The sequence below is a fragment of the Xenopus laevis genome, chromosome 6L (genome assembly GCF_017654675.1).
Source record: "Xenopus laevis strain J_2021 chromosome 6L, Xenopus_laevis_v10.1, whole genome shotgun sequence".
NCBI lineage: Eukaryota > Metazoa > Chordata > Amphibia > Anura > Pipidae > Xenopus > Xenopus laevis.
The window spans coordinates 53322560-53466738 of record NC_054381.1 but is presented as its reverse complement, the minus strand read 5'-3'; the positions used below and the strand labels follow the sequence as shown (position 1 = coordinate 53466738).

Below are 144179 nucleotides of genomic sequence, written 5' to 3'. Positions count from 1 at the left end.
GTTATTATATATACAGGAACTTGTCCACAGTATCACAAATGATAATTTGTTAGATAATCTACAGCGATGGGTGAATCTGTCGCGTTTCATGAAACGGTAAAAAATTCACAAAACGCATTGAAATTAATGAGCGTCAAAATAATTATGTTGCACGTCAATTTTGCCCCGAGCAATACATTAAAGTCAGTGGGCGTACCAATAAGTTTTTTTTTTTGACACGCTGGATTTTTCGCCTGGGAATTGTCACCACAGCTTCAAGAATTAATTCCCTTTGCCCGAAACGCAGAAATTCGCCACAAATTTGTGTCTGACCAATTTATTCGCCCATCGCTAATAATCTAACATACACCCATTTTCTAAAATGCATGATCTCTTATCTCAAGTGATTTGTTACTGCCTTCTGATCATCTAAAAATGATGGACACAGTGCCTGAAATTACCCAGTACACTGTATGCCATTTCCATAAGTCTTACATGTAAATTTGATTTGAAAGACTAATTACTATCACACTATTACAACGTAACTGTTTTATAACTCTCACTCTGAGGGTAAGGGCACGCGCTCAGATTCGGGGAGATTAGTCACCCAGCAACTAATCTCCTCTTCTTCAAGGCAACTAATCTCCTCTTCTTCGGGGTGACTAATCTCCCTGAACTGCGTCCTGCCGGCAAGAATTTAAATCGCCAGCGGGATGGCAATCTGTGCTCTTCATTTTCCGAAGTTGCATCATGAGGAAACTTCGGGCAACTTTGGAAAACGAAGCGATCCAAGTGCCATCCCATCGGTGATTTCTATTCTAGCCGACGGGAGGCAGTTCGGGGAGATTAGTCGCCTCGAAGAAGAGGAGATTTTACCTTTTATGTTTAGGTAAAAGTATTACTCAGAAGTCATCCTTATTTTTTTCAGCATTCTTTAGTGTTACTGTTCATAACAGGAACTGAACTCAAAACTGAAATGTGCTACTGCAATAATACACTGTGAATGTGACACAATGATCATTTCACTTTCCACTATCACAAAGGTGCACTTGTCATTTATAATTTAAATCAATGAAATAGAAAAGCTAAATAACATCCAAGAGAGTTGTAGTTAAGCAAGAACAGGCGACACTGCAGGTTAACTGCTCAAACTTCTGTGTTTATTCTCAGCACTACATGTTTGGAGTCCTGTGAAGCTCTTTGTCACTTGAATATAATAATAATACAAGGCTTCTTTTATTTATTATGTTTTTACACAGCATCTCATGTAAACTAAAGTCTCTTGAGAGCTATTAATGCTTTCATTTTCTAAATGAAAACTTAGTTGCCAACTGTTACCTTTCTAAATGCTAATTTACTTTGGCTGCTAGTTTTCCCACTTTCTCACTCTGTGTTTCACAAATGCACCGTGCCATCCAAATAAAGTGAGTTAATGCATGTACATGGTTATATTCCAGAAATGGGGATCAAGGTAGGCTTTTTAGGTGGGATTTAACACATTGGTGAAGTTATTGCTTTTCTTTTGATCTTGAGTATTGATGGGGGCACCAAGTTCTTTTAAAGGCTCTGTTTTGTTTTAGAGAGGAAGCCACAGACAAAAAGATTGATAAACTACAGGTGGAAATTATTCTTGAAAGGATCTCCTTTGCTGTCTCTACATGCACATATACATGACCAAGGAGAATTGCCAAGTTCTTTATCTTCTGTGTAAGTGCACTGGTTGAAATATTCTGCTAGTTTTGTCATCAATCACAAGAAACAAGGTTGTAAAGGACTGCAGGGTCATATGAAAAAATTCAAAAGATGAATAATCACCTAGTTCACTGTACTCTTTCATTTGTCTGAGATCCTTCTCAGATATACTTATAGAGGTGATTGCATCCTGAGCAAAGACAAACTTGGACCTTTTCATCCGTGAATAAGCAAGCCTACTTATTGACCATTATATGTCCTTGCAATTTTTAAAAGTCTCCGATTGGCTTCTACTGGCTCTTCTACTGAAAAATGCATTACTTGGCATGTTCATATAAACTTCACTAACAAGTAAAAAGATGTCTGTTAATATTACTGAGCTGCTTGAAAATTCAGTCACCCAAAAATAATTATTGCAAATCCTATTTTATCATGGAAGTCAAGCAAAATGAACTTTAATTACACTTTATACATGATTTGAATCTTGTTTCCTTCAGTCTGGGAATTCATAATTATAGCAAGCAGGCAGGAGCCATTTTGTGGACACTTTTATTAAGGCAAACCTTGCATTATCTCAGAATCTTGTTTGTGCACCAGAATGGGGGGACCTGATGTCCATCCCCATGCCCTGGCTACACAATTAAATGGTTAAGAGAATGTGGAGAGAACAGTGACATCTAGGAAGTGCTGAATGGAAAGCTAAGGCATAGGGGAGGGGCAAGCAATATTTGATTGACAGTTGAGATTTTTAAATGTGTATACAACAGCTATGAACACTAATAAAATAAAAAAATAATAATTTTGATTTCATGTTTAATTTGAAAAGGACTTATTATACAGCTTTTTATGTCTGTGTGAGAGGTCCACTTTAATAGAGTGAAAGTGCTCATAAGACTTGAAAACAATCCAGCAGAAAAGTGGGTACTGAACACAAGCTACTGAAATTGTGAATTGCTTCAAGGTGCTTTACTACACAATTGTGAATATCAGGTTCCTTAAAAAATAATTTTGTGTATGCACGCAGGTTTTCTGTGGAGAAGCCCCTGAGCATTATTTTGTTACTGATGAGATTTCTGGGAACTTGGGTTGCTGTTCTGGCTGTCAAAACGTTCTTGGACTCTTTTAACAGTGTTCCACTCAACAGGTGATAAAGAAAGACCACTCAGTGGGTGGGAGTAAATGGTGAGGAGACATCTGGAATGCTATTCAAGTCAAAATCAGATCAAAGCCATCAAAAGTAAACAACACAGTTTCTGGAAAGTGATGCATATATCTATACACTGTAGACAGAGAAGAATGACCCACAATTTGCACCACCCCATTAGTCATTCAGTGAGTCCCAAGACAGAAAGTGAAACATAAAACGTAACCTTTATTAAATTACTTAAAAACGACCAAGGTGAGAAAATCCACAAACAATTAAAAATACAAAAAGGAGGAGCACATCAAATGCTTCATATTGTCTCATACCCCCAAAGCTCTAAAAATTGATCGTGTCCAGCCTATTGGGATCATGTAGAGCAAATCATTCATGGGATAGACTATATTGAGTCCTGTGCATGATAGCTAAAAGCAACTACAGTAGTATTAGGTACCCAAAGGGTTACTACACTTGTATGTGCAGAAGTTGTCAAATGAGCAAAAATTGTGGGCAATGTTGCTATTGAACCCACATCATAACCGCAACCCCTCTGTATGACAGAATTATAGTGACAAAAGATCTGTCTTCGAGGGTTATATACTCGGCATTGCCCCAATCTAACCCCTGTAGTGTCTTTAGCCTATCTTATCACCATGCACCCCCAGCGTTCCTGGCGGGTCCGTGATAAAGTAAATTGCGGCGCAAGTATCATCGCTGGGGGCATACCGAGGAAGGATAGCTTAATGATACTTGCGCCGCAATTTACTTTATCACGGACCCGCCAGGAACGCTGGGGGTGCATGGTGATAAGATAGGCTAAAGACACTACAGGGGTTAGATTGGGGCAATGCCGAGTATATAACCCTCGAAGACCGATCTTTTGTCACTATAATTCTGTCATACAGAGGGGTTGCGGTTATGATGTGGGTTCAATAGCAACATTGCCCACAATTTTTGCTCATTTGACAACTTCTGCACATACAAGTGTAGTAACCCTTTGGGTACCTAATACTACTGTAGTTGCTTTTAGCTATCATGCACAGGACTCAATATAGTCTATCCCATGAATGATTTGCTCTACATGATCCCAATAGGCTGGACACAATCAATTTTTAGAGCTTTGGGGGTATGAGACAATATGAAGCATTTGATGTGCTCCTCCTTTTTGTATTTTCAATTGTTTGTGGATTTTCTCACCTTGGTCGTTTTTAAGTAATTTAATAAAGGTTACGTTTTATGTTTCACTTTCTGTCTTGGGACTCACTGAATGACTAATGGGGTGGTGCAAATTGTGGGTCATTCTTCTCTGTCTACTGAATATTTATTATTAATCCTTGACCCTGCACACCATTTTTTGTGCTTTCCTGTTTGGTGGAAGGTGCTATATACTCCTATCTTTGTATATTATATCTATACACTGCCTCTGGATCATGGTCAGGGTTGCAATTGTACTTGAAGGTCCTCTAGGGTTATTAGTGTTCTTTTTGAACAAACTAAACGTCCTGCACCTAAACCTAAATAAGAATTTAATATCACAGAAGCGTTCTCCTTTGGCTCACTTGTGCTATTTTGGATCAACATAGTCTTTCCCATGGCTGCATTCAGGGCCGGACTGGGGGTAAAAAGCAGTCCGGGCAAAAGAAATCAAAGCAGCCAACATGTAAACACGCAATGGTTTTGTGCACATTCGCTCATATATTGGGGTAAAACTGCAAAAAATGATGTACAAGATTCTGCAGCCTTGTGCCTTTATATGTTCACAGAACAACCCCTCAGTGACTTCTAATATCCTTATAATTTACAGTAGGGGGGTACATTATCCCTTAAAGTGTAATACATGAGTGATACTCAGAGGTCCCTGTATAACTCAGCCTGCAGCCTTATGCCTTTATATGGTCACAGAACAACCCCTCAGTGACTTCTAATATCCTTATCATTTACAGTAGGAGGTACATTTTCCCTTATAATACATGAGTGATACTCAGAGTTGCCTGTATAACTCAGCCTGCAGCCTTGTGCCTTTATATGGTCACAGAACCCCTCAGTGACTTCTAATATCCTTATCATTTACAGCAAAAGGTTACATTATCCCTTATAATACGAGTGATACCCAGAGGTGCCTGTATACATCAGCCTGCAGCCTTGTGCCTTTATATGGTCACAGAACCCCTCAGTGACTTCTAATATCCTTATCATTTACAGTAGAGGTACATTAACTCTTACTATACATACATACAGTTTCTGGCGTATCTGCTGCTGCACAAGTCTGTATGACAGATGACAGAAAACCAATATGTTCTGCTGAACCCTGCAGCTAAGATGCAAGTCATGCTATCACATTTTGTAAACAAAGGAAAAGTGTAAGGAAGGAAACCTAATTCTGTAATAGGTTGATACGAAAAATGGTCCCTTATGTCGCACTCTTGTAAATTTCTTCTTAATTAAATATAATAATCATTAATTAATTAAATGATTATTGGAGTAAATTGATGTAAATTAATTGAGGTTTTTATTTCATCACACAATATATATATATAAAATCATGTACAAAATTAATTTATCAAATTTCATATGTAGCAATTAATTTATAGCATTAAATTCATATTATCAGTTCGTATATAAATATTTATTTCATTTTGATTATCATAGCAGCAACTTGTAGCATAAAAAGTTCTATATTAAAAATAGACTAATTCTGTAATAGAACTGAAATGGTTTTCATTTTGTAGCAAGCAGGAAAGGGACATAAAAACATCTGTAACAGGTTTAAAGCACTTGTGATTATGCACCTCCAGCAAATCTGCAAGCAGACTTGTACATATTTCTCTACATGGCCGATGTAAGGCACATCTGCACGGGGGAAATGTTAAATGTACATACCAGCTAAGGAACATATCAACTTGCTGGGACACACGCAACACTGCAGAGGCAGCAGCAGCATGAGCACAGAATGGGAGGCAGAGCCACAGCGGGAGATAGGATGGAGGAGCGGCCCTAGAGCACACCAGATCGATCAGGAGCAGCCCACTTACACAAGATATAGAGCGGCCCCACGGACAAATGTCCGAACAGTCAGATGGTCAGTCCGGGCCTGGCTGCATTACCAAAGACAAAGATTGTTTCCCTATCTTCATTAATCACTCCATTGCCATCAAACAAAGAGCTGAGTTCTTCCATTCGTCCCATATTCTCATTTGATGCTGCACTTATCAGTTCCATTATCCCATTGACATATGTTTCCTGAGGCATCATCTCTTCTCTCTCCGAGTAAGACTTTATTTATCTCACATCACAACACAGCTCACGTTTTCTGCTAAAAACAGTAACTATGAGAAATAAATAACAAAATGAACAATGAATAGTTAAAAAATAACTATTTAAGAAAGTTAGGGACAGCAATAAACCTAACCTAAATCTAATTTTCCAAAATGGGTTAACACTGATGTAAGAACACAGACCTTGCATGTAAATGGCGTGGCCAACGTCCCAGTAAGCACCATTAAAATACAGTTGAACAGTTTTACGTTTTCCATGTTGTGGCATCAAAACACTGTAAATTCTGGGAAAACTGAAAATCTGGGTGGAAAAAAAACAATGCTTGTCTGTATGGGGTCACGAAAAATCAACGTGAATTGCTGGAAAATTTAAAATTGGGGTTCTAGTGTAGTGGTGAAGTGGATGACGGCAGTATATGTCTGGGAGGATAAGAAAAGAGGTACCTGGTTACCAAAGCAAGCCGGCCTGCAATGCTTAAGGCGGCAACGGACCCTAAAAGATAAGTGAATCAGTTCATATTAATTATCACTATAATCCAGCCAGGAATGCACCCTAAATACCACTTTCATAGTGCAGCCCCATGACTTTTACAAGTCAATTTCTACATATAGGAAGAGTCCAAGTTGGATCAGTCCTTGCTGGATATAAGTGAATTGATGTGAAGTAGTATCCATTTGTCACTTTATAACCCTATCTATTATTGCACTACACCAGGACAAGCCTATTTAGTTCTCACTTTCTTATTGGGAAAGGTAAAAAGTAGATCATGAGAGTTTTGAATGCATTTAAATTTAAAATTTTGGAACTTTAAAAGTAATTTAGATATAATACAATATTGACATTCTCGGTTCAGTTTTTTAAATTATAATACAGATTATATAAATAAGATACAATATGGCAAAGGGAGATGCCAATTCATTTTTAGCAGGGCAAAATAGAACCCACGTTTCCATGGAAGACAACAGAAGCAATACTTCTGAATGCTACACTTTTAGTACTAAGCTGGAGAGAAACAGGTATCATTTCATGTAATTTACAGACCTATAGGATGAAAACAGTTGCTGCCAACCAATATTTTATTTGCAGGTGCTGGACAAATGATAATAGGTTGAAATCTAAATACAATGTTTTCCTTCATGATTCTCTAAGCCTTTTTCGGCAAAACCAGGGCACTATTAGCATGGAGGTTGTTTGTTCCAACATCCGTGTTCCTGATGAAACTGACCTGATTGAGGTGACTGAAGAACCATGTCACTGCAAGACTGTGTAATATGTCAGCACTATATAAATAAAGGATTCTTATACTTATATAATTATAAACAAATTCCAAGCAATATGAATTTCCCAATAACCAATACCCGGTATTTCCTCATTCTTATAAACAAATTACTTTCGGCCATGCAGATGAGCAACATTTTACCCATGACTGGTTAGTCTCATGATAAAGACATTTAGGCAAATATCGGTTCTCGCTTTTTCTAGATTCTAGCGCCTTAGTGTCCACAGACATGACAAGATTAATCTGCAAACAATGTACATTATGCTGAATCAAAGAATAATGCCATGGGTCATTGTTTTTAACAGTTAAACAATGTATTTGTTCAGAGGCCTCAAAGCAAATTTCCTCTAACCATGGCGTTAAATTAAAATAAGCTTTTGGTATCCTTTAAAAGACACTTATGAAATATTCTGAAACTTCCTCTCCTTTACTTTCCACAAGGTCGAGAATTTGCCGAACCTGTGAAAAAGAACAAATCTGTATTAAGGGATATGGCTTTTAGCACTACCTAAATATAACACATCCAACCCAAGATATGTCACTGGATAAATTCCTATAACTTGATACTACCTATTTTAAGTAAAATGGTGATTTCAAATCCCATCCTCCATGGAGCTATAAAATGCTTGAGAAACAAAACACTTAAATCACTGTGTGCCATTGCATTTAAAGGGGATATAACGGTTCCTGAAAATTTTCCCAGGAACAAGATAGGCTTTCACTGTGCTCCTGTTCAGCAATCAGCTCCAGAACTGGAAGAGAGAAAGCCATGGCAGCAACCAACCCTGCTGTGCATCTCTATGGTTTCAATTTGGGGAGGAAGGTTGTGTGCTGTTTGATTGTGGTTAGGGATGGGGATCTGTGCAGTGACCTGCTGATTAACATAATGGTATTTTTTTTTTTATAGACCTATGATTGTTTGTAACACGAAATGCGTAAGACTGTGGACATAATAAACTGCTTCACTTTGATTCAACTGACTGTGGAAGATTGCCTTTATTTGAGTAGAAACAGCAAACAGATGTGAGCTATGCGCAAAGTCCCAATTAGTAAAAAAAACAGCAGCACCGAGGATAACATTGGATCCGCTGGTCCACGATAATAAACTGAATATGTATTCAAAGTTCAGTGCGCTAGGGGATATTACGTTTTTGTCCCAGTACCTAGATGTAAAGATACAATACTGTATATAGTGTAGTAAATTATTTTCGGGGATTGAAAGGAGATAACTGGATCTACTCACAAGCGTAAAGCCGGAACTCGAATCATGCCCTGCGTCGGACTTAAGAAGCCTTTATTGTGCGATCGTTGGTAGCAGTGCAAGGAAATAGTTAATGGTGTCACTGTAGGAGAAACAGAGGAGAAAGACACATTTCTACAAGAAAATAAGAAGTGGGAACATAGACAGACTGAGTAAATAAACACCAAGTTAAGAGTAATAAAGCTGAGTAATTGTTCTGAATCTTACCGGCATTCTCTGTCTGCAGTGACAGCCATGGTGGTCGGGGGGAACTGCAGAGAGCCACAGCCACTGGGATTTCTAAACTGCCAGTCAAGTCTGCACAAGTAGTTCTTTCCCTCCCGACCCCCAGCCCAGCAGGACGTAGTATGTTGTGGAATGCTTGTTCTCTCCTGTGCCCCCTACCTGTAAAAAGATGGGCCTGATTTTATTCTTGCACGAGGATCTTTATTGTTATTTTGCCAGACAGGGAGGCTCCATGGGGTTAATTCTCCAGGGGAACTGAAGTCCTGAAACGGGGCTGATCCCCATGGACAGGGATGGATGGTAAGCTTTAACACCCACTTTATGCTGTCATTGTGGCCATTTTTACTTCAGCTACTGGTGATTCTACATTACGGTCACTAAAATTATTTAAATACTTTTGCAGTTACATGGCGTTTCAGTGCAGCTTCAAGTGCTTAGCTACTGGCAGTTGCCAATATGAATGACCCTATAAATGATCTATAACTTTCAAAAACCTACTCACTGGTTGCCAACAGTATGGAGGTTGCCATACCTTGCTTTAACCCTTTAAGTGCCAGTAGAATTTCCCATTTCATTTGCACTCATTGCCAGCCGTGTTTTGAACATATTGAGCTCTCTCACTTTAGGGGCATTTCCTGGTGGGGGAGGGGGGAGGTTAAGTTTACCTAGGAAAACTATACATTGTTTTTTTCCCAGAACCTGAGCTTTCAGAGTTTTTGTATATTTCAAATTCTGGAGCAAGAATTAGAGCTATAAATACCTGGACATGTGAAACTGCTACGAAAATTCGCCACTACAAAAAAAATTGCTGCACGTTAAAATTGGCATGCGCAGATAAAGTGCACATTCAGGCAAATCCAAAATGAGCAACTATGCCTTTCTACTCCAAACTACTGAATCGCAATGCTTTCCCAAAATTGATGGTTTAGAGACCCCAAAATAAAGTTAGCGCATTAAAATAGTCCCCAAGTTCAATTCTGCTACTGAAAAATAAATGCATATACTGCATTTTGAAAGCGGGAATTGAAACACAAAATATAAGTTGTCCCCCAAAACCATATATTTTTGGAAAGTACACATTCCCATTCTAGAATCCAAAATGGGTAACCATGTTTTTATACTCCAAATTACAATGCTTTTCCAAATTTGACAGTTTTGATGAAATAACGGAAAATCACCTCAAATCTTACAGTTTTTAGCATCTGCCACATAGCATAATGTACCAAGATAAAACATCCTAAATAAGCACACCAGGGTCTACTGAACACTTTGATGCCCAATATGCATACCTATCATGTGGTGTACAGAGGCACCCAAATGAAAATAGCGCATATGAATTGTCACGTCTGACACTTAAACTGCTGCATTAGAATTATGTTTATTATGTGTCATAAGCAGGGTCGGACTAGGGGGCCATCGGACCTGCTGTCTCTGGGCCCCCCTCCGGGCTCCCTGTGTAAGTATAAATGCAAGTGTGTGTAAAAAGTGTGACACTAAATTGGGGTGTGCAGGCTTGGAAATCCGACTGGTCCACAAAGAAGGCATTCAGGAAGAAGAGGAGAGCAAAATCAGGCAGGATCTGGGAGGGTGGCGGTCCAGGAACCACAGCAGAACGTAGAATCTACTTTTTGAGGCACTTTGTTACCTTTATCCACAGACCGTAGATTCTATGTGGTTCTGTGGCACTTAAATGGTTAAATGGGTTGCCCACCTTCTATAACATACTAAAAGTTAACAAGTAAGCTAACCCTTTAAAGTGATCATACCTTGCTGGTTCCATTAGAGGAAAAGTTAACTCTTACGCCAATAAATAAATACTCAGACTCTGCAGTCACGCAAGGTATCGGTTAATTATAATAAAGAAAAGAAAAAAGGAACCTTGTTTGGTAACTGTATCAACACTACACCTCTGTATTTCACCCACCTTTCTCCACGATTAGTTTCAGTTTGTTATGCAATTTAAAGGAACCTTAGTTGTTACAATAACCCAAACAGAAACTATGTTGACAATCTCTGGAATGAACTGATAACACCAGATTAACACGTTACAAAGTTGCTTATTGTTTAAAGTCTGGTGAAACTGACTCTTCTCTGCAGAATATGACAATTCATATGCCGTATTCACCTTCAAACACCTTTAACAATTGATTCTAATAAGAACCTTTACACTTGGTATTGTCCGTTATTTTATTCCAGTTTAACCCACACGGTCAATAGCCAGTTGAACTAAAGATTGGGAGTTCGTTACTCCCTATTAAATCACTTATAATTAAAGGTGCCGTTTGTCTTGTGAGGATTCAAGTTCATTCAAAAAGATTCAATTCACTCTCAATATTCTTAACCAATTTAACCAATAAGGGTTAACAATTACAATTCATAAATATAAAGTGACCTGTGCAATTAGTTCAAAGGTGATTAATTTTTATATGCTCTATTTAATAAAGTGCCATGTGCAATCGATTAGTTCACCATTCCATTTAGTGATTAGTGCATAAATTAATTAAAATCTGAGAGTTAATCCTTATGGTCACAATTAAAAAAACCCTGGTTATCGATCTCTGGTTAAAATTGAGAAAGGTGAAATTGTATAGAGGGTGGAGTTGCTCCCAAGATTCTAGTTATAATTTTTCTAAGTCCCTAGGAGCACCACAAAGATGTAGAACGACAGGACCTGTAAGGCTGCGGTCTCAAAAGTACCTTTTCTAACTGTTTGAGAGAGGCTGTCTAAACCTGTAAAACCGCAAACCCCACAGTCCTTAGAAAGAAAAATAGATCAGTAAAAGAGTCTGAGAATATTAAAAGAATTTTTGTTTCAATCCCACCCCACCATCCGATGGTTCAAAGCTAAAAACAAGGAGACCGTCAGTTGCCCTGGCTGGTTCCAGTGATCCTTATAAAAGTCAATGGAACCACCTATGAAGACCTTTGTTTGTGGAAATTGCCATAGAAAGCAAAAGGTATCATATTTCTCACAGTCAGATACCGTATATACTCGAGTATAAGCCGAGGTACCTAATTTTACCTACGAAAACTGGGAAAACTTATTGACTCTAGTATAAGCCTAGACACAACTACAGCCCTGTCTCCCAGCAGCGCACATTCTGCCAAAGCGACCCCCCAGCGATCAACCGGACTTCTTTGCAAAGTTGATGGTGACAGAGAATTGGCAAACGGATTACTGTGTGCATTGTCCCACTGTCCCACTACCATGTGCAGAGGGTGCTGTGTGATATTGCCATAATCCTTCGTATAACCAACAGAGGGCGCTGTGTGATATTGCCATCACTGTTAATCCTTCATATAACCAACAGAGGGCGCTGTGTGATATTGCAGTCACTGTTATTCTTTAATATAACCAACAGAGGGCACACTGTGTGATTTTGCAGTCACTGTTATTCTTTCATATAACCAACAGAGGGCGCACTGTTATTCTTTCATATAACCAACAGAGGGTGCTGTGTTATATTGCAGTCACTGTTATTCTTTCATATAACCAACAGATGGCGCTGTGTGATGTTGCAGTCACTGTTATTCTTTCATATAACCAACAGAGGGCGCACTGTTATTCTTTCATATAAGCAACAGAGGGCATTGTGGGATATTGCAGTCTCTCCCCAAGTGAACTGTTGGTATAGGAATGATTAAAAGTGACTGCAATCTCAGCTACTGCCCGCTGACCCGAGTATAAGCCGAGGTAGACTTTTTCAGCACATTTTGGAAGCTGAAAAACTCGGTTTATACGGTACTGTCCTGTAAAATAGCAAATATTCACTTATTTAGCAATGGCATGAGTTAGCTATAAAGGGTGGTTAACTCAAATTTCTGTCTGAACCAGTCTGACCAACTGCAACCTAAAGTCACTGGCAAGGACTGTCTCCTAGGGTTCTGTATGCACAAAGGAATGGCCTAGAATGCGGCCCTCCATATCAGAAGAACTACCACAACTCCCACAATCCCAGTCAGCAAAAGGAAAGCTGAGGAGTTAGGGATTGACAGACAAGAGATACCTTTGGGACTCAAGCACCTGCCACTTGCCTGGAAGAAAATACATTAGTTTTCCGAAGTCCCCTTAAATTACCTTATGAGGAAACTTCAAGGTGACTTCGGAAAATGAAGCGCCGCGAGTGCCATTCTGCTGGCGATTTTTCATTATAGCCAGGGGAAGGTAGGGGAAGGCAGTTCGGGGAGATTGTGGCCCCGAAGTAGAGGCGATTTGTCGCCAGGGCGACTAATCTCCCTGAATCTGCCCGTGTGCCCTTACCCTAAAACCAACTGACTGATAACACATCTTAATATTTTTAGTTATCAGACTGTGAAAGGCTAATGCTTGTACCAAAGACAACGGGGGGATTACCCCTCTACTCATATAAACTGAAGTGCTGAAGAACATACTGTATAATCTATTTTAGAGGCTCACAGAATATATATAGATTCTGTGAACTCGTGTGTATTAATTAATTAATAAAAATCATCTTGATTGTTCAAGAGATTAATACACATGAGTTCACAGAATCTATATATAGATTAGATTATAGATTATATGTTCTTCATATAACCAGCAAGGTATGATCACTTTAAAGGGTTAGCTCAAATTTCTGCTTGTTTAACTTGGAAAAACAATAAAAATCATTTAAAAACTGAAAACTATAGATTCTGTGTCACTTTAAGGAAAAATTACATTTTATGACAGGGCTCGGGTGATGTCACCAGAGTTGAGGGCCCTGGGAAGAGGGAGGCTCAACACCCAGCAGTGACCTGCTGAAAGAGTATTTAGTTGCTCTGGTTCCATCCAATGGTCCCGCAGGTTTCAGGCTGGCCCACAGAACAATACCACAGTAGCAACTAGAATATGCCTTGGTAAATGTTTTCACGCATAAAAAACATATAAGTGGCACATTTCCCATACAAAAGAATGGGAGTGGTAGGAGGGGGGCACAGATGCTTTTCAGTTGGCTGTAATCTGTCAACTCAAAAACATATCTAATCAGTTTACAGACTAGATGACAGGGCTTTGATGATATATCAGCACAATGAAACACATCTATACTAATTATTGTATTTTAAGTAATAATAAAAGATGGCTTTCATATTCTACAGTCAAATCTAGAAGTGAAATTCACTAAGGCTATAGAAAATCAGGTTTAAATCCACCTCCTCGAATTTTGTTCTTGTAAAAATAGTTTTAAATTCATAATAAAAAATGATAAATTATACATTTCATGAGTCAAGGGGATAGGTGGGGACATGAATGCTTTTCAGCCAGCTGCAGGACAATCCCATGAAGCACACTGGAAGAAAATAAATCCAGTCAATCCTATTAGAGACCATTGCATACTGTATCTTATAGCCTAAACATAAAGGGGATATGTAATATAAGGTGCAAAGTTTGCTATGATTCTTTTCATATGTAGCAACCAATCAGCAGGTCGCAGGTCACATGATTAAAAGCAAACATCTTCTTGCTTGCTCTGGGTTACCACACCTGGACATACTTTGTGCCTTTTATTACATGTACAGTACTAAAGTTGCATAATTGTGCAGATCACCGTGATTTTACCCACAACTGAATGTAATTGCCTGATCTGTGGGTGCCCTGGAACAACCCATGCAATTACCATTCAAGTCTGGTCAAAATTAAAATTTTTCCACTAATTAGCTGCTGCTCGTCTTTACTTCTGTTCCCCAACCTAAATTTTGTCTCCAATAATCCTCAATCCACCAGGATTCTTTTTTTGAGGGGCAGAATGACAGGTCATCCATGGCCAAATGGTTGGGCAGTATGGTTAAACTGACCTAACTATCTGATCATATATTAGCAAGTATGGCCATTTTGACACAGCCCCTGCAAATAAACACAGTGAGACTTATTTACTATTTTTTGTTTCCATTTTCTAACTTGTAGTAGACTGATCAGAACTATAGCCATCACCTTTCAGGTAGTAAACACAAAAACAACCTATGAAAAGGGACCAGCATTTTGTAAAATCAATATAAAAAGGTAAAACACCACCGCCTCTTAGTTTAGCAATTCAAAACAACTGACTAAGTCAAAAATGTCCACTTGTCCTAAAAATACAGTTTATTTAAAATAAAGCATTTTAATCAGCTAGGGAACAACTTTGCAAATTGCTGTAAATGCAATGATCATATTTAAGGTGACAGCCTCTAAAGCTCAGAAGTATGCCAGTGATTCCATTGCTCTTCTGTAACTTCAAGTATGTGCAACATCCTATAGCGGACAGGTTTGCAGTCTGCTACACCTCTTCCATCCATTGTAAAACATATGCAATATATGCTGAATGGAGCTGCAAATGCACTACTGGATTACGTAATTAAAGGACCAGTAACATCAAAAATTCTTACAAAAAAATTTGTTAGAATAGAACGAAAAAAAACCACCAACACAAATTAAAATTTAAAATAGCAAAGCCTTTATTAAGAAATAACTTACAGAAACTCCACTTCCTGTCCTCTTCAGAAACAGACGAATCTCGGGTTCAACATTTGCCTTGGAAATATTAATTGCAATACTTTTATTTTCGGGTATCTTGGCTCTTTGCAAGCTGGTGTGTGGACAGCAGGGTCGGCGTAAACTTCTGTGTTTTTACTGCCTAAACACAGTCCATGGTTTGCGGAGCATTATAGTCATTGTCTGCAGTCATTGCTGTCCGGTCTCCCCTGCGCCAGTATCTGCCCCGCTCCGTATAATCAGGCTCAGTCCGGACTCCCAAGCGAAATTGCCCAGCTGGATCACTTCAATGGGTAGCACACTGACGTCGCCTTCCTACTGCTGCTGGATGAAGGAGGATGAAGAAGAGCTGGAGATCGGGGCAGAGGACACACTGTCAATGAATAGCCAGGGAGGAGAAATCGAGTGCTGCAGGATGGATGGTCGCCATTTCGCCGTTTCTGAAGAGGACAGGAAGTGGAGTTTCTGTAATTATTTCTTAATAAAGGCTTTGCTATTTAAAATTTTAATTTGTGTTGGTGTTTTTTTTTCGTTCTATTCTAACAAAAAAATTTTAAAATTTTTTTGATGTTACTGGTCCTTTAAACAAACAAGGCAAAGTTGTGCTCACCACTAATTTTTGAAATCATTAGGCGGGGGTGCAATGAGGGTGTGACCACAAAATACATATAGACAAATACAAGAGTCCTCTGCTCTCAACCCATCATCAATATATTTAAAACAGAGACATTTTGTGCATACGGCTACTGAAAAATGCCTTACCCTTTAAACAAAACAGGGATTGTTTGTCCATATATTGCAATATATTTAAGTTGGCCAACTACGTCAAAGTCATCCCATATCTGGCCAGTCCTAAGCTTAATTTTCATCTGATTCATTAAGAATTCTATTGCTTCATTATACATTTTACAAAGGGACTAAGTTTCACCTGCAGCTTACTAGCTGCTTTCAAAGTAAAACTCCCAAACTTGGCTGCCCTTTTATTAGACACCAGTGGGATCAGCTGACTATTTAAAATTAAAATCACAATTAAAGCCACAAAGTTTGTTCTGTACTGGGTTTAGAAATTCATAACACTCAGTAAAAGGCACATTTACTAATCTCAAATTATGTGATTGGTTAATATGGGTTACTTGACCTGGTGCAAACTTTGTGATTTTATTGCACTTTCCCAAGTGGATTTTGACCTGGGTATTCAGATACCTTGAAGGGTGGTAATAAAACTTGCTACATACAGAAGATAAGTACAAGTTTGGGGATTCAGATCTCTATTATAGAATACTCAAGACAAACCTTACCTCTAAGTGAAGAATTATGTCCAATTGGAGGCCCATGAGTTGCATGTGGCTCTCCAATAACTTTTTATGCCTCCCAGCATGTCCAAGATCTCTGCAGTTGTCTTTATACGCTATCATTGCTGATAATAATCTGGCCCCTAAATTTGTAAAATAGGAGATATAGAGCCTACAGCATGAAAACTCATGGACAGCGCTGGTCTAAAATATTTCATCGCTTACGTAATGCTAAGGCCCCAGAACACCTGCATACATTAAGTTTGAATAAGGGTTGCTAGAATACAATTAATAGTGAATGCAGTCTGCTTTGGTGCAACAACAAGGGGGGCTCTTCCAAATTTTGCACTGTGACCCGAGTGTGTCTAGTTTTGCCTTCGGCTCTGCTGGATTTATAATGATCACAAAGGTAAAAATGCTGATAACCGTATACGTTTCGATCATAAAGAACAATAGCACATCCATGTGAATACTGTATTCAAATATGAGCTATGACTCTACATACCATAGAACAAATTCTTACATTTGATCTCACGTAAAATATTACAGACAACCCTTCTACCCTTACAGTGCTACGCAATATTGTTGGCGCTATATAAATACATGTTAATAAATAATAATAATACCCATTCTGTAACAGTGATGTAGCTGTCATTATCTTTGTCAAATCCTCGAAACACTAATGGGTGAAGGAGTTAAAACCATGTCAAAAGGTTTAATAACAGAATCTTTACATTTCACTCACTGTCCATGTCATATTATCAGATACCAACTGTATTGTGCAGGATGTTTTGGCCTTTTATTAGAATCAGTAGCGCGCCGCACCAAAGTATGATAGAGCAGGATCAGGATCTCCACTTCATTCTTACTTACTGAAGATTAAAGATATACAGTGTTAATAATATTGAAAAATTTTAATTCAGCAGATAAGGTCCAGGGTTTATACCAGTGTCAGACTGGGACACCAGGGGCCCACCCAAAAACCTTACACCAGGGGCCCACCATAAAACCTTAGACCAGGGGCCCACTCTCAGTACTAATATTCTTCATCTCCTCAATCAACCGGTATTCTCCTAGTCTCTTTTCTTTATACTATAATCAATTATTCCATATATTTAGCCTCTTTGTTCTCATAGAAATAGGAAATGGCCATGAAATATGCTAAAAGTTTAGCATCATGAGGGCCTACTGACACCTGGGCCTACCGGGAGTTTTCCTGGTATCCCTGTGGGCCAGTCCGACACTGGTTTATACAAAATAAATCGCCATACTGAACAGGCTGGATGTCCAAACTCCTTGCTATACGCGGGTCAGTGTTTCAGTTGTAAGCATACTCATTTAGTAATTATGTTAGCCATGCTGATATTTTAATGCTATCCTAATGCTCTTTTGTGGGAGACTTAACTAATGAATGGCACTTACTTGCTTTGCTGTCCATATTTATAGCTACAAGCATTTGGGTCACATTTGTTTATTCACAGTAAAAACCAGTGATGGACATTCACAGCATTCAACCAACAGTGGCAAACCAAGACATTCTGCCATCATTGCACTTTCTGTTGTGAAAACGTGTTCATTTAAAAGTAATTTAATTTCTAATGGGCATTTTGTCCGAGCTAAAGTGTGCTGGTTTCAGGAGTGGTGCTTTGAAAATCTGGCATTGTACTGCTAGGGTGGTTTTGATCTATGCAAGTCAGGTGTCTACACAAAACTCTGCACATTTCTAACTGATGTGCTCTGGACACGTGGGGTTTTACAAGGTGAAGAGCAAAGAATGGAAGAGTGCTACTGAAAGCACACACACTGCACATTACAGTGCCTGCAAGATTTTCTGTGTGTGTGTTTCACAATTAGTTGTACACCTCATATCATGCAGGCAAATGAACAAGGGCACCAAAGGCAAAGATTGCTTTGAAATGAAGCCCTCCAAGAAAAGTGTTTTGTGATAATATTTCTACCAGGGATACCCATCTTAAGGTCCTGCAACTGTTTCTTAAAGGAGAATTTGACCTTTTTCAAAAAAAAGTCCTACCCCTACCCCACATAGACCCCCTCCCTCCTAGCATAGCTGCCCCCCGGGGGAAAATGCCTCATGCTTTATACTTACCCCTCGGTGCAGATTCAGGCATCGGAGTTCCACGCAGCCATCTTCCGTTTTTTTGGTAACCTGAGTGGGAGACCGGTGAAGCTGCGCAGGCGCAGTTGGAGCAATTTTATGGTTTGCGACAACTGCGCATGCTCCGAAATGGACAGAACTTGCCGAATCACCGGAAGAAGACACAAACAAGTGGAACATGGCTGAGTGGAACTCCGATGCCTGAATCTGTGTCGAGGGGTAAGTATAAAATTAGAGACATTTCCCCAGGGGCAGCAATGCAGGGGGGGAGGAGGGAGTTTTTTTTGTTTTTTTTAAACAACGGTTGTATTATCCTTTAAAGGGGTGTTTCACCTTTAGGTAACTTTTATTATGTTATAGAATGACCAATTCTAAGCAACTTTTCCATTGGTTTTCATTATTTATAGTTATTTGCCTTTTTCTTCTGACTCTTTCCAGCTTTCAAAAGGGCATCGCTGACCCCTTCTAAAAAACAAATACTACAAATGTATTGTTACTTTGTATTACTGATCCTTCTATTCAGGCCTCTTCCTATTCACATTCCAGTCTCTTATTCAAATCAATGCATGGTTGCTAGGGTAATATGGACCCTAGCAACCAAATTGTTTAAGATGCAAATTGAAGAGCTGCTGAACAAAAAGCTAAATAACTCAAAAAAACTTCAATAATAAAAAATGAAAACCAATTGCAAATTGTCTCAGGCTATCACTCTCATACTAAAAATGATCTCAAAGGTAAACAACCCCTTTAACTACAGTTGCTTGTGATAATCACCCAAGGTCTTTGCCTGATGGATATTACAGTATTGGAGTTAAAGTAAGGTATGGAGAACTCCCCTAAATATACATAAATCAATGATGTTTAACCCTTAGCTGTGGATATAGTAAAACTCGTAACAGCTCAGCTTTCAGTCAGATTTGGATATTGTAGTTCAACTACTGCTGGAGGAATGGACATCTACCGTGCATATGCAAATTAGGGTTCTGATTCGGTTCAGTATTAGGCCAAATCTTTTGCGAAGGATTCGGGGGTTCGGCCGATTCCAAAATAGTGGATTCGGTGCATCCCTATCTATAACATACTAAAAGTTAGCTTAAAGATGAACCACCCAGTTGAGGCCACAATTATGCACATGAAGCTTTGCTCCTACATAGCAAAACAATTAATAAGGCCAAAGGCATGGATGATATAAGCACAGTTATACAGTTGTATTATCACTGGAATGAGCAGTGGCAGGGTGCAAGGGCTTTATCTTTGATATTTTACATGGTTAAATGTGGGCCTAGCACTACAACCCTCTTTGTAATTGAGGCCAAAGTATTTTTCAAGTAAAGGGTACTGCCAAAAAGAGTCCCATACTACTTAGTTGGCCGCTCGGGGGTGCAAATTTTTAACAAATGCTAAATAAAACTTGCCACTGATCAACAAACAAGCTTCTGATTAACACAAACCCAGCCCATTCCCCATTACCTATACAAGCCCCATAGCAGGACTTTTGTGTCAGGGGCCTATCGGCTCCCAGCGGAGAAGTCTCCGGTTAAAGTCCAAGTTTGCGGTAACCAGAAAGGGATCAGGAATAAACGTACTCAATTTCAGACAATAGTTCAATAGGCAGGCAGAGAAGGAGCAAAGTCAAGGTTCAGGCAGGGTCAAAAAGTCCAGGAATCAGGATAGAAGGAATTTAGGAACACCCAGGAATGTAACAAACAAATCCTATAATTGGGCATTGAACCCGTGAGCTCGGTGTCCTCTTATTTCAAATTTTCATGCCAAAAGTGTGACGTCATTGCACGTGGGTCATGGGCGCCTCCATCTTGGATGCGATGCTGCCGGAGACGGGGGCACTCCTGACATTCTGCTGCTGTCCCTTCATATTTTTCCAAGGAATTGTGCTTAAAGGAAATATCTATGCAGTCATGAATTTATTGTATCTGTCTGCATATGCTGTAATGTGTCTTCACTACACAGAATGACATTAACTGGCCATGAAGTTAGCCAGTCCCAAGTGACACCATAGCACACCTCATAGACTGCTGGGTAATAGCCTCTTTAAAATGGGAAATGGTGACAGGCTGGGAAGGATTTAGATTTTAGATTTTAGTGCTTCTGAACAGCACACCTTCATAACAACTTGGGGGAAATAAATCAAAAGGAAAATAAATATACATGTAGCTCTTCACATTTCCATTAGACAAATCCATATGAAAGTACAAGTATGGGATCCGTTATCCAGAAAGCTCCGAACTACAGTACAAAGACCCCCGCAAAACTATATATTTTTGTAAATGACACATTCTGAAGAATTCAAAAAGCTACACTAAAGGCATTGGTTTTTATGACATTTCTGAAGATCACCTAAAAATATTGCAATTTGCCACATAATTTCTTACATACAATTAGAAAACACCCTAAATAATGATGCCAAGGGTCTACTGAACAGTTTGATGCCCAATATGCATAGATATACCAAAGCAAAGTTTATTTTACTGTTATGAGGCTACTGTACCTCTGGATACACACAAAGTACTTTGTGTATAGGATATTCAGGGCCATACTGGGATGTCCAGAGGCTCACCAGGGTTGTGCTTTCAAGGGCCCTAGTCCACCTTCCCCACCCCCTGTCCCCTTCACCATCACCCCGTACCCTTTTCTACCTCCTCATTAACTTTCCACTTGACAGTCTGGGGAGTGAGACTGGGTCCAGGAGCAGGCCCTGGGCCTGTGGGGCCTACTGGGTTTTTCCCAGTGCTCCACAGGCCCAGTCTGACACAGAGTATAATTATTTTGTCTAGCTTGAATTCTCTCATTTTTAATTTCTGTATCATGAATATTACTATATCTGTTACATACTGTACCTTTGTATGCAGGTGGATTCTTCAAAAGACTTTGGTTTCCACTCAATTAGATCCCACTCGTAGATCTTCCCATGTTATCCAGAAAATACCTGCAATTGCATAAAGCAGTCAATTTGTGGTTTGCTTATGGAATATTACTTTGTACATGGAGGTCAATAGCACAAACTGTAAAATGATGTTCTATATAGTATCAGAGATTTGGTCTGGGTATAGCATTGCTGTGCATATGTCCCCGTGTACTTCTACTGCACAGTGTGGGTATTACAATGGGACGTGTGTGACTAAAGTGCAATAAGTTACAAAAACTGCATTACATAAACTACACGTTGCCTATATTTAGGGCCGGAAGTAGGGGTAGGCAGAAGAGGCATGTGCCTAGGGCACAGTGGTGGGGGACACTAGGCACTTACCTCTACAATCACTTACCCCTAGTCATGACCCTTGTCCTCTCTTGCCGGCAATGTGCTCTTGTGTGTGTGCGCGTGCCTGTGGTTGTGCATGTCTGCAGGGGGTGCGAGGGGGCTGGCCAGGTTGGCCAAGCCCTGCCTATATTACCATTGTCAATTTTCTGTGCTGTCCTGGTATCAACGTTTAGGATTTCTGGAGTCCAGCTTCTTTTATCTTTCACACAGAATCTTGGTTTCCATTGTAAATGGCTCCAGGGGTTCTTTTCCTGAAGGAACCTTAAAGACTGAGAAGCAGACAACATAACCAAAGAAGTAAGAATTAAGAAAATAGAGCCCTGCAGGATATAGTTAATTAAAATACAAACTACAATACACCTAATTAGACCAGAAAGGGTCCAGACCTGCCTGGTTCAGGATAATGCATGTGGGATCACAATTTTGAACACACATTTCCAGCTACTGCCCAGTATAAACCGGGGTCCCCCTCTGATAAACTAAACTATAAATCAATTTTTTTAGGATCCCCGATAGTTGTACCACCTGCATTCTATATTGGTTGTCCAGCGTAAATGCGTATATACATGTCTAAAAACAAAACTGTATGAGTTCCCTTATGTCCAGGACAGTCTATGCATGTGTAGGAACCAAGCCTTTTTTTTCTTCTTCAGTCATGACCCCTGTAGCTGTGGCAGGCCTGGAGTGGGATTTATAATAAGACCTGTCATTTCAAGTACACAGAGGCCCAAACAGCCCACACCAACCAGATAAATAGTAACTGCCTATATCAGGGGTCCCCAACCTTTTTTTACATTTAAATATAAAAAGAGTTGGGGAGCAACACAAGCATGAAAATAGTCCCTGGGGATGCCAAATAAAGGAGTGTGATTGGCTACTTGGTGGCCCCTATGTGGACTGGCAGACTACAGGAGGCTCTGTTTGGCAGTAAATCTGGTTTTTATACAACCAAAACTTGCCTCCAAGTATTGAATTCAATAATAAGCACCTACTTTGAGGTCACTGGGAGCAACATCCAAGGGATTGGCAAATTTCCTATAGGTAAAAGTGGTTGTTCATTTACTTTACACAGAAAGTGATATTCTGAGACAATTTGCAAATGATTTTCATTTTCTATTATTTGTGTTTTTTTAGTCATTTAGCCTTTTATTCAGCAGCTCTCCAGTTTGCAGTTTCAGCAATCCGGTTGCTAGGGTCCAAATTATCCTAGCAATAATTCATTTACAAGACTGGAATATGGGTAGGAGACGGCCTGAATAGAAAGATCAGCAATACAAAGTAGCAATAACTATACATTTTGTAGCCTTACAAAGCATTTGATTTTAGATGTGATCAGTGACCCCCAGGGCCAGGCCAAGTCGTCCGGCAGCCCTAGGCAACCAAGCGGCCACCACCCTCCTCACCAGTGTGCGCGTGCAAACGTGCACGTGCTGTAAACGAGGGTAAATGGACAGAGGGGAGGGAGAGTAGAGTGACAGAAGGGAGAGTGGCAGAGGAGAGGACAGGAGAGGGGGGGGAAGTGCATCAGAGGGGAGGCAGAGGGTCCGAGTGAAGGTGAGGGAGAGGAGAGTGACAGAGGGGAGTGACTAGTGGTAGGCAAAGACCCATAAACAAGTACCTGCTCAGCGCGCCCCTTATTGTTGCGCTCTAGGTAGGTGCCTCTTCTGCCTACACCTAGTTCTGGCCCTTGTGACCCCCATTTGAAAGCTGGAAAGATTCAGAAGAAAAAAGCAAATAATTAAAAAAACTATAAAAAAGAACTTGCTTAGAATGAGTCACCCCTTTAATACAATCTTAGTCCCAGAAAATACACACTCTAGACACCCAATGGTCAGATCCAACCCTACTTTTATAAAGGATAATATATTTCACACAAATTCTATATGTAAATACATAAGGATATTAATGTGCAGAGGCAAATTGGCTAATGCAACAAGTTTGGAGGGTGCGAGTGACGTGCTGGGAAAAGTTGTTGTGCAGAGGCAGTAACAAGTTCGGGCCTCAGGGGGGGGTGCAGGTGGAACTTTGAGTTGTGCAGAGGCAGAAGGAAAGTTGTGAATGAAAAACTCGAGGTGTGGAGAGGGGTACATTTTATAAGTTTGGGCCACACGAGGGGTTGGTACTGGCGGTGCTTGGCATTCTCTAAATTGGCAGAGGGCTCTGGGAACAACTCCAGGGGCACGTGCGATCAGGCTCGGAACTAGGGGTAGGCACAAGAGGCACGTGCCTAGGGCGCAAAGCTTGGGGGGCGCCAGGCACTTACCTTATATGCAGCCTACCCCTAGTCTGGCAACTGTTACCCCAAGTGGACTCTGTGAAATCAAAATGCCTTGCGCACAACCACGCGTTCACGCCTTCGGCTGTGCGCCGTGGCGCACGCGCGTCCTCGGTGACGCACAATTACGCACGCGCGCTCTTCGTTACGCACGATTACGCACACACGTTCTCTATTGCGTGCGGTTACGCACGGGAGTCTTCGGTTGCGCGTCGTTGCGCACAGCTGCGGTGGGGACCTAAGTTGCCAATGGCCAGTTGGGTTGCTGACAGACCTGGCCCGGCACTGGTTACCCCCTTGCTCTTGCCTCCATGCTGGCACAGGACTGTGCTGTTGTGGGCGCTTCCAGAATCAGGTGTATGGGCTGCAGGAGCAGGGTTTGGGTGGTGTGATTGGTAGGGGCCTCTATGGTTATGTGCCTTCTTTTTCTTTACCATCTCTCTGTTTCCTTCAACCCCCTTTTATTTCCTCTGCTCTGTCTCTGTTCTCCTTCAGTTCTATACCCTCCCCTGCAGGTAGGGTTGCCACCTGGCCGGTATTTTACAGGCCTGGCCTGTAAAAATGGTGGTTGATCCCAATATTATTAATAGGGAAAAAAGATAAATAAATAGGTAGGCCGGTATTTTTTCCAGAAAAGGTGGCAACCCTACCTGCAGGGGTGATCCGACACCTAGCACTGAGGTGAACTAGCAAATACCAGCCCAACTAAGCTTACTCTTTAAACATTGGAACGGTCAATACTCCCTGTACTGTAGTAGCTGAAAATCCAATTTTAAAATAAGAATTGTACACGGTTGCGCACAATTACGCAGGCGCGTCCAATAATACGCACATGTGTCCTTGGTTACGCACGATTACGCACGCATGTTCTCTATTGTGCGCGGTTACGCACGGGAGTCCTCTGTTGCGCACAGCTGCAGTGGGGACTAAAGTTGACAATGGCCAGCTTTTAAAGTTACCAGTGGTAACCTGCAGGGTGCTGCTGTCTGGGGCAAGATTCTCACTGTCCCTCATAGCTACCCTGCCTCCGGTTCCCTTCAATTACATTCCCTCCACTGTCCCCAGTCACCTCCATACCTCCCAACTGCAGGAGGTCACGATTTTGATGGCTCAGCCTGGAGTTTTTCTTTGGTCTGCTGCAATGACACCAGAAAAAGATTCAACGTTTCTGAAACGTAATTGAAATAAAATGCTTGTTGGCAATGGACCCAGAACATTGAGCAGCTACACTTAGATACAACGCGGCTGGCTGGGTTTTCTGCAGGGGTGCTTCGCCAATGAGGCAAGTTGAGGCTGTCGCCTCAGGCGGCAGCGCCCCACTAGGTACCAGGGGCAGCAAAAATGCTGCTCCTGGTAATTTAAGAGCGAATTTCCGGGGGAGGGGGGGGCAGCAGCAACTGCTGCTGCCTCAGGTGGCAGAGGGGCCAGGATCGCCCCTGGTTTTCTGGGGTAGCTGGCCTTGATCTGGTCACTTCTGAACTGATAAATCTTATATAAGTTGTGACACCATTTTTCAAGTTTATGTGAGTGCGGAGTTGCCCCTTGACAGTTTTATTTCACGGCACCCACAAAGCAACAACCACAACTGTGAGCACTTAAAATGGCTTATTAAAGACTGTTGTCATTTTCCTAATGAAAGTGTGGCACCACAGGGAGGAACAAACAACCTGGAAGTGACTTCACACAATAGGGAGTGGGTGGAGTGTTGCTGCATGTGAGACTGGGCTGGAACTAGGGGTAGGCAGAGTAGGCACATGCCTAGGGCGCAAAGGTGGAGGGGAGCCAGTCACGTACTTACTCCTACCCCTAGTTCGGTCCCTTCTCTGCCGACCGCCCACTTGTTTTCATCTGAGCGAGTGCGCATGCGTACGAGTATCTATTTGCGTATAGCTGAAGCTTCTTTTCGCGTGTGAGCAGAATCGTCTTTTCGCGCATGCACAGACGCGTCTTTTTGCGTATGCGCACAATTGCGTATTTGCTGTGACTTGGCCCGGCTCTTCGTGCGATTGATCCTTAGACCCGATCTTCTGAGGATTGGTTCCAAACAGCAGACTTATGACAATTACATGTCTGCTGTTTTGCCTTTTCCTAGAAGCCTTCTACAGGTGTCTGCCTCCAGCAGACCTATTTTACACACAACACACATTTATGCAAGCTTTCCTTTTTCTAATTTCACAGATTTATTCACATATAAACATATAAACTCACACACACATGCAGGACCGCCATCAGAAATTGCAAGGCCCCATACGACAAAATTTCCTGGGCCCCCTGGGCTGCACCCACCGCAAGCCCCACCTACAGGTCTGTCCTCCCCACCCAACAGGTCTGCCCCCCACCACACAGTAAAAACACAAAAAAAATATTGGTGGCTAGGATTCCCATATGTTAATAAAAAAAGATTTTGGTGGTCAGGGCCCCCCATAAAAAAATATTTGTGGCCAGGGCCCCCCCATTAAAAAATATTGGTGGCTAGGACCCCATATGAGAAAAAAAATTGTTGGCCAGGCCCCCCCCACACACATTATGAGAAAATTGGTGGCCAGGGCCCCTTAAACGTCCATGCCTTCCCGAAGTCAGCAGCTCTCAGAAAGATGGGGGGCCTGGCTAATCAAGTTAGTGTGGCGTGGCCGGGCCCCCCTTACCCTCGGGGCCCCCTACAACTCTCCCTCCTGTCCCTCCCTGATGGCTGCCCTGCACACATGTATACAGAGTTATATTTGCACTCACACATCTTTAGCAAGTGTACAACATGCGCGCACACACAAAAGTACTTGTTTCCTTGCTTTTTTTTTAATTTTTTTGCTTTTACTTATACGTTTACTTATATTTTATTTATATTTTATATGTAATATGCACAGTGGAGGATTAATAAGATGTGAGGCCCTTAGGTTACACTTTCCACAGGGCCCTTATCTGTGATGCTGAGCCAGGGTCACAGGTGCACAGTGCATCTGCAGACATAAGGGGCATGGGCCCATCTAGCATTGGCTTTCAATTATTATTTTTTTTTTTCTTTGCTTTTATAGAAACTTATTGTTTTTTTCTGAGCTTTGCCCTGGGCCTGGGTCCAGTGAAGTGCTGTACTGCCCCCTGTGTATGTACATCTGATACCTGCTTCCTGGCCTGGATTTTTTTCAATTATTTTTATTTTCTTTAAATACGGCTGGACGGCTTTTATAAAAATATTAAACTGTGCTGCAGGCTTGCAGCTGCTACTGGGCCTGGTCGGGTGCCATGCTGCCCTTGTGCACGGCCAGTACCTGCTTTCTGGCTAGCTGGGAGAAGATTAGGCCAAGCAGCAAAGCATGTCAGTGCCTGTACTTTGTGTGAGTCTCTATAAAGCTGCACTTATGTGTTTAATCTTCTCTGATCCAGCCAGCACAGCAAAAATATATATTTTTTTAAAAAAAACAGTAACTTAAAAAGCCCTATGGGCCCCTATAGCCTAGGTAAGCCTATGCATTAATTATTGACCTGTAGGAGATAAGATCCTCTAAATTGGAAGCTTTGAGGATATTTTTCAAGGTTTCTATTTTTTTTTTTATAACAGCTGATAATTTTAGGAAAGCATTGCAATTTGGTAATTTAGGAGTAGAAAGACATATTTACCCATTTTAGATTAGTCCTAATCTTTTCTTTCCAAAAATATAAAACTATTAGTTTTATATTTCTGAAGTCTGCAGATTTCTGGAGCAGCGCTCTTGACCTTTAGTAAAGTACTGCTGTTGCTTTTTGACATATACAAGTCAGAACTTTCCACAAAACGACATATTTTATATTGACGCATTTGGGAGTCATGGGACAAATTGTATACAATTGTATTTTCATGCATAATATAAATGGTTTCTGATATGTGGTTATATTAAGTCAAATATTTTTGAATTCTCCATTTTTTAGACATTAAGAAGCTTATATATTGCTATAAATTTGTAATTACACAAAAGTACAAAAAAAACCTCCCAAATCCTCTGGTAGTGAAAGGGTTAAAACGACTGCATGACTCGCCGAATAGGAAAGCAAAAACACTAGAAATTCCACAGAACTTGCCATTTTTACAATATCCCAATTTGGAAACAAACATCATGCCAAGGACAGCAGCAAAACACAGAAACTGGCGCAGCTCGTCTGTCAATACAGTCCATTTTAGGACGAACTCAGGAATGAGCTACGTATGTGCTACAGGCTCTCTCCCTCTGTCACAATTCCCACCTCCCCAACGTTAGCATTTAGTCATGTATCTGCCCTATTCCATTGGATCTTACCCCCCTCCATGATCTCTACATCTAAGTCAGGTGTCAGGCTTCCTTCAACTTACTTGCAGCATCCAGTATTCCTGCCCTCATTGGCATCTAAACTGTACGACTCAGATTCCCCACCTTAAAAGGTCTCAGCCAATGGCCTTCCAGCAGAGGGTGGGAACATTTATGTAAACTAATCAGCAAGCAGTACTGATGCAGATGAGCCAATCAAAAATGACTGCCCTCTGTCGGATCTGATTGGCTGCAGCCATGGTGGGGCGGGACTTTCTGTCAACAAGGAAAGCAAAGACGGATTATGAAGGGGAAAACATATCGTGCAGGACAGATGACACGGAGTAGCCTGCAGATGTCTATACCTCAGGTAGGATTAAAGACACCTGTCCCCAGGACATACAAGTAATTTAGAAGGACGGATAGAGGAGGGAGCATGAAGCATATGGGAGGGATGACAGAGGTGGGCGGGGTTAAGGGCGGTGCCGCAGGGCAGAGAGTAGAAATAAGGGATGACACGGAGCGAGGGAATAATCAGTGTGAATAATTGAATGTTAACATTGGGGAGAGCTAACCTTATGGAGGCAGATGTTTTGCAGGTGTAATGAGTGTTACTGGAAGCTGTCCCCACAGGGACACTGACTGTACTGCCTTATACATGTGACACATGGGAGACATGGGGGTGGAGTTCTCAGGACTTTCTAGTTCTTGCCAAGGGGAGTACGTAAAACAGCAAATGAATTGCTGAGGCAGCTGGGAGTTGTAGTTAACAAGTGCTGCTTAGTGAAGGAGTAATTTAGGGACAGCGGCTTGAAAACCAGTGAAAGGGGGCGGTGCTTCGTTATGCAAAGCCACGCCCCCTGTTTTCTATTGGCCCGCGGAGCCAGCAGCTGACATAGAACGTGTCTGACAAACTTGCCGAGCCAGGTATGCTGATGGGAAAATAGATGAACAATTTTGAAGGCAGTTTTGTGTTTCAGGGACCAGTACAGCTGTGTTACATTTGTACATGTGTTGATATCCTTACATATTGCTATTGCTCTCCCTGCTTTGTACAGACGTTTAGTTGAGGGGTGTGTGTCAGGGATGGGCTCAATATGTCAGGCACGTGGTTTCTAGTCATGTGTGAATATGCTTCACTGGTATAGCTGCAAATGGGCATGGGAATCAAGGGTTAATATGGGGTGCCCTTTTTATTCAGTACAACTGTCTCTGCCCACGTGCTGTACCAGCCAATGCACACAGCCCTCTGAAGCCACACCCCCAGGAATGACAGTTAGGTCAGTTGGAAGGAGGAAGTCCTTCTTTCTGAAGCCCCGCCCACAGCAATGACAGTTAGGTCAGTTGGAAGGAGGAATCAGGAGGATGGACTGCTGGTTGTGTGGTCTCGCTAGAATCCTATAGCGTGTACCCCAATAATGGCAGGAAGGTGAGATATTATCTTTTTATAGTTATATTGCAGCATGGGTTGAAAAAATATGATCATCAAGGTTATCTTTTTGATTAACTAAATTGAGCCTAACTTCTGGGGTAAACTGTTCAGTAGACAGCGATGTCAGTTAGCTGAAGGAGTAATCAGATGGATTGCTGGTTGTGTGGTCTGACTAGTGGGCAGCAGGCAGCAGCACATACCCCAATAATGGCAGGAATGAAGGCAGCGGAGGGGACGACTGAAAGGTGGTGGGTAAGGAGAAAAGGAAAAGAAAAAGGAGCCCAGTGGGGAAACTGACAATTGAGAGTGAGAAAGAAAAGTAAGTAAGATTGGGAGCAGCAGTCTGAGTACTTAGAATGGAAGGAAGGTGAGAAGGTGACCTGCCCAGCAGATAGTGATGACAGTAATTGGCAGGAGAAATCAGGTTTGCTGGTTTGCAGCATGTTTCCCAGCATTGCTAAATTCTGGGTTGAGCAACAAGTAGCATGTGTCTATCTTCTATGTCTGGTTGGGAAATAATATCTGTGATTATGTGTAGGGGTGTTGGAATTATGTGTACATATGATAAATATCACTATTACTGTAGCTAGTAGCCCAGCAGATAGTGATGAGTCTGACAGTTATTTCTGTTGGTAGGAGAAATCAGTAGGATGGGTTAATGTAATGATTTGGTGCTTTGTTAATTGATGCTATCAGTTTTTTAGATTTTTTTTTCTGTAATGATTAATTTTGTATATTATTTTAATTCCCAATTTAAAAAATTCCCAATAATGGCAGGAAGGTGAGATAGTATCTTTTTATAGTTATAGCAGCAAGGGTTGACAAAATACACATAACCATCAAGGTTAACTTTTTATTTAACTAAATTATGCCTAATTTCTGGGCTGACCTGCCCAGTAGAAAGTGATTTCCGTTGGCAGGAGAAATCAGGTTTGCTGGTTTGCAGCGTGTTCCCCAGCGTGCTTAAATTCTGGGTTGGGCAACAAGTCGCATGGGCCCATCTTCTGTGCCTGGTTGGGAAATAATATCTGTGTTTATATGTAGGGGTGTTCATAGGCTTGAGAAAGGGTCCTGCGAGGCCCGAAACGTTGCCACATGTCTGCTCACATTTGAGCCAAATAAAGTACACCTTCAAATTTTACACAAGTTATAGTGTGCTGCAGTATATTGGATTTCTATATGTAGGGGTGTTGGCATTATATTTACATAGTTAGGAATATCACTGTTACTGTAGCTAGTTTATAGGGATTTTACTTCCATAGCACTAAATTTAGCCATAAATCCATAACGTGCTGCATGATATATATGAGAAATGTCAGGGTTATTATAACAGCAGTGGCTGTGTGTTGATGGTGGGCTTGAGAAATAGAAATGTCCTAATCTGTCACATGGTATGTCCTCTGAATAAATATATATATATATATATATATATATATATATATATCTATATATATATATATATATATATATATATATATATATATATATATATATATATATATATATATATATTGGGTGGCTAAAAGCTAGTACAGTTACCCATAGAGAACAATAAGGAAATAGTTCTGATACGTCTACTACAAGGAAGATTTTGATTGGTTGCTATTGGATTATGCTCTGATGCAGTTACTGTTTTTATAGTAAAAAAAATATTTTTTGTGTTAATTTTTTTTTTTTACCCCTACAGCTACTGCTGCTAGTAAAGGCTGGTCCATTCCAGAGGAAAAGGATAAAGCTCCAGACAAAAATACATGGCAAGGTAAGCCAGAATTATTAAAAATGTTATCAGGTCCCAAAGCAGCAGTGGCAGCTCACTCAGAAATTGTTATTTTAGGTACTTACACACTAGGCCCCTGGCACCAGGACCGCCATCAGAAACCGCAGGGCCCCATAAGACAAAATTTCCTGGGCCCCCTGGGCTGCGCCCACCGCAAGCCCCACCTACAGGTCCGCCCTCCCCACCCCACAGGTTCGCCCCCCACCACACAGTAAAAAAAACAACAAAAATATTGGTGGCTAGGGTTCCCACATGTTAATAAAAAAAAATTGGTATTGGTGGTCAGGGTCCCCCATAAAAAAAATATTTGTGGGCAGGCCCCCCCCACATTAAGAAATATTGGTGGCTAGGACACCACATGGACCCATCCCCACATTATAAGAAAATTGGTGGCCAGGGCCCCTTAAAAATCCATGCCTTCCTGAAGTCAGCAGCTCTCAGAGAAATGGGGGGCTCGGCTAATCAAGTAAGTGTGGCATGGCCTTACCCTCGGGGCCCCCTACAATTCTCCCCCCTGTCCCCCCCCCCTGATGGTGGCCCTGCCTGGCACACAGGACATTTTGTTTGCAGCTGAGGCAGAGGACAGTGCCCCTTCTCCACTTGTGACTACTCCTTACTGCTCCTTATACTAATCATCAACTAGGTCTGTATTGAACGCATACAGAACAGTGACAGACAGATCTCAGTGCTCAAGCTTTCAAGCTAATGTTTTGTTTGGGGATCCTCCTGTCACTGTTCCATTTCATCTTTGTTCAATTACATTCTTGTCATTAGTATTAGGCGCAGTGACAGGTATAGAAGGCAAGTGTTCTGCCCTGAGAGCAAATAACAAAGGCCTAAGTGCTGTACGGGCATTTAGGTGCCTGTCATTTCCAGGGGGTGCCTGCCATGAGGCAAGGAGAGAACCTTGTCTCAAACGGCATTGCCCTGCAAGTTACCAGAGGCGACAAAAAGCCAAATTTAAAAAAAACGCAATTGCGCTCTCTGCCCTAACGATGGAATCTTTCTTTATTCACTTGCTGGCATTTTCATGTGCATATTTATCAAAGGTTTAAAACAGAGATTATTTGATAATGCTGCATAGGTAAATAGTGAGCAGGGAAGTTCCTTTCTGGTAAATTGTGGTGAATTCTATTTGCCTCTAAATTAAAAAACAACACATTATGTTTTAATTTATTAAAGAGTAAATGGATTTTACCTTAGTTCTCTAGAAGGGAACTCCCAAATTCTCCGTTCCCTTAGGGGCGTATTTTTGAAATGGGGGAAATAGGGAAAACTCTGTTTTAAAATCTTAATATCCTAAAAATTGTATATGTGTGAACAGAGAAGTAGTGATCTGTGGCAAGCTTTATTTTTATGCTTTATTATATTTTTCCCTATTTATCTCTAAATTGCTAGAGATGTATATACAAATCTGGTAAAGTTTGAGTGCTTACTATAAATGGTGATACTGCTTTCTTGAGAGAGAATTTAAATGTCAAATATATTGCAATGTGATTTTATTTCTGTTTAGCTGTGGGAGTAATGCCAATGCAATGTCTATATATTTTCAAATATTGTATACTTTATTTTGTTTAATATTAGAATATTTGAGGAGCATGTTCATGTATGGCACAACGGCTATGCATACCCCCCACCCCCGGGAATTTATGTCCTGCAAAATCATTCTTGCTCAGTAAAGTTTTTTTGTAGTGGTGTTAGCAAGTTTATGATAGGTGTTCAGTTTATGATGAAGTTGTTTTTAGTTTTTTTTTAATGCGTTGGCTGTTGGTGTGTTTATTCTCTACTTATGGAGCATTACAGCATAGAGGTGTAGTAACTGAGCCTAAATTTGTCAGCCTTTATGGATTGTTTTCGAGCCCAGTTTTTGGAGGGGCTGCCCGGGTGAAAAGTGCCTTTCCGGATTTCCAAATCCAGACAGGACATTGAAGTGAATGACATGGTGATCAGGCAATTGCTGATCGACACGTCACTGGCCCGCCCTTGGCGTCATCTGGCCCGCCCCCCAACATCACCTCCCTGCCCTCAACGTTATCCGGCGTTTACCCCCAACATCATCCAGCCCAAACCCCGACTTCACCGGCCCGCCCCCTGCCAGGTTCCCCCATGGAAGAAAGGTGGCAACCCTACATTGAGGGGCGGAGAGTGGTGGCGTCAGTGGGGGCAACATGTGTGTCTGGGGCATTTCCTTGGCACACAGGTTGCTCCCTGGCCCTTTCGTTTGCTCTAGGATCATCGTGGAGCAATGCGAAAGGACCCACTGACAATTTTTTTCACTTATGACTTGAAATAATGTTGCGCTTGGTCTACATCCACATCTTTTTTTGCACATGACCAAATATGTACAATATTGTCGTTATTTTATTGGATTTATCTCTTGCAATTTCTGTTTCATGGGTATGTTTTTGCTAATAGTTTATTGTATTTCCTGTTTTCTTTTTTTTTGTCCAGTTTATTGCTTTCAAATATGTATGTAAAGTTATGGTCGCTAAGAATGCGTCTAAATGCAGAAGATGTCTTTTTGAGGTTTCTATATTTCTTTATGTTCTTGTGGTGGTCATTGAAACTTGATGCAGTGTGGACATAGGCGCAAACAGGCATTTTTGCTTATTATTACACATACGGACAGGGTTGCCACCTTTCTGGATTTCACCCGCACAGGCCAGATTTTGGGGGGGCTGCCCGGGTGAAAAGTGCCTTTCCGGATTTCCAAATCCGGACAGGACATTGAAGTGAATGACATGGTGATCAGGCAATCGCTGATCGACACGTCTCCGGCCCGCCCTTGACGTCATCTGGCCCGCCCCCCAACATCACCTCCCTGCCCTCGACGTTATCCGGCGTTTGCCCCCAACATCATCCAGCCCAAACCCCGACTTCACTGGCCTGCCCCCTGCCAGGTTTCCCCATGGAAGAAAGGTGGCAACCCTACATTCGGGGCAGAGAGTTGTGGTGTCAGTGGGGGCAACATGTGTGTCTGGGGCATTTCCTTGGCACACAGGTTGCGCCCTGGCCCTTTTGTTTGCTCTAGGTTCATCGTGGAGCAATGCGAAGGGACCCGCTGACAATTGTTTTCACTTGTGACTTGAAATAGTATTGCGCTTGGTCTACATCCACATCTTGTTTTGCACATGACCAAATATGTAAAATATTGTCGTTATTGTATTGGATTTATCTCTTGCAATTTCTGTTTTATGGGTATTTTTTTGTCCAGTTTATTGCTTTCAAATATGTATGTAGAGTTATGGTCGCTAAGAATGCGTCTAAATGCAGAGGGTGTCTTTTTGAGGTTTCTATATTTCTTTATGTTCTTGTGGTGGTCATTGAAACTTGATGCGGTGTGGACATGGCCGCAAACAGGCATTTTTGCTTTCTATTACACATACAGGTAGGGTTGCCACCTTTCTGGATTTCACCCACACAGCCCAGTTTATGGAGGGGCTGCCCGGGTGAAAAGTGCCTTTCCGGATTTACAAATCCGGACAGGACATTTAAGTGAATGACATGGTGATCAGGCAATCGCTGATCGACACGTCACTGGCCCGCCCTTTATGTCATCTGGCCTGCCCCCCAACATCACCTCCCTGCCCTCGACGTTATCCGGCGTTTGCGCCCAACATCATCCGGCCCAAACCCCGACTTCACCGGCCCGTCCCCTGCCAGGTTTCCCCATGGAAGAAAGGTGGCAACCCTACATTCAGGGGCGGAGAGTTGTGGTGTCAGTGGGGGCAACATGTGTATCTGGGGCATTTCCGTGGCACACAGGTTGCTCCCTGGCCCTTTCGTTTGCTCTAGGATCATCGTGGAGCAATGCGAAAGGACCCACTGACAATTTTTTTCACTTATGACTTGATATAATGTTGCGCTTGGTCTACATCCACATCTTTTTTTGCACATGACCAAATATGTACAATATTGTCGTTATTGTATTGGATTTATCTCTTGCAATTTCTGTTTCATGGGTATGTTTTTGCTAATAGTTTATTGTATTTCCTGTTTTCTTATTTTTTGTCCAGTTTATTGCTTTCAAATATGTATGTAAAGTTATGGTAGCTAAGAATGCGTCTAAATGCAGAGGGTGTCTTTTTGAGGTTTCTATATTTCTTTATGTTCTTGTGGTGGTCATTGAAACTTGATGCGGTGTGGACATAGGCGCAAACAGGCATTTTTGCTTCTTATTACACATACGGATAGGATTGCCACCTTTCTGGATTTCACCCGCACAGCCCAGTTTTTGGAGGGGCTGCCCCGGTGAAAAGTGCCTTTCCGGATTTCCAAATCCGGACAGGACATTGAAGTGAATGACATGGTGATCAGGCAATCGCTGATCGACACGTCACCGGCCCGCCCGTTATCAGGCGTTTGCCCCCAACATCATCCGGCGCCCAAACCCTGACTTCACCGGCCCGCCCCCTGCCAGGTTCCCCCATGGAAGAAAGGTGGCAACCCTACATTCATGGGCAGAGAGTGTTTGCATCAGTGGGGCTTGTAGCTTGAAATCTAAAGCCATAATAGGGGACCCCGGGTTCCAAACTTCGGGGGCCAGCACAGTGCTCATGAGCAAACTGCACTCAAGCATGGGCACCACATATCATTATTTCACTTTGGGGGCCGGACAGATCAGGGAGTGGGTCTGGGCCATGAGGGCCATTTTTTTCCATTGTCCCGCCAGCTCAGTCCTACCCTGTCTTCATTTAATTTCACAAGGACACAGGCAATATGTCAGCCTTTACTTAGTAGGTGGGAAGGTCAGGGATACATTTCCAAGTGAATGTAAATAAATTAAAAGTCTCTGTTGAGTAAATATGAAGGGTGAAATTGTTTTTGTGTGCATTGTTTTACCAAAAGGTGAAAATTAATTATTCTTTTTGGCAGCAAAAGCATTGTTATGCAAATATTTATTGTTTAGGCACTGGTCCATGGGACATTTTCAGGCACCTTCAATATTTATTAGCTCAGGAGGCAGGTCTCTAATGCTCAAAGTCCACTCCATTGACTGCTATGGCATTTTTCCTTGAAATCAGTTGTCAAGCAATTGTTACTTGGAAATGTGCACTACCGTGTTTCTTAGTGATTTCACTCTACTACCACAAAGAAGTGTTTTGTATTTGAAAGACTGCAGGATAACAATGCATCGTATTTAATATTTTGTATAAGTCAATGGAAGAGGAACCTATCGTAATTTGAAGTTATCGTGGTTTGTGCTGGGTTTAGCCCTAAAATCTGCTAAATTTGGTTTCAAATAAAACTGTAAAAAAATATTTGGTGTTTTCAAATAAAACTTTAAAAAATCGAGCGATTTGGGGATAACGTCTGAAAAAATTGTACGATTGTTTCCCCCCCCCCCAATCCTATGTATTCTAGCTATTTTATTAATAAATAGACCAAAATCTGAAATGGGAGTTTTGGTCGAGCTTCAATTTTGAGATAAATTTGGTTTTAGTATATAACCCTGTTAATGTAAGATTGCACAGAATGGTCTTCTTAACATTTTTGAAATTGACATAAATGTGTTTCTGTAGCTATTGGATGATATAAGTAGTTTTACATTACAAATATCATGCTTTCTACCCAGCAGCTCTGAGCTTCTTTGCGGAACTGCCAGCCATCAGAGGGTTAAGTCCTGGATGCAGGCAGCAAACCCTGCCCCATTCTAAATAGTATTTACCCGTCTAATAAAAAATCTGAAAGCTAGGGGCCTATTTATTAAACCTTCTGGTTAAGTTTTTAAAGGAGAAACATTTTAATTTTTAGAGAGAAAAAAAACTTTAATTTTTTAGAGATTTATTATATCCTTATAGCTGGTAAAATACTCCAGCTAATACCTGTCGAAATCAAGTAGACGTCAGTGGCAGATGTCCCTTTTACAATTTGAAGATGTTTCTTGACATCGTGCTCCTGGTTTTCATATAATAATCCAAAAAGTTGTGGTTACTGGGCGACAATTCGAAAAAGACATAAGATTAAATTGTCAAATTCAAAAAAGGCATACGTTTCGATTTGTCAAGACTTTTCCTAAACCGATTTTTTTTCAAACTTATATTTTGATAAACTAGGTAAATTCATGGATGGAAGTTAATAGAAGAATTGAAACATTTTGCATTTAGCAAATACCCCCCTAGACTCTGCATCATTAATCTAGCCAGCATAGGAACGTAATACTTCTGGTATGAAAGCTTAATCCTAAATGAGTAATATGAAGAAGACGCATGAAAAAAAATACGTATTTTTAAAGTACTGAGTATGTTTACATGCATTCCATACATTAAAGGACAATGTACCGCTTCTTCAACCTAAATTCACTTTACTTGACTTGCGGCAAACATAAATTTTTGCACAATGAAGTGGAAAAGTCTAAATCTGTTATAAAAAGGATGTATACTGTCCCTTTAAGTTATTTTTACCCAGTGTTCTGCCCTTATTATTCAGAGCAGTGTTTTAGATACCCCCATTTGAAAGCTGAAAAGACTAATCAGAAGGATTTAAATAAAAAACTTTAAAAAAAAACCTATGTCTATGACATAGTAATAGTTAACTTAAAAAAGGCTTCTTCAATAAAATGAGTACAGTATTGATTACAAGGATTCATTGAATCTGTTTAAAATCTTAAAGGGGTTGTTTACATTAACTGTTAGGTTGTAGAGAGTGATATTCTGATACAATTTGCAATTGGTTTTCATTTTTTATTATTTGTGGCTTTTACGTTATTTAGCTTTTTATTCAGCAGCTCTCCCGAGTTGCAGTTCAGCAATCGCGTTGCTAGGGTCCAAATTATCCTAGCAACCATACACTGATTTGAATGAGAGGATTGTGTGAGTGTCTGAATAAAAGGACGAGTTATAAGACGTAGCAATAACAATTGCAGCCTTACAGAGCAATTGTTTTTAGATGGTGTCAGTGACCCCATTGGAAAGCTGGAAAGAATCAGAAGAAGAAGGTGAATAATACTATAAAAAAGAAAACTATAAAATAAATAATGAAGACAATTTGTAAAGTTGCTTAGAATTAGCCATTCTATAACATACTAACATTTAACTTAAAGGTGAACCACGCCTTTAAAGGATCAATAAGCTTTTCTATTAATTCCCCTTTCTATTTACCTAATGGATATATTAAAGTATTAATATATTTCACTTGGTCATTGTTTATATGAAAATGTTATTTGCTATTCAGAATCTACTCGTGATAATCCTTATTTTCTCCCAACTCTCTAGATTTGTGTGGTGGGAATCATAGGATTGCCAACTTTTTTTTTGGCGAAAATGGGCAGAGGGTGGGCCGGTGACATTGGGGAGGCGGAGCGGGTGATGTGGGGGAGGCAGGGCAGGTGACATGGGAAGGCTGGGGAGCAATGTTTGCACTGCTAATTAATAACTCTATCAATGAATGATGTTTTTCACTACTACTTAATAAAGCGTTAACTTGATGTTTCGACCACTAATAACCCATATCAATGTTTCGACTACTAATTAATACACTGTTAACTGAATGTTTCCACTACTAATTAATAACTCATGAACTGAATTGTTTTTCACTACCAATTAATGACTTGTTAACTGAATGATGTTTGCACTGCTAATTAATAACTCTATAAATGAATGATGTTTTTCACTACTATTTAATAAATCGTTAACTGAATGATATTTGCAGTACTAATTAATAACTCGTTAACTGAATGATGTTTCGACCGCTAATAACTCATATCAATTTTTCGACTACTAATTAATAACTCGCTAACTGAATGATGTTTGCAGTAATAATTAATAACGCATAACTTAATTGTCTACTAATAATTAATAACTCGTTAACTGAATGATGTATTACACAACTAATTAATAACTCGTTAACTGAATGATGTTTTTCACTACCAATTAATGACTTGTTAACTGAATGATGTTTGCAGTACTAATTAATAACTCGTTAACTTAATTGTCTACTATTAATTAATAACTTGTTAACTGAATTTTTCCACTACTAATTAATAACTTGTCAACTGAATGATGTTTTCCAGAACTAATTAATAATTCGTTAGCTGAATGATGTCTTCCACAACTAATTGATAACTCGTTAACTGAATGATGTTTGCACTACTAATTAATTAATCGTTAACTTAATTGTCTACTTCTAATTATTAAATTGTTAACTAAATGATGTTTGCACTTCTAATTAATAACTCGTTAACTTAATTATCTGCCACTAATTAATAACTCGTTAACTGAATGATGTTTTCCTCAAATAATTAATAACTCGTTAACTGAATGATGTTTGCACTGCTAATTAATAACTCTATAAATTAATTATGTTTTTCACTACTACTTAATAAATCGTTAATTAAATGATGTTTCGACCGCTAATAACCCATATCAGTTTTTTGACTACTAATTAATAACTCAACTGTAATTAATAACTTATAACTTAATTATCTACTAATAATTAATAACTCGTTAACTGAATGATGTCTAACACAACTAATTAATAACTCATTAACTGAATGATGTTTTTCACTACCAATTAATGACTTGTTAACTGAATGATGTTTGCAGTACTAATTAATAACTTGTTAACTTAATTGTCTACTATTAATTAATAACTTGTTAACTGAATGTTTCCACTACTAATTAATAACTTGTCAACTGAATGATGTTTTCCACAACTAATTAATAATTCGTTAACTGAATGATGTGTTCCACAACTAATTAATAACTCGTTAACTGAATGATGTTTGCACTACTAATTAATAACTCGTTAACTTAACTGACTACTTCTAATTAATAAATTGTTAACTAAATGATGTTTGCACTACTAATTAATAACGCATTAACTTAATTGTCTGCTACTAATTAATAACTCGTTAACTTAATTGTCTGCTACTAATTAATAACTCGTTAACTGAATGATGTTTTCCTCAACTAATTAATAACTCGTTAACTGAATGATGTTTTTCACTAAAAAATTTATGACTTGTTAACTGAATGATGTTTGCAGTGCTTATTAATAACTCTATAAATGAATGATGTTTTCCCTACTAATAAATCGTTAACTTAATGATGTTTGCAGTACTAATTAATAACTCGTTAACTGAATGATGTTTCAACCGCTAATAACCCATATCAATTTTTCGATTACTAATTAATAACTCGTTAACTAAATGATGTTTGCAGTAATAATTAATAACTCATAACTTAATTGTCTACTAATAATTAATAACTCGTTAACTGAATGATGTCTTACACAACTAATCAATAACTCGTTAACTGAATAATGTTTGCACTACTAATTAATAACTCTATAAATGAATGATGTGTTTCACTGCTAATTAAAAATCGTTAACTGAATGATGTGTTCCACAACTAATTTATGACTCGTTAACTGAATGATGTTTACACTGCTAATTAATAACTCAATAACTTAATTGTCTACTTCTAATTAATAAATTGTTAACTAAATGATGTTTGCACTACTACTTAATAACTCGATAACGGAATGATGTTTCGACCACTAATAACCGATAATGTTTCGGCTAATAATTAATACCTTGTCAACTGAATGTTTCCACTTCTAATTATTAATGCGTTAAATGAATTATGTTTTCCATTTTAATTAATAATTCGTTAACTTAATGATGTTTGCAGTACTGATTATTAACTCGTTAACTTAATTGTCTACTACTAATTAATAACTCGTTAACTGAATGTTTCCACTACTAATCAATAACTCGTTAACTGAATGATGTTTTCCACAACTAATTAATAACTCGTTAACTGAATGATGTTTGCACTGCTAATTGATAACGCTATAAATGAATGATGGGTTTCACTACTGATTAATCAATCGTTAACTGAATGATGTTTCGACCACTAATAACCCATATCAATGTTTCGACTACTAATTAATACATTGTTAACTGAATGTTTCCACTACTAATTAATAACTTGTTAACTGATGTTTTTCACTACCAATTAATGACTTGCTATCTGAATGATGTTTGCAGTACTAATTAATAACTCGTTAACTTAATTGTCTACTATTAATAACTTGTTAACTGAATGTTTCCACTACAAATTAATAACTTGCAACTGAAGGTTTTCCACAACTAATTAATAAATCGTTAACTGAATGATGTTTGCACAAATTAATAACTCGTTTACTTAATTGTCTGCTACTAATTAATGACTCGTTAACTGATGTTTTCCACAACTAATTAATAACTCGTTAACTGAATAATGTTTGCACTGCTAATTAATAACTCTATAAATGAATGATGGTTTCCACTACTAATTAATAACTCGTTAACTGAATGATGTTTTTCACTACCAATTAATGACTTGTTAACTGAATGATATTTGCACTGCTAATTAATAACTCTTAAATGTATGATGGTTTCACTACTATTTAATTAATCGTTAACTGAATGATGTTTCGACCACTAATAACCCATATCAATGTTTCGACTACTAATTAATACATTGTTAACTGAATGTTTCCACTACTAATTAATAACTCGTTAACTGAATGATGTTCACACTGCTAATTAATAACTCGATAAATTTAATTGTCTACTACTAATTAATAACTTGTAAACTGAATGATGTTTGCACTACTAATTAACACGTTAACTGAATGATGTTTTCCACAACTAATTAATAACTTGTTAACTGAATAATGTTTGCACTGCTAATTAATAACTCTATAAATGAATGATGTTTTTCACTACTAATTAATAAATCGTTAACTGAATGATGTGTTCCACATCTAATTTATGACTCGTTAACTGAATGATGTTTGCAGTACTAATTAATAACTCGTTAACTGAATAATGTCTTACACAACTAATTAATAACTCGTTAACTGAATGATGTTTGCACTGCTAATTAATAACTCTTTAACTTAATTGTTTACTTCTAATTAATAAATTGTTAACTAAATTATGTTTGAACTACTAATTAATAACTCGTTAACTTAATTGTCTGCTACTAATTAATAACTTGTTAACTGAATGATGTTTTCCACAACTAATTAATATCTCATTAACTGAATGATGTTTGCACTGCTAATTAATAACTCTACAAATGAATGATGTTTTTCACTACTAATTAATAAATCGTTAACTCAATGATGTTTCGACCACTAATAACTCATATCAATGTTTCGACTACTAATTAATACACTGTTAACTGAATGTTTCCACTACTAACTACTAACTCGTTACCTGAATGATGTTTTTAACTACCAATTAATGACTTGTTAACTGAATGATGTTTGCACTGCTACTTAATAACTCTAAAAATGAATGATGGTTTTCACTACTACTTAATAAATTGTTAACTGAATGATGTTTCGACCACTAATAACCCATATCAATGTTTTGACTACTAATTAATACATTGTTAACTGAATGTTTCCATTACTAATTAATTTAATAACTCGTTAACTGAATGTTTTTCAGTACCAATTAAAGGGGAAGGAAACCTAGTCGGTGCAAACCTCCCACCCCCCCTCCCGTTTGTTGCCCCCCCTCCCTCCTCCCCCCTGGCCTACCCGCTGGGCAAATGCCCCTAACTTGTTACTTACCCTTCTGCGCAGGTCCAGTCCAGGGAGTTCACCGAGGACATCTTCTTCCACGCGATCTTCTTCCTGCTGTGAACGGCGCATGCGCAGTAGGATCAGTTCACAGGTACGATCTTCTGCGCATGCGCCAAAACACCGTTCACAGCAGGAAGAAGATCGCGTGGAGGAAGATCCTCAAAATAACTGTAACGCTAGAGAAAAGTCGCCATTGTTCGACGCCCGAACGAAACTTTGCATTTTAGTGAATTAGAGTATTTGTAGTGCATTTGCCCCTGGCAAAGTGGCGCGATGGGTGCGAAGCTGACGCTGGAGAAAATTCACCCGTTAGTAAATTTGCCCCATAGTCTGAAAAATTTTGGCTTTTTGGGAAGGAAGGCTGGAAAAAAACTACAATTTGTATTTTTTTATGTTTGTCCCTGATATGATTCAGAAAAATCTGGGCTTTGATAAATAAGGCCCATTGTGTTCTAATGTTTACATTATATAAGGTCACTAATGTCTGTCATAGGTGGAGGAGTTCCCAATTATTTTAAAGGAAAGTGAGCACATGCAAACAAAAGCTTTTACCACAATGGTCAGAATGATTCATGTGACATGCCCAAGTGTTTCCTAAACATATGTCCATACAGCATTACTCCAGTTGTTGGGGAACTACTTTACATGATTCTAATCTAAAGCAATATACTGTATAATTATAGCGGAAACTCTGCAATGTACAGAAGTTACTTATGTAGATCTGAATGGTAATTCATTTGGTGAAACACCCAGGAAAATGCACAGCAGAAGATTAAGAAAATCGCAAAGAGTTGCAGTCAATAGAAGGAATGCAAATAGCGTTAGATCTGCCTATTTGCCCGATGGCCCAAACAAGAGGAATTGAAAGTAGGAAGATCTGTCAATGCCTCCTGTACAAGTTAAAGGAGAAGGAAACCCCCAGGGCGCTAAACCCCTCCCCCCTCCCTGTGCTGCCCCCCCTCCCTCCTCCCCCTGGCCTACCTGTCCCCCTGGGCAAATGCCCCTAACTTTTTACTCACCCCTCTGCGCAGGTTTTGTCCACGGAGTACGCAGTCGCCATCTTCTCCCACGCGCGTCTTCTTCCTGCTCTGATCGGCGTTTTCTGGCGCATGCGCAGTAGGAACAGGAAAACTTCGTGACATTCGGCGCATGCGCAGTAGAGCCGTACCGGTACCTGTTCCTACTGCGCATGCGCCAGAAAACGCCGATCAGAGCAGGAAGAAGACGCGCGTGGGAGAAGATGGCGACTGCGTACTCCGTGGACAGGACCTGCGCAGAGGGGTGAGTAAAAAGTTAGGGGCATTTGCCCAGGGGGACAGGTAGGCCAGGGGGAGGAGGGAGGGGGGCAGCACAGGGGAGGGGGGAGGGGTTTAGCGCCCTGGGGTTTCCTTCTCCTTTAAGAAGAAGAGGTGCCAGTAGATTAGGTTGTACTTTCTTGACAAACTGACTGAGATCTGGTGGGAATTCAGAAAAGTCTGTACAAGCTGCTTTATGAATCACCCACAGATGCAGCGATATTTGGGTGCTCAAGCCAAATTTGATCAAATGGCTAAAATATATCCTTGCATGTATGGAAATCTTTAGAAAACAATAGGACTGCACCCCTTTTAGGCACAGACAGCACAGCTCATATTGTTGTCTTAAAACCATGTTCTTATATATACTTTAGTTATATTAATCAATATAACAGCTTCCAATAATAAGATAGATTTAATGACACACACATCCCCCCCCCTCTCTCTCACACCCTCTACCTCTCCCCGGAGCTTCTTATTCCAAAGAACGAGGACACAAACTCTCGTTTGCTGATTAGCTTCTCAACCCGTCTGCTGGAAAAATGCGGGGGCGTGGTGTCACGGCCAGTCATAGGAGGAGGGAGGAACAAAGGGGCTGCTTAGTAAGTCTGTGTAGGGAGAAGCACAGGGACAGCGTGCAGTCTCTACCAGCCCGGGATAATCACTACAGTTCTTCACAAACTGTAAATGCAGCGGCCCTTCGGGCAATTGCCCGAACCCACAGATTCCCAGTCCGGGCCTGGTGGTTTGCGCCGACTAGGTTTCCTTCCCCTTTAATGACTTATTAACTGAATGATGTTTGCAGTCTAATTAATAACTCAACTTGTCTACTATTAATTAATAACTTGTTAACTGAATGTTTCCACTGCTAATTAATAACTTGTTAACTGAATGATGTTTTCCACAACTAATTCCACAACTAATTAATAACTCGATAAACGAATGATGCTTTTCACTACTAATTAATAAGTCGTTAACTGAATGATGTTTCGACCGCTAATAACCCATATCAAGTTTTTCGACTACAAATTAATAACTCAACTGAATGATGTTTGCATTAATAATTAATATCTTATAACTTAATTGTCTACTACTAATTAATAACTCGTTAACTGAATGATGTCTTACACAACTAATTAATAACTCGTTAACTGAATGATGTTTGCACTACTAATTAATAACTCGTTAACTTAATTGTCTACTTATTATTAATAAATTGTTAACTAAATGATGTTTGCACTACTAATTAATAACTCGATAACTGAATGTTTTTCACTAGTAATTAATAACTCGTTAACTGAATGATGTTTCGACCATAAAAACCGCTAATGTTTTGGCTACTAATTAATACCTTGTTAACTGAATGTTACCACTACTAATTAACGCGTTAAATGAATGATGTTTTCCATTTTAATTAATAACTCGTTAACTGAATGATGTTTGCAGTACTAATTAAAAACTCGTTAACTTAATTGTCTACTACTAATTAATAACTCATTAACTGAATGTTTACACTACTAATTAATAACTCGTTAACTGAATGATGTCTTCCACAACTAATTAATAACTCGTTAACTGAATGATGTCTTCCACAACTAATTAATAACTCGTTAACTGAATGATATTTGCACTACAAATTAATAACTTAATTGTCTGCTACTAATTAATAACTCATTAAATGAATGATGTTTTCCACAACTAATTAATAACTCGTTAACTGAATCATGTTTGCACTGCTAATTAATAGCTGTATAAATGAATGATGGTTTTCACTACTAATTAATAACTCGTTAACTGAATGTTTCCACTTCCAGTTAATAATTCATTAACTGAATGATGTTTGCAGTACTAATTAAAAACTCGTTAACTTAATTGTCTGCTACTAATTAATAACTCGTTAACTGAATGATGTCTTACACAACTAATTAATAACTCGTTAACTGAATGATGTTTGCACTACTAATTAATAACTCGTTAACTTAATTGTCTACTTATTATTAATAAATTGTTAACTAAATGATGTTTGCACTACTAATTAATAACTCGATAACTGAATGTTTTTCACTAGTAATTAATAACTCGTTAACTGAATGATGTTTCGACCATAAAAACCGCTAATGTTTTGGCTACTAATTAATACCTTGTTAACTGAATGTTACCACTACTAATTAACGCGTTAAATGAATGATGTTTTCCATTTTAATTAATAACTCGTTAACTGAATGATGTTTGCAGTACTAATTAAAAACTCGTTAACTTAATTGTCTACTACTAATTAATAACTCATTAACTGAATGTTTACACTACTAATTAATAACTCGTTAACTGAATGATGTCTTCCACAACTAATTAATAACTCGTTAACTGAATGATGTCTTCCACAACTAATTAATAACTCGTTAACTGAATGATATTTGCACTACAAATTAATAACTTAATTGTCTGCTACTAATTAATAACTCATTAAATGAATGATGTTTTCCACAACTAATTAATAACTCGTTAACTGAATCATGTTTGCACTGCTAATTAATAGCTGTATAAATGAATGATGGTTTTCACTACTAATTAATAACTCGTTAACTGAATGTTTCCACTTCCAGTTAATAATTCATTAACTGAATGATGTTTGCAGTACTAATTAAAAACTCGTTAACTTAATTGTCTGCTACTAATTAATAACTCGTTAACTGAATGATTTTTCGACCACTAATAACCCATATCAATGTTTCGACTACTAATTGATACACTGCTAACTGAATGTTTCCACTACTAATTAATAACTCGTTAACTGAATGATGTTTTTCACTACCAATTAATGACTTGTTAACTGAATGAAGTTTGCACTGCTAATTAATAACTATAAATGAATGATGTTTTTCACTACTAATTAATAAATCGTTAGCTGAATGATGTTTTGACCACTAATAACCCATATCAATGTTTCGACTACTAATTAATACATTGTTAACTGAATGTTTCCACTAATAATTAATAACTCGTTAACTGAATGATGTTTTTCACTACCAATTAATGACTTGTTAACTGAATGATGTTTGCACTGCTAATTAATAACTCTATAAATGAATGATGTTTTTCACTATTATTTAATGAATCGTTAACTGAATGATGTTTCGACCACTAATAATCCATATCAATGTTTCGACTACTAATTAATACATTTTTACCTGAATGTTTCCACTACTAATTAATTACTCGTTAACTGAATGATGTTTTTCACTACCAATTAATGACTTGTTAACTGAATGATTTTTGCAGTACTAATTAATAACTCGTTAACTTAATTGTCAACTATTAATTAATAACTTAACTGAATGTTTCCACTACTAATTAATAACTCGTCAACTGAATGATGTTTTCCACAACTAATTAATAAATTGTTAACTGAATCATGTTTGCACTACTAATTAACTGAATGATGTTTTCCACAACTAATTAATAACTCGTTAACTGAATAATGTTTGCACTACTAATTAATAACTATAAATGAATGATGTTTTTCACTACTAATTAATAAATGGTTAACTGAATGATGTCTTCCACAACTAATTAATGACTCGTTAACTGAATGATGTTTGAACTACTAATTAATAACTCGTTTACTTAAGTGTCTACTTCTAATTAATAACTCGTTAACTGAATGATGTTTGCAGTAATAATTAACTCATAACTTAATTGTCTACTACTAATTAATAACTCGTTATCTGAATGTTTCCACTACTAATTAATAACTCGTTAACTGAATGATGTTTGCACTGCTAATTAAAAACTTGATCAATGAATCATGTTTTTCACAATTAATTAATAAATCGTTAACTGAATGATGTTTGCACTAATTAATAACTCGTTAACTGAATGATGTTTTCCACAACAAATTAATAACTCGTTAACTGTGATGTTTCCACTACTAATTATTAACTTGTAACTTAATGATGTTTGCACTGCTGATTAATAACTCGATAACTGAATGATGTTTTTCACTTCTAAATAATAAATCATTAACTGAATGATGTTTGCACTAATAATTAATAGCTTGTTAACTGAATGATGTTTTCCACTACCAATTAATAACCCGTTAACTGAATGATGTTTGCAGTACTAATTAATAACTTAACTGAATTGTCTACTACTAATTAATAACTTGTTAACTGAATGTTTAGACTACTAATTAATAACTCGTTAACTGATTTTTTCCACTACTAATTAATAACTTGTTAACTGAATTATGTTTCCACAATGAATTAATAACTTCTTAATTTAATTAAGTGTCTACTACTAATTAATAACTAGTTAACTGAATGTTTGCACTACTAATTAACTCGTTAACTGAATGTTTTCCACTACTAATTAATAACTTAACTGAATGATGTTTGCATTACTAATTAACAACTCGTTAACCGAATGTTGTTTCCACTTATTAATAACTTGTTAACTTATTGATGTTTGCACTACTAATTAATAACTCGATAAGTAAATGATGTTTTTCACTGCTAATTAATAACTTGTTAACTGAATGATGTTTCAACCACTAATAACCCATAACAATGTTTTGACTACTAATTAATAACTTGTTAACTGAATGTTTTGACTACTAATTAATAACTCGATAACTGAATGATGTTTCCACTAATTATGAACTTGTTAACTTAATGATGTTTTCACTACTAATTAATAACTTGATAAGTAAATGATGTTTTCACTACTAATTAATAACTTGATAAGTAAATGATGTTTTTCACTACTAATTAATAACTTGTAAACTGTTGTTTTGCACATTTAATTCATTACTCATTAACTGAATGATGTTTCCACTACTAATTAATAACTCAATGGGAATTTAGTATAATTGGAATATGATGACTCCCACTGCTACTGTCTTTGTGTTCATTTCACAGCTTGTGTGTTTCTTCATCCAAATAAAGAGTGTTTCATGCAAGTTGCAAGATGTCTGTTATGTATTATTTGGACTTCTTAAAAACCTTTCCTTAAAAAAATCTTTCAAAAAATCTACAATGTTGTTATGCTGACAGACAGATGGATACTTAAAGGGAAAAGGGGAAATATATAGTGTCCGTTTTGACATGAATTCATTCAGTTGGGCTTATGTAGAAAAGCTGCATAAATAAGAATAATAGAACTACCTATTTTTTTATATAGATATGAATGTATCCACAAACTGAGAGCAAATCATTATACATTGCCTCCGGCTTGCACCATTTCTCTGCCCCTTTAGGCTGGCAGACTCAATTAACCCCTCCCTCTCCTTGTTTTATGCTGAAGTGAACAGAATTGCTGTCAACTGTTTAGGGAGAAGGAAAGGTAAAAACCAATGGGGTGCATCACCCAGGAATTCTATTTGCTTATCTACTACGTTAGGCTGCCATTCCTCTTCTTCAAAACTACCAACATCTCAAGCCCAACTAATTCCTTATCTTGACAAATAGAAGAAATCCTCTGCACTCGCCCCCATAGTCTATATAATAAAGACATTGAGATGTTTTTTCTGTTTTAAGCTACTAAAATTGCTCTCCCTGGATATTCCAAACATCATGATGATTTTAATGAACTGACACATTTATTAAAGCAGATTCTTGTTTCAGTTTGTCAGGGGGTTCCTATTGCTACAAGGTGATATATAGATATACACATATATACAGTACGTGAAAAAACAAACACTATACGGTGTTGAAAAAATATTTTTTATAGTGCTATCCTTTGAAACAAGATTCAAGTACAAGTTACATTTGGGCTGTCTGTGGTACCCGACTCCCTTGAAGATTCTGATTTTACAAAACACAAGTACAAGCCGTACTGGAGATGCACAATGTCACATCAGGGAAATGCAGGATCTTTCATGCCTCTTTGAACTGGGAATCTGCTTGCAAATCTTTGTCACTTGGAAGAACAGATTTTAATTCCCTGGTCACTGGAGTTGGGTCACCTTAATAGGTAATGCGGTGTTGAAGTCTAAAAAGAAGGGTCCCTCCTGGGCAGGCAGAAATGTAGTAGTTATAATGTTATAGACACCAGCCGGGATATTCTCCAGTTCCATGTAGCAGAAACCACACCTGGAAGAGAGACATGAAAATAACAGTAAATAATGGCTGTATTATATGGTGGATTTTTTACCCTAAAAAAGCATTTAAAGGATAACCTATTTAACTTTAATAGTTGCTAACAAACATGATTTCTTACATCAGTGTTTGATTTATAGTGTACTAGTGGCTCAGTCTTACACAGGATCATTAATGCCCTGGGGTAGGCCAGTACTTTCCTCAGGCATCTTCCCTAGGACAGAAAAACCCACCCACAGGGAAAGTTACAAATAGTTCCAAGGTTGCACGTGGAATTATATAAGCTGAACCTCCTGTTTGTTTTATAGCTTGGCAGGAGCACACTGTACACTAGTACAGGTATGAGACCTGTTATGCAGAATGCTCGGGACCTGGGGTTTTCTGGATAACACATCTTTCCATAATTTGGATCTCCGTGCCTTAAGTCTACTAGAAAATCATTTAAACATTATAAACAAAGTAGGATTGTTTTGCCCCCAATTAAGATTACTTATCTCTTAGTTGGGAGCAAGTGCATGGTACAATTTTATTATTACAGAGAAGTCATTTATAAAAAATTTTTTTTTTTTGGATAAAATGGAGTCTATGGGGTATATTTATCAAAGAGTGATGTTAGAGAGTGAAATTCTGCCACTCTCCATTCATTTCTTTGGGATTTTGAAAGGCGTATTTATCAAAGAATGAACTTTCACTTTCACCCATTGATAAATTGTTTTTTTTTTAATTCGAAATCCAGCATGAATAAACAGATGGTTTCACATTTGCATTCTAACAACATTGAGTCATTCATGTTGTTAGAAGTTAAATATGTGTACATATTAAAGAAAACAGTGTTTTATATAAAACTCTTGAAGGTTTATTTTTCCCAACATATATATTACATGAATAGAAAAAAGGTATTTAGTGAAAGTCTAAAATCTATTAGGATGAGGTGGTGATATTTAAATATCTACATACACCACTACACCTAAGTAAGATTGGTGCTGTAGATTCGTTTCCTTTTATTTTGAAATCAATTATAACAACTCGAACAATATGGTTAACTTAAAATCAAGCATACCCACTAGTTGCCCTGGATGTAAAGATGTGGAAGATCCACAATCACCCATATGTTGGTGAACCCTGGGAGGCAGTTCTCATCTGATAAATACGCTTTTAAAAATCCTGTGGAAATGAATGGAGAGTCACGGAATTTCACTCTAGAGGACTGTGGTGATCTCTAACTTCACTTTTTGATCAATATTCCCCTATAGGAGATATTCTTTCTGTAATTTGGAGCTTTCTGCATAACGGGTTTCCGATAACGGGTCCCATACCTATAACCCCCACCTTTCTGCACATGTCTGCAAGAGGACAGATACCCAAGAAGAGAATTGGAGGAGGAACGTGGATGCTGCCTCTTTAGCAGTAGAAAAGTGCAATACTGGCCCTGGTGTTATATTAACGTTCCACATGCTGTGCATATAAATTAATTTTACACTTGACAATGAAACTTTTAATAATTCCATATTGAATGTATTTTATAAACAGCAGATAATACATTTACAGTTCTCTAAATGATAAAAATGGTGACTTTTATCAGATTCACACAGAGGCTGTAGCTTGGGGAGACATGACTCAGAACATTCATGATATCACAGTGATAAAGTAGCAGGGAACCACCAAATACAGGCCCAACACTTTGCTGCTCAGACTCAAATGCTTAATCACAGGCTGTTTTTAAGCTACAATTTCTTTGATGCACTTGCTGAGAGTTAGGGAATACCCTCGGGGAGAATATACTGAGCAGATGCCCAAATGGTACAAAGCCGTCATTTCATAAAGCAAATAATGGAAATAAAATGTGCATCCAGTTACATGGGATTTCAGAGAAAGAACTGGAGGTCTGGTTGGATCAATTGTGCCAAGTTGGGCAGGTCCTCACAGACACATGAGTTCCCATCACAGACTAAACTTGTTGCCTTATAATGGCCAGGCACAGGGCCGGAACTAGGGTCAGGCAGAAGAGGCACCTGCCTAGGGTGCAACGAAAGGGGGCGATGGGCAGGTGCCTGTCTTCTGCCTACCTCTAGTCCATGTTCGCGCACCCTCTCCATTCCCTTCCAGCTCTCTCCCCTTCTGGTTTTTGCCATCCCTCTCCCCGGCGATCTCCCCTGCCCTCCCTCTCCCTTCCGGAGCTCCTCGCTTCGGTTTTCCCCTCCCCTCTGGCAATCTCCACTCCGTCGCTCTGTGCATGTGTGCACACGTACATGAGAATGGAGGGGAGTGCAGTGGCCGGCTGGGTCACCTAGGCCAGCACTGGCCAGGCACCTGCATTTAATTTCAGATATCACTGACCATTGTGGTGCAACAAGGCAGCAATGTTCCCTGATGTGCTGATTTAATTTAATTAATTACATAAATGGAAACTGTAAGTGACAAAAGCAAAACCTCTATGACAGTAAATAAGCACTTATCCCACAAATATCACTCTTACTGCCATTCAAACTGGTCTTAGAGGAGTATAAAGGACAGCCAATAGACATTCTAGCTGAGCGCTCATATCCTGACTTATCATACCAATTTAGAGGGCTGCATAATTTAAATGGTTTCAGAAGCAGGTGCACATTGTTTAGTATAAAAGATAAAGCTGACGCATGTGAAGGGTGCTGAAGTATATATTGGGTAACATCTGTACATTAGGTATTATAAGGTTCTGCTTGAAATCATGACAGGGACTGATACAGCAGTGTTTTCTTATATCTAGAATGTTCTTATGAGCTGAATGGACCTTGACTCACTGTTAGACCCAAAGTGGGGTGCCCTATAGGTATCAAGTATCCAACTGATTGGAATTATTTGCATATATAAAGGGGGGAAGGATTGGTGTTACCTGTAGTCACCACTGCTCTTTTTCTGGAAACCAGAGGACCCAGGGTCTCCTGTAGTCGACACTGTAAAGACTTCAAAGCCAACACTGTACTGCCTGTATGAGAGAAGCACACAATATTCAGTGCAAAGAAGCCATTTACTAACCCATGATTACATTTCATTTCACTTTCCTATAAAAATAATGTTCAGCTCAGGATTTTATTTCAAAGAGGGGAATTAAATAAGGTGCCTTTAACTGCTTTAACATATGGCTACTGACTATATGGGCAATGGCACACAGTGTGATCCTTGGCATTTTGATGCCTTAGTATTTTATTTAGTAGCTCCTTTGATGGGAAAAATATCTGAAATCAATTTCTATATCAATGGTAATCACCTGGAGCTGCTCTGGACACTCACAGGTCAGGAACCTGGTCTTTAAAACCATGGAAATCAGCATTTCCATAAATTGGAGCTGTGAGTGCCACAGGAATGAATAGGAAGTGATTTGTGACTTTTCACAAGTCACAAGCAGAGTTATCAATCCACCCAGTGTCATAACCAAATTAAGTGTTAAGGTTGTGTTTGTATGCTATGATGGGGTCACTAGGAATTTTCTTGTAAGCAATAGTCTCAGCTCATGGATGGGGGACTTTAACGCAGTGCCTAACCCTGATCTGGACCGCCTTAGACCCCATAGGGGGACTCCGCTGCCCTCGGTGACTGGCTCTGGGCATCTAATTTGACAGATGTTTGGAGATGGTCCCATCCTAGTACTCAACAATTCTCCTGCTATACGGTCTCCACTGCTGCTCTGTCATGCATAGACCTTGCCCTTGCCTCCCCGGCAGTCCAGCCACTGGTAGACTCAATTAGCTACACCTCAAGAATATGTTTGGACGATACTCCATTGCAGCTGGATTTGAGACTGACAAGCCGAGCAGGCGAGCGGCAATGGAGACTTCCCCCAAAATGTATCTTGAAAATGAGCTTATAAGAGAGGCATTTGTCCCATAATTCAAAAGCTTCTGGGAGATAAATGTTGGAACTGCCTCAGCACAGATAGTTTGGGATGCAGCCAAGGCCTACACAAGAGGCACATATGTCTCATTAATCAAAGAGGCTAGGCGGAAACTAGAGGTAAACTTAGGGGATGCCCGAGGGACACTGGAGGGTGCCGAAAGGGTATACACTGGCAACCCTACAGAGGAAGCGGGAGAGACACTTGCAGAAGCCCAAAGTAATGTCAACATAGTATACACAGAGAAATACTCACAGAGGGATAGGAGTCATTTGGCTATTTGGTATGACAAGCGAGATAAATGTGGCAGGTTGCTGGCCATGCTATCCAGGGAACCTACTCAGCTAACGGCAATCCCCAGAATCTTTACAGAGGAGGGGGATGAGCTCCAGAATCCGGATCAGATCTTAAGCAAATTTTGCTCCTACTACTAACTTATATAGCTCTAAATTAACCCACTCCCAGGAAGCACTAGCTGAGTACCTGGATAGCATCCCGATCCTTAAACTCCCCATGGTGGGCACAGACTTCCTGAGTCAGCCCATCACTATGGATGAGGTAAAAAAGGCCATCTCTGCCTTCCCAAACGGAAAGACGCCCATATGGCCTCCCCATTGTGTGGTACAAGGCCCATGGGGACATCATTGCACCCCAACTAACCACCCTTTATAATGCTATCACTCTGGGTGCCCCCCTGCCGCATACGGCCAAACTGGCTAATATCACAATGATACTGAAGGAAGGCAAACCCCCTGAAAATTGTGGGTCATATAGACCGATCTCCCTCCTTAACTCGGATGTTAAAATTCTGGCTAAAGTTTTAGCAAGTCGGCTTAAATTAGTAATAGAAAATTTGATACACCTGGACAAAACGGGCTTTATGCCCAATAAGGGCACAGACATTAATCTTAGGCGCCTGTTCACAAATCTTGCAGCCAGGCACCAGAACCCGGGTAAGAGAGTGGTGGTATCCCTTGATACTGAAAAGGCCTTCAACACCGTTGAATGGTCCTATTTATGGCAACTTTTATCCCGAGAATTACATAACATGGGTAAGGGCACTCTATGATTCCCCTATGGCCAGACTGAGGGTAAACTTGAGTCTGTCACAGGAGGTGAGTTGTCCACTGTCTCCCCTTCTTTTCGCCCTAGTGATCGAACCTCTCGCCATCAAAATAAGGGGTAACATCCAAATTAAAGGATTGCAAATGCAGAGATGGGAGGTAAAAAGATCTCCTTTTATGCCGATGACATGCTGGTCTACCTGACATACCCGAGGGACTCCCTTTCTGAGCTCCTACAGGAGATAGGAAACTTCTGAGACATTTCAGGACTCAGGCTAAACTGGGGGAACCCAAAAAGACCCCATACACGGCCCACTCTTTTAGTGGGTGAGCCGTTTCGGATATCTTGGCATAGAAATTCATAGGGATCTCTCGCAATATGTTGAACTTAATCTGGCCCCAATTGAACCCTTAAACTTAAAGTACAGCCCTACCACTCTCTCTCCCGGGGCGCATTAATCTACTAAAAATTATCTTTTTACCTAAGTTTTTATACGATTTCCACAATGTGCCATTTATACCCCCAGAAAAGTTGGTTTACAACTGTAGAAGGAATAATGCAGGGTTTCATATGGGCGGGACAGCAGCCTGAATCAAGTGGCAGACCCTACAAGCCCCAATTGACAAAGGAGGCCTGGCCCTCCCAAACCTTCTACTCTATTTCTATGCCAGTCAGTTAGTCTATGCCTGGTGGTGGTTGAACCCTAATCCAAACAACCAGGTAGTGGTCCTTGATGCAGAGGTAATTTCCTTATTTGAATCCTTGGCCAATCAGCTGCATAGAGGCCTTTCCTCAATATATACCCTCACGCCTTGTATGAAAACAGTGTATACAGTATTCCAGAGGGCAGTGGTGTCCCCATATAGGAAAAAGAGTCAGTGGTGAATGCAACAGTGACCTCCCCCAACTCAGATTGCTCCCTGATGCGGCCATCTGGGCGGCGGCAGGTATCAAATTCCTTGGAGATATTGTAAGGCCTGGGAAATTTAAGCAGTTTACTGCAGGAGGACTTTGCCTTGCAAAACCGTATGCTCTTTAGCTTTCTCCAACTATGCCATGCACTCTTGACCCAATTCCCTGAGAGGGCCCCAGAGGTAACGGAGACCTCACTTGAAAGGTATCAGAGACGCCCTGAGCTTCAGAAGCTGCTTAGTTGTTTTTATACCCTTCTTCTACAGCAGTGCTGTCCAATTTATATCGTACAGAGGGACGGAATTTTTCTAATCTACATGGTGGAGGGCAGATAAAGGAAGCCAGTAGTAGCCACTCCCTATTTTTAGACCACACCCACTTTGAACCACACCCATGTTACCACAAGACCATGTCGACATTAATAGCACACCAAAAAAACAGATGTTTAGTGCTCACTGCAGGGATCAGGGCCGGAACTAGGGGTAGGCAGAGTAGGCGGCTGTCTAGGACGCCATCATTGAGGGGCGCACTTTTAATGGGTTTTTTTTTTCCATTTTTTCAAGCGTTTGTTTAATAATTTGTTTCAGTAATCATGGTCACTCAGGTGGGTGGAATCTCCCTCCTTCACCTTCTCCCTCTTGCCAGCAAGTAATAGTAATAATGGGTGGTAGAGAGCTGGCAGCCTGCTTGGTGTGGCTCATGCTTGCTGCTCTCAGCCTTGCACAGTTGCACTGAACTGAAGACATTCTTTTTATTACTGTGAAAGTGTGAAGCTTCCTGCTGGCACAGCCAGGTACAGATTTGGGCCGGGGGGCATATGTTTGCTGTTGGGCTGGGCGCTGGCACAGGTACATAAATACTTGGGGGAAATATGATGTGATCAGATTTCTTTTTGGCTGCTGCTGGCACAGGTAAAGATTGAGGGAAATATTATGGCTGCTGGAGGGTTGTATGATGTATGGATGGCTGTTTGATGTATGGCTGATGAGCTTGCTGGTACAGGTATTGGGGGTAGTATAATGGATGGCTACTGACACAGGTACAGGGGGGGCTGTATTATGGATGGCTGCTGGCACATGTAAAGGGGGGGCTGTATTATGGATGGCTGCTGGGCTTGCTGGTACAGGTACAGCGGGCAGTAATATAAATAAAAAAGTGTTGTACATTTTCTTGTTCTCTTTATTTAAAAACATCATGGTAAGGAGGGAAATGGTAATGCAGGACAGGGGTGTGCTGATTGAAGCTCTTGCCTAGGATGCCAAACTAGCTTGACCCGGTACTGGCAGGGATGCCACTCATATCTGAAAAAAGTTATCATATTAAGACATACCCTTAAATCCATATGCTTCCTCCTCCCCTGTGTATAATACAGTACCCCAACATATGATTAAACACCTTAGGGGCCCCTAACAATAATTTTCAAATGCTAACAAACCCCCAGAACAAATACCAGACTTATGTTCCATAGGGATCATAGGTCAGGCAGAGTATGGCAAACACAGAGTGCAAAGAGCAGGCAAAGTATGACACACACAGGGAGCATAGGGAAGACAGAACAGAGCAGGAGACAGGCATCAGGACCAGTCTAATATGTACTACATACAGTGACACAGTACTGGTGCCTCATTAGCATTTTGAACAGGTGAACAATGTGGCCAGTTTCAGTCTGGGTCTCAGGTGTGAACAATACAGGGGATTAGCCTGAATTTTATGTTTAAACAATGCAGGGGCCAGTTAATCTCTGTAGTGATACCTTTTAAAGTTTACATATGGTAAAAAGACACTACAGGCAGACTTTGATGTGGAGGGCCACATAAAGGGGGGTCGGCCACATGTGGCCCGTGGGCTGCCAGTTGGACAGCCCTGTTCTACAGGATGCCTTTGACCCACTTAAGCACTTCTGGCAGATTCTTAGCCAAATAGCAGAGGTCAGTATCTCCACCAGAGATAGGTACATTCACACCAAGTTTCTCAATCAGGTATACCCGACACCCCGGATCTATCCTGGTCATCTGGATGTATGCCCTAGATGTAACCTTGAACAGGGTAACTACATGCATGTATCCTGGGACTGTCCTCAAATCCAGCAATTTTGGGCAGAGGTTTTGGCGTATGGTGCACTTAAGATGGGGCTCCCTATAATGTTCGTTCTCCTGAGCTCTGTTTGTTGGGAATTACCAAAGGACTTTCTCTGACCTCCTATGAACGGATAAGTCTGCTGCATCTGCTACACTTTGCCAAGAAAGCCATCCTGATGACATGGAAGGCAACAGCACCCCCAACCCTAGGCTTCTGGAAAAAGCTTATTAATGATATTCTCCTCAGCCATAAACTCACTTACATGACTAGAGGCTATCTGGACAAATTCGGGAAGATATGGAGCGGTTGGCTGGAAAAAGACCCGGATACCTAGGTGCTCTCCTCCTCGCAGGGCTGGAAGACAAGAGTGACACGGCCACATCTGACAAGCCTTTACCTAGGAACTAACCCAGCCTCTTTTTTTACCCCCGAGTGGTTTGTAAGATAGGATGTAAATGCCACAGATTTTGATCAAAGACCCTACAGGGGAGCCCGGTAGCCCCCCCCATCTGTGTAATCTCCTTTCTCTTTCTTCTATTTCTCCATCTCCAATTCTTCCCCCTTTTCCTCTTTCCCTCCCCCTTGTCTTTTCTTCTCTTTAATATGAACAGATTGTAAAACTTCAATAAAGAAAATCTTTCAAAAAACAAAAAACAAACAAAAAAAGAACTATCTGAAACCAACTGAACTGAAAAAGTGAACAACCCCTTTCAGTAAGTAGCCAGTGTTACCCATTAGCATGCACTAAGCACATATTATATATGATGTGTTAATATGTTGTTTTTATACTTTTTTGTATTTTAAATTTGTACCAATAAATCCCTTACCTCTTGGTTAGGGTCCTTTTCTTTTGTCAGGTTTATTTTATCCCCCAAGGGGGCTTCCTGTTAACCCCACTACAGGTCTAATCCATTATTACCTTCAATGGGGATAATTTTTTTTTGTTCTTACTCCCCTTACCAACCCTAGAAGCCAATACCTGTCCTGCAACCCTGGATTGGAGTTCTGTGGAACTGTGGTGAGAGAGTGTTCTTATACACAATGCAAATTATTAGAGGCATTTCAGGAGGCTTTGGGCTTCCCAGATTGCCCTTATTATAAGGGTAAAACTACATGGACGATTTTGATCAGATTTTGTGGGTCAGCACAATGTTTTGTAGGGTGCTACAAATTCTGATCCGCCGCAGCTTTAATGTAATGTCGGATGGAGCCTTTTGTTTAGGTGTTTAAATCCGACAGTCAATGTATTTCAATTCTGAAAAAAAGTCTTTCCTACACCATCAGTTTTTATCTTGTTGATACAAAACGTCTTGACAGTTGTGTTATGCCGGCTGGCAAATGTTTCATATTTACACATGAGATTTTTGTATTTTGACCCACACGACTATATCCGACTTGCTCGATGCATTTTGTCACTCCAACAAAATCACTTGTGGAGTTTAGTCTAATGGAAGCAATTGGAGGCAATAAAGTGTCCTGTCAGCTGAATGAAATCTGGGAGCAGCCAATGGGTTGCTGTGTGCCAGTAATTCCTCACTTGCTGTGAGAGCCCCATCCCAGTCTTTCTTTTACAGGGAGCATGTTATGGTCAAAAATATGTACGTAAACTGTATATCATACTTGCATTCTCGCACAAACTATGCTTTAACCCATCTTTGTAGCATTTTCCTTTCCTTTGGTTGGTATATTTATCTATTTCTTTTGCCATACATTAATTATAGCCTATGTATTCTGGGGAAATATTTATTAATATAATTTTGGATAAACTTAATTATGACTAATAATATAGTTCCACTTTATGCCCAGTGCATAGCACACCACCCAAGTAAATCTAAATGGGGTTATGTAATAAAATACAATACATTTACCCAAACGTAGTAACCAATAGCAACCAATCAACAGGAAGCATTTGATGGTCATCTGCTTAAAAGTAAACATCTTATTGGTTGCTATTGATTTCTGCTCCTGTGCAATCTTAACTCTTACAAGGTCTAACACAACATTTGCCTAATATTCAGGAAATTATTTTTAAATTATTTTTATATTGCAGAAGCATTAACCTTGGTCCTCTCAGCTCTATTAACAAAGGGCCAGATTTCTCAATCTGAAATTGATACATTGGGTTATTCTTGTGGGTATCGCGAAAATTGCCGCATAATCCTGCGCTCTGACCTTTCCACTGTCCATTAATCTAGAAAAGGAATCATTACACTGTTACATCTTCAAAGGAAAACCAAGGTTACATTATAACTATTGTAATTATTAAAAGGCTTTTATCATATTGTTTTAGGAGAAAAGAAGAAAATACAGACATGATGTCAACCATATTTGGGCTGATTTTTTTTTAATAGGTGCAATCAGATGCCCAATAAAGATGCAACACAAATGCAGCCGTGGTTCTGTTCTGTTGCAGCTTTATGAGAAAAACTTGGCAAAAACCTGATACTGAAATGGATTAATAACATTTGGACTCATTTTGTTATTATATATTATATATATATATATATCCTTTTTACGATGGATTCATTTTGAGGGGAGAAAAATATATGAACTGAATCAAATTCTGAATCCCCTACAAAATCAAAGAAAACCAACAAATAACACACATTAGGGATTAATATGGTGTAAAGCTGTAAAACTGTCTCTGATGACTGATTCATTCTGGTGCCTTCTGAGCTGAAAAAATACAAAGTTTATTAGTGAATCTTCCCTCAATATCAGTTTTATGCTTTTTCTCTTTCAAAATCGCAGCGGTTTTCTTACCCGTTTATTTATTGTGTAAGGGGTTGGAATCTTAGTGAATGTAAACTTGCAAGCGGAATATACCTAGAACAAATGAAATACATTAGCACAATGTTTCGCATGTACAGTAAATATATATATAATATATACAGTAGTAAAGCATATTAGAATTAAATGACACTATCAATACTGTTGCAAGCGAGAACATTCGACGCAAGACCCACATGTGCACATATATTAGTCTGTATGTCTAGCCTATTTTGCTTAGTCTGTATGCCTAGCCTATTTTGCTTAGTCCGTTTGTCTAGCCTATTTTGCTTAGTCCGTATGTCCAGCCTATTTTGCTTAGTCCGTATGTCTAGCCTATTTTGCTTAGTCCGTTTGTCTAGCCTATTTTGCTTAGTCTGTATGTCTAGCCTATTTTGCTTAGTCCGTATGTCTAGCCTATTTTGCTTAGTCTGTATGTCTAGCCTATTTTGCTTAGTCCGTATGTCTAGCCTATTTAGCTTAGTCTGTGTGTCTAGCCTATTTTGCTTAGTCCGTATGTCTAGCCTATTTTGCTTACCAAATAACTACAATGTTTATAAATGAACTGATAAGTAAAAGTTCTGTTCTCAATCAAATGCTATACACAGGTCACAGGACAACACATAAATATTTCTCTTACCCTAAGTGTATAGTGGATTGTGTTCTGCTTCTCATACTGGGATACCACCAAAGTAAATGTGTGGGTACCAGGTGAGGTCAGAGTCATTTTGGTGAGATAATGAGGGCTGTTGATTCGGATTCCATCTATGTACGGGTCAGGGTCAGCTAAACAAAGAAAAACAACAACTTATCACTCTTTCTTGTAATTAATGTTATACACACAGCATTACACATCCCACCCATGAGCATAGTTCCACCAGATATGGCAAAATCTGTGTGTTATTTTCTTTCACTTTTTCATATTCAATTAAAGAAGCAATAAGCCTCACCTACAACAACTTAAAAGGTGTCTTGGGTAAAAATTTTCTATACAACAATAAAATCCCAACTGTTTTGAATGGTATTTAGAAGTGCTATGTGGCGGAGCACAATCTATTAGTCATATTAAAGGATGTTTAGATACAACAGTCACTTTGTATTTGTTTATGGTGAACAATCTCAAAACAACTGAAATGAAAAAAAAGCTCTCTCCGTTTGCTTTAGGCGCTGTTCTACAAGACAACATATATATTGTTTCAAATTGGAATATATGTATATTTTTTTCTTATTTTTTCTGGAACTTTTTTACGCAGTTGAGAGACTGAAAGGGAACGGCAGGAGGGGGTTATTCTAAGGGATTAACTTTTTTCTTTTTTATTGTATATTGTTTTGTATTATTTTCTCTCACTTAAAGAAAGATGTTAGCCTTTAGAAATAACAGGAATTATGATTTAGAGGAAATTTTCCTCAACTCTGAAACTAGTATAAATGATGAAAATGAATATGTGGATATGGAACTAGTTGATCAGCTCCAGGATTTGGAAAAAATAATGCTACGCGAAACACGCGCATGGTGGGATAAAACCACCTTACAAAAATATTTAGAAAATAAAATTACACCCAGAGATCTAAGGATAATTAAAAGCCCGACCTTTGGAATGGAAGAGGTGGAATTCCAAAATGAGTGGAATACCATCTTGGAAAATTGCACAAACAATCTAATAAAACTGATTATTAAGCAAAGAAACCTGGAGCTGAACAAGTATAACCAACAAATAGAAGATTTACAAAAGAAACTTGAACCATATAAAGAAATGAGGGAGTATGAAACATTAGAAGAAGGAGTTGTACAAAAACTACGAGATGAGGAAAAGAGATTAATAGCCACTAAGCAACATAAATTTAAGAGGGATAGGAAAGACTACAGTAGTGGAAATATAAGATCTTGGGCGGAGAAAAAAACACACCAAAATGACTATTCAATAAGGCATACCAACTGGGGAAATTATAGGGGCTATAGTAAACAAGATAACCATAATACCAATACACAGGGAATCACCCAGAATAAAAATAGAAACACAAGCCTCACAAATAATTTTTTAGGGTTGGGCCAGGGAGGAAACACAGGAGATACACAGTGGCACTATCACAAGAGGAACAAACTAAGATCAGAGAACAGGAGGGAATCAACAGCACAGGGAAATCAACACTATCAGATAAAATTGACACACCCTCAAAAAAAACTAATCAATCAAAGACACGAAATAAAATTAAACCCACAGCAGGAATCACAGCTAGCACGGGAACCACAAGTGAGGGAATCACAATCAACATGGAAGCCACATTGGAGAACACAAGAGAGAGGGAATCAGAAATACTTGGGAAGAGAAGAGGGACAAAGGGAGGACACAAACATAGAAAAATGGGGAGCACACAAGAAGAGACCAACGCAATAGGAATATTCAATTTAAGTAAAACACCTTTATCAGATGTGGAACAAAAAATATTAAATAGGGGTATGACCTTTGCACCAACGAACAGAATGAGTAGTTTTGATCTGTTCGTTGATGCAGAGAAATTTATAAGAAAATTAAGACTGAAGAGAGCATTTGCTAATAGTGAAATTATCAACAGAAAAGGAAAAGACCCAGGACAGAATAACCCGGAGTATCTCCATACGGGCTTAAGAAATAAGTCAAACTACATCCCCAAAGAGGAAAAAGGCCCCTACATACAATTATATGAAGAGTTGATGAAGGGGGAGGTTTGGTTGTAATGGATACTGAAAAGTATAGAAACATGTGTCTTATTCTAATAGAAGACCAAAATACCTATAGACAACTTGGAGAGGATCCCACTAGAGTATTTAACGCAAAAATAATGAAATTAATAACCCAGGCTAAAAATGAAGGAATACTAGATCAAAGGGAAAGTGAGTACCTTTACAAGAAAAATCCTAACATCCCGGTTTTATATTGTCTACCCAAAATTCATAAAGATGCAATCAACCCACCAGGGAGACCAATCATATCCGGAATAAATTCAATTTCATGCAACTTGTCAGAATACGTTGATAAAATCTTGCAAAGATATGTAGTAAACCTTCCAACTTATTTGAAAGATTCCACACAAACCATCCAGATACTACAGGACATGGAGTTTACACAGGAGACCTACTTATGCACATTAGACGTAAAAGCATTATATACCTCCATTCAACACGAGCTAGGAATACAAGCGATTACCTACTACTTAGAAGAAGATAAATCCCTATTAAGTAAACAAAAAGAGTTTGTCTTGGAAGCAATATCCTTTATACTTGAACACAATTATTTTTGGTTTGATGACAAGTATTATTTACAGATATGGGGCACCACCATGGGAACAAGATTCGCACCCAGCTATGCTAATCTATTCATGGGACATTGGGAACAACACAACGTAGTACCTAAGCTGGGTGCGAACCTGATCCTATGGCGGCGCTTCATAGACGATATTATTTTAATATGGCAGGGGAGTGAAGCATCACTTCTGGATTTTATCACTGATTTAAATAAAAACGATATAAATCTAGAATTCACCTCAACTTACAGTCAAACACATGTAAACTTCCTAGACCTAGAAATATATGCTAAGGATGAACAACTACACTTCAAAACATTCTTTAAAAAGGTTGATGTATGTAACTACGTTCATAACACGAGCAATCACAACCCAGTTTGGTTAAAAAATATACCTTATGGACAGTTCCATAGACTGAAGAAAAATTGCTCTGACACAACAGAATTAGAAACTCAATTAGAATTTGTGTCAAAAAGATTTGAACAAAGAGGATATAGTAAGAAACTAATTGAAGAATCGCGCAACAAAATAAGCAAGATAGGCAGAGAAAAAATTCTCAAGGGGAATATAAACCGAAATAAGAAAACTGAAAAGATAGGTGAGGAATGTATGTTCATAACCACATATGCCCCGGGTACACAGGACATAAAGAAAATTATCACTAGACATTGGAATATTCTCGAAGGAGATGTACATTTGAAAGGCCAATTACCAAAAAGACCTCAAGTAATATATAAGAAGGCAAAAAATCTAAGCCAGATTTTAGTACAAAATTATATCCCCACGGACAAAACCCAAAAAAGGAAACAGAAAGAAGAATGGAAGGGTTTTTATCCTTGTGCCCTATGTAAAGCTTGTAAATATGAGGAAAAAAAGAAAAATTTTAAATCCAATAACACAAATAAAACATACAAAATTGAAGACTGCATCAAATGTACAACTAAAAATGTGGTATACTGCCTAGAATGCCCATGTGGCTTACAGTATATAGGAAAGACAAATAGGAGCTTGAGAGAAAGGATAAACGAGCATGTTAGGAATATTGAAAAAGGAGTGGAAAACCACAGTGTGTCAAATCATTTTAGAATGCATCATAATAAAAAACCTATGGGGTTAAAATTTTGGGGTATCGCTGAAATAAAAAATAATTGGAGGGGGGGAGATATAGTTAGGAAAACCTTACAAGAGGAAAGTAGGTGGATTCACAATATGCAGACCCTAAACCCACGGGGACTAAATATAGATATGAATTTAAGAGCCTTTTTGTAAAAAAAACCCACATCACACAGTAGAAATGAAGCGAAATATTATTTGGGCGAACTGAGTAAAATAGAAATTTGTATAAAAATTTTCTGTAATTAAATGAATGTACACATAGAAATTGTGAAAATAAGACACAAATTAATTGTTTTAAACATATTTATTATCATTATATCAATTTATAGATACAGCACAAAGCACTTTGAAAAGAATTTGAATTTAATGTATATTGAGTTATTTAATAGTTTGATTGATATTATTAATTAAAAGAAGTATTCCAGTCTGTTATATATATATAAAAAAGCCTGCACTGATTCAATGCTATTATTATGTATGTACATGTTATTCCAGATGTAAAATCTGCATATAATGTTTATGGCCGTTATAAGATCCTTTTAAAATGTCCCTGAGTGAGAAATCCATAGCAGTAAAAGACGCTGGACTTGCAAATACACTTGCGGTTGCTGTGGCAACCAGAAACCAGGAAACCGGAAGTGCGATACCGATGGAACGCATGTGGAACGCAAGGGGGACGCGCACCACAGGAAAGACACGGGACCCATGGGCAACACACCAGGAAGCAATCGAGGATAATGAGGGACGATGCGCCTCTTAAGGGCGCCCATGTAGAAGCACTTCATGCCTCTGAGGAAGCCGATTGGTCGGTGAAACGCGTCAGGCGGAAGTGACGTCACAGCAAGACACGGAGCAGACACCACGAGGGAGAGAGACGCCGGCACATATCCTCCTTCGCTTTACAACTGGTGATATCTCCAAAAAAGGACTTGCTTATATGTGACAAAATCTTACGAACAAATGTGAGTGTAAATCTTTTTAATGTTTTTAAATTCTTTTTAATAAAACGTCATTGCACTATGTACCCTCTATATTTTTACTTGGGAGCCCAATGGTGACTGATAGGAGGGAAGAACACAAGAAACCAAAACTACATGCGATAAAACTGCCACTGTCTTGTAAGTAGGCAATTTTACTAAACTTCGGTGAAGGATTTAAAAGGCACTACATTTCCTTGCTTCTACACATTGTGGAAAAGGAAGATCTTTTTAAAGGGAAAACACTCAATTCAATCCCTTTCTCATTTTTACCTATTTACCTGGACCACTCTTTATTTTTACTTTTTATCTATTTTTTCTTATTTTTATCTCTTATTTTTTCACTTTTTAAAAAAAAAAAAAAAAATTTTTCACTTTTTTTAAAAAAAAATTTTTCTCACACTTTTTCATCACAGGGTGTTTTAATTGATTGAAAATACTACACCATATTATGCCCCTGTTTTTTTGCTCTCTCCGTTTGCTTTAGGCGCTGTTCTACAAGACAACATATATATTGTTTCAAATTGGAATATATGTATATTTTTTTCTTATTTTTTCTGAAATGAAAAAAGTGTTTGGAAGATGAACAACCCCTTTAAATGAATGTTCACAGCACATAGGTATTGCCTAAATTTAATGCTGAGAATGTAATTGCTCAGAGAGATGCAGAACAGGTGTGCTACTTCAAAGTCCAGTTGTTCATTCTGCCATTAAATAGATGTAAAAGTGAGAGGAGTCACCGCTCCTTTGTATTTCCAGCAGATCCAATAGCACAAAAGCCTGTGGCCATAGTTAGTCATATGATACATAGGTACATAGGTACAGTCATATGAAAAAGTTTGGGAACCCCTCTAAGCCTGCATAATAATTTACTCCACTTTCAACAAAAAAGATAACAGTGGTATGTCTTTCATTTCCCAAGAACATCTGAATACTGGGGTGTTTTCTGAACAAAGGGGGTTATTTACTAAGCCCAGAATGCTTTTAAAAAATCACAAATTTTTCAGAACTTATTAAACCCAGAGGCTGGAAAACTCAGAATCTGAAATCCTGGCATCTGAGACCCGTCGAGGTTGCATATAAGTCAATGGGAGAAGTCCCAGTGATTTTATTGATGTGCGCTGGGTCTTGTGCCAAACACCAAAGTTTTCTGAGGTTTCAGGCAAAAATCTGAGGTTTCGGGTGAAAACATTGTGAAAATTGGGTGAAACCTCAGAAAAAAATCGGAGTTTTTACTGCAAAGCAAATTTTCGGGAAAATGTTATAATAAATAAGAGCTAAAAACCGAGTGGCTTAGATCGGAGTTTGTAGCAGACACTATTGAGATAAGTTTGGACCTTGATAAATAACCCCCAAAGAGTTTTAGTGAAGCAGGATTCAGTTGGGATGAAAATTAAATCAAATGAAATTAAATCAAATGTGAAAAACTGGCTGTGCAAAAATTTAGGTACCCTTGTTATTTTGCTAATTTGAATGCATGTAACTGCTCAATACTGATTAAAAGAAAGTTGCTACTTTGAAAGCTCAGCCAATGATAAACAAAACTCCAAAGAATTAAAAGGGGTTCCCAAACTTTCATATAACTGTATGGCTGAATGGATGCATATTGCACAATGTAGTTTGACAATATACTTGTTCAGCTAAGGATGAATGATCCAGTTGCTGAGAAATGTAAAAACCTGACTAAACAAAACGTCATTACTATTTTAATGTTTTCAGTTGCTTTGCCCTGCCAGCCACTGTGCTTTTATAAGTTTGCTGCGGACTGGACAGCAAACCTTTCCATCCATGAAATACCTTTTGTGTGACTTTTCTTTAAGACTGTATTATACCTGGCCTGCAGGTGCAGAGTCTTTCATAGAAATAGTCAGGAGGTTACTGCTTAATAAGGTATTGGTGGCAAGGCTGCCATGTTTTGAATACATTCATGAAAAGAAGAACTGATCTACACTGCTTTCGAAGAAGCATTATTCAAAAGTTACTGTTCTCGGCACAATTAATAATGAGCCTCTAGTAAATGGCCCTTTAGCCTAATTAATAATAGGACCCGGAAAACTTAAAATAATTGCTTGGGTTTGTCTTGCACATACAGATTGTTAGGATAAATGGCACCATCCTGTAAATTCACCTATAGAGCTCGGCTGGGTGTTTTCTATGTTTTATTGCATTGTCTTATAGCATGTTGGTGAAAAGTGATATTTACATTTACTGGGAATATTTATCACAGTATATAATACATAGTAATAGTCCCTGAAAAATTCTTCCACTCCAGGTTCCCTATTTAAGTCTTGCTCTGCCCTATCCAATATCATGAACTGATGCTAAAAGCACCAGCATCAGTCACACAAACCTTGTCCGTAATGTGCCTGCTCAGCAATATCCACAGCCCCCCCCTTTTGGACAATGGACTTCCAGCTTATACTGTGGATTGTTAGCTAGGCTGTAGGCATCTTCTACTAGACCCTGCTTTGCATCCCATGTGCTGTAAAAAAACAGATTTACACCATTGGATCAGATGTTTGCTTGTAAAGCAAATGCAGTGCATGGCTTTGAATAGTGATAGAGCCACACTAATTATACTTTAAAGAACATTTAACAACCACCCTATTCATTCACAAAGCAAAATTTCTCAATTAAAAAAAAAACTAGTTTTAGTATATTTTCACACTATTTTGCATTCTGTTAATTGGTTATATAAACCATTACTATTAAACACCTTTCTAATAAGCACATTTAAATCATCAACTCAAGGGACATGTATGGATCTAAACTACAAGTTTTCTGTACCTCTGGATTTTGCCTTTTGCACAAAGTACTTTGTATATAGCATATGGTTTTGCCTTGCTTTAATTCCCTAATTTTTAAAAGACTTGGGTTCCAGCTCAAGTTCATTACAGCGTACTACTGACAGAGATCTTCCCATGTTATCCAGAAAATACCTGCAACGACAGTATGCAGTGAATATGTACTACTTTGTACATTAGGAAACAGATTTATAGCAGTATTTATACAATTCTGTCCTAATTGCCAGAGATTTTGTGTCTGCTGTGCTTATTTAGGTGAAATACAGCTGCGCATTTGTGCCCTTTTAGCTCTACTGCACAGTGTGGGTATTAGTTTAGGATGCATGTGATTAAGTGTAATGAATTGAAAACTGCTCCTGCACTTTCTATGCATTGGCAATTTGCTGTACGAGGCTTGGACTATGAAATAATGCATCTGCTTCAGGTATATCATATGTCCTGCTAAAAAGTCCCTAATCCTGCATTGTTTATGTTACACTTGAAGACAAAATTCTGCAAGCACTCCGTGGTCCACTTGTGATCAAAACGATAAACTTCAGGTTGTTAAAACAGACTTTTGTCTTCAATTGTATCTCACCTCTAGCTACGGGTTCGGGCACATGGTACTTGTCCGATTCGGTGAGTGTGTTTATATTTACTACATGCCTTTTTGAAGTGATAGCGAACCCAGTAGCGAGGGACCTGGGGTTTACACACCCGGGTCATCTTGGAATAGTGGTGTGTATATATATATATATATATATATATATATATATATATTCCAGAGATCATAGGAGTGATTTATCTATAGCGACTGCCATTTATATGAAAGGAATAATACAACTTGGTTTGTTAATTGTTTATGTTACGCCTGGTCAATCTCATGGCTACTTGAGCTGAAAATATATATTGGCTATAATACCATTGTCAATTTTCTGTGCTGTCCTGGGATCAAAGTTTAAGAATTTCTGGAGTTCTGGAGTCCAGCTTCTTTCATCTTTCTCATAGAATCTTCCTTTCCATCGTAAATGGCTCCAGGGATTTTTTAGCTGAAGAAACCTTAAAGACTGAGAAGCAGACAACATAACCAAAAAAGTGAAAAATAAGTAAAAAGACCCCTCCAGACATTGAAACTGCTTATGATAGTGTTTCATTGCTATATAAACTACAATACAATTAACTAGACCAGAAAGCACCCTGGTCTTACAAAGCACCACCAGTAGACAAATACAGTTGTGTGAAAAACTATTTGCCCCCTTCCTGATTTCTTATTCTTTTGCATGTTTGTCACACAAAATGTTTCTGATCATCAAACACATTTAACTATTAGTCAAAGATAACACAAGTAAACACAAAATGCAGTTTTTAAATGAGGGTTTTTATTATTTAGGGAGAAAAGAAATCCAAACCTGTGTGAAAAAGTAATTGCCCCCTGAACCTAATAACTGGTTGGGCCACCCTTAGCAGCAATAACTGCAATCAAGCGTTTGCGATAACTTGCAACGAGTCTTTTACAGCGCTCTGGAGGAATTTTGGCCCACTCATCTTTGCAGAATTGTTGTAATTCAGCTTTATTTGAGGGTTTTCTAGCATGAACTGCCTTTTTAAGGTCATGCCACAACATCTCAATAGGATTCAGGTCAGGACTTTGACTAGGCCACTCCAAAGTCTTCATTTTGTTTTTCTTCAGCCATTCAGAGGTGGATTTGCTGGTGTGTTTTGGGTCATTGTCCTGCTGCAGCACCCAAGATCGCTTCAGCTTGAGTTGACGAACAGATGGCCGGACATTCTCCTTCAGGATTTTTTGGTAGACAGTAGAATTCATGGTTCCATCTATCACAGCAAGTCTTCCAGGTCCTGAAGCAGCAAAACAACCCCAGACCATCACACTACCACCACCATATTTTACTGTTGGTATGATGTTCTTTTTCTGAAATGATGTGTTACTTTTACGCCAGATGTAACGGGACGCGCACCTTCCAAAAAGTTCAACTTTTGTCTCGTCGGTCCACAAGGTATTTTCCCAAAATTCTTGGCAATCATTGAGATGTTTTTTAGCAAAATTGAGACGAGCCTTAATGTTCTTTTTGCTTAAAAGTGGTTTGCGCCTTGGAAATCTGCCATGCAGGCCGTTTTTGCCCAGTCTCTTTCTTATGGTGGAGTCGTGAACACTGACCTTAATTGAGGCAAGTGAGGCCTGCAGTTCTTTAGATGTTGTCCTGGGGTCTTTTGTGGCCTCTCGGATGATTTGTCTCTGCGCTCTTGGGGTAATTTTGGTCGGCCGGCCACTCCTGGGAAGGTTCACCACTGTTCCATGTTTTTGCCATTTGTGGATAATGGCTCTCACTGTGGTTCGCTGGAGTCCCAAAGCTTTAGAAATGGCTTTATAATAGATAGATAGATCTCAATTACTTTTGTTCTCATTTGTTCCTGAATTTCTTTGGATCTTGGCATGATGTCTAGCTTTTGAGGTGCTTTTGGTCTACTTCTCTGTGTCAGGTAGCTCCTATTTAAGTGATTTCTTGATTGAAACAGGTGTGGCAGTAATCAGGCCTGGGGTGTGGCAGTAATCAGGCCTGGGGGTGAGTACAGAAATTGAACTCAGGTGTGATAAACCACAGTAAAGTTATTTTTTAACAAGGGGGGCAATCACTTTTTCACACAGGCCCATGTAGATTTGGAGTTTTTTTTCTCCCTTAATAACGTAAACCTTCATTTAAAATATTGACTAATAGTTAACGGTTTTTGATGAGCAGAAACATTTAAGTGTGACAAACATGCAAAAGAATAAGAAATCAGGAAGGGGGCAAATAGTTTTTCACACAACTGTACCAGAGTCCTCTGCACTCAACCCATTATCAATATATGTAAGACAGAGACATTTTGTGCATACTGGTACTGAAAAATGCCTTAACCTTTAAACAAAACAGGGATTGTTTGTCCATATATTGCAATATATTTAAGCTGGCCAACTACGTCAAAGTCATCCCATATCTGGCCAGTCCTATGCTCAATTTTATCTGATTCATTAAGAATTCTATTGCTTAATTATACATTTTACAAAGGGACTAAGTCTTACCTGCAACTTACTAGCTGCTTTCAAAGTAAAACTCCCAAACTTGGCTGCCCTTTTATTAGACACCAGTGGGATCACCTGACTATAGCTGGGAAGGGTGGGAGCTACAACATGGAGCTGGTCACTGCTCCTGTATAACTATAACAAACAAGGGAAAGTTGTGCTCACCACTAATGTTAAAACCATTAGGCGGGGGTGCAATGAGGCTGTGACCACAAAATACATATAGACAAATACAAGAGTCCTCTGCACTCAACCCATTATCAATATATTTAAGACAGAGACATTTTGTGCATACTGCTACTAAAAAATGCCTTACCCTTTAAACAAAACAGGGATTGTTTGTCCATATATTGCAAAGCACCACCAGTGCCAGGTCCAGGATACTGCCTTTAGGGTCTTCATTTCCAACACACTTTTCTTTACTACCCAGTATAAAACTTATACTTAACTGTATTTCATATGGTTTTTCAGGGCCTTGGATAGTTGAACCACATGTACTCTTGGCTGCCCTGACTAAATACACAACATACATATATTGCTATCACAGCCCTTTAAAATGCAAGATGGTTCACAGGAGAAGAAAAGGTTCAATCACTGGGGAGGGGGGTGTGATGCCAAATGTTAGTAACCCCCCTGGTGCAGCCTTATGCTAACAGAAGCACTGGCCCAGGGTATAAGGTAAGTGATAACATTCACAGGGGTTGGGAGGGCGCCTAACAATTGGCACTCCCCCTAGTGATTGAACCTTTCCTTCTCCTATAAGACACTCAACAAGAAACCATCCCCACAGCCATATCAGACTGAGTCAGCATATTTTATTAGACCATGGGGTCAAAAAGCAAAAGTATACCTTGTATTCTCTTATGTCCAAGACAGCATATGCATGGGTAGGAACCAAGCCTCTTTTTTCTCCTTCTACTTCAGTCATAACCCCTGTAGCTGTGGTAATAAGAAGATCACCTTTATGAAATCTGAAAGAAAGAAAATAGAATAATTGTGCAAGAAAGCTATAACCTGTATCCGGCCATATGCCCATTAAGTGTTATATGCAGACAAAGGTCACTTGGGCAAGGCCATCAAGATAGGGTAGGGCAATCATCAGCCCATTCATCTCTATTACCTTTTGAATGAAATGATTAATAGCAGCCTGAAGAATTCTATAAAAATAACACTTTGTATTTCTATATGGTTCTTTTTTCAGTGTTAAAGCTACAGGAAAAAGGTGGCCATTCAAGTCATTTCACATTTTTAACAGCACTGCAGATTTGGAATAAGGAATAAATAGGAAGCCCTGCTTGGGCTTGGTCCATCTGCCTAGAGGTTATGTAGAATTAATACAGTCGTAGTCCTAGAATATACACATACAAGACAACCCATGGACGGATCAAACCATCGTTATTATTAAGGATAATATATCTTAAACAAACACAAAAGACAGAGGTCGCTGGGCGCCCATGAAGGACACACAACAAAAAAATAGTTAACAAAAAGAAAGTACTAAAAAACATTACCGAAAGGCACTTTTATACTATTCCTTTTAACACATTTATTTAAATCGGAGTATTAAAAGTTAAATTAGGGAATTAATGGCTCAAATTTGTTGGGCCTACCATGGTATCATTTGCCTGAGCCAACAGTGTCTTAAATGGCTCTACATGAAGGAGCACATTTCACTAGATTCCCTGTTTATCAGTATTTTAGTAAACCAACATATCTGCACACTCTGTCAAAAATGTAGTAACAAGCTTTCACGCTCCCTTCCCCCAAAGAGAGGGTTTTTAATTTTATTTAATTGTATTAGGGATTATTTTGGGGTTGCTATATGGGTTATCCATAGAGTACCTGCTCCTCACCTTGTTAATCTATAGGTAAGAATTCTCTGAGAATTATGAAGAACTTAGGTCTCAAACAAATACATAAAATAGTGGTGGTTGTGGGCCTCGGAAGACCCACAAAATGAAATTAACAAATATGGAATCCTGAGAAATGAATAAAAGCCTATTCTACATCACATTTGTGTCTGTAAAGTTGTGTATGCATTCATGCAGTTTTCCTAAAACTTCTGCAGTCTATATAGCCAGGTGCAAATATGGTGTAGCGTTAAATAACAATAGAAAAACAGATAAAAATAAAACTATTTACTACAGGTGGAGGTCATGCAATGACGCTTCTCTGTATGCATTGCCACTGCTTTTGCTTTTTTGATAACATCAAATACACCTAGGGGCACATTTATCAAGGGTCGAATATCGAATTTTAAATACTTCGATATTCGAGCATCGAATTGGTATGCTACGATAATTGAAGGCTGTCTTCGATCGAATACGGCCGCTTTCGATCGAAGGAAAACATTGTTCGATCGATCGATTCCATGCTACGATGCGAAGGTTTGCAAGTATCGAATAGTCGAAGATGATCGAAGGTAGCCTTTGCCCCACTTCTATTCGAATCGATCGATTCGAATTTTTCATGCCCCACTTCCTTTCTGCCATTTTTTCCAAACAGGAAGTCCTCTGGAGGCCATTTTAGGTGCATTTGCGCCCTTAATGCGCACTTGCTATTTGGATGAGCCAGGTGGAGGAGGTTTCCAAAGTGCTGCCAAGAAAATGGAAAGAAGGAGTGAGGAGGAGGAAGGCGAATGTGGTTCCAGCCCTGATGAGGTGCCCAGGGTGGCTACATCCCACACTACGTGGGATGTACGTCACCACAGGAGGGGGAGAGAGGGGGACAGGGGCTGGAGTGTCAGAGGGAGGGGTTCCTGGGCTGAGGTGGAGGAGGAGAGCCTGTCAGGTGGAGGGTCCCATAGAGGGGGAGAGGAGAGGTCTGGGAGTGGCAGGACTATGAGCTCCCCCAGCTCACGCCATGTGTCCCCCCCAACATCGGGGACACGTGGCAGTTCCCGCACCCCAGCCAGGGGAAGTAGGGCCTCCCCCAGGGCACGCCACGTGTCCCCCCCCAACATCGGGGACACGTGGAAGGTCCCGCACCCCAGCCAGGGGAAGTAGGGCCTCCCCCAGGGCACGCCACGTGTCCCCCCCCAACATCGGGGACACGTGGAAGGTCCCGCACCCCAGCCAGGGGAAGTAGAGCCTCCCCCAGGGCACGCCACGTGTCCCCCCCAACATCGGGGACACGTGGAAGGTCCCGCACCCCAGCCAGGGGAAGTAGGGCCTCCCCCAGGGAACGCCACGTGTCCCCCCCAACATCGGGGACACGTGGAAGGTCCCGCACCCCAGCCAGGGGAAGTAGGGCCTCCCCCAGGGCACGCCACGTGTCCCCCCCCAACATCGGGGACACGTGGCAGGTCCCGCACCCCAGCCAGGGGAAGTAGGAACTCCCCCAGGGCACGCCACGTGTCCCCCCCCAACATCGGGGACACGTGGAAGGTCCCGCACCCCAGCCAGGGGAAGTAGGGCCTCCCCCAGGGCACGCCACGTGTCCCCCCCAACATCGGGGACACGTGGCAGTTCCCGCACCCCAGCCAGGGGAAGTAGGGCCTCCCCCAGGGCACGCCACGTGTCCCCCCCAACATCGGGGACACGTGGAAGGTCCCGCACCCCAGCCAGGGGAAGTAGGGCCGCCCCCAGGGCACGCCACGTGTCCCCCCCAACATCGGGGACACGTGGCAGGTCCCGCACTCCAGCCAGGGGAAGTAGGGCCTCCCCCAGGGCACGCCACATGTCCCCCCCAACATCGGGGACACGTGGCAGGTCCCGCACCCCAGCCAGGGCTGGAACTACATCTATGACCGCCAGGAGGAGGCAAGAGGAGGAGGAACCCACACCGGCCTCACAGAGGAGGAGGAGGATATTGAGGACGACGACGGAGATGAGGGCCCCAGTGGGCGAATGGGCCGAAGATTTACCAGTGAAGAGAATGCAGCGCTGGTTGATGAAGTCATCGTGCAATGGGATGTGTTGTTTGGATGTCGATCCCATCGCATCAATGCTGCCAGACGTAAAAAAATCCGCCAGGAGCTCTGGATGCGCAGATGGTTTGCTCTCATGCATGGCTCCTTCCGTGAAAGCATGCAGAGCATGGAGCAAACCATGGAAAGAAACATCCAGGACCTCGTGGCAAGTATTAGAGAACTGGCTCACCAACCACGGGGTTTTGCTGAGGGTCCAGTCCCTGGTCCTGCTGCTGCTCCCCCTCCACCCCCTGCATCTCCTCAGCAGCGCAGAGGAAGGGGGCGTGGAAGGGGACAAGGTCCTGTCCGAGGGGATAAGCGCAAACGTCCCTAGCTCCAGTCTGTGTCACTTCTCCAACTGACACTGGCCTCTTTGCCCATTTTATTCTGGCAAAGAACTTCGCCCAATTCACGCTTCAGGTGTGACTTTGTCCGTTACCCAGCAATGGGACTGACATCCAAACAACACATCCCATTGTTTAGACCATGCTGCATTCTCTTCACTGAGGGGTGCCATTTTAAGATCTATTGGCACCCTTTCCAATAACATCTGGAAAAGCACTTACAAACATCAAAGTGCATTTGCTCTAACATATTTGTCTATTTATGGTGTTATCAGCACCAAGGTGTGCCATATCTACCATCCATTGGCACCCTTTTCCAATAACATCTGGAAAAGCACTTACAAACATCAAAGTGCATTTGCTCTAACATATTTCTATAGTAATGCTGCAGTGTTTCCCAAAACATTCACTTGGGACCAAAATGTTACATGTAAGGCTCAAAGAATTGAAATACTACTCTTTTGCTTGTGTATTTTTCACTAATTACTTCAAACATAACATATGTTAACATATGCTACCTCTGGCCTACTTTGGCTACCCAGCACTCCTAATAGGTGCTAACGCCTACTACCTCCTCCTCCACCTGTGCTCATTCAATAGCAAGTCCTAGGTGTATGATATGCCTTATAGGCACAAATGGTTGTTACTTTGCACAAGAAGTTATGTTGCCTACCTCTGGCCTACTTTGGCTACCCAGCACTCCTAATAGGTGCTAACGCCTACTACCTCCTCCTCCTCCACCTGTGCTCATTCAATAGCAAGTCCAAGGTGTATGATATGCCTTATAGGCACAAAGCCTTGGTTGTTACTTTGCACTATCAAGCATTGTTGGGTGTCCAACACTCTACCTAGCCAGCACTAATCTCATATTGTTGATGCTTTTCAACTGGCCAAATTGTCATATATTGACAAGTGTCATTTGTACATCATATTGATTGTTATATTATTTTTTTGGACACAAGCTTATCAGGGCCAAATTTTTGGATACTGTTTAATGTAAAGTTGGCCATGATGAATCCTGGGGTGCATTATCAATGTCATGCAACAAATGCTTTGTAAAACGTTTGTAAACTTTTGCCCTTTAGTGGTCTATAGGGGCTGCTATATTTTGAAATATATGTTGAGACCAAATTCCTCCTGTGCCTTCCAGCTAAGGTACATATTTAATGGTTTTAAATAACTACTGTGTGTTCCAAAAACAAACAAACAAACTTTCTACAGATATATATTGTCTTTTTATTGTTGTTCAACTGTTTTGGATTTTGACAAAGATTGTGTCAGTAAAGGTACTAAAACATTACCGGGTGTGTTTGTTTTTCTTTTTTGACAAGGTGCTAGTCCAAAATAGTAACATGGGTAATGTCATTTCAACCAAGAAAACAGAAGAAGCCATACCTGTGGAGCAAACAAGAAAAATGCATTAACACAAATCTAAACAAATTTAAGTAGCCACACAAAAGCCTGTCATTGCTAAACAAACACTGCCACTTACTGATATGTTTTCGAAAGGTGACTCCACCCAGGTTCAAATGAGCCAAACAGGGTCAGACTGGGGGGCCCGGGGCCCACCGGGACTGCTGTCCAGGGGCCCCCCTACTAAAACCCGTCGGCCCAGCCGTTCGGCGCGCATGCGCAACAACGGCGTTTGACGCGCATGCGCAACAACGGCGTTTGGCGCGCATGCGCAATATCTCAGTTCGGCGCGCATGCGCAACAACGCCACTCGGCGCTGCGCATCGCCGAAAATAAAAAGAAATTTTTCAAAAAAAAGGTTCTGGCCCGGCGGGGGCCCACGAGGGTCGGGGCCCACCGGGTTTTTTCCCGGTATCCCGCCGGGCCAGTCCGACACTGGAGCCAAACAGCTGTCAGTTCATCACATCTGTCGCTTGTGTTGAGTCCAATTTAGTACTTCAGGAAAAGTTTGCACATGGAGAGGCTGCAAAGGCACACAAATAATATGGTAAGTTGTTAGCAATATCTTTTACAATTCCCTGAGTAATTCCTAAATACCTGAATAACGGAGTTTGAGGCGTGGCCAATCAGTCAGTGTCCATGTCTGTATCCTCTGTGGGCAAGTACCAAGATAATAAAGTAGAGTTTGACACACGTGAAGTATAACCATAACACAGTAGTAGGCCAGAAAGCTGAAATGACAAGTACAGATAATGGTTTCTCTTGAATATGTGTATACACATGTAAATTTGTTTGTCATCTCATCATTTTTCTGCTTACAGCATAAGATGTTACAGGAAAGCATTCACTGCTAGGGGCACGTCAGCACATCACCATCAGCAGGCTGTTCATTTGGAAGAAAAGTATAAAAAATTGTTTACTTTCCAGATATCCATTCCAAATAATTTCATTTCACATCAATCATATAAGGCCTAATAATCGAGATTGGTTATAAAGACCTGACATATAACACTCATGACAAGGCAAACATATTAAGGCCAAACAACTGACCTAGGAATTAATGGATTTCAGACATTATTGAGTTGATCTAGATCATGACATTACTAAACCTCATTACAGGGGAGCGCAGGAGTAGACGCATGCAGTTGTTTTCAATGGGGCTGTACAGATTGAGACATAACATGCTAAATTTTTGTTGTGTTTGTGGAGTACAGTCCCATTTCAAACAACTGAATGCGTCTACTCCTGTGCTACGCTGCGGCTAAACACATAAAAACAGAACGCAGGGGAGCGCAGCTTCAAATGCTCGTGTGAAAGAGGGCTAAAGGTTAAGCAAATTACCAGATTTACAGTGGAAAAACATGGTTTGAAAGGTAACTGACAAGATTGCAAACAATCACAAAAAATGCACTTAGGAATAGGGGCCCAAAAAAATATGTACCACTATTTGTCCCTTGAGAAGTCTTAACTAGTACAAATTAACTATTTTTGTGTGGTTTGTTCAACTTACAACTAAAAGTGGTCACGGATGAGCCTTTCATGCACTCTTCTTCCCTCTGGTTGGTTGTCCCTCTGTCTGCCAACATACCCCTCAATCTCAGGTTCCAGGTCATCATCAATGTCTGCAGGTAATCCATGCTCCCTTGCCACATTATGCAGCATGGCACAGACAGTGATGATTTGTGAAACCTTCTGGGGGGAATAAAGCAGAGCTCCCCCAGTGACTGAGAGGCATCGGAAGCGAGATTTGAGCACCCCAAAGAGGCGCTCAATGATATTATGTGTTTTCCGATGGGCACGATTGTACCTACGTTGGGCAGGTGTTTGGGCAAACCTCACAGGGGTCATCAACCAAGGCAGAAGGCCATATCCTGCGTCTCCTAAAAATGTAAACAAAAATATATTATAGTAATTGATTCCAGTTGTGTTGACTATTCCAATGCTGTAGTTATGGCCATTGTGTAGTAGAAAAATCTTTACAAACAGATCTACACACAAATTCTTGGCTGTTGGGGTACTTACTTTACCCCTTTTGTTAGCCAAACAACATTGGTGGCACAATAAAAGAGGCAATTCCCCCCCCCCCCAAATGTCAAAAATTGTGTGTGTGCAGATCCAATAATAAATCCTCCCCTTAACACATCTCACCTGTAAACTGAATCAGGTGCCAAGATTTAAAATCCCTAACAAAGTTAGCTGATTGAACTAAACTACAGGTCCCAAGATGCATAGTGCATCTATAGTAGCCAGACTGAAAATAGGGCAACATTTCTTGAAAATACATACATATCACCTTTAAAATAATATTTGAAGTGTCTTTGTATGAAATTGCAAATATAACTTACCCACAAGCCAGCCGTCTGGCATTTCTCCTCGGGTGAAGAGGCCATGGAGAGCTGACTGACGCAGGATAGTGGCATCATGGACACTTCCAGGAAAGCCAGATCTCACACTCATGATGCGCATGTTGGAATCACACACCACCTGCACATTGATGGAATGGGAGCGCTTACGATTTCGGTAGCGCTCCTGCTGATGGCGAGGTGGTGTGAGCGCAACATGAGTGCAATCAATGGCTCCTAGGCAATTTGGAAATTGGCCAATTAGGAAAAAATCCTGTTTTAATCTTATCCACTCTGCCTGAGTTGAGGGGAAGGAAATGAGCCTTCGCGAGTGCTGCAGTAGTGCCCTGAGCACTTGTGCTAACATCCTGCTAAAGGTGGGCTGGCTCATGCCAATGAGGCGTGAAGAAACCTGCTGGAAACTGCCAGTGCCCAGGAAATGCAAAACTGCAAGCAGCTTGCACATCCCAGGCACTGCCTGAGACCGTGCCGTCACAGGTTCAATGGCCTCACTGATGAGACCATAAACCTGCATTATGGCGGCACGACTCAGGCGGAACATCTTCACAACCTCATCATCAGACAGCTCGTCCAAACAAAGTACAGGTCTCCTGAAGTGACGAGGCTGCCTGATCCTAGCAGGGCCAAGGTGTTCCTGCTCCTCATCCTGCTCAAGGGCCTCAAAAATGGCGACTGCCAAAAATTCAATTTTTAACAAATTCTTAGTCAAATGGCATCTGGTGGGGGTTTTTTATAAGTAAGCCAGTGTTTCCCAGCATTCCATGCAGCTTTTAAACATTTAACCATTTAGTGAAGTGTAAGGATAGATAGGGCCAATTAATCTTTGATTAAAAAAAATAGAACTAAAAAATAATGTTTTAAGCCATTGATACTTGAAAATCTTAGGTTATATTCTGATAGATGCAAAAACAAACATGTTTCTGGTGTCAGTATTTATTTTAATGTAATTCACCAAACCTATAGTGCAGCCAGAACTAAAAAAAACAGTTTATAAAGTGATCCCCTAGGTGTCACTATACACCCACAACAGTGGAGAGCACCAGCAAAGAAAATAGAAGAAAATCGAATAGTCGAACGATTTTTTAACTCGACCATTCGATTATTTTTCCTCAACTATTCGATCATCTTCGAATGTCGAAGTCCAAAATCAACTTCGGTAGGTCAAAGATGGGGTACAAATAAAACTTCGGGTGAAGATTTGATAAATAAGGTATCCTTCGAGTCGAGTCGAATAGTCATATAGGCGAACTAATACATCCTTCGATAATCGTACTTGTCCACTTCGATTATCGAATTTGACTATTCACCTGATCGGAGGATTGCTTGACCGTTCGAATCGAACGTCGAAGTCGAAGTAAAAAAACAGTCGAGGATTAGTAAATCTGCCCCCTAGTTAAAAGCCTTTGTTTTAAAATACCTTTGGTATAACATTGTGAAAGTGCTCTCTTTATCAAAGGATTGATTGTCTGAGTGCATAGCAATTCTCTCAGGTATCCATCCAGTAAGTGCATGCAAGTCAATGTTCTGCAACACAAAATAGTTGGCTATGGTTAGCTCATTATTATGACAACAATAAAAGCTTTGCACAACTTAGATTACTAGTTTAGTTTACATAATAAGCACCTTTTTTTATACGTCGGCAAAATGAAATGAGACTCACAAAAGGAAACTTTGCCTCTCGGATAGGATTGTGCAGTACAGGTATGGGACCTGTTATCCAGAATGGTCAGGACCTGGATCTTGCTGTAATTTGGATCTGATTACCTTAAGTCTACTCATAGGCGGAGGGTGATTTTTTTGTTTGGAGAGGCTACATTTGACCATATACTGGCTAACTGAAAGGGAATCGGTCACCCTGAATTTCTTTTACCCCACCAAAGGGGTGGGCTAATAAAGCTTGCATGCCAGTTGGGTTAAACAGTAAGTTTTTTTTTCAAAATATATTGTGTATTGGATACAGTGGGTCCTGGCACATTATACTCAGTGGAAGACAGTGGCTCCTGGCACATTATACTCAGTGGAAGATAGTGGCTCCTGGCACATTATACTCAGTGGGAGACAGTGGGTCCTGGCACATTATACTCAGTGGAAGACAGTGGGTCCTGGCACATTATAGTCAGTGGGAGACAGTGGGGTCCTGGCACATTATACTCAGTGGAAGACAGTGGGTCCTGGCACATTATACTCAGTGGAAGACAGTGGGTCCTGGTACATTATAGTCAGTGGGAGACAGTGGGGTCCTGGCACATTATACTCAGCGGAAGATAGTGGGTCCTGGCACATTATACTCAGTGGAAGACAGTGGGTCCTGGTACATTATACTCAGTGGAGACAGTGGGTCCTGGCACATAATACTCAGTGGAAGACAGGGGGTCCTGGCACATTATACTCAGTGGGAGACAGTGGGTCCTGGCACATTATACTCAGTGGGAAATGAAATTCTAATTTACATATAAGAGCCTCAGAAAAAATGGTAGGTATAACACAGGGCTGTTTCCATGAAAACAACACTGAAAAAAGTCAGAAAAACTAGTATAAAGCAACAAGAAACTGAGCAAAAAAAATAACCTAAAAAAAACCTTTAATACTTATTCAAGCTGGTGGAGAAGCTGCTGTATATAGTACCTGTGAGTTGACTGAAAGCTGCAAACATGCCCAGCTGATGTTCCAATCCAACTGCTTCATATCAGTCTCCCTTCTGCCATGCTGCCTTCATTCAGTAAAGTTTTCCCAGCTATGCCTATTCTATACCTGGTGGGTACATTTCACTGTCTGTAAAGTCAGCTGTGCTCTGATTGGACAAGGTACAAACCACATATATCCAATCAGAGTGCAACTGATCTCTTCAGCATCGTGGTTTGGAGGCGGACCTAAGCAATCAGTCCGTGATTAAAGGAACAGTGCAGTTAGCAACGGAGCAACCTATCGTATCTAGGTTTGCAAAGTTAGGTTTAGCTGCACCCATAAAAGCCTGCATTTTGAACACTGTATGTGTGTTCTCATGTAACCCGACGAGACACAAACCAAGGACAAAAGTAGTCTTTGCTTTATTAGGCAGCATGTCCCTATGGACAATTTTGCTTATTTGATAATTTAGTATTTGGAAGTAACTTGCCATACAACTACCTCCATGCTGCAATATGTTCACTGCATAGCACAGATTTTGTGAATGTCCTTTGTTTTTGTTGCATTGTGTGATAAATTCTGTGTGCAGGTTAAGTCACATCAAATACTAAAGGTTAAAAATCTCATATTATTAGTAAAAGCTGTTACCTTGTGATGAGCTTCTTGTTGTAGCGCCTTTCATAAGCAGCACTGATGGCGAGTGAGGCCACAAATGAACAATCAGATACAATTGTCTGTTTGAAAGCAAGAAAAAAACATTTATAATTAGGAGATTTTGGTTACACCCTATGGTTATGCACATATACGTAATGTCTACATTAAAAATGCATTGTAAGAATCATTTGCTGAGTAATATGGTGGTTCCATACAAATAAAAATGTATATCAGGCCCTCTCCTAATCATATTCCAGTCTCTTATTCAAATCAGATTGCTAAAATTGCAAACTGAGTAAAAATCTGAATAAACCCAAAACCCCAAATAATAAAATATGAAAACCAACTGCAAATCATCTCAGAATATGACTCTCTACATCATACTTAAAGTTCATTTAATCTTTCAAACCTCTTGATCTCTCCCCCATGTTTTCTTAGCACAGTAATGCATATAGTGAAACATACATACAAATTAAAGGACCAATATCAGTTTGCAGGATTTTCTTTCTGCAGAGTTCCATGTATTTAAACTAACTGTAACAGGCATAAAGGGGGTTTTAACTACAACTATCTTCCACGGTGGCCAAGGTCAAAATGCTCTGTGAGCTATAGCCATAACTTTGTAATGAGTTTATCTATGCCAACATGACAGATCCCATTTAATGCTGAACTGACATTCAGAAACCACCTGAAACTAAAAATCAGTGGATGTTAACAACAAAACATGCTTTGGGCAGTGACCACACATATGTTTATACTTGTAGGGAAAAAAAACAAATTCATTCTTTTCATATTTATTTACCCTTAAAGGACCTTGCCTGAATGAGCTATCAATACAGAAATAAGATTCATAGAATCTTCGTAGAATCTATTCATAGAATACTTTCTCAGAGCAAAGGGTTTCTGATGATGTCATACAATTGTGTATCATATTGGAGTATTGACATAACTAGAATCTCATCCAACCGACCAAAAACTAAGGGTTTATAATCCTCAAAAAAAAACAACAAATTTCTTTGTGTGAGTGTCTACCAACATGAGAATCAATACAGTACTAAATGAATTGCAGTAACAGCATATTGTCTCTTAAAATGTAGCATAATCTATGGAAAATCAGTAACAAGGGTCTAACTAAATTACCTGCTTTATGCTGATACTTGACACAGTGTAAATCATAGTCGGATTGTTTGTAATATCGTCTGGCCTCACCCATCTAGAGAATAGGGCTTTCTGCTTGGGGGAGAGCGCCAACTTGCCCAACTTGTCTCTAATTAAAAAAAATGTCATTAAGTCAGTTGTTTATCAATTAATATTTTTACCAAATAACATTAAAAGCCTAAATAAGGCACACACTAAGAAATGGAATGTTTAGTGGACATTTTAAAGGGTTCACTGTGTGTCGGATTTTCTGCTTTCTGGAAAGCTTCCAACAAGGTATTCCTGTTATTTCAACTACTGTGCCTTAAATCTACTTAAAAAAATGCACATTTCCCTTTAGTTTAGAGGGATTAAACAAAATGGCTCTTATTTGTACATTAGAAATGCAAATTCTACAGCTAAAACTGCAATTTAGGTTAGAGTGTGTACCTGCTGAAAGAGTCTACCTTGAGGTGTTGGCAAGCTTAATAATCCTTTGGCCAAAAGTACTTTTAATGGTTTAGCGCTCATGTCTGTGTGGCCTTTCTACTGCAGGAGGTGGAGGGCAGGGCCTGTGGCAGGTTGGGTGGGACCCAGAACTGTTGTCATATAGGGCCCCGTGATTTCTGATAGTGGCCCTAAGCATTATTATTATTATTATTATCAATTGCCAACATATTCTGCAGTTCTGGAACATAATTATATATATTATTATGGCAGATATCACAGGGGTTACATATAGAATATATATATCATGAGAATATATAGGGAAATGTCCATGCCCTTTAAGGGTTCAGCTTTGGACCTGCCAAGCACCTGGGAACCAAGCCTTTTTTTTTTTTACTTTTTTGCTGGATTTGGCTGAATCCTGAATGCCTGGCTGACCAAAAATGTTTGTTATGGTTTTTTACAAAATGCACCAGTTAATTTTGCTTCTCCAGCACAATCATGTATTTCAAAAGAGCAAACCATTTTTTTAAATATGTAACCTGGAAATTTGCAGTGGTACTAGACATGTCCTTAGTTTCCCAGATGCCCTCAGCCATGTGACTTGCACTCTGATGAACTTCAGTCGCTCTTTACTGCTGCGCTGCAAGTTGGAGTGATATGACCCCTACTCCCTTTCCCCCCAGCAGTCTATTAACAGAACAATGTACTGGTAACAAGATAACAGCTCCCCACCACCTGCATTGGTAAAAATGCTCCTTAGTTGTGGATATGAGAATAGCACTCAATATTAAAACACCCAAGTCCAGCCATGACTTGTACAGTTACATTGAGTAGGAGAAACAATAGCTTATCTGAAAGCAGTCCCATTGTGAAATGCTGGCTCTTCCTGAAAGCACAGGATCAGGCACAATGACTATTGGTTTTATTGGTTCAAGAATATATTTTTAAATGGTAGAATTAATTATTTGTAACGTACAAAGTGTAATTTAGTGATAAAAAAACTGCACCATTAAAATCGTAACAGAATAATATAGAATTAAATCATTACCTCCTCACATGCTCGCATTCAAGACTTTGCAAGGGCTGCACCCCTCCTCTGGAACGCTCTCCCACGGTCTGTCCGACTTTCTCCCAACCTTTCTGCTTTCAAAAAATCTCTGAAAACGCACTTCTTTCGAGAAGCCTACCCTCACTCTGCTTAACTACCAAACGCAACACCACATACAATACCACATTTCTCACCCACTTAATTCGATCTTGCCCACTCCCACACCTTGTGTATTACTCCCTTCCCTTTAGACTGTATGCCTATGCATAGGGCCTTCCTCACCTTTTTATACCTGTATTGATTGCGATGTTTGTTACTCCATATATTCTATATATGTAATTCATGTGATGTAGTTGTATAATCACATTTACTTTACAGTGCTACGCAATATGTTGACGCTATTTAAATACATGTTAATAATAATAATAATAATAGAAATAATCGAAAAAACATTGAAATATTTATTCAATTGTAATAATTATCGTGCAGTGAAAGCATGCCTTCTGTTACTGATCTGTTACAGGTAACGACACAGTGATTGGGGTCCTTTGTGATGGCTCTATCTGGCTAGAGGAGGAAAACATGGACCTGTTAGGGAGTCCTAAAGGTGGCCATAGACATAACAATTCCGATCTTTCTTGGAAAAGATCTTTCCAAGAAAGTTCATTCGTTTCAATACACACGTGTAGAGCTGAATTTTCAGATATACAGGTAGAAACATTCATGCAACTCTCCCAAGTAACACCTGTTTCTTGGAGTTGCATGACACATTGGATAATCCTATCACAGTAACTACACAGAATCTACACCTCTGTGAATTTCAGACATCACCACTTACAATGTGCCATTGTGATTAGATCAGTGAAAGAGTTTATATGCCAAGGACTTTCCACACCAGTCAGTTGAACTGAAGAAGCTGCTTGGATGAGTAGTGAAACATCTTCAATAATTACTCAGCAAGTCCAGTTGTTTTTTGAATTACTTAAATTAGATATACCATGACCTGGATGAATGAAAATCTTCATAGTCAGACCCCCTCTAGTGTCCCCAGACTGAAAGCTATCAATAAAATGAATAATGCTTCTTTTTGATTTCCAAGCGAATAAAGATCAAATGACGCACCCAGTCCCATAAGGGAGTCCCCTTGTTTTGCTCAGTAAGAAAAAGCAATTGTTATCCAGTCTCTTTCACAACAGGTCAGAGGGTGACAGTAAGTTCAGTTTCTCTTCATTTCCATTACTGTTACACAGCACTTTGTCAATTGTATCTTTTAGCTGGTCCATGATAGGAATATGGCCAAAAAAGTTGTTGGTTTCTATGTCTTCCGATACTCAAGTGGTAAGTCATTCTGATTTGCTCCCATGCACAGGACCTGTAATAATAAGCACTTGTATTAAATCTGTATCTGCTTATACAGTAAAAACACATACCTTTATCAAAACATCCATTCTTGAAAGGAGAACTCCATTCAAAATATATTTGTTTCAAATCAATGTAACGCTAATTAGAAGGTACTCTCTGATACTTACAACCGTTCCCATTTACCCAACTTGAACATGGTCAATTGCAACTCCTGATAGAGCATGTGTTACATGGGGCCCCTTCTCTCAGATGGGCCCTCACTGTATTGGTGGAAGATGGGTTTTACCACAATGAATTATACACTCAGAACTTGATCTCACAATAACTCGAGTGCCAGTCATTCTTTCAACAAAATGTTAAACTTTATTTGCTGAATCTCATGGTCTTTTTGTTGATGCTGTTTAGATGATATAATAAACCTTCACTTGACCAAACAGTTTCTTTAATAAGATGAAAAGTATTATGATGAGATTTGTATGGAAAGATAAAATACCAATGGTATCATATATTAATTTAGTGGGGAAAAAGATAGAAGGAGGAGTTGGTTTTCCATGTCTCCATACATATTTTGAAGCAGTCCACTTATCGAGAATATTAAGATGGGCTATAGAAGAGAAGTCATCACCATGGATTAATGCTTAAAGTGGAGATAGGGGATTACAATTAGGATTTATTATGTGGTTGAATAAAATACAAGATTGGAAAATAAAGAGGAAATAACAGTAAAACCTACTCTAAAGTTAGGGAGAAGGAACATTAAATATCTTTACCTATCCCTCGGTCTTAATGCACATATGTGATAATCCAGACTTTGTACCAGGACAAGAAGATAGACTACTGCAATAATGGGAAGAAATGGAAGGTAAAATATTAAGACTAAGATATTTCCTAGATAAAGATAAGACAATTACTAAAGAAGCCCTAATACTTAAATATGGATCCCACCTAAGATCTGAGTGGACATTAAACCAGGTCAGGCACTTTATTCTGACATTAACATTTGATGACATTATGAAGCCTCTGACTTGGTTTGAGAGATGTGTAGATATAGGAGATAGGTTGCAACATAGTTTATCGAGAATTTATGGAGAATTAGTTAAAGGATCTGGTAATAAACTGAGTTTTTTTATAAAGTGGGAAGAAGAATTGAAACTATCTCTGTCGGACCAAGAGTTACATATTCAAAGCAAATGAAGAAATATCTAAAGATACAAAAATGCAAGTGCGGATATAAGTTACTATCAAGATGGTATTATACCCGAATAAGTTTCATAATATATATGGGTTGTCTGATGTATGTTGGAGATGCGGGAACTGTAAAGGAACATACACCCATTTCTGGTTTGAATGTGAAATAATTAGGCCATTCTAGAGGTATGTTCTGAACGTTCTCGAAAAAATGCCATGTATAGATGCAGCTCAAATTTTACTCCTATGTGATCCAATAAATAAAAGAATTATTACAGCCCGGTAACTAAACTGTTGATAGCAGAGGCAAGAAATATGATACCACGTAACTGGAAAATAAAAAAGCCAATTAATAAGGAAATGTGGATTAAGGAAATAAGAGTTATAGAAGAAATAATAGAGAAGTAAGATAATTAAACACCATAAATTATGGGACCGATGGATTTATTTTTTAAGTAAGGAAAGAATATACTTATGAAAGATATAAAATATGCTAGAAAAAGCAAGGATAAAAGGGAAAAGGATAATGAAATAGCTGTAGAAAAAAATGAACGGTAGTGGAAATTTATAATTTATGTGGTTTTTTTTTGGTCTTTTTTTTGCTGCTTTTTTTCCCCCCTTTGTTTATTTTTTATGTGTTGATTAATGCTGTAAAATGACACAATACAGTTTATGCTGTAGTATTTTGATTTCTTTTTTTAAATGGAAAAAAAATGATCAAATAAAGAATATGAAATAAACCTTCACTTGATATAACAAACCAGAGGTTATAGATAAACTAGTCCCCTTCACTAGCAGATGCTCACAGTGTGAATTACTCCAGAAATCTTCTGTTCCAGAGCCTAACTGCTTGAGTCCCTATATTGACAGGTGACACTACAGGGTACTTATGCTTCTGGCCTCCTTGGTGGAACCTCTGGCTGCTCTACGAACTTTCCCAATCCCAATTTTTCTAACTTTCACTCCTATAGAGTATATTACAACACTTTTCTGACACTATCTTCTACTACTAAGAACCACTACCACCTCCTTCATGTAAGAGGGGTCTAAAGAAGGTGAGCACATGATGACTTCTCTTTTTGAAGACTAGTTGAAACCTGACATCCCTGGCCAAACTATAGAACTCCCAGGAATATACCTTGACCCGGAATGGGAAACAGTACCCCGTACAGGACCAGCTATTAGCTGTCGTAACCTTTATGGGACTGCCAGAAATAAAGGTGAGCAAAACATTTATCCTCTTACATAATTTGTATTTCTTTTAGATAATAATCCACAAGAACCTAACCTAAAGGCACTGTTAGAATTCTGGATCTTTAGCTCATGAATCTGGTAGTCAAATGACGTATTTACACTTGCTTCCCATACAATGATTAGGAAATGCCTTCTAAAAGCCTTCTATTTTATATTCCTTACAGTAAATGTTCTATTTTAACCCTTCTTCCCCAGTTCTAAAACTGATTCAGCACACAGCAAGAATAAAGGCAAGATACAGAACATGCAAAGTCCTGAATCAGAAAATAAGCAAATGAATAATGAAATATACAAAATCAAAAAAGCAAAATGTTATTAAAAGACGATCTCTTACCAGGGTAAGCCCAGCCCATAGGCTGGCCTATGAGTAAGTGCCCACCTCAGGCACGAAATGCATCAGGCTTACACATGTCCTAACAAAGATTTTTTTACTTTCATAAAACATCTTTGGCTACTGCTTTACTACAAGATGACCTCTTACTACATTTGAATGCTCTGAACTTTACACTGCATCAGTCAAATGAATTCAATGATACATTCATAATTATCCTGTATAAAATCCCTCTTGTGGGTTGTGGCTGTGTACTGCCTTTTCATGTAGGGCAATCGGGGCATTCTACAAGGAGTATAACTACTAAAGAGTGAGTTTTTGCCTCTTCGAACATCAAAGTTCACCTTCATCAGAGATTTTCACAACAGATTTCATATTTACTAAAAATTGTAAGTGCTGTGAGAGAAAATGGCACATTTTTTATAAATTATCTGTAGAGATTAGAGAGGATGCTCTGCGCATGCTTGTGCCCTTGCTGGGAGAATTCTCTGTTACAGAGGAAAGGGACTGACTCCTTCATGCAGTTTATCTGAAGTGATTGCTGGGGATGCTGTAGAATCGTACCGTAAGTTTTAGCATAGGCTTTAATTGTACCCTCGCTTCTAATATCATGTTGCTACAAACCTTTCCTTGTCCTTTAACCATAGTGGAAGCCTCACATTGTTTGCAGTTCAACAACAACAAAGGGGCCCAAACTGAGAGCCCGTTAGACTGTAATTTGGGATGGATGCATGTTTGTTGCTAAAGATTTTTCTGGAACTATAGGAGGATCCCAATGCTACATGAATCAATGTTAAACCTTTTTATGAACTAAAGGGGCCCTGCCTGAGGGGCTGGTTCAGATGAGATTTGGGAGTATCACTGGGTGTCTCTAAAACAATTGCAGGGTGACGGTTTCCTTTAATGATTCTATGCAAGGTAACCTTGTTCAGTGTCAAAACTAGATGATGCGGAAGCCCACAACTAATTCATTTCAGGGGCTCCAACACACCCAGAGGTTGACCTGTTTTACAAATATATGTTGAAATTTCTCATTAATTAGGGCCTCATGGGGCCCCCTGCAGCCGCAGGATCTGCTTCCTCTGTAGTTTAACCCCTGACTTTGTCATAAGCTTACATGGCCCAGTCTAGGTGCCATCTAGGGTGCAATTTGGGTGCTATTCTTGTATTCATCATGTGCTTAAATATACACTTTATTTATTTTTCAGATCATACTTTTCTATGAATGTGGATCCAATTCACGGAACATGGATTGTATTTGTGTACAACAGTGGAAATGTATACCGTTTTTTCCCTTTGAATACTAATTGAGGCCCCACGTTCTGAATTGTATTTACATATGCTTTTGTTCACTGTTACCGACACTCACATTAGCTTTGGCAAACATACTGATATAGTCCCACAATTAATAATGTAATAAAGCAGGCAAGTTTATTATATATATATAATACACAAATGCCATGAATATCCTGTAAATTATATCCTTATAAACGGTGAGTTCTGATGTCATCAGTTATAAACGGTGAGTTCTGATGTCATTTCTGTCACATGACTCATTGAAATTTGTGTATTATAATAAATAAAGTACCCCCAGTTGCAAAATATGAGGATATTAGAAGTTACCTCGGAGTTCCATGACCTGTATAAAAACACTCGGCCTTCGGCCTCGTGTTTTTATATGGTCATGAAACTCCTCGGTAACTTATAATATCCTTATATTTTACAAGAGGGGGTACTTTATTCACTATATATCTAGCGTCAACATATTCTGCAGTGTTTTTCAGAGATTAAACATTATTCACATCAGTTTCTGCCCCATTGACTGTTATAACCCGAGGTCCCTATCCCAGTGCAGGTTTACAAGAGCCACTTTACAAGGTCACCAAACGAGCGGATCTTAACCGAATATAACCACCAAAGGAATCGGGATAACCTGTACAAAATTGTACAGAACGTATTTAAGCCCATGTGATTTTTTCACAGCAGCTATTTATACACAAACTACATTGGAGTCTAAAGTTTTCACAGCACCTTTTTCTGCTGCAACTTTTGTCGTGACATCTTTTTGATACATTGCTCAATCTTTAAAGTTTTGCACTGCCATAATTTTGCCCTGCCTGTCAAAACTTCTACTTAACTTTTAATAAATTGCAGAGGCTGTAGCAAATTTTTATCTGTCACATAATAACTTACTATAAATTTTAAAGTTCATCAAAAAAATGTCCTTATAAAGGAACAACACTGTTATGAAAGGAATGAGTGATGTTTGGGTCAGCCTGGGAACTTTAGACATGATTCAGACAACCAATTGGTCACTAGCTGAATTCTCCACCACCCAGTCACTCCCACAACCTCAATAGTCCATGCCAAATCGCACATGTGGGGGCTGGTGGTTGTTTATTTACTCACATTCACCTTCAGAGAAGGTACAAGGTGGGGCAGGCATACAAATCAGTGCTGCATGTCCGGCCGGGTTGGTCACACAAATGACTAAAGGAATAGAACAACTATCAATGGCCACTAGATGTCAATATAACACATCTAATATGTATTCGTAATCCATGTGTTGTTAGGGCTCTCACAGACGAGCGTTTTTAGCTGTGCTCCCCTGCTGCTGAATGCATGAAACCGGAACGCATGAAAAATGCAACATGCTGCGTCCCAACCTGTGTTCGGCGCTTACATGCGTCTGTGTGAGTACAGCCCCATTGAAAAAAATTCAGTGCGTCTACTCCTGCCTCCCCTGCAGTTGAACGCATGAAACTGGAACGCTGTGGAGCGCAGCTAAAAACCCTCTTCTGTAAGAGCCCTTAGGTCAAATATGCATTCAATTCTGTATTTGAGTTAGGGATGCACCGAATCCAGGATTCGGTTTGGGATTCGGCCAGGATCCGGCCTTTTTCAGCAGGATTCGGTCGAATCCTTCTGCCTGGCTGAACCGAATCAAAATCCTAATTTGCATATGCAAAATACAACATATGCCGAATCAAAATCCTAATTTGCATATGCAAATTACAGCAAATTTTCCAGGGAGGTTGCAAAGTTATCAACCAAAAACAACCTGTTTTTTACTAAGATGAAGCCTGTATACTAGGTACCAAGTTTGCAGGAAATCAATTTATTTGCAAAGCCCATAAAGTCACTCAATTTACATAATTGTATAACTAGGAGGGCTGTTTAAATTGAGAATATAAATGCAAAAAAGCTGCTGTGCTCAGCACTGTGAACCTTCTTACTACATGCACTGCATATTAACCACAGAGGAGCCAGTATAATTATTACAGAAAATGGATCTGATAATTGGTCTCAGAGAAGGCTATAACTATGACTTCACCCTGTATGCAAATAGGTCAGTGTTATAGCCCAGTGAGTTGTAATTGGCAATCCCTTCGATAGCTCGGTGGTAGAGCAAAGACTGTAAAGGTTAACAGTAATCCTGAGGTTACTGGCTCTATTGCAATCTGCCTTTCCCCCCCGTGCAGAAATAATGCCACCCTGGTCAATAAAAACAGTGCATTATGCGTTTCTATCTGAATTTACATTCCCTCATTCTACCACTGAGCTATTGAAGGGATCACCAGCTGCAACTAGCTCAGACAGGGCTATAAATATGACCTATGTGCCCATTAAGTAGCAGATTGGGACAAACTACAAAAAAGCAAGACATCCCCTTGCAATGACTTTAGGTGCAGTAATAAAACAGAAAACACATGCTTAGTCTGGGTGATTAGGGTCTTTTTTTTTGCCTTTGTTTTCACCTGTTGCTTCTACTGTAGGGCTACCAGATCACTTGAAAACTCAGGGACAAGTCTAGCAAATCCAGTGACAAATGCTGCCTTGATTGTTATTTAATTTACATGCAATCAGTGCCGCCCTACAACATGCATTTAGTAGATGTACAACAACACGGAAAATGCAGATACAAATGCACATGGACATCTGTAGAAAATTTTCATCAAGCAAAAGCAACCTGTTTTTTTAAGCCTAAGGGGCAGATTTACTAAAGGAAATCCACGGGGACAATCCACAGGGACATCGGTAATTTACTAACAGTCGTGGAGGACAATTCACTAGCGAAAGAGTACATCACTAGCATCGTTTTGCGCCCATCACCAGGCAAATTTTCGCTCAGGCGAACAATTGCTTTTAAATATTTAAGCATGTTTATTACTTCCGATCACTATCCTGATAACAATCCCCAGTGGATTGGAATGCATAGATGTGAGCATGATGCAATAAAGTATATTTTTCATATACTCGCCGTGAGTGTTTTCTATAGTACATGTGTGTGTGTGTGTGTGTGTGTATATATATATATATTGACTTACTGACATAATACTTTTCGGGATGACTGAACTTACACCGGATACATTCTTTTTAGCCTCAACCAGTATCCCTGTTGTGGTACCCTGAACAATGCACGTTTGTCTACTTCCAAAAGAGTTAATGCAGAAAAGACTTTAGTGCCAGAAGGAAATAACAATTGTAGATTATCTAGTAACGTCTTCTATTATCTCTTACAGCAGCTGAGCTAATTGCTTTAGGCTTTTATACAGTTGCTATTAATCAATTAGAAGAAAAATAGCCTATACAGTAAACTACTCTAATTCTAATCCTCATATTTTATTGATGGGATGGGACTCAAAGCATACTGTCAAATAGAGGCTCCTGTAGGCTGCCAGTCCACATAGGGGCTACCAAATAACCAATCACATCTCTTAATTGGCATTCCCAGGTAGTTTTTTCATGCTTTTGTTGCTCCCCAACTTTTTTTTATATTTGACTGTGGCTCATTGGTAAAAAGAAATGGTTGGGGACAGGCCTGGACTGGCAATCTGTGGGTTCTGGCAAATGCCAGAGGGGCTGCTATAAGGTGCCATAGAAAATCAGTATTTAGTAGGCCGGTGGGGGCTGTTTGGGCCTCTGTTTGGGCTGTTTGGGCCACTGTGTACCTGAAATGCCAGGGCCTATTTTATTTCTCAGTCTGGACTTGGTTGGGGACCCCTGATCTAGGCTCTTGTGGGGAAAGTGCTTAAAGGTGAACTAAAGCTTTACTAAAGACGTAGCTATAAATGTTGTACATTATGTTTTGGGCTTCTAAATCAGCACAAAGCAATCACGGCCCTTTAGCAGTAAAGATCTGTGTCTCCAAAGATGCACCAGTAGCTCCCCATCTTCTTTTATACTAATTCACTGCAAACGCTCTGTGCTGCTGTCACTTATTAAGCATAGGGACCCACTCACAATATACTGTATATACACAATAGAAATGTCACAATTTAAGGCTGATTAGTACTTAATACAGCTAATTACTACAGAAACCAGTGCACTTAGCACCAGAATGTAATAATCAGCCCTGTAGCATCAGCTAATATTACAGACAAACCTCATTTTCTGCTTGTAAATTTGCAATGACCTCTAAGCTTAGCTTCTCAACAGCTGCTCAGAGCCCACACTTTCGAAGATGGTGACCCCCTGTGACGAGTTTGAAGTCCTGAATCATTGCTGCTATTGAGATGCTGAAATATTAGGGTACAATAAGTTAAGTATGTATAATATGGCATTTTTAACCATATTCATTTGTAGGGTTTAGTTCTCCTTGAAATAGGAGAACAGGCTATTGGTGAGAAACAATAATATTGTGGAAACCCTGTGTGCAGTTGTGGGAGGAAATAATCATTTTAAAGTTTACAGAACAAAAACAGTTTAATCCATCCAACACTTGTATGTTTCATCTGTTCTCATCCAATGTGATATCTATGTATGTCCCACTGATACAGAATTCTATTTTATATTATAGAAACCTCTGATGTAGATGTGTTACTATTGCATTCATGTAGAGCCTTTCTCTTTAATACAATAGCACAATTCATTAGCCTTCTGTTCCCCCGTGTTCATATAAATAGTAGCTTCTGCTCCAGATTTATCAGCACATCGCCCACTCACTATAATCAGCTATCTGACTGCTTCCTGCTATGTTTTACTTACTGAATAAAAAAGCATGAGCTATCTAACAAAAATGGGTTCACTTTTTTATTTGCAATTTTATTTTACATTTTTTAGTCAAGAATGTGTTTGTATACACTTAAGGAAACACTCTAACCATATAAAAATCAATATTACAGTTTCTTTTCCACATGTAAATTCCAGCAGATTCAGGAACCCCACAATAATAATAGCTCCCATGTCAAAAACAACCAACATAGAGTCAAGCAATTGCATTTTAAAGAATTGTTATGATTTTAAAAGTTCAAAAATCCTGGTTAACGTCATCGACAATGTCCCGCAAGAAGTTAAATTATTTAATAGATGATAAAACACATACAGTTAGGCCCATAAATATTTGGACAGACAACTTTTTTTTCTAATTTTGGTTCTGTACATTACCACAATGAATTTTAAATGAAACAACTCAGATGCAGTTGAACTGCAGACTTTCAGCTTCAATTCAGTGGGATGAACAAAAAGATTGCATATATATGTGAGGAACTAAAGCCTTTTTTTAAAACATTCATTTCAGGGGCTCAAAAGTAATTGGACAATTGACTCAAAGGCTATTTCATGGGCAGGTGTTGGTAATTCTTTTGTTATGTCATTATCAATGAAGCAGATAAAAGCCCTGGAGTTGATTTGAGGGGGGTGCTTGTATGTGGAAGATTTTGCTGTGAACAGACAACATGCGGTCAAAGGAGCTCTCCATGCAGGTGAAACAAGCCATCCTTAAGCTGCAAAAATAGAAAAAACCCATCCGAGAAATTGCTACAATATTAGGAGTGGCGAAATCTACAGTTTGGTACATCCTGAGAAAGAAAGAAAGCACTGGTGAACTCAGCAACGCAAAAAGACCTGGACGTCCACTGAAGACAACAGTGGTGGATGCTAGCAGAATCATTTCCATGGTGAAGACAAACCCCTTCACAACAGCCAAACAAGGTAAAACACTCTCCAGGAGGTAGACATATGGATATCCAAGTCTACCATATAGAGAAAACTGCATGAAAGTAAATACAGAGGGTGCACTGCAAGGTGCAAGCCACTCATAAGCATCAAGAATAGAAAGGCTAGATTGGACTTTGCTAAAAAAAAAAAAAAACATGTAAAAAAAAAAACATTCTTTGGACAGATGAAACCAAGATCAACCTCTACCAGAATGATTCCAAGAAAAAAGTATGGAGAAGGCGTGGAACAGCTCATGATCCAAAGCATACCACATCATCTATAAAACATGGCGGAGGCAGCTTGGGCGTGCATGGCTGCCAGTGGCACTGGGACACTAGTGTTTATCCATGATGTGACACAGGACAGGAGCAGCCAAATGAATTCTGAGGTGTTCAGAGACAAACTGTCTGCTCCAATCCAGCTAAATGCAGTCAAATTGATTGTGAGGCGTTTCATAATACAGATGGACAATGACCCAAAACATACAGCCAAAGCAACCCAGGAGTTTATTAAAGCAAAGAAGTGGAATATTCTTGAATTGCCAAGTCAATCACCCGATCTGAACCCAATTGAGCTGCATTTCACTTGTTGAAGACTAAACTTCGGACAGAAAGCCCCACAAACAAACAGCAACTGAAAGCCACTGCAGTAAAGGCCTGGCAGAGCATTAAAAAGGCGGAAACCCAGAATCTGGTGATGTCCATGAGTTCAAGACTTCAGGCTATCATTGCCAGCAAAGGGTTTTCAACCAAGTATTAGAAATGAACATTTTATTTTGTTTTTTAATTTGTCCAATTACTTTTGAGCCCCTGAAATGAAGTGATTGTGTTAAAAAAAAGCTTTAGTTCCTCACATTTTTATGCAATCTTTTTGTTCAACTCACTGAATTAAAGCTGAAAGTCTGAAGTTCAACTGCATCTGAGTTGTTTCATTTAAAATTCATTGTGGTCCTGTACAGAACCAAAATTAGAAAAAAAGTTGTCTGTCCAAATATTTATTGACCTAACTGTAGCTGCAACCTTTTTACATCATGAGCACTGACATCATGCGCTGGCACGCTGACATCACGCATTTTGCATGCCGGCGTCACGCAATGCGTTCGGCAGAAGTGACGTCAGCATGCTGTGCACGTGATGTCACTTCCACGGTCTTCCTTTGACCCCCTACCCCTCAGCTCCATCAACGGATTTCCTTTTTTTTAAAAAAAAAAAAACAAAACCGAAAAAACTATGTACCCAGAGGGCCGCCCCCAAAACCTATGTATAAATATGGCCCTGATAGTAGTCTTCGTAGCCATTCTATATGTTTAAAAAAAAAAAAATACTGGTATTTACAATATGCAATACTAATGATATCATGTCATCTGGTTTAAATGAAATACATGTTTTCTGATATATTGAAAAGAAAAGGGCTGATTTATTAAGTCATTATTATTCACTGATATAAGTTATTGGCATTTGGTGGCCACTCTTTATTAGTTGAGGAGATATCATATAGTGGAGAGAAATAAGATATAAAGTACATGATTTTTAGGGTTGTTTGATGGGTGTCACTGATATCTATTAATGTATTTTCATGAAATAACACAAAGATGGGTGTAAAATACTTATTTATATATATATATATATATATATATATATATATACTTATATTTTTAGATTTATGAATTTGTATGTGTATTCATACTTAACTTGTGGATTGTTCACTGAGCCCATAATGGGTTAATTATCACAATGCACCAATTGGTTGTTTTAAATATTTAAGCATTACTTCCGATCACTATCCTGATAACGATCCCCAGTGGATTGGAATGCATAGATATGAGCATGATGCAATAAAGTATATTTTTCCATATACTGGCCGTGAGTGCTTTCTATAGTACGTGTGTGTGTGTGTGTGTGTGTATATATATATATATATATATTGACTTACTGACATAATACTTTTCGGGATGACTGAACTTACACCAGATACATTCTTTTTAGCCTCAACCAGTATTCCTGTTGTGGTACCCTGAACAATGCACGTTTGTCTACTTCCAAAAGAGTTAATGCAGAAAAGACTTTAGTGACAGAAGGAAATAACAATTGCAGATTATCTAGTAACGTCTTCTATTATCTCTCACTCACACAGCAGCTGAGCTAATTGCCTTAGGCTTTTATACAGTTGCTATTAGTCATTTAGAAGAAAAATAGCCTATACAGTAAACTACTCTAATTCTAATCCTCATATTTTATTGATGGGATGGGACTCAAAGCATACTGTCAAATAGAGGCCCCCAATTTTTATATTTGACTGTGGCTCATTGGTAAAAAAAATGGTTGGGGACAGGCCCGGACTAGCAATCTGTGGGTTCTGGCAAATGCCAGAGGGGCTGCTATAATGTGCCATAGAAAATCAGTATTTAGTGGGCCGGTGGGGGCTGTTTGGGCCTCTGTTTGGGCTGTTTGGGCCACTGTGTACCTTAAATGGCAGGGCATATTTTATTTCTCAGTCCGGACCTGTTTGGGGACCTTTGATCTAGGCTCTTGTGGGGAAAGCTCTTAAAGGAGAACTAAAGCTTAACTAAAGAAGTAGCTAGAAATGTTGTACATTATGTTTTGGGCTTCTAAACCAGCCCAAAGCAACCACAGCCCTTTAGCAGTAAAGATCTGTGTCTCCAAAGATGCACCAGTAGCTCCTCATCTTCTTTTATACTAATTCACTGCAAACGCTCTGTGCTGCTGTCACTTACTGAGCTTAGGGACCCACTCACAATATACTGTATATACACAATAGAAATGTCACAATTTAAGGCTGATTAGTACTTAATACAGCTAATTACTACAGAAACCAGTGCAATTAGCACCAGAATGTAATAATCAGCCCTGTAGCATCAGCTAATATTACAGACAAACCTCATTTTCTGCTTGTAAATTTGCGACGACCACTAAGCTTAGCTTCTCAACAGCTGCTCAGAGCCCACTGAGCATGTGAGTGTCACAGACACTTTCCAAGATGGTGACCCCCTGTGACAAGTTTGAAGTCCTGGATCATTGCTGCTATTGAGATGCTGAAATATTAGGCGGGTACAATAAGTTCAGTATGTATAATATGGCATTTTTAACCTTAATCATTTTTAGGGTTTAGTTATCCTTGAAATAGGAGAACAGGCTATTGGTGAGAAACAATAATATTGTGGAAACCTTGTGTGCAGTAGTGGGGAGGTAATAATCTGCTTCCTGCTATGTTTTACTTACTGAATAAAAAAGCATGAGCTATCTAACAAAAATGGGTTCACTTTTTTATTTGCAATTTTATTTTACATTTGTTAGTCAAGAATGTGTTTGTATACACTAAAAGAAACACTTTAGCCATATAAAAACCAATATTACAGTTTCTTTTCCACATGTATACATTCCAGCAGATTCAGGAACCCCACAATAATAATAGCTCCCATGTCAAAAACAACCAACATAGAGTCAAGCAATTGCATTTTAAAGAATTGCTATGATTTTAAAAGTTCAAGAATCCTGGTTAAGGTCATTGACAATGTCCCACAAGAAGTTACATTATTTAATCGATGATAAAACACATACAGTTAGGCCCATAAATATTTGGACAGACAACTTTTTTTTCTAATTTTGGTTCTGTACATTACCACAATGAATTTTAAATGAAACAACTCAGATGCAGTTGAACTGCAGACTTTCAGCCTCAATTCAGTGGGATGAACAAAAAGATTGCATATATATGTGAGGAACTAAAGCCTTTTTTTAAAACATTCATTTCAGGGGCTCAAAAGTAATTGGACCAGGGGCTCAAAAGTAATTAGACAATTGACTCAAAGGCTATTTCATGGGCAGGTGTTGGTAATTATTTGGTTATGTCATTATCAATGAAGCAGATAAAAGCCCTGGAGTTGATTTGAGGGGGGTGCTTGTATGTGGAAGATTTTGCTGTGAACAGACAACATGCGGTCAAAGGAGCTCTCCATGCAGGTGAAACAAGCCATCCTTAGGGCTCTTACTCACTGGCGTTCTGACCTGCGCTCCCCTGCGTTCCATTTTTTGGCGTTCAGCCGCAGGGGAGCGCAGGAATAGACGCATGTCATTATTTCAAATGGGGCTGTACTCACTCAGGCGCGTGTAGGCGCCGAACGCAGGTTGAGACGCAACATGCTGCATTTTTCCTGCGTTCGGCGCCTACACGCGCCTGAGTGAGTACAGCCCCATTTGAAATAATGACATGCGTCTATTCCTGCGCTCCCCTGCGGCTGAACGCCAAAAAACGGAACGCAGGGGAGCGCAGGTCAGAACGCCAGTGAGTAAGAGCCCTTAAGCTGCAAAAATAGAAAAAACCCATCCGAGAAATTGCTACATTAGGTGTGGCGAAATCTACAGTTTGGTACATCCTGAGAAAGAAAGAAAGAAAGCACTTGTGAACTCAGCAACGCAAAAAGACCTGGACATCCACGGAAGACAACAGTGGTGGATGATCACAGAATCATTTCCATGGTGAAGTTAAACCCCTTCACAACAGCCAAACAAGTTAAAACACTCTCCAGGAGGTAGACATATGGATATCCAAGTCTACCATAAAGAGAAGACTGCATGACAGTAAATACAGAGGGTGCACTGCAAGGTGCAAGCCACTCATATGCATCAAGAATAGAAAGGCTAGATTGGACCTTGCTAAAAAAAAAAAAAAAACGTAAAAAAACCCAATCTTTGGACAGATGAAACCAAGATCAATAGTAACGTAACTTGGTGGGGGCGGGCCCTGGTGCGAGCCGTGCAGACGGGCCCGCCCCCACCCTCGTGTGCGCGATTTTTCTGTGCCGCTGCAGCCGGCTGCAGCGCGCACGATCTTCCGAGGGGGCCCTGCGGGGGTACGGGCCCTGGCCCATTTGCACCCCCTGCTCCCCTGGTAGTTACGCCCCTGAAGATCAACCTCTACCAGAATGATGGCAAGAAAAAAGTATGGAGAAGGCGTGGAACAGCTCATGATCCAAAGCATACCACATCACCTATAAAACATGGCGGAGGCAGCTTGGGCGTGCATGGCTGCCAGTGGCACTGGGACACTAGTGTTTATCCATAATGTGACACAGGACAGAAGCAACCGAATGAATTCTGAGGTGTTCAGAGACACTGTCTGCTCAAATCCAGCTAAATGCAGTCAAATTGATTGGGAAGCATTTCATAATGACCCAAAACATACAGCCAAAGCAACCCAAGAGTTTATTAAAGCAAAGAAGTGGAATATTCTTGAATGGCCAAGTCAATCACCCAATCTGAACCCAATTGAGCTGCATTTCACTTGTTGAAGACTAAACTTCGGACAGAAAGGCCCACAAACAAACAGCAACTGAAAGCGGTTGCAGTAAAGGCCTGGCAAAGCATTACAAAGGCGGAAACCCAGAATCTGGTGATGACCATGAGTTCAAGACTTCAGGCTGTCATTACCAGCAAAGGGTTTTCAACCAAGTATTAGAAATGAACATTTTATTTTGTTTTTTAATTTGTCCAATAACTTTTGAGCCCCTGAAATGAAGTGATTGTGTTAAAAAAAAGCTTTAGTTCCTCACATTTTTATGCAATCTTTTTGTTCAACTCACTGAATTAAAGCTGAAAGTCTGAAGTTCAACTGCATCTGAGTTGTTTCATTTAAAATTCATTGTGGTCCTGTACAGAACCAAAATTAGAAAAAAAGTTGTCTGTCCAAATATTTATTGACCTAACGGTAGCTGCAACCTTATAAATTGTGGCGTCATACACAGAAGCTGCTGCCTTCTTTAGCCCCTCATGAGGTTCATACATCCATAGGTTCCGTTTTTACACTCTCTGCCATTTCCAGCTGCTGATATTTCTGCACCTCCATCATCACCCTCAGGGATTTGCAATGGTTGGTGCAGTTTGTACTCGTTAAAAAGGAGGTTCTCCAGTTTCTCATCCTTCTGGATGCTGCCTGAGCTTCATATCAGCAAGTTCACCAGTATGGATATTAGGTGCTTCTCCAACACTTTCTTGTGGCTGAAGTGCACAGGGTGGGGCGACACTGAAACGGGTTGCCAAACATCAAGTAGCTGTCCTTTATAGGAAGGGGAGGCTTGGAGGTCAAGCCCTTGTGCTTGTTTGTACTGAATGGGGGCACTGACTTTCTGTGCTTTCAACACTATCCTGTGGTTGAGAGTACCTGCACAGCCCTCCCTATACATCACAACCTGAGAGTCTGTGCTACACAAAAACTTTCCTTTTTCTTTCCTTTATATTTTGACATAACAAGTGTTACTATCAATATCATGTTTTCATTAGCATAATTGTGTGGCTAATATTTCTATGAGGACATAATAATATTTACAGAGTTCTCAAGCGTTCCACAGAGTTCTCCTGCTTGTCAGCACAAGATAGAGACCTTATGGGAAAAAAATGTCTGTAGCCCAGTATACAGTACTTTGAACTGTTTTGTTTTTGAGGTTTATTCATATTAAACATGCTTGCTATTCACTAGATGAGCTCAAGTAATCTCAAAATGTTTTTGTTAGGAACTGAATCTATTCTTAAAAGTTCTATAAGAGATGTATTGACATGTAAGGCGTCCCAAGATGTTGAATGAATGTTAGACAAATCCAATACAAAGTACTTGCCTTCCTCCTGAATATTTTGAAAAGAAAGTACTTTGGTACATATCCTTATGTTAATAATTTTCATAACTGCCCTCCTTGTACAGAAGATTTAATTTCCATCAGGTTGGAAAGCATTATACAGTATACTAGGGTCTAGGGATGCACCGAATTCAGGATTCTGCCAGGCCGAACCAAATCCTAATTTGCATATACATATTAAGGGCGGGGAGGGAAATCATATGACTTTTTGTCACAAAACAATGAAGTACATTTTTTTCCCCTTCCCATCCCTAATTTGTATATGCAAATTAGGATTCGGTTCGGCTGAATCTTTTGCGAAGGATATGGGGGTTCAACCGAATCTAAAAAAGTGGATTTGGTGCATCCCTATTATATACATGTACATACTATACTGTTTTTAAAAGGGGTAACAGTTAAATTAATCACTTCACTACTCCTGTCATTTATGCATCTATGTTAGAATTTGAGGTCTGTTAATTCCTTAGAAGCATTCCACCATATCATTGAGTTTTAAAGGAGTTGTTAACTCATAGTATGATGTAGAGAGTGACATTCTGAGACAATTTGTAGTTGTTTTTCATTTTTTATTATTTGTGGGTTTTGAGCTGTTTAGCGTTTTATTCAGCAGCTCTCCATTTTCAGCAATCTGGTTTCTAGGGTCCTAATTACCCTAGCAACCAGGCATAGATATGAATGAGAGACTGCAATATGAATAGAAGATAGCCTGGATAGAAAGATGGATAATAAAAAGTAGCAATAACAATAAATTTGTATCCTTTGCGTTTGTATCCCAGTTTGAAAGATGGAAAGAGTCACGAAGGACGAAGGCAAATAATTAAATAAAAACTATAAAAATTAATAATGAAGACCAATTAAAAAGTTGTGTAGAATTGGCCATTCTGTAACATACTAAAAGTTATCATAAAGGAGAACTACCCCTACCTTAAAAGGTATTCGGCTTCCTTGGAGTCACATGATTTGCTATAGTCATCACTGTTCTATCACAGGGGCTTGCTGACGGGGGTCATTTATCAACACTGGGCAAATTTGCCCATGGGCAGTGACCCATGGCAACCAATCAGATTGCTGCATTCATTGTTCTACTTGCAGCTGGCTTTAAAAAGCTAATCACTGATTGGTTGCTATAGGTAACTGCCCATGGGCAAATTTGCCAAGTGTTGATAAATGAGCCCCAATGTGTTTGCTTTGGAAGCAACTAGGCACACATCTTCCATGACATGGTTTAGTTGTAGTGGGCAGACAAATCACTATATATATATATATATATATATATATGTGTGTGTGTGTGTGTGTGTGTGTGTGTGTGTGTGTGTGTGTGTGTGTGTGTGTGTGTGTGTGTGTGTGTGTGTGTGTATAAGATTTGGGGGCATTCCTAAGTCTCTCTTTCATGTGGATATCATTGATATAGAGGGGTGCCACAAAATAAAGTAAGAAATGAGTGTTAACAAATAATTACCTTAGGCACAAAACAAACCTGTTGTCACTAGAGTCACTTTAGTTTCGGCTGACAGTAACTATACCACCCTCACTGCCCCTCACTGATAATTAATGTTTGGCTTAAAGGACCAGTAACGTCAAAAATTTTTACAAAAAAATTCATTAGAATACAACGAAAAAAAAACACCAACACAAATAAATAGCAAAGCCTTTAATAAGAAATAACTTACAGAAACTCCACTTCCTCTTCAGAAACGGCGAAAAGGCGACCATCCATCCTGCAGCGCTCCATTTCTCCTCCTGGATATTCACTGACAGCATGCAGCTGGGAGAGTGTGCTTCCCCTTGTTAAGCAGCGGGCTTCTTGCGGCTCTGTAGGATGGACACGGTGATCAGCGCAATTTACCAGTTGAGGGATTCACCAACGTGCTCCTGCCGACCCTACCTGACCCCTTGTTCGTGTCTTTGGTGGAGAAGCAGCGCCTGTGCTTCTCTGCAGCTCCTGCTGGTGACCGCACAGCTCAGCGCACAGCGAACGATGTCAAGCCTGTCCTATGGACCCCTGGAAGACGAGATCCTTGTTGCAAACAGCAGGATCCAAGTGCCCTTTGGCAGGACAGTCTTCCTGGATGATGGATCCCATCCACGACCTGCTGATCCCGGGAGACAACGAGCCCCTGTCTCAGAGGCCGGGCCGCCTGACCCCCAACAAGTTCCAGTGCGAGTTCCCAGGAAGTGAAGTACTCGCACCTGGGCGCCCGCAGCCCCTCCAGAGACCGAGTGAGGTTGCTGCTGCCCTATGACGGCCCCACACGCACCCTCATCGCCTCCTTCTGGCGTGTTCTCAGTCCCCGCGCCTGGGCGCTCACACCGGCGCTATATCTTTCTCCAGCTCTCGGCAATTGCGCTGCTCCTCAACCAAAGACATGCTCAGTCTCTGGAGGGGCTGCGGGCGTAAGTTATTTCTTATTAAAGGCTTTGCTATTTTAAATTTTAATTTGTGTTGGTGTTTTTTTTAGTTGTATTCTAACAAATTTTTTTGTAAAAATTTTTGACGTTACTGGTCCTTTTTAACAAAGAACAGTGACACCTAGTGGCAGCATTCAGCGATGACAAATCTACTGATACAGATCGCTCTCTGCATGGTCACCCATTGGTCAGGGAAGGCAGGTCCAGAACTGGCAATCTGTGGGGCTGCCATGATATGCCATAGAAAATCATTATTTAGTGGGCTGGTGGGGAGCTGATTTGGCCTCTCTGTACTTGAAATGCCAGGGCCTATTTTGATTCCCAGTCCAGACCTGATGATGGAAGGAATGAGGGGTATCCTGCATCAGTACCATGTACAATAGCAGCATTGTCCCTTGGAATGTGAGTCCCAGGCTGGAGCTACCAACCCACGAATGAGTCGGGCTCCCCCCTCCTCTGTCTTGGTTACTCCCCTGCTGTGGAGGGATTGGTTAGGATTGCCTCTGTGTATAATCAATCTCCACCCTCTCCTGATGCATTGGCTCATCTCTCGCAGGGTTCTTGCTTCAGTGTTTGTGGTTTTGCTCCCAATGAGCCATGCAGTGTAGTTCTGTCTGAACATTGGCAAGAGCCGCAGGGACCAGCTTCTGCTGCAGCAAAGTCATTCAACGGTAATGATTTCATTTATTCTCTACTTTCGCAAGAGCATTTGCTTACTTACATATGTACAGCTCTGGATGCACCGTGTGTTCCTCTGCTGCAATGATAGTGTAAATCAGGAACACCCGGCTGAACATTGTCTCCTTCTGTTGTTCTTTCATTCTTGTGCCTAATTAGCAAATGCATCCATAATTCTATATATGTATAATACAATGTCCAGGAGAGATCTGTTTAATTATGATGTTCATCTCACTGCTTACCCTTACCTTCTATCTTTATTATAGTGATAGTAACAGCACGCATCTCTGACTTACCTGTAGCCAGCAGCATATTTGTGACCAATAAAATAGAAACAAATAGTAACAAAACAGACAATTTGCAGTTGTATCTAGTGGGATCTACACAAAATAAACCTGTTGATCTTTAACTGATGTCCTGGTTTGTCCTGATCCCTGTGCACGTCTTAGCAAAGAATTCTAATGGATCATATGTTCATTTCAAACTGGCAGCGATTATTTGATCGAAAAATATTTTTGCCGTTCAGAATTTTTGCCGTTTTAATAATATATCCTACAAAGGGTGTTTGGAATCATTTTACAATGTAATAGAAGCTTTACAATCTCTCAGGGGATCATGGCAAAGCAGCCTGGGCTATAATGTAGCGTGTTCTGTGAATGCTTGCAGGACAAATTAGATAACATTCACAATCCATATCTCCAAACATGCTAATATGTCTGTATAGTATTGATGTTAAGTATTCACACAATACAAGTTTAATCTATGACACTATACATTTAAAGGGTTTGTTCATCTGAGTTAACTTTTTTTTTAAAGGTTTTTATTTTACATTTTTAAAACAAACAAACAATAAAACATTTATAGTTCCATAATTAGTATACAGGTCTCAGTGCAGCATGTACATTAAATGATGAATTCCCATATGTTAGTTTGCTCTTCAGTTACTTTTAGTATGACGTAGAACGTGATATTCGGAGACAATTTGCAATTGGTTTTCTTTTTTTATTATTTGTGGTTTTTGAGATACAATAGAACCCCCATTTCACAAATAATAGCATTCATAGAAGAATAAAAGCAGTTTTGGGTACATCAGGACAACATTTTTATGTAAAATGCGGGAACTTATGTTATGTTATGTAAAATCAGGGTACTTAAAATCGAGGTTTCATTGTATGTAGCTTTGTAATCAGCTGCTCTCCAGTGTGCAGTCTCCACAAGCTTGTTGCTAGGGTCGACATTACCCCAGCAACCATGCATTAATTCGAATGAGAGACTGGACTATGAATAGGAGAGGGCCCAAATAGAAAGATAAGTAATAAAAAGTAGCAATAAAAATCACTTTGTAGCCGTACGCATTTGTTTCTTAGATGGCCTCAATGACCCCCATTTGAAAGCTGAAAAGAGTCAGAAGGAAAGGGCAAATAATTAAACAACTGTAAAAAATAAATAATGAAGACCAATTGGAATGTTGCATAAAATTGGCCATTTAACTTAAAGATGAACCACCCCTTTAAAGGGATAACTCCATTATATGCAATTATAAAAAATGATCATTAAAATACTTTAGTTGTATTTGCTCATCTATAGTGAACTCTTAAGTCTTTTACTCTCAGCTTAATTCCTCTTAAGAACTCTCTGTGCTATTCAGTAGTGCCTAAACAAATAGAATTCCTTGGCCCATTATTAAGGCTATTGTTCAAATTCTTGCAGTGTTTCCAAGACAAATCTATTGTAACAGTCAGATCGGAGATTAGACACTAGTAAGGGCAGAGACACGTGAAGATTCGGGGAGATTTAGTCACCACACAATAAATCTCCTCTTCTTCGGGCGATTTATCTCCCTAAATTGGCTAGAATCTAAATTGCAGGCGGGATGGCACTCGGAGTGCTTCATTTTTCGAAGTTGCCTCACAAGGAAACTTCGGGCGACTTCAGAAAACGAAGCGCTTCAAGTGTTATCCCGCCGGCAATTTAGACGGCAATTTGGGGAGATTAATCCCCTGAAGAAGAGGCGATTTGTCGCTGAGCCGGATCTTCTTCCTGCTGTGAACGGCGTTTTGGCGCATGCGCAGTAGGATCATTTCGCCGATCTACTGCGCATGCACCAAAAGTCACGCGCATGCGCAGTAGATCGTACCCGGCGAAATGATCCTACTGCGCATGCGCTGTTCAAAGCAGGAAGAAGATCGCGTGGAAGAAGATGTCGCCTGTGAACTCCCTGGACTGGACCTGCGCAGAAGGGTAAGTAACAAGTTAGGGGCATTTGCCCAGCAGGACAGGTAGGCCAGGGGGGAGGAGGGAGGGTGGGCAACAAACGGGAGGGGGGGGGTGGGGGGTTTGCACCGACTAGGTTTCCTTCCCCTTTAAGGCTATTGTTCAAATTCGTGCAGTGTTTCCAAGACAAATCTATTGTTACAGTCAGTTCGGAGATTGTCATTAGACACTAGTAAAGGTGGCCATAGGCACACCGATAATATCGTATGAAACACATTTTTGTATGATATTAGGTGCGTGTATGACAGAAGATGAACAGACCGATATCAGCAGAAGACTTGGATATCTGTCGGCTTGTTTATCGGCCTAGGCTGAAAATTTTGATTGGGTGCTTTTAAATGCTCATGAACATCAGCTACTGTTAGTGCTGAATTGTCAGATACAGGTACAATTCTGTTGTTTCTACCTGTATATCTGACAATTCAGCTCTAACACATCTGTATTGAAACCAAACAAAACCAAAGGTTGCAGGAAAGATTGTAATTGTTACATCTATGGCCACCTTAAACGGTGTAAGCTGCTTTTTACCATCTTTTTTTCTACTGCAAAAAAAGCCAAGTAAACATGAAATCACATTAACATAAGGTAAGAATTACTGATATTTCTTCCGAAACTGATAATGGGATTGCGATCAAGCTCGAAGGAAGATGGAACTGGAGTGCTTATTTACAAACACAAGGGCAAGTAGAATAGTGGCAGTTCACTGCTTTTACCTGCTTTGATGACTTGTGCAAAGTTGCATGCAAGGAGCAGAGAAGGGGCATTGAATTAGGGGTGTACTGGTATTAGCACTCAATTTGAGGAGATGTTACTGTAAAGTTCCCTAATCACTTAGGCAGAAGGCATCATTATTAAAGCATTCAGAGCATTAAAAATCCAGCGTGAAGTGGACAGCACCATATCAGTGGGTGCAAAGCAACACTGTCTTTAGCACCTGCCTTCATAAGGTTTGCAGTAATTCAGGGTTATTTTGCTGCTTGTGTGCAAGTCAGGAGGTGGGAAAGGGATGCCTATATAACTGCCACACCTACTGCTAATGAATACAGTGCTGTTGAATGCATTGGGAAAACAGAACTGCAGCTTTGAGCACTCTCCATATGACAGGGTGCACCGAGTCCAAGGGCTAGTAAATGAACCTTTGGATGCCAACTATATTCCTTTTTGTGAATAGGATACTAATGCTGTTTCTGGTGCTGAATGCATTAGCATATGATGCAATTCGCACACACACATTGAACAAGAAATTATATATGTAGACAAATGTCTTTCTTTAGACTGAATCCCCTTGTTTTGTTTCATATTTACTAGGACGGTGCTATGTTCCCCATCTCACAAATTATTCTAGCCCAAACTGACGTGTTTAATCTAATTGTAAAGTTGTGCTTTTATTGAATTTAATTTTTTTTGGAATAAACTAGACCATATGTTTGTACTGGAAAAAGCTTACATATTAAGTTGTTGCTTTTTTCTATTGTTGCAGGAATGCCTTCGAAAGTGAAAATTCCTCTAATATTTTCGCTCCTGTTTCTAATAATCAGTGTGTCGGTTATTTTTGCAATTGCTTATGTACAAATACATCAAAAGCGATCCCTCTCTCCTGGACTGAAGGTATGTAACGTGAGGGCTCTTGTCACTATATCTCACCCCAGGCAAATCTAAGTATTTTGAAGACAGAGAAACATAGACTAGATACCAGTCAGGGCTGAGTTAGCTCTCTTGCAGACTGGGTTTTCAGCATCTGTTCTGTGGGAGAGCTTTGGTTGAATTGAACAAATAGCAGAAAAAATATCATCTCTAATGATGATATTGTGATTTCCTTGTGGCCTGCAGCAATTTTATTTTTTGAGGCAACTTCGGAAAACGAAGCGCCACGTGTGCTTTAGTGCAGGCGACTTTTCATTATAGCTGATGGGAAGGCAGTTCAGTGAGATTGTCACCCAGAAGAAGAGGCGATTAGTCCAGCCTGCAATTAATATTGCCAGTTCATTTGAAAGTCCCAACAGCACTTTCTGCCAAAATCATTGAAAAGTGCATAGCTGTCAAAGTTACGTGGGCCAAGGGCTTTTGTTAAGGGTATTACAAACTTCCCGGTACCTACATTGCCAGTAAATTTGTAATACCGGCCCCGGTCTTGGCAGGTGTTTTACTGGCTAGGCCTAGTCATATCACAACACAGTAAAGGGACATTGAACTTGGGAACTTTAGTTGTAACTGGCAGGTGGGCCCCAATGAGGCAAAGGTTGAACTCTTGGCTGTTAAAAAGGTTGTTAACCTTTAAATTCACTTTTAGTATGATGTAGAAAGTGATATTCTGAGACAATTTGCAACTGTCTTCCATGATTTGTGGTTATTTAGTTATTTAGCTTTTTATTCAGCAGCTCCCCAGTTTGCAATTTCAGCAGTCTGGTAGCTAGGGTCCAAATTATCAAAGCAACCATGCACTGATTTGAATAAGAGACTGTCATGTGAATAGGAGAGGACCTGAGTAGAAAGATGAGTAATAAAAGTAGCAATAACAACAAATGACCCCCTTCCCCCCATTTGAAACCTGGAAAGAGTCAAAAGAAGAAGGTAAACAATTCAAAAACTATAAAAAATAGACCAATTGAAACGTTGGTTAAAATGGGCAATTCTATAACATAGGTAAAGTTAACTTAAAGGTAAACAACCCCTTAAATATAAACAACCCTTAAATAAGTTAACGCGCAGAACAGTTGGGGCGCCCTGCGCTCCTTGTCATGCCCCAGTCAGTCCCCAACCTTCCAATTTCTAAGCATGCCCCTCCCATTCATAACACTGTGGGCTGGGAAACAATGAATTTTCTTTGGCAAATGATCATAAACTCACATGATCAGCAGCCACATAATAACACAGGTAACTTTCTGAAGGATACACCATTTATTTATTTAAAAATATATATTTTGATCAAAGTATATTAGCATATTAAAAAGCTTTCTAGTTTTCTATAGTTAGCTAGTGTTTTTGTATGCTTGCACTAAGAATCTGATAATATATGAGAGATGGGAGAACAATAACACTGAGTGCTTTGTTTGTTTAGTATGGGATAGTTCTGGATGCAGGATCATCTCGGACCACGGTATATGTGTATCAGTGGCCTGCTGAAAAGGAAAACAATACTGGAGTGGTAAGCCAGGCTCTGAAGTGCAATGTTAAAGGTGAGAACACATAATATTATGCTCTGTGAACACAATGTTGTGATTCATTTTTTTTTTTCAGTGTTGAAAAGAGAGAGCTGTTGTTCTTGTATGGTTGCAGTTAAAGGAATTTACCTTGCTTGTCTGTGCACGATTATGTAACTGCATTCTCTAGCCAATAGGTGTGACATACTGACTTACAGTATTAATTCACCCTGCTCGTTCTCTATCAAGCCTTTTGAATTAACCTATTAAACAAAAAACAGCAAACGCTTCCCAATTAAAATGTATCATGGCTGCTGTCAATACTTTATAGGAAGGCAATCTTCAAACATTGAGCCCTTTTTATACCATCGGGTAAAAGAAGTCCATATTTTTGTAAGTGAGTGTCACAGAGATCTGATCCTCTGGATATTGCCTACCTATCATTGGATTAAAGTAACAAGCCGCAAATGGCTTTTTATAATCTTTCTGCAGTTACACAAAGATACTGGGGGAGATTAGTCAACCAGCAACAAATCACCTCTTCTTCGGGTGACTAATCTCCCTGAAAAGCCTTCCCGCCGGTTCGAATCTAAATCGCCGGTGTGATGGCACTCGGAAGTTGCACGAAGTTTACTCGTGAGGCAACTTCGGACGACTTCGGAAAACGAAGCTCCCCGAGTGCCATCCCTCCAGAGATTTAGATTCTAGCCGGCAGGAAGGCTTTTCGGGGAGATTAGGCGCCCGAAGAAGAGGTGATTAAATTATTGATTGCTTAAAGCATAAGCACAACTAGCAGCAGTGGCCAAGCGTCTATCTGAGGTACCTTCTAGCCCTTTTTAGTTGATCCAGAAGTTTGAATATTTTTGAATTCTGCCAATATGGAAAAAAGAAATATGAGTAAGGAATATTGGGCCAGATTCGATTCAATGACAAAAATGTATCTTGTTGTTAATCACGTGAAAACTCATGGATGACATTCAATTCAAGGAGAAAGAACTTTACTCCAAATTTAGTTCCAGTTTTTTTCTCATAGACTTCAATAGCGTTTTTAATTAATAAATCAGGAGATAAGTTTTTCTGACTTTTCACGTTATGAACACTTTTCTCATTAAATCGAATCTGGAGGATTATATTTTATACAAGCGAATGAGGCAACCATACCAATAGGACAAGATGTCCAGCACCGGATTTAGTAGGCAGGCTGTCAGAGGCCGATCGGTACTGGCACCCGGCTGCATACCCCATCCCCACAAGTGTGCATGCGTGCCAGCAACGGATCACTGAGGAGATGCAGGAGAACCATGCTCTCCGGAAAGCAGCTGGGCGGCATGCTGCCCCTAATATTTTGCCACCCTAGGCCTGGGCCTTTGTCGCCTCGCCACAAATCTGGGCCTGAAGATATCTCCATCACTATGGTCCCATCACATTTCAGATGACTTTATTCATATCTAGACACATAGCTCATGATAACAGGACTCAGACTCTCCCTGGTTTCTTTCTCAAGCTGTCCTGGAGGGACTAATGAGGATTCAGTGGGGCTCATTCATAAACACTGGGCAAATTTGCCCATGGGCAGTAACCCATGGCAACCAATCAGATTGCTGCATTCATTGTTCTACTTACAGCTGGCTTTAAAAAGCTAATCACTGATTGGTTGCTTGTGACTAAAATCATGCAGGGCTCCTTAACTGCAGTATTCCAAAACAGAAAAAATGAGGTGGCACACTGCCTCATAAAGTAAAAAAATACTGTTTATTAAATAATTAAAAGTGAGGTAGCTGGAGTATATACAACACCTAATGTGTTTCGGGAACACCCTTTAATCACAGGCTGATATTTAGACACATGCTTATCATCCCACTGCAAGCTTACCCACGAAAAGATCTACTCAAACCCTAGGTATAGATTACAAATACTAAAGCACACTGCTTCACTACCCATCTTGGGCCTAAGCAACCTGTAGATGCATTCCTCTAGTTTAACTTGGTTTACTATGCCTAAAATTATGAGTTTTACAGATTTAAAATTTTGATACTTTAAAAACTTAGTTCTTAAAAACTTGGGTGTGCTTTCATCTGCTTTAAAACTGATGTCACTGATGTCTTATTTTTTCAGTCTTGGCCACTTTTTTGCAGACACATCTCTCATGATTATAGGAGAACAAAACCCATGGGTTAACCATAGGACCTCTGTATGGGAGCTCTTCAACTCTCCTGGCCCTGATTCCCCTATTCTGTATTGAAACAACAGAGTAGCACAGGGGATTGGTAGCCAACATGTACAGCCACTTGATTTCCTTTCCCTGGCTCTCTGGAGACAATTGCTAATCTGGATCATGTGCAGATTCTATGGGGCAGATTCACTAAAGGGCGAAGTTGCTAACGCTAGTGACTTTTTGCCAGCATTGGCACCCGCAGGTACATCGCCAATTCACTAGTGAATGGGACCATCGCTAGTGTTTATTTGCACTCTATCTGTGACTTTTTGCTCTGGTGAACGATCATTACTCCGCAAATTCACTAAAGTGCGGATTTTACTGAACATTACATTTTTCGCCAGAGTTGACTTCTCCACCTCAGACAAGGCGACGTGCTTAAAATAAGCTAAAACTTCTTCAATCTTCAGTGACTTACATCATATCCTGTGTGCCGAAAATGCATTTAAGTTAAAAAAACGATGGCATATTTTCCTTTTTTTTAAGCAGGATTGGCTGCAAAAGCCCTAACTTAAACTTTTTTTGGGTAACCGGTTTTCTCCAGACATTTCCTAACATATTGAACATTCATTTTGCAGTGGGCTCATGTGTAGGTCATTATATAAATACTCTTGTCTTTGCACCAACATTTATAATAAAGACCTCCAAACAACTTTAAATTACCCGCAGTATGCAAATTGACCTAAGTGCAAGATCACTAGCGAAAATTTGCGCTAGGCACAAATGAACGCTAGTGCAGTAATCTTGGCTTGCAGACTAAAGGGGAGAATTGGGATTGTAGCCATGGCTTGTACTTCTGATTATAGCAGCCACTATTGATTCTGACCTAGGGACAGGACAGGGCAGGGAAGGGTACATCGAATATACAGTTTTTATGCTGTGTTTTATACAGAGCAAGGAATACATCAACTTAATCAAAACTCTGAATAAGGAGCTATCTTAGAAATAACTTGACCATTTGAAAAAAAAATTCATAACAGAAAAAAGAAAGTGCATGAAAAACGGTGTTCACAACTAGTATTTCATCATAAAATATATCTAATTAGCTCATTATTTAATAAAAACAGTAATCATACATTGTAAGACATTAATGCAAAAATATTGACTATGCGCAGATATGATGGGACCAGTAGAAATGCTATTAGCTACCCCCACTTGATGACTCAATGAAGTACTAATCGTTTAGAAATATTACCCAGCTCCTGGACCTGCTCCGGGCGGCGATCGTGACAGTCGGTACGGTACCTTTTTTCTTTTACCTACCCAGCACATGCATGAGTAGCCGAGCTCAAATGCTTATTAAAAGAATAATCTATTTTTAAATTTCGTCTGTTCAGTGCCCGGACCAGATATTCAAAACCTCATATTTTCAGGGCAGCAGCCCCTGAACTTTAAGTTCTCTACAACAGTCCAAATGTCTGGTTGTTCTACCCTGGGAGCACGTGACAGCCGGAGTTCCTAAACGGACTGGGTTAGGCGTAGCCATATCACTGGAAGATAAGTCATTTGGGAAGAAAAATGAATATTATCTCCTGAGGATGGCAGAACAGTAATTTCACAGCGGTGTCAGAATCCACATTTTGTAATCTGACATGGGGCCCCTAGGCTTATACACGAGTCAATAAATTTTTCCAGTTTTCTTAGGTAAATTAGGTACCTCGGCTTATACACGGGTCGGCTTATACACGAGTATATACGGTAAGTACTATGTTCAACAGATCATGTGCCTGTCAAGTTATAAAACAACTCATCAAAATATGCAGAAGAAAATCTAACTTACATAAGTGTTATACTAACCAGCCTTTGTTTTTCCTCAAGAAGCAGGTAATTCAAAATGCTCTATAGGGTTTGGCAACTAGAGTGCAACTAGAGTACATTAAACTCTGTATGGGTTGGTAGAATAAAAACATATAATGGGTATTATAACACTTGGGGGCCCATTTATTATTCAAATTTATCTGGTAAACGTTTTTATGGTGAAAACTCGAATTTTTCGTGGGAAAAAAACATTTGAAATTTTAGAGATTTATTATACCCCAAAGCTGCTAAAAATCCGAAAATATTCCATCTCAAACTTGTCGAGGTCATGTAGAAGTCAATGGCATATGTCCCTGAAGTTGTTTGTTGACATCATGATCTGTGCTGGATAATCAGATAGTTCCGATAGTCACATGAGATTTGGCCGCGACAATTCGCTAAAACCGAGTTTTGGAAGAGTCAGTCTTACGATTTGAATTTACACTCGATTTTGTCACGTTTTGTTGCTCTGATTTTTTCGAGAAAAATGATAGATTTCAAATGAGTTCAATTCGTGAATATGTGTAATTACTGTTTGTTATGTTTTGGGTAGCCGAGGATGCTTAGAGTATAACAGTGCTGTATTAGCAGATTCTTGCAGCCATTACACAACAGTAACTTTCACTTTTAAGCTGACAGGAAGTATGCACAGTATAAGTCTGAGCATAGTGACATCTACAGGCCATTTGTATAAACACCACATATTCCCCCTATAGTAGGAAAGCATTTGGACAACTATAATAAACAGCAACAATTAAACAGTATGCATTTAAAAACAATATTATGCATTATTCACATCACCTAGTCCTTGGTCCATGCAGGTAGTTTTTTAATTCTCTCAGGATGCCTTATAGGATCACTTTCTTCAGGCCTATTGCAGTTGACATCAGGAGAAGGAAAATGTCCTTCATCAAATAGAGCTTCTCCAAAGTCATATCTGACAGGAGCAAGACGACTTGCATTCCATATGCGTCCATCAGACAGTTCATATGTGTATGGTCCTCGCTGGCGTCTCAGTTCAAGTGGTGTAGTAAATTTAGATTGTCCTTGTTTCAGTATTCCTGGTTTCTTAATTCTGACTAAAGATCCAGGCTGAAAGTGTACTTTTCTTGCACCAAGTTTTCTATCAGTAGAAGCCTTGCATTTGACTTGTTGACGTTTCACAATGTCAGCAGTAGATGATTTTGTAGGCACAGTATATTGTGGAAGTTTGATGTCTGCAACCTGTAACTTAGTGCGCATCTGTCTGCCATGTAATAATTCAGCTGGAGAGGATTGGGTTTTTGCCTGGCGCGTTGCTCTGTAGTTATGTAGGAACTCTGTTGTAAATACTTTCCAAGATTTCCCAGTAAGATTTGCTATCTGTAGTGCTTTCAGACTTCTGTTGAATCATTCGATATCTCTATTTTCTTGTGGGTAATACGCTGAAGATTGCCTATGCACAATATTTCTCTCTCTCAGAAAGGATTCAAACTCATATGAGACAAACTGTGGTCAATTGTCTGTTATTAACTCCTTTGGATTACCTTCTCTGCTGAAGACTGTAGACAGAAATGAGAAACAAATGAAATTTCAGGCCATTTACTGTAATAGTCTATCAAGGTTATAGCAAATCTACAGTCTATAGGAGCATCTGTAAAAGGACCAACAATATCAATAGCAAGTTTTTCCCATGCTGAATCAGGGAATGATTTTGGTTTTACATCTAAACTCTTGTGTACAAAGTTCTTTGCACAGCCCAGTGAAGTGTTGCTTTGTGGTGAAATTTTCAGACACTGGCTGTGTGGCAGGCACTGGTGCTGTAGTAATAAGACCATCAACTAATTGTTGGTTTAATGCAGCAAAAAGATCCCTTCCAAGTATAGCAGTACCCTTATTCACAATGTAAAAGTCACATTTTGCAGTATTTGATTCAAATTGTACAGTCACTGGCAAGCAACCAAGCACAGGGATTGGATCCTTTAAGTAACTGACAAGTCTCAGGGCAGGTGCAAGAAGCAGATCTTTTGCAATGTATTTCAAGAAAATATCCTTATTGGTAGTATAGAAACAGCTGAACCTGTATCAAGCATCAAGTTAATGGAGTGTCCCTTGTCAGCAGAAGCAGTACTGACACTGACAGTGCATATAAACTTGTCTGGAATAAATGTACCAGCTTTATCCACACTTAATACTGTAACATTTGTAGTAGTGACTTCATGAACATCTTTAGCAGAACTACGACAGATCTTAGCAAAATGTCCTACTTTTGTGCATTTGCGGCACCGTAAAGCTTTTGCAGGACATGATTTGCAGTGTGTTGTGTTGAACCACAGTGAAAGCAGTATTTTCTATTTGTATTTGCTGTATGGTTTTGCAGTGTAGGTGAATCCCTTTCCTTAGCACTGTATTTTGCCTGTGACTGTGCATTATTAGGCACAGTGTTGAATTCACAATCTGTATATTCCCAGCTGTTCCCTGACTGAGAGTTATAGCCTTTGCCACTGCTGTTTCAATTTGGCTAGAAACTGTAATAGCCTTTGCAAGGGTTCAATCCTGCTCTAGGAGCAGTCTCTCTCTAAGGTGAGTTTGTTTTTTTCCATTTGGTCTCTTAGCATTTCATCTGTTAGATTCCCAAACTCACAGGTAACAACCAGCTCTACAAGTTGATCTGTGGATTTGCCATTAAGTTTTCCACGTTGGCGGAATTTATATCTTTCAGCAACCTCATTTACTCTTGGCACGAAAAAGTTCTTTATAGCAGTAAGAGCAGTTTCATAAGTCTAATCAGCTAATGGTAATGTATAGAATATACGCTGTCCCTCTGCTCCCAGGTAGTGAATAAGTAAAGCACGCTTTCTAGCAGCAGAAATCTCCCCTTGGTCAGCAGCAATAATGTAATTTTCAAACATACGGATCCAAGCAGTAAAAGGTATGGTAGGCTCACCAGGATTTGGGAGAAAAGTTGCAGGCTGCTGCAGAGGTAGAAGAGCCATCCTTGTCGCCATTTGTTATGTTTTGGGTAGTCGAGGATGAGTAGAGTATAACAATGCTGTATTAGCAGATTCTTGCAGCCATTACACAACAGTAACTTTCACTTTTAAGCTGACAGGAAGTATGAACAGTATAAGTCTGAGCAAAGTGACATCTACAGGCCATTTGTATAAACACCACACTGTTTTTATTGAGTTATGAGCTATTCAAGTATGTTTTTATAACAGGAAACTAGCAGTGAGCACTTATGGTGGTCCAGGAATCCGTATTTTTATATTGATATCACTGATTTTCTGTTCATCATCTGCAGAGTAAACAAACATAATGAACTTGTTAAACAGGGTTAAAAAAAATCTGGGGACATTTTTCCCGTGTGTAGTATAGTTTACAAATTCAAGGCAGAGTTGCACACAGACTTGGATAGACACACTGAGCCTACAATCTAAATTTGGCGCCTGAAGTTTGGGGATTTATAGTAACTTGCTGAACCAACCCAAGGATTTGATACTGGAATTATCACTGGGAAATGACCATGGCCCACCTAAGTCAGTCTAGTGCAGTGGTTTACAAACTTTTTAGTGCAAGGCCCCTTTTTGTCCAACATTTGGTCCGTGTTTCCCATACTCAGTAACAAATGTTATAATACATTGGGCCAAATTCAATTTAGTGAGAAAAGTTATCTCATGGTTTATCTTGTGAAAACTTATAGACAAGATTTTTCTCCTAATTCAGTTCCCATTTTTTCACATAGAGTTTTCACTGTCACAAACAGCGAGATACGTTTTTCTGAGTTGAATTGCATTTCACATTATATCTCATCCATAAGTTTTCATGTGATAAACTTTTTTTTCACTGACAAGATAAGCACTGCGTATCTTGACAGCGCTATATAAATAAATGATGATGATGATGATGACTTGAATCTGGCCCATTGTATAAATGAACCTGCTCTATGTTCCCATGAATCTCTAGGTCTGTGGATACATTTTCACCTGAATTCTAGGCCTATCTCACCTTTAGGGAAGAGACACACGCTCAGATTCAGGGAGATTAGTCGCCCAGCGACAAATCTCCTCTTCTTCGGGACGACTAATCTCCCCGAACTGCCTCCTGCCGGCTAGAATGTAAATCGCCGGCGAAATGCAATCGTACGCTTCGTTTTCTGAAGTTGCCTCACGAGGAAACTTTGGACGACTTTGGAAAACAAAGCGATCCGAGTGCCAGCGGGAGGGAGTTCAGGGAGATTAGTCGCCCTGAAGAAGAGGCGATTTATCGCCAGGCGAATAAATCTCCCCGAATATGAGGGTGTGTCTCTGCCCTTAGGGTAGGGGCACACTGGGCAATTCGGGGAGATTTAGTCGCCTGGCGACTAATCGCCGCGTTTTTGCGGCGACCAATCTCCCCGAAATCCTTCCCTCTCTCTTGCGCTGGCTAAAAGCAGAAATCGACTGTGCTAAAGCACATGCGGCGATTCGTTTTCTGAAGCTGCTCGAAGTTTCCTCTTAGGCGACATCAGAAAATGAATCGCAGCGTGTGCTTTAGCGCAGGCGATTTTTCATTTTAGTCAGCGCAAGAGAGAGGGAAGCCGTTCGGGGAGATTGGTCGCTGCAAAGACGAGACGATTAGTCGCCAGGCGACTAAATCTCCCCAAATCACCCAGCGTGCCCCTTCTCAAAGCTGGGCTTTGCTAGAAAAGCAAATAAATATTTACTCCACATTTCTTTCATATTAGGCATCACGCTCATCTCTTCACAGTCCATTTCTTTAGGACATAGGCCAGTCTCAACAATCTGGGATTATCTGAATTTAGTGACTTGTCTACTTATACATTTTCTGTTGTCTTCAACTAAGTGGCACATAGTGTTATGAAAATGATGTTTTTACGATGACATCTGTGAAAACTGCACTCTTTTTTATTGGAGATACATGGGGGCATTATTTCCCTGTAATTCGCTGATCAATTGTGCCTTTTGTTCAAATTTAAAAGTAACAAATATTGCAAAAGTTAGATGTTCCTGTTTTATATAAATAATGAGTAAGATTCCACCACGCTTTGTGTAGGAAGGTTTAGAATGATGCACAGTTTGGCTTGTATTTTAGGTCGGGGAATATCCAGCTATGCTCATGAGCCAGAGAAATCTCCCAAGAACATTGATGACTGCATAAAGAAAGTAAAAGAAGTGATTCCAGCAAATCAACATAACAGCACCCCTGCTTATTTGGGAGCCACTGCGGGAATGAGACTGCTAAAGTGAGTCATTCTTGCTCGAATTTGCCTTTTACATATAAGCATTCCAATAAAGTATTATACCCTCTTTCCAGTTTTGTCAAGACATGTCTATTTACAGTCTTAAGACGTCATTCAGTTACAGTCTTTAAAGCTGAATGAGGCCTGAAGCAAAAATTCTTGTGGTGATGTGAGTGCAAATCCTTTTTTCCAGTGTCTTAGCATTTTATTTCCTGTAAACTGCTTAGGCTGAAAAATGAAAGTGCAGCAAGAGGAGTCCTTGCCAGTATCCATGACTACTTCCAAACCCAGCCCTTTGATTTCAGAGGCGCTAACATCATATCTGGGCAGGAAGAAGGGTTATACGGATGGATTACTGTCAACTATTTAATGGGAAATTTCTTGGAGGTGTGTGCAGATAATTGCATAATTTTTACATGTTCCTATCGAAATGTCATGCTTGGGCTTGTTAGGTTATAATCATATTTTATAATTAAGTACATTTTAGCCTTATAAACACCAATAAATACAAAAGGCTTCAGTAGGTCAATTATATATCTTCCCTTTACTTTATAGCAGGTAGGAAAGATTTGCCGGAAAAATAGCTCTTGCTTTGCAAATGTATTGGACTATAGCTGGCCATATATGCTCAATATATGGCCATATATAACCAAACTGTCCAACCATTTATACATGTATGACAGGTCTGGGAGTTATTTCAACAGATCATCTTCGATCCACAGATGACTGAATATGTGATTCAACTGGAATTTTTCATCTGCTGCATGTCGGCAACTGAAGGAAGCAGATGAGAATATGAAGAGGACCCAATCATTTGGGCCAGATCAGTTGGATACTGAATAGTATCTGAATAGTATCCTGCAGTGTATGGCCACCTTAAAGGAGACATATAGGATAAATGAAAAAACCCTAATTTTGTAGGCAATTATAAGTAATATATGGTGTTGTTTTTAAATGGTGCTAAAAATTTATAATATCTTTAAAAATAGCCCCATATAGATGTTCTCTTGTCCCTGTCTCTGTTTCAAATGAGGGGTGGGCGTGTCCTAACGGTCCCTGCGAGAAGCACAGTAGGAGGGTGACAACCAATCATAGCCCTGCAGTCACACAAGCACAGACAGGCTTCAGTTCCCTATCAGGTCCTGAGCAGCAGCCGGCTCCCCTGCACAGCCTGGGAATTCATGGAGCAGGAAGTGGAAGAGAAGGGAGGGATTAATAGGGTTTTTGGAAAAATATTCAATTAATCCATCTACTTTTTAAAGCACAATTCTTCTATATCTAAATGAGTATAACGCACTGGTACATTCTTATTTTTTTATACAAAATGTCTCCTTTATATCATTAAACTTAGGTTTGCTAACAACTAAAAGAATTAGGAGCTGATTCTGGCCCTATCTTCCGACACCAATACATGCTGTATTTTTTGTCCCTTTCAATAAAGTTGCTTATAAAAATATTCTTCCTTTTACACAGAAAAATATATGGAGAGCCTGGGTACGCCCTGATGGAGCCGAAACCACAGGAGCGTTGGATCTAGGAGGTGCATCTACACAGATATCATTTCTCCCAGAAAAGTCAGAACAGAATCCCAATAGCACAGTGGAAGTAACATTGTATGGGTATCTGTACAACGTGTACACGCACAGCTTCCAGTGCTATGGACGAGATGAAGCAGAGAAGAGGTTTCTTGCTTCATTAGCTCAGGTATAAAAGTAAATTATATGCATATAAAACACAAAAGCCATGAATATCTCGTAAATTATATCCTTATAAACGGTGAGTTCTGATGTCATCAGTGATAAACGGTGAGTTCTGATGTCATTTCTGTCACATGACTCACTAAAATGTGTGTATTATTATAAATAAAGTACTCCCAGTTGTAAAATATGAGGATATTAGAAGTTACCTCGGAGTTCCATGACCTGTATAAAAACACTCGGCCTTCTGTTTTTATATGGTCATGAAACTCCTCGATAATATCCTTATATTTTACAAGAGGGGGTACTTTATTCACTATATCATGTATTTAAAGTTCCCATGTGTTTGGTGCTAGTTGCATTTTGAGCTGAACTGCACCACTTTTGGAAGCATTCAAACCTGTAATTATTTGCATGATTGAACACAAAATAACAGATGCTCCACTGCCTAAATGTGGTTGTTCAGCTTTAAATTAACTTTTTGAATAATGTGGATCGTGCTATTCTGAGACAGTTTGCAGTTGGTCTTCATTTTTTATTTGTGGTTTTAGAAATATATATATATATAGATATTTGTGTACAGCAGCTCTCCGGTTTGGAATTTCAGCAGCATCTGGTTGCTAGGATCCAAATTATCAAAACCAGGCAGTGGTTTGAACGAGAGACTGGAATATGCATAATATATGGCCTGCATAGACAGATAAGAAAAAAAAGTTAATAATTCAAAAACTATTGTTAAAAATAATAAATGAAGACCAGTTGAAAGGCAGTTAAGACTTAGCATTATTGCTATCATGGGAAATAGAGAGATGTCTGTCTATTTTTTCTGTTAAAACCAACTGAAGATCATGAAGGAATGTATTACAGCTAGCTGTCTTACAAAATAACCAACACAACTAACCAATCAACTCAAAACTGCACGTAGAGAGACAGATTGTTGAGAGAGGGATAGTGAACAATAACTTGATTATTTCATTTTCGTGATAGTTCCCCTCCAAGTTGATTGCATTAGTGTTTATTAGCTTATAAGTGCACGTTAAAAACCATATATTTTTAAGGATCTATTCTCTGCAATCATCTTGAAGTGCTGCTGTACTTTCTAATGCATTAGATATTGTTAATCTCAGGCAAATGGGGTTAACTTTTGTCTACTCAGAGCACTTACCAGCGATTCATGTGTTGTTTACTTCCCGCTCTCAAGGCTTAGAAGGCTTAGAAGATAATACAGAGTAGACAAGTAACAGTCTGTGGTGAGCATAACAGCAGCAGCAAATAAACTATGTAAGGCAAGACGTGTACAAATTTCATAAATAAAGTAAAAATTCAATAGGGCATTTTCCGCTTACCACTTACAACGTCAATGGGAGCTTTAGAAGGAGATTTCAGGTTTGACAAACATGTTAAATTGGTGTTTAAACCAGTGCAGCTACCTACAGTAACTGATTTGCTTCTTTGCTTTCATTTTCTAACCTGTAGTAGACAAACTGCACTGGGCAACCTTCTCATGGGCTTTTCAGCCAGACAAGGAGATGAAAAACACGGTGTGCTATTGAGCCTAAGCATCAAGAGTCTCATAAGAGTTAGAAAGTCCTTGCCCAGGAGAAATGATTGCCAAACCCAAGCTGTTAGAGGGAAAAGACTTGTTAGTTAGAAGGACAAGTGATAGCGACAGTTATGGATACCATGATTTCCCAGCCTGCACAAACTCCACCCCTTTTTTTGCAGATACTTGGATATCTTTGGAACTCTAGTAGAGTAAATGTTATGGTCATTTCCATATGTTTATGACTTTGTTACACAATAAGGTGGCGAAAATCAACTATTGAACTGCAAAGGCATGTTTGAACCCTAAAAAAGCCAAGTCTGAAGACCTCTGGTTTAAACTATAGTACCTCAAAACCTTGTGTGTTAGCTGGGGTCAATATTATTTATGTTGGAATACTTTGACCATCCTCTACAGTCTGCTCAATTGAAGGTTGTTGGCCTTATTATACAGGTTTAATTGTACCCAATCCTCCTTACATTTGGGGTACTACATGATTGTATATTGGTGATTATTGTGGTTGCCATGAAATCTAGACAATCACCCAATAGCTGTAATTTTTTTCTGAATTTTCTTGCTGAGGGTAATTAAATATCTGTACCCATGGCAGAAAATTATACAGTGATGGTTCCACCGTCTGACCAATAGTGTTAAGCTGGCCATAGATGCAAAGATCCGATCGGACTTCCCCATCTCCAGACATGCCTCTAACCTTTCAGATCAAATAAAGTAGAAAAAGCAGATCAGCCGATATTCTGCCCCTACAGCAATCGTACCAAAGTTATGTCTGACAAAAGCTAGTGTCTCCCACTGAAGATCGTCATATTGGCAATACATGCAGAGATATTATTGGCAGCCGACAGAAATTTTCTAACCTGTCTGATCGTCTGAACGACCGATCGGCATAGCAAGACAGATGTCGGGACACTCCACACACAATCCGAAAATTGGATCTTTGCATCTATGGCCAGCTTTAGGATCACTTCTCATCTGTCTGCAACCCCCCACCCCACCACCAGTGTCACACTGCCACTCTGACATAGTAGACATGGTTATTTATTCCTTTTACAAATATTTTGGTAATTCCTTTCCTGAAATTAAAAAGCACTTTGACCCTTAGCCTGAATAGATAAATATGTTTTGTGGGAGCAAACGTTTTTTTTAAGGGTAGAAACTTCACAAAGAACATAATTCTTTACATGTCAAATATGTTCATTTTATAGTTTGGGTAAGAATACACTGGCACACGAGGTACAATGCAATGCAGGGTAACCCCTTGCTTATTTATTTGTGCGGACGTGCAACGTTTCGGGGCAAGCCCCTTTCTGAAGCATAACAACGTGACCAAGTGCACACCATATAACACGGAAACAATTAAAATAATCATGTGATTGGGCAAAGATCCTCTTGTTAGGTATAAGCGAATGCTCTCTATCCCTTCCTGGTGGGGAATCGATGTGTATAAGTCTTTTACATCTAGGGAACATAACCAAAATTCCCCTGCTGGTAACTTAATGCTTTCCAATCTATTCAAAAAATCCATGGTGTCCCGTAAACAGGGTTGTAAAGTGTTAAGAACCCCTTGCAAAAATGTATCAACATATATGGCAATAGGTTGCCAAATTGACCCCACATTTGAAACTATGGGTCGACCTGGTGGTTTAGTAGGGTGTTTGTGGATCTTGGGAAGAAAATAAATATTCGGCACCTTGGGGTTTACAGTGACCAATAGGTTATAAATCTCATCAGTTATTACACCTTCCATTACCATGGAATGCAAAAAGATGTTCACTTCATTCACAAATTTAACCGTGGGGTCCGAATTTAACAACCTATAATGATTGATATTCCCCAACTGACGTTTGGCTTCCGCTATATAGTCACTGGTGTTAAGCAGAACAGTGCCCCCACCTTTATCAGCTTTCATAATGGTAATGCTTTTATTTTGTTGCAGTACACCCAATGCAGCCTTTTCATTCACAGACATATTGTTTAGATGTTTTTTAGGGGGGTTGTGTTGCCTACGACACATTTCCGTAGCAACAGATCACGTTGCTTTTAACACTTTTTACCGTTGGACTTTGGCTTGACATTTTTTAAGATAGCCATATGAAGGTGGATTCTGATCACTCAGATGATGGGAGGGCTTAAGGGTGGTGCTCTCTATTGTGTATGTTAATTATTTTAATTGTTTCCGTGTTATATGGTGTGCACTTGGTCACGTTGTTATGCTTGAGAAAGGGGCTTGCCCCGAAACGTTGCACGTCCGCACAAATAAATAAGCAAGGGGTTACCCTGCATTGCATTGTACCTCGTGTGCCAGTGTATTCTTACCTGAAGTATTCGTCTGGGGATTGCCGCACCCTCTACGCTGTGCACCGGGGCTTCTTTGACAGAATTGAAGAGTGTGCTCTGCTTCATCCTTGTTCCAGTCCATTTTATAGTTTGAGCAATGTTAAAGCGATACTGGCACGTTACTACAAAAATCATAGGAATGTGTAAGTATCAAGTAAATGATGCACCCGTAATCGTTCCCCTCAAAGCAACCGCAAAGCCGCCCCGCAAACCTGCATTCACCACAATCTTTCCATGGGCAGATTACGAATGAAAACAGGACTTCGGCCTATGAGAGGATCTATCTGCCCCCAGTCCAGCGTCACTGAAGCAACCCGGAAGATCTGTTAGTAGTGTCAGCAGGTCGGCAGCACACAGGTTTGCGGGGGGGGCTTTTCGGGGGAACAATTACAGGTTCAGTGTTTACTTTATATTGACACGTTCCTATGATTTTTTTAGGAACGTCTCAGTATCGCTTTAACCCAACCGAATATAATGAAACTACTTGACTGTGCTAAAGCTCGTGTGTACTGTAGTATCAATAATGCAGAATTTCCATTTTTATCATTTATGACTTATGCCATGACAACATTCCTTTTATTCTCTTCTCCTATGTTGTTTATATAAATATTTATATAAAAACTTCCCCTGTAAGGGGCAGTAAAACCCATTGTCCAACATGAGTTAAATGGAGGAGACAGCATACTTTTTGCCTATTGCAATCAAAAAACATTTGTATCTCTTGTTATTGTATATCTTGAGCTAATCATGGCAAACAGGGAAATGGAAATTACTCCATGTTTGGTCCATGCGACATAGATAATTACCAGTATACAACCCCCTTTACCCTCTGTTGCCACTGTTTTGTTAGCAGGAGTCCATTATGCAGGTATTACATGTGCTCTTTGATCTAATTATCTACCTTGCAAGGACCAAACATGAAGTAGATTTACTTTTCCTTGTTTAGTTTAAGAAATAACTAAAAACACTAGATTTTTGCATGATTAAAACAATAAGTGAAAAGTATGTTCAGCACAAGCCATATTCATTGAACTCATGTGGAAAAGGAAATATATTGCCCTTTTTAAAAGTGTTAATTTGTATGCCCTGCCTTTTCTTGATTAGGATCCCAAGCTCAAATTCTATGAAAATCCATGCTACCCTCGCAACTACACAGTAAATTTATCAATGGAACATACATTTGGAAGTATGTGTACTGCTCACTTTCGGCCAGCTAATTATGATCCAAATCGACTCATCACATTTAAGGGAACAGCAGATCCAGTTCTGTGCTCTGAGAAGGTGTCTTCTCTCTTTGATTTTACCTCATGCCAAGGCAAAGAAAACTGTTCATTTGATGGCATTTACCAACCCAAGGTGAAAGGAAATTTCTCGGTAAGCAACTATTTTATCATTATTAAATATAAGTCTCTCATGCCACTGAGCTATGATTATATGATGTGAGTTGCACTGTAAACACCAGACGCTATTTACCTTATGGAGGGGAAGCAGTGAGAGATGGCGAAACGAAACGTGTCAAATTCGCCCATCCCTACTGGTAGTAATATATGTTGCTGACATGGACTAGACAAGAACATGTGTATTTTGTTTTTTTATATAGAGTGTTCCACTAGTCATTCAACTGGCTTTCTCAATTCCCAATGACTGAACTGAGAAAGCTACATAGATGACTAGCGAAACATATTCAAGAGGAAAAACAAAATACAGCAAGTCCAGTTGATCAGAATAATTATTATAGAGATAACTGGGAGGATAATTGCTCAGCTAAAAAAACCAAAGGACAAATCAGTTGTTCTTTAAAATGAACAGCCTTTAGAAAAAGCATTATACATAATGTAAAAGCATTAAGGACCAACCTATGAGCCATAACTCAGATGTAAGGAAGTATAGGAAGGAAGTATAACATTATAAAGCTATGTCAGATGAAACACACACATTTAGGACTAGCAAACCAGCAAAACTAGGAAATGAGAATCTGTTTGCTTAATTTGCATAATATTGCTCTGTATGCACACTAAAAAGATGGTGGTGAGAGCCTAGATCCAAAATGGACATCAGTGATTAAAAATGTAAATTTTGTTTACAGGAGAGCCAGGACTGAGACTAGCTGTACTGGAGGCTTAGTGCAAAAAAAGTGATTTAGTCATTTTTCCCGCAATGTAGTGTCCCATAATGTAGTGTCCCCCGGTCTCCCCTTATTTTTGCAGACTTTCCGCGATTTCTGACGATTTGCTGATGTCTGGTATCTATGGCTAAAACCTACCAACCAGACAGCTGTGAAAATATCAGAGAGAATTATAAAAAGTAGAGAACCCTAATACAAAGATAAATTAGATCAGATAAATAATTAGATAAATTAGAAGTAAATTAGAAGGTGAAAAATCTCACAATGGCTTTTTTGGATGCTGTGGGCAGTGATCCCAATATCCAGGTAGCTTTTTGAGTTGCAGGCTAAAAAGAGGCAGAATACAAACATTAACAAGGCAAAGACCTTACAAATAAATATAAAGAAAGGTTGAAAAGATACAGGTTGAAATATTTCTGCTTTTATTTGATTCCTGATCATCTTGAATGTTATCAGTCAATTAAAGGGAAGCTGAAGTACGTGTTAATTATGATGTACTAGTAGGAAGTTGGAGTAGATCTACTTAAATCTATTAGTCTTGCTATATATACACAGATGGTACAGGAAGTAGTTATCTGTAGTAATTAAACTAGCAGTGAACTAGCAGTTAGAGTGTTATCATCTGTCCATTTTTAATCTCTTTATTTATGATGGGGGAGAGCATTGAGAGACATATTTCTGTGTTTGGCAATGAAACAAAATTATGCAGAACAGCTTAATCCATCCAGGATTTGTCATTGTTTCAGAGGATTTTGGCAAATGGCAATCTGGGCAATTGAGTGGTGGATGCCAGAATTGATAAACAGAAGGTTATGGATTTAGGATTTTTAATTATATAGGTCATTGATTCCAAATTCAGCAGCATGTCCTCTCACTGGTACAGACATCCATGGCAGCTGAAGAAGCTCAGTAAATGCGTATAGTATCGGATGAAAAAGTACTAAGAAAAGAATGAAGGTGCACAAAAATAATAGTGAATACTGGGATGGCTCTGATATCATACAACTATCTCAGATCACAATAATCTGAAACCAAGGAGCAAGGTCATGCTATATCAATGTAATGGCAAGGCATTCCAAATCCATTTGAAATTATGCACAGTGGGCTATGGGTGATGGGCAGATTTGAGGCAATACAAAATAAATTAAATAAAAAATAAACTGAAGACCTCGTCTGGCCCATTGCACTCCAATTGGTCATCCCTGAATTAGTATATTAATGTATACTGATCTGTTTTGCAGGCTTTCGCAGGATTGTATTACACTACGAGTGCTTTAAACCTGACTGGGTATTTCCAGTTAAATCAGTTCAACTCAAGCATGACTTCATTTTGTGCCAAAGAATGGAGCCAGGTTTGTACAACTTCCATGGGTTGATTTTGGTACTTTTGCCTTAATGTTATCTTGATTTATGTGACTAGAAAAATAAAGGTGACAAATGTGGCTCATCCTAGAGCCAGATTCAAGGTGGTAGCCACAGGCCTTTGCCCTCGAAAATTGGGTACAGAGACCTGTTGCAATTCTATATTCAAGGAAGACACTTTGTTGCACACTACATTTCTTTTAAAGAAGTGAACCTTAACTTGCTGGTGGCCACATTAGCCAAAGATCTGCTTGTTTGGTGTCTAGTTGCCAGTGGTGTAACTATAGATGAAGCAGACTCCACAGTCTCGGGGTTAACCGGGGAATAGGTGGCCCTGGACCGCAGTTACATGGAACACCCCCTCCCCAGCTGCTTTCTTACCTTTTTCCGGGGAAGGAGGATGAAGGTGACCGGACGAGGGGAGGAGAGGAGTGGTCAGGGTGTGGGTGGGTGGGGAGCAGAGGGGAGTGGGAGGGCAGTTGGGACTTGCAGTGCACCGGGACTTTAGTTACACCACTGCTAGGTGCATTGGAAAAGTCTTTTAGTTAAAGGACCAGTAACATAAAAAAAATGTAAAAAAAAACCCACCAAGACACGTATTAACTTTAAATTCACAAAGTCTTAAGTATTAAGAAATAACTTATCGATTCTCCGCTTGCGCTCCTCTTCAGAAAGGCGGCTGGGCGACGATCCATTGTGCGGCGCTCAATTTCTCCTCCCTGGCTATCTCCTATAGAAGGCAAGGAGGAGAAATCGTGAGCCGCACGATGGATCGTCGCCCTGTCGATGTTATTGTTCTATGTTATTTATAATATTACTATTATATATTATTTTTTCCACAGCTTCCACACATTTTACATAGGTTTGAAGAGACATATGCCCGATCTTACTGCTTCTCTGCTAATTTTATCTATTATCTCTTGGTCCGTGGATACAAGTTTGATAATGAAACATGGTTGCATATTAATTTTCAAAAGGAGGTAAGTGCCAAATCATTCATAGGGCACATTGCAGTTTACTCTCTTACAAAAAATGGGTACTTATTTAATCACTGCTCCATTGGTTGTCTTTTATTTGCAATATTAATGTGGCCATATAGAGACAGACCCCTGTGCTACTATGACTAATCAGACTGTAGGCCAAAAAGACTGATATATTACAAGTGGCCATGCATGGTATGACCGCTATTTTATTGTTTCCTTCGTTCAGGCATCTGAACACTGGAAAAGCAGAAAGTGAAGAGGGGGTGAAGCTTACTTACTTTCAAACAACTTAGTATACATGTGGTCAGGCAATATGGTTAATTCAGCTAACGTTTTCTTCTATGCTATGCTAGCTAAAGAGTTTATATATTCTTCTTGTGCTGGTGTGGGTTTGCTTTGATTTCCTTTCACATTCCAAAAATATACAGGCTGGTTAGTTTGCTTTTGATAAAATTGACAATTGTGTGAGTTAATTTGCTCCTGATAAAACTGAACATTGTGTCGGGCCGAGTGCAGGCAGTAATGTTGGACTTTGCCATGGAAATGCATTTTCGTGCCAAAATCTGCAGCGTGTGACTGCGCCTGGGCACACAGCAATTCCAGGTGCAGGTAAAGAAGAAAGTCTGGATAGGAGTTGCAACTAGGGCAGGGGCCCAGGGAGAGTTGTGGCTGGGGCGAGGGCCCAGGGGTGTGTGGGGGCCCCTGAAGCGGCAGCCTCAGTGGTGCCCCAGGCTCAACAGTCCAACTATGTGCACAAAGTCATTTGCAGTTGCATCCAAATTCAGCAGAATTCAACTCTCATAGTGCTGGGCCCAAATGAATGCTTGTACAGGTATGGGACCTGTTATCCAGAATGCTTGGGACCTGGGGTTTTCCGGTTAACGGATCTTTCTTTATTTTGGATCTTCGTACCTTAAGTCTACTAGAAAATCATGTAAGTAAAGCCAAATAAGCTGATTTTGCTTCCAATAAGGATGAATTATAACTTAGTTTGGATTAAGTACAAGGTACTGTTTTATTATTACAGAGAAAAAGGAAATCATTATAAAAAAATTATATTATTTGATTATAATTGAGTCTATGGGAGACAGACTTTCTTTAATTCGGAGCTTTATGGATAATGGGTTTCCGGATAACGGATCCCATACCTGTACTGTGAATTATCAATTATATTATATCATTCTACATAGACAAAATAGTGGTGTATTACAAAATTGGTTTGATTTATACATTTTTAAAGGCATTCATGAGCCAGGATCATTCCGATCAATAGTTTCTTTATTTTGTTTTTCTTTTCTTTTTGCAGGTTGGCAACAGCAGCATTGCTTGGTCTCTTGGCTATATGTTAACCCTCACAAACATGATACCTGCTGAAAGGCGTCTCATCATTCTTCCCATGAGCTTGTCTGTGTTTACTGGACTTCTCACCTTGTTCACTGTAATATGTGCATTATGTCTGATAGTACTTCTTATATTATTTGTCAGGGCACGTAATAAATGAAAATAGACTATTTAAAAAACATTTGCTTGAACAATCGCCTTGCAACAAGTGCATATTGTCCTATGTTTTATACAGTTTGTCAAGCCAATGGACGGTCATGCCTCTCCTCAGAATTTGGGGACTATTGCATCTCAGGGAGCATGAGCTGGAAAATAGTTACTAAGTGATTCATTTATTTGGGGCCAGTGTTGTGTGCTGAAATCAGAAGCAGAGAGGAACACGCTGAGGTTAACCTTTGTATTCCTTGGGGGGGTATCAAATTGGTATCCCCACAGTGATGACTCCCACCCTTGTCCTCAATAAAAATACGTTAATTATAAATGAAAACTTTGTTGATTTTAAAAGGCAATTAAAGCCCTTTCATACGTCTTTTATTTTGTTTGTAGTAATGCAGAGTGCTGCTGCACTGCTTTCTGCAGAAAGTGGCCCTGTTAATCTTTAATGTTGGTTAACCTTTGACTTACTGCATGTTTACATTCAGCCAGCCTGACACTCTTTGCCTGGGATAGTACATGTGCTTGTTGGCATGTATAGTATGGTAGTCCCATAACTTTCGCCCAATGATAAATACAATTCTAAAAATCCCATAAGAATGAATAGAATGTGGGTGAGTTTTTTTTTAAGCTCTAAACTCACAGTTTGGTAAATCTGCCCCTAAGGCTCAAAATAGGCCCTGTCATTTCAAGTACTCTAAGATCCCAACAGTCCCCCACAGGCCCAATAAATAGTCTATGGCACCATATAGTGGCGCTGATTAAATTTGGTAGAACCTACAGTTCTGAATTAGGTATTTTGCCTAAGAAGTGGGTTTTGAAGAGTATATTGGCTGCAGAAATATGCAGTATAATAAACAATATTGGCCACTTTAGATTTACCTTATAAGTTAACACTGTGGCTTTTATGATCCGATTCGTGACAGTACTGTTACCTATTAGTAGTACAGAGAATTAATATGGCCTTTCTGTAATGTGAAATAAAATGCATGCCGTTAAACCCTTTTTTAATTATGAAATAAATTTGTGATGTCTCTGTGAAAGTACCTGGTGGTCTAGCGGGTCCTTCCTCTTTAGCCGCGCTTTGCGAATGATGCACAATATCGTTATCGAACGCGGCCTGTGACCTCGACTACGCTCCCGCCTCCTGATATTGTACTGCGCTGCCTGCTTGGTATTGACTTGGCCTGTCCTTCAGCCACGCTCCTAGGGGCAAATTTACTTACCTCCGAATTTGCACCAGCGTTGCCTTTGCCGCACTTCGCCAGGCATAGATTCGCCAGGGCTGCGCAAAATCACGAAGATCCGAAGTTGCGCACAAGTTACTGACTGTTTGCGAAGTTGCGCTAGCGATGTTACAATCAGTGGTTTGAAGTTACGCTAGCGATCGGAAATTTGCATACGGCGTGCAGTTAAAGTACAATGCCGAATATGCAGCAGAAAACACATTACACTACACAAGGCCAGGGAACCTTAATAAATGTTTTCTAATGCCCTACACATGTGCCCACAGTATAGTTTAGGTGCCATATATTATCAAATGTAGGGGGGAAGGAGGGTACCCTAAAAATTAATTTTGCTCTTTTTCAACCTTTCACCCTTAAAAAGCATTTTTTGGGACTTAAAAAAGATTTAAACTTTTTTTGGAGCAATCCCTATCTACTCTATTGCATTTCGCCTGGTCTGAGGTGGCGAAGTAAAGTCTGGCGCAAAAGGTAACGTTCACAAAAATCCGCAACTTAGTGAATTAGCGTAGTTAGGTCCCTTCACCATAGCGCAACTTCGCCTGGCGTAAGGGTGCGAAGTAGCACTAGAGTAGGTCCACTTTGCTAGCGAATTTACGCCAGCACCCGTTAGTAAATCGGCGAACTAACAAAATGACGTCACGCTGGCGAAATTTAACTAGCATTAGCTACTTCGCCCTTTAGTAAATTTGCCCCCTATTTTCCATTGGTCTTGCACATACCATTCCCTTTCTTGGTCCTCTCACATTAAGACCTGGCGACATCTGATTAGCGGAGGGCTCCTTCCAAAGGAAAAGGTGGCTGTTATAGGCAGAACAGGGAGCCGGGACCTTGGGGTTTTTTCTGGGTTTTGGATACCTAAAGTTACAGTCTCTTTTCATAAAGGTAACATTGCATGAGTGTGAAAGCCCAAAAATGTGTCAAAATGCTTGAGACCAGCAGTACATTTGGAAATCACCTGTATATGCTTGCCAAGGACATTGCAGGCAGTAGTTGCCTAGAATTGCTGCATCCCACACAAACCATTGGAGCAGTTTGGGTGCTTTGGCATTGTTTTAAGATAGTAAAAATGGTATGATCTGAATATTGATATGGTCCAGGTTACCCATGTTTCTGGACCATAGACACAACATAATGAAGATGTTTACCTAAATCCTTTACTTTTATCACAATGCTCCAAGACCCTTTCAGACTTCTACTGTCAAATATGGGGACCACATATGGCCAAATCCAGAAGGCCATGTGCAAGGTGACTTTAGTCAGATACTGTAACAATGCAGGCTAGATTCCTTCAAAAATTATCAACATTGGGTGTTAACAGATAAAAAAGGGCAGCTTTAAACCCACTAAGTTAGGGCAATAATATTCATATATAGTTTATGAGTTAATGTACTGCCGGGGCTAGGAAGGATGACTGTAAGTCATCAGTAAAAGTAAGGGCCTAGGCTACTTTCTCTCTCTATAAATACTGTATATATACTGCATACACATACACTACTGTCTGGAAGGAGCACACGTCACTAAAAATCAAATGCCTGATGAATAATCAATGAAGAAGAAAACAGAGCAAAGCACTCATCAGGTCTTTAAAAAGTGAAAATTTTTTTTATTTCAAGCTTCATGGATGGAACTGCTTTGAGACAGGTGTTGTCCCTTCCCATTGTAATATACTACTACATCGGTCGTGTTTGCAGTGTCTACCACCCCTCCTAGTGGTAGACATGAGAATAGCACCCAAGCGGGGAAAAAGCAGCAAAAATTGTGAATATAGCAGTGAATGCTTTTTGAAATCACTAATTGTGATGTGTGTCATTGTCCCGCTGAAAGGTGAACTTTCTTCCAAACACGTATTTTCACCGGTATTTTGCAGCATTCATTTCTGAAGCAGGAAAGGCAACACATTCCAATAACATTTATTAGATACATTTTAATCTCAGTTCTTCAAAGGGGTTGTTCACCTTCCAAAAACTTTGTTCAGTTCAGTTGTTTTGTTTTCAATGGTTTTGTTTTCTGTCTCGCAGCTCAGTGATCTAAGTACAGATGCTGAACTGTTATAATTTGCTACATTAGTTGAGCAGCATCTGAGGAATATTAGCAACTATTGTATCCATTCTAACAACTGCCTTTAAAGGGGTTGTTCACATTTGAATTAATTTTTAGTATCATGTAGAGAGTTATATATAATTTGCAATTGGTTTTCATTTTTTATTATTTGCTTTTGTTAGCAGTTATTTAGCTTTTTATTCAGCAGCTCTCCAGTTTGCAATTTCAGCAATCTGATTCCTAGGGTTCAAATTAACGTAGCAACCATGCATTGATATGAATAGGGATGTAGCGAACTGCCGATTTGGTGTTCGCGAACGCCGTTCGCGAACACCGGCAAAAAATGCGAACGTTCGCGAACAGTTTGCGAACTTCGAACAACCGCTAAAATCGTTCGATTCGAACGATCGAAGGATTTTAATCGTTCGATCGAACGATTTTCATTCGAATCGAACGATCGAAGCATTCGATCGAATGCTTTTCATTTGATCGAATGCTTACAATCGTTCGAACGAATGGAAATCGGTCGATTTTTAGCGGTCGAAGGAATTCGAATGGTCGAATGGTCGAACGATTTGTATTCGAATCGAACGCGAACTCAAAATGCGAACGCCGCGCGACGTTCGCGAACATTCGGCGGACGCGAACGGTCGAAGTTCGCGCGAACAAGTTCGCCGGCGAACAGTTCGCTACATCCCTAGATATGAATAAGAGACTGGAATATGAATAGGAGAGGCCTGAATAGAAAGACAACTAATAAAAAGTAACCATAACAATATATTTATAGCCTTACAGAGCATTTGTTTTTAGATGGGGCCAGTGACGGCCATTTGAAAGCCTGAAAAAGTCAAAAGAAAAAAAGGCAAATAATGAAATAACTAAATAAAATAAATAATGAAAACCAACTGAAAAGTTGCTTTGAATTGGCCATTCTATAATATACTAAAAGTTGGCTGAAAATGAACCACACCTTTAATGAACTCAGGGATTCTACTCAGCAGAGCCAAAGATAAAAAAATAATAAAGTTATCAATTTAGAAAAGTTTACAAAGTCTGACCTCCTCCCAGAGCTGTTTGGGAAAGACATAAGAAGGGGGAAATGAAAGTTTAAGCTTCAATATTAGAAAAACAGTTGCAAATAGAAGGTAAGTACAGGTATGGGATCTGTTATCCAGAAACCCATTATCCAGAAAGTTCCGAATTACAGAAAGGCCGTCTCCAATAGACTTCATTAAAATCAAATAATTCAGATTTTTAGAAATGATTTCCTTGTAATAATAAAACAGTTGCCTGTACGTGATCCAAACTAAGATATAATTAATCCTTATTAGAAGCAAAACCAGGCTATTGGGTTTATTTAATATTTACATAATTTTCTAGTAGACATAATGTATGAAGATCCAAATTACAGAAAGATCCGGAAAACCTCAGGTCCCGAGCATTCCAGGTCCCATACCAAAAAGTAATTATTTCTAGTGAGCAATCTGAAAAAAAGTGTTGGACATTAAACAACCCCTTTAAAACTATAAATACCCCCAAGAGCTGCCACTCAGCTCAATGTGTTGATACAGTAATGTAGTAATCACCACAAAATGGACTATGCTTGATCAATTCATCTATACACTAATGTTTAACCATAGTTACTGTATATACTTAAATTAAATGGCCGTTTCCATACTATAATATGCACTTTTTGTTATTATTGGTGTTACATACTATATCCTGTTGTAAAAAAAATGTAATACAAAAAACATTTAAGCTTTTTACTGTCTACAGTGCTGTCACTCCTGCAAATAAAACAGACATTAACATAACAACCCTTCGTCCAAATGTAACCAAGTCAAATAGCAGTCAAAAAGTTAAACTGCCATTACATGCAAATTATAGAAACACGTTTTCGCATTGCAGATTAAGCAGGAGTAGGGAGGAGAATTTCCCACATATCTTATTTATAGCTATAATGTGTCACAAACAAACTTGCATGTGCAGCCAAGGGAATAGGTGATAATTGGCTCCTGTCTGACTAATGAAACAGTCTTTATTGGGGTCACTGTCACTAGAATTATAGGTGTGTGTGTATATATATATATATATATATATATATATATACACCATATACCATAAGAAGGTCACACCATATCATTATAAAAATGGTGCTGAAATTTTAATGCACTAATAGCCACGTAACGCAGCAATTACACACACAAAATCCTCATTGTGTAGAATTATATTTAAGTGAACTGTTATCCCCAGAAAGCAGAAAACGTCAGGCTGATAGTAATAGCTATAGGAAATCTGCCACAAATTTCCAGTAACAAACCCTTAATGACCAATTTTTAATGCTGTGTGTGTTATGTTTTGGGTAGCTGAGAGTATAACAGTGCTTTATTAACAGAGTCAGACAGCCATTAAACAACAGTAACTTTCACTTTTACGCTACCAGTATGTACAGTATAAGCATGAGCACAGTGACATCTACAGGTCATTTGTATAAACACCACATATTCCCCCTATAGTAGCAAAGCATTTGGACAACTATAATTACAGCAGCAATTAATCAGTATTCATTTTAAAACAATATACATTCTTCACATCACAAAGTCCTTGGTCCATGCAGGTAGTTTTCTGATTCTCTCAGTACGCCTTATAGGATCACTTTCTTCAGGCCTATTGCAGTTGACATCAGGAGTAGGAAAATGTCCTTCATCAAATGGAGCTTCTCCAAAGTCATTCCTAACAGGAGCAAGATGACTTGCATTCCATATGCGACCATCAGACAGTTCATATGTGTATGGTCCTCGCTGGCGTCTCACTTCAAGTGGTGTGGTAAATTTAGACTGTCCTTGTTTCAGTATTCCTGGTTTCTTAATTCTGATTAAAGATCCAGGCTGAAAGTGTACTTCTCTTGCACTACGTTTTCTGTCAGTATAAGCCTTGCATTTGGCTTGTTGACCTTTCACAATGTCAGCAGTAGATGATTTTGTAGGCACGGTATTTTGTGGATGTTTGATGTCTGCAACATGTAACTTAGTGCGCATCTGTCTGCCATGTAATAATACAGCTGGAGATGATTGGGTTGTTGCCTGGCGCGTTGCTCTATAGTTATGCAGGAACTCTGTTGTAAATACTTTCCAAGATTTCCCAGTAAGATTTGCTGTCTGTAGTGCTTCTTTCAGACTTCTGTTGAATCGCTCGATTTCTCCATTTGCTTGTAGGTAATACACTGAAGATTTCCTATGCACAATATTCCTCTCTCTCAGAAAGGATTCAAACTCATATGAGACAGGTCAGGTCCGTTGTCTGATATGAACTCCTTTGGGTTACCTTCTCTGCTGAAGACTGTAGACAGATATGTTATTACTGTAGCTGATGTTATATGAGAAACAAATGCAATTTCAGGCCATTTACTGTAATAGTCTATCAAGGTTATAGCAAATCTACAGTCTATAGGAGCATCTGTAAAAGGACCGACAATATCAATAGCAAGTTTTCCCATGCTGAATCAGGGAATGATTTTGGTTTTACATCTGATCTCTTGTGTACAAGGGTCTTTGCACAGCCCAGTGAAGTGTTGCTTTGTGGTGAAATTTTATACACTGGCTGTGTGGCAGGCACTGGTGCTGTAGTAATGAGACCATGAATTAATTGTAGGTTAAATGCAGCAAAGAGATCCCTTCCAAATATAGCAGTACCCTTATTCACAATGTAAAAGTCACATTTTGCAGTATTTGATTCAAATTGTACAGTCACTGGTAAGCAACCAAGCACAGGGATTGGATCCTTTAAGTAACTGACCAGTTTCAGGGCAGGTGCAACAAGCGGATCTTTTGCAAAGTATTTCAAGAAAATATCCTTTGGTAGTATAGAAACAGCTGAACCTGTATCAAGCATCAGGTTAATTGAGTGTCCCTTGTCAGCAGAAGCAGTACTGACACTGACAGTGAATATAAACTTGTCTGAAATAAATGTACCAGCTTTATCCACACTTAATACTGTAACATTTGTAGTAGTGACTTCATGAACATCTTTAGCAGAACTTTGGCAGATCTTAGCAAAATGTCCTACTTTTGTGCATTTGCGGCACCGTTTAGCTTTTGCAGTATTTTGATTTGCAGTGTGTTGTGTTGAACCACAGCGAAACCAGTATTTTCTATTTGTATTTACTGCACGGTTTTGCAGTGTAGGTGAATCCCTTTCCTTAGCACTGTATTTTGCCTGTGACTGTGCATTATTAGGCCACAGTGCTGAATTCACAATCTGTAGATTCCCAGCAGTTCCCTGACTGAAAGTTTTAGCTGTTTCAATTTGGTAAGCAACTGTAATAGCCTTTGCAAGGGTTAAATCCTGCTCTAGGAGCAGTCTCTCTCTCTTAGCATTTCATCTGTTAGATTCCCAAAGTCACAGGTAAGAACAGCTCTCTCATGCCCTTATTATGTGAGCAATGGCATTGACCAAGGTGATCTTTGTTAAGAGAGGGTGATTCTGGTAGATGATAATGCAGGTAGCTTGATGCTCAGTTCTCAGAATGCTTAGAATAAGAAATAGGCTAAAATCAGGCCAAGCGCAAATAATAGGGATACACCAAATTCAGGATTCGTTATTTGGCCAGATTTCAGTTTGTTATTTGGCCAGGATTCGGCCTTTTTCAGCAGAATTCGGATTGGGCCGAATCCTCGTGCCTTCCCAAACCAAATCTGAATCCTTAAAATCATGCGCTGCTCTCTTTTTCACCTTCCGTTCCTAATTTGCATATGCAAATTATGATTCGTGTTCTGCTGAATCTTCCACAAAAGGATTTGGTGCATCCCTAGCAATTAATGCCTAATGTTGTTTTTTTTATAAAGCACGTCTGCTATCTTTTACAGAAGGGGCCTGTAGCCTGTGGAGTGGAATATAACATTAATATATATAATATAATTATAATAATATAAATATATAAAAAAAAAGTTCAAGTTAGAGACGGACTGGAGGTTTTCCAAGCCACTGAACACTACTAGGATACATATGTGCAATGTAAAAAAATGGCAATTTAACATCAGGTATAGTAACCCACAGGGTTAGGCCTGGTGTAAATGTTTAATATGAAACAGTTGACCATGACCAAAAAATACTACCACTGATTGGTTGCTGTGGGTTCTAGACCTGTTATAAATGTACTTTTGCAAGCTTACCACAGATTTTGTATATGGAAATGTACTTATTTGCATAAATTGTTTAATAAATTAGAATAAAGTGCTTTTAGTTTGCTTTTATTTGAAAAATTATATTTATAAATATGAGCATACAGGGCAGAGACTGAGCACAGATTACTGCACATTATTATGCTGAACCACTACATTTTGGGTCAAGGGTGCTTTATTACACATGCATATGCTGCTTATTGCACTGGTTTCTGTCATGTTATGTTAGATGTCGTCATGTAAATAGAGTGAAAACCAAGTCATAAGGCAGTATTACTGCTGGGTATGCATTCTGATTGGCCAGGAGACCTGCATAGATAATGATGGAAGGAAGACTTATGGAAGTCAGAGGACCTAGAACTTTTGCACAGGGCATATGTTGCTGCCATTGTCTACAAAGACTAAAATAGTAGAAATTTTGTGCTTCAACCAATTTATATAACCTTGTGAGTTTGGTGCAAAGAAGTTCTGAAAACCCTTGCCAGGGGTTAAGTAGACATACTAGAAAAAATACAGCTGCAGTACGTCTTTGCTGCAAAAAGTGAAAAGTTGAATTTATTCGGTCAGACAACCAGGCAACATTTCAGGCTTAGTCTTATGAAAGGGTGAGACTATACCCGAAACGTTGGCCGGTTGTCAACTTTTCACTTTTTGCAGCAAAGAGGTGCTGCAGCAGTATTTTTTTCTAAATTGTTTACAAATACTGCCCAGGAGAGCAGAGAGGAAGGTGCCACTGCTGAGGAAACCTGGAGCTCAAACTGCCTGCTAAGCTATAACTACCACTTTTGAGACTGCCAGCACTGCCCCAATATTCTAGCCACCATTTGTAGGGCACTGTCAGAATTACAGGCAAGTTACCACTATGTGAAGACCCATTTAGGATAGGCTGTGCTTGTGTCTCCTCGATGGAAGAATGTCTGCTATAAATAGGGTTGCCACCTCACCTCTTTAAAACCTAACACTTATGGAATCCACAGCAATCCATTTAGATACATGATGCATGGCTGCACATAAATAAGTTCAGTCTGCAGCATGCGTCTAAATCAATTGCTAATTAGCCATGCAGGCCGTGGATTACATAAGTGTTAGGTTTTTCAGGGGTGAGGTGGCAACCCTAGCTATAAACTACTATTATACACAGTTCTACAAAATTTAAAGGGGTGGTTCACCTTTAAGTTAATGTTCAGTATGTTATAGAATGGCCAAATCTTCACCTCTTCATTTTTTATTTTGTATAGGTTTTGAATTGTCTTCTTCTTTTGACTCTTTCCAGCTTTCAAATGGAGACCACTGACCCCTGCAGCCAATAAACTATTGCTTTGTGAGGCTACAATTGTATTATTGTTCATTTTATCTATTTATTCAGTAAATATATTCCAGTCTCTTATTCAAACCACTGCATGGCTGCTAGGATATGACCAGTTGCAAATAAGGTTGCCACCATTTATGGGGAAAAATACTGGCCTTCCTATATATTTATCTTTTTTTCCTATTAATAACATTGGGATCAGCCATCATTTTTACAGGCCAGGCCGGTAAAAAATCTGGCCAGGTGGCAACCCTAGTTGCAAATTGTGTCTGAACATTACATAAATAATTCAAAACCACAGAAGATAAAAAAAAATGAATACCAATTGCAAAATGTGCAAGCACAGCACTATCTGCAGCAAGCTAAAAGTCAAAGGAGAACTATTCTCTTAGGGTAAGGTCACACTGGGAGATTCGGGGAGATTTAGTCGCCCAGCAGCGACTTGCCTCTTCTTTGGGGTGACAAATCTTCCTGAACTGCTTCCCCATCTTCCGCCTGCTAGAATGAAAAATCACCTGCGGCATGGCACTCGCATCGCTTCGTTTTCTGAAGTCGCACAAGCGGAAGACAGGGGGAAGCAGTTCTGGGAGATTAGTCGCCCAAAAGAAGAGGCGATTAGTTGCCAGGCGACTAAATCTCCCAGTGTGACCTCACCATTAATCACTAGCTGGGGACTGTGGATATTTTGTGGCCAAAAGAATTCCTAGACATGTGATGATCATGATACTGCTTTATCACCTAAACCTTGGACTGTTATTGTGTTGCTTTAGCACAAACACAGGCCCTGACTGGCAAT

General features: G+C 39.6%; 1 protein-coding gene, 3 long non-coding RNA genes and 2 pseudogenes across 8 annotated transcripts; 1 reads left to right on the top strand and 5 right to left on the bottom strand.

Annotated features, from left to right (window-relative positions):
- Positions 1 to 1269: 1269 nt before the first annotated feature.
- LOC108705551 lies at positions 1270 to 1999 on the bottom strand (annotated as a pseudogene).
- A 3425-nt stretch (positions 2000 to 5424) lies between these two features.
- LOC108705553 lies at positions 5425 to 28685 on the bottom strand. 5 transcript variants are annotated; one of them, XR_005961826.1, is made up of 6 exons: positions 23626 to 24264; positions 22012 to 22276; positions 21586 to 21674; positions 8836 to 9012; positions 8611 to 8710; positions 5425 to 6138 (listed from the first exon to the last, which is right to left on the bottom strand). It is a non-coding gene; the product is annotated as an uncharacterized LOC108705553 (long non-coding RNA). The 5 variants fall into 5 exon arrangements; XR_005961827.1 differs by lacking the exon at positions 23626 to 24264 and adding an exon at positions 28601 to 28685 and having other exon boundaries at positions 5425 to 8710; XR_005961828.1 differs by lacking the exon at positions 23626 to 24264 and adding an exon at positions 24271 to 24382 and having other exon boundaries at positions 5425 to 8710.
- Positions 28686 to 50331: 21646 nt separating this feature from the next.
- On the bottom strand, positions 50332 to 87877 carry LOC108718951 (annotated as a pseudogene).
- LOC121394612 lies at positions 78136 to 78507 on the bottom strand. The gene is made up of 2 exons (XR_005961824.1): positions 78397 to 78507; positions 78136 to 78299 (listed from the first exon to the last, which is right to left on the bottom strand). It is a non-coding gene; the product is annotated as an uncharacterized LOC121394612 (long non-coding RNA).
- Positions 78739 to 80831, bottom strand: LOC121394611. The gene is made up of 4 exons (XR_005961823.1): positions 79828 to 80831; positions 79137 to 79200; positions 78915 to 79048; positions 78739 to 78840 (listed from the first exon to the last, which is right to left on the bottom strand). It is a non-coding gene; the product is annotated as an uncharacterized LOC121394611 (long non-coding RNA).
- Positions 87878 to 107242: 19365 nt separating the features above from the next.
- Positions 107243 to 134607, top strand: entpd3.L (ectonucleoside triphosphate diphosphohydrolase 3 L homeolog). Its single transcript, XM_018267489.2, has 10 exons — positions 107243 to 107394; positions 111156 to 111283; positions 112734 to 112851; positions 121901 to 122051; positions 122276 to 122435; positions 123522 to 123752; positions 128748 to 129017; positions 131010 to 131120; positions 131973 to 132110; positions 133420 to 134607. The coding sequence occupies exons 2-10, from the start codon at positions 111158 to 111160 to the stop codon at positions 133612 to 133614; spliced, it is 1500 nt and encodes a 499-aa protein (XP_018122978.1). The 5' UTR covers positions 107243 to 107394; positions 111156 to 111157; the 3' UTR covers positions 133615 to 134607.
- The last annotated feature ends 9572 nt before the right edge of the window (positions 134608 to 144179 follow it).

Bases quoted from the DNA above. Each gene is read 5' to 3' on its own strand.
- entpd3.L (XM_018267489.2), top strand. From the start codon at position 111,158: ATGCCTTCGAAAGTGAAAATTCCTCTAATATTTTCGCTCCTGTTTCTA. The intron at 112,852-121,900 runs GTGAGAACACAT...CTTGTATTTTAG, and splicing joins TCTGAAGTGCAATGTTAAAG to GTCGGGGAATATCCAGCTAT. The intron at 123,753-128,747 runs GTATAAAAGTAA...TTTCTTGATTAG, and splicing joins TTCTTGCTTCATTAGCTCAG to GATCCCAAGCTCAAATTCTA.